A 131,804-nucleotide genomic window follows, 5' to 3' on the forward strand; every position below is an offset into this window, starting at 1 on the left:
GTTGAACTATAACATATTAGGTTTTGTTGCTCAGAATCAGAAATGTTGTTTTTGTTTTGTAATGCAATGGGGCTATGGGACTGTTCTACTTATGATTTGGTTACTGAATTTTCCTATCATTTTTATATCAAGATAAGCCTATGGCTTAATCTATTTTATTGTTTAAAGAAATAAAATAAATTGGGCTCTTGATTAATTCCTGAAACTATCATTTGCCTAACTCATCTTCCTTCTGAGACATTAATTTAAAAAAAAAAACTCTCCAAAGAAGAATTTTTCAAAGAAAATTAAGAGCCATACTAAAACTTGAAATAAGCAGAAATAAAGCGTTAATTTTCTTCCATCTGTAAATCTTTTAAAAGCTATTACATCATTTACATTTTATTGAAAATTATATTTATTTAAAAAAAACTTTCTAAAGAAGAATTTTTCAAAGAAAAGTAAGAGCCATGCTAAAACTTGAGATAAGCAGAAATAAAGCTCCATAATCATTAATTCTCTTCCATCTGTGAATCTTTTAAAAGCTATTGCATCATTTAAATTTTATTGAAAATTGTATTTATTTAAAAAACTTTCCAAAGCAGAATTTTTCAAAGAAAAGTGAGAGCCATACTAAAACTTGAGATAAGCATAAATAAAGCTCCATAATAATTAATTCTCTTCCATCTGTAAATCTTTTACAAGCTGTTGTATCATTTAAATTTTATTGAAAATTGTATTTATTTAAAAAACTTTCCAAAGAAGAATTTTACAAATAAAAGTAAGAGCCATACTAAAACTTGAGATAAGCAGAAATAAAACTCTGTAATCATTAATGCTCTTCCATCTGTAAATCTTTAAAAGCTATTCTATCATTTACATTTTATTGAAAATTATATTTATTTAAAAAACTTTCTAAAGAAGAATTTTTCAAAGAAAAGTGAGAGCCATACTAAAACTTGAGATAAGCAGAAATAAAACTCTGTAATCATTAATGCTCTTCCATCTGTAAATCTTTAAAAGCTATTCTATCATTTACATTTTATTGAAAATTATATTTATTTAAAAAACTTTCTAAAGAAGAATTTTTCAAAGAAAAGTGAGAGCCATACTAAAACTTGAGATAAGCAGAAATAAAGCTCCATAATAATTAATTCTCTTCCATCTGTAAATCTTTTAAAACCTATTGTAACATTTACATTTTATTGAAAATTATATTTTTTTGGAACTGTATGGTTTCTTTTTCCAAAACATCCATGAAACAAAACAATAGAATCTCTACATTAATCAAGATGAACTAGCCTACTGAAGATAAACTAAACATTCAACAGGTCAATACAATGATATTAATTCTTAAAAATTTTACTAATTTGAGATGTAAGGTTTGATTCAAAGAATATTTTTTTCATTTTCCAGTATATAAAGTATATTAAAGTATATAAAGTATATTTTCCAGTGTTATAAGTATATAAAAGTGTTTAAACACAAACAATTTAGTATGAACTTAATATAAGTGAAGGTAATACCCATAGTAGTTCCTAAAATATTGCAGATATGACATAGCTATTGACAACCTGGATGTACATAGTGTCTTTTGATTTAGTGTAACATCCCTCTTATTATTCTCTGAAAGTTTCAACTTAATGTCCTTAGCATTTCCTGAGATATTAGAGATATACCCTTTTGCCAACCTGGTTGAATATGTTATTTCATTTAATTGAACATCCCTTTTATATCCCCTAAGAGTGTCAACTTAACATTCATAATTGTTCTTGACATATTGGATGCATAGAATGTCTTCTTTTGTAGTTCAACATCACAAACAACATTCTCTTATACTACTGCTAACAACTCACTGCAGCGCAAAGCTGCCTGAGGCCAACACTGCTACAGATGCTCCTCCTCTATCCCAATCTCTTCAAAGCCTACATCTTTATGCCCTGCCAAGAAGTTTCCATTTTCCTTTAATTTTTTTTATGACTTCCTCCCACCCTATTTGGGGATGACCTGCATTTTGTTCAGGCCTAGACAGTTGGCAGAGAAGAAAAAACAGAAGATGGGTTGCTAGAGGCTTTCCAGAGAAATTGCCTATTGACTGATTTGGGTTCTCAGCTGACTGACTCTCAAATTGTAAGCTTATAAAAAACTTTCATTAAATCCTGCTTTCTAGGGCTTTAACAAGAGAAAAGATGAGATGGCTAGGATAAATTCTGTAGATAAAGGATGGCAGAAAAGAACAACCAGGGCTAGTGTACTTTTAACATTTTTACTGTACCCAGTGGCATCACTTGGGAGGGGCAAGGGGGGCATTTGCCCCTCCAAGAATTTGGAGAAAAAAATATTACATAGCCCATGCCCCTTGATTCCCAAGATATGTACCCCTTTTCCCCCAAATAAAAATGCTGGAGCTATGCCCCTGACTGTACCCACAGTCTTTACTTATAATAGTACCTATGTAAGTGAAGCTGCCCACTTGATTGATCTTCTCATTTTCCACCATAACCTCTAATCTATACTTTTTCCTAGTCTTACTGTTTGTGATATTTCGAACATAATACCCTAAGCAGCTCCTGAGATATTGCAGATGTACCCTTTTAACATCCTGGATACAAATAGTGTCTTTTGATTTAGACTGATTCAACATCCCCCTGAACACACTTGGCTGAGATACTAGAGATATACTCTTTTGCCAATCTACTTGAAGACAGTAGTCTATCTTTTGATTTAATTGAACAACCTCTTCATATTCCTTAAGAGTTTCAACTTAACTGTTCTTGACATATTGGATGACAACCAGGATGCATACAATGTTTTCTTATGTAGTTCAACATCTTAATATACATTCTCTCATACTACTACTAACAAATCACTACAGCACCAAGCTGCCTGAGGCCAACACAGCAACAGATACTCCTCCATCTCAATCTCTTCAAAGCCTCCTTCTTTACCCCTTGCAAAGAAGTTCTCAATTCCCTTAATTGTTTCCATATGACATCCTCTCACCCTATTTGGGGTTGATCTGCTTTTTGTTTGGGTAAACAGAAGAGGAGTTGCTATAGGCTTTCTAGAGAAATTTCCTATTGACTGTTTTGGGTACTCAACCAAATGACTATCTCAAATAGTAAACTTGTCAAAACTTTGGTTCAATCCTGCTTTCTATGGCTATAATAAGAGAAAAGATGAGATTGCTAGGATGCATTATGTGGACAAAGGATGACAGAAAAAACACCCAGGGCTAGGCTACTTTTAAAATTTACACTGTGTTTTCAACTAACAACAAACTGAAGATATCCAAATGATTGCTCTTCTCATTATTCAGCATCACCTCTTAACCTTTACTTTGTCCTAGTCTTGGTGTTTGTGAAATTTTCAACTTAATACCCTAAGCAGCTCTATTCCAGATGTACCCATTTAGCATCCTAGATGCATAGGCTATAGTGTCTTTTGATTTAGGCTTGGTTTAGTTCATTATCCCTCTCAGCATTTCCTGAAAGTATTGACTTAATACCCTTAGCCATTTCTCAGATATTGCAGATGTGCCTTTTTGACAACCTGGATGCACAAGTTGTTTTTTTATTTAGTACAAAATTCCCAGAAAGTGTCATCTTAATACCTGTAGAAATTCCTTAAATATTGCAGGTACACCCTTTTGACTACCTGGATGCACATTATGGCCCTACTAGGCCTATAAGAGGGATGCTGATAGACAATCTTGCCTACACTGATGATATTGTAATGCTAGCCAACTTTTTAGAAAAACTGTAGGCATAAACTAATAAACTAAATGATGTCACTAAGCTGTTTGGCATAGAGACCAATGTAAGCAAGACCCAAGTCATGGTAACTATTTGACATGAAATATACAACCCATCTATTACCACCATAGGTAGGAGACTAGTTGAAACAGTTAACCATTTCTTGTACCTAATTGGCCTACTCCTACTCTCTTCTGATAACTGCCATAGCTTATATGAACTGTAGAATTGCAATTTCTAGCAATAGCTTTTGAACACTAGCCTAGCAAACCTTTTTAAAATTAACCAACTATTCAGCCATGGGTGCCCATAACAGGGGGGGGGGCACCAGCCCCCTTTGCTGAATTATGCTGCCTTTCATTTTATATTTTGTTTTGAGATTTCTGTTATACAATATTGGAAGTGATGATTAGACCAGGTAAGCCCCTCTAAAATTCAGCTTATGGGGGCAAATGCATTTAATCAACTCAAAATGTACCTAGCCTATAATAAAAGTTTAGTAGGCCTAAACCCATAGTCATATATGGAAGCAAAACATGGACACTGAAAACAGAAGACAAAACAAAACTTCTAGCTTTAGTGATGAAATGTATCGGTAAAATTTGAGAACTTTAATTTTGACAACATCAATTTAGCCCAGTTATTGCGTACTACATCTGTTAGAATTATATAGAGCCCTTATGCATGCGCTAGCTAGAGGAGTGGGCCCAAACTGTCCAATAAGGATGGTTGGCACCTAAGTAAGTATGCCTAGATACAAATTATACTTTTTGATTTAGGGTAAAATTCTACTTTAGCTACTTTTGGCTATCTTGGGAAGGGGTTAGGTTAAGAAAATGAGACTTTCAGGGATGGGTCTACAGGCTAAAGTATGTCCCGGGAAGGTATTTTGAAGTACCTACCTCCACTCCTTCTCCCTCTAGAGGGTCATGAAATTTGCCTACATGACAGGTCTACCCATTGAAATTATGACAAAACAACATTTTACCTTAATTTTCAGTTATCAGTTTCTTTTTCTCTGGCTTTAGCTCTGAAAATGCAATTTCAAATATTTGATCAGAATTTTAAGAGATATAAATAGTTTATTTCCAAAATTTAGGAAATTTATTTGCATATCTTTAAAGCCTTATAAATTGGGATTGATCAAAGTTGTGAAGCTGAAAACAATTTTGTTGTACTTCATTTAAGCAGAAGATCTATTTTGCTAGGTTTCACTTCTATAACTCACATATTTTTAAAGGTCTTCAAAGGTCAGGACCGTCTAGAGGGAGAAGGAGTGGAGGTGGGTACTTCAAAATATCTTCCCAGGACATACTTTAGCCTGTAGACCTATCCCTGAAAGTTTCATTTTCTTAACCTAACCCCTTTCCAAGATAGTCAAAAGTAGCTAAAGTAGAATTTTACCTGATTTAGTTTGAAAACTCAAATTTTCACCCTTTGCTGTTTTCGATATAAACATTAAGAAAGTCTTTGTACCTTCACTCTCAAGAATAGGCCTACACCATAATCCTTTTGGCTTTTTATTCTCTTTCTTCTATTTAGCTTTCTCTTAAAATCTTTTCTCCATAGAGAGCTGTTCAATAGACAACAGTGCCAAACAAAAGTGTGTTCTCAGAGTAGCATAAACTGGTTTTCCGCCCTACGAAAATTTATAGAGAATCGTAATTGCTAATATTTCTTAAAGCTAGAAAATTCATTTTTTGGTTTCTTAAAATATTCTAAGAGATAGGTGGGCTATATGTAATTTTCTTAACTCTAAATTCTGTAATTTCTGGCTATTTTTGTATATATGTTTGAGTGTTTCATTCCCTCTGCATACTAAACCAGTCATTTTTGTATTGTCAGTCAAATTTCATTCATAGTTTGCAACAAGTTTATGCATCGTAAGGCTTCAACGACTGTAATAAACATTTTTTCCACTAAGCCATTGAAAATCGAACCTTTTAAATAGTTAATGAGTTGAGGGTGAGTAAAGTACATCCGGAATTGCTTAAGTTGTTAAAATTGCATTGTTCTGAAGAAAAAGAATTTGTGATGTTGCTCTCATCAAAATTGTTTTACTATTTTTATAGTTAAATTGTTTTGTTTATTGAGACAGCTTGCAGTGTTTATAGGAATATTTCCTTTTTTCTGGGTAATTTGGGTTTCTGAGGTAAGCTTCTTTCGTCTTTGTTTTCTTTCTCTCTCTTATTTGTGTCTTTCTTTAATTAAATTAGTGCTGATGGTGTTATTAAGATATACAGTCTGTACTGGGCATTTTAATTGATATATAGGTATTTGTATGTATAGTAGGTAGGTGATAAATGCAAATATATCAGCAGATGAAAACTAGCCTTTGTTATGAGGTGTTTTTGACGAGACTAACTAAAGCTGTAAAGCTAATAAACCATCAAAGAATGAGCGGATAAAGATGCAAATTAATACACGGTTAGTCATCAAGTCTTGATGGATAAAAAACGGTGTAATTTAAGACCTTAGTACAACTGACTTCAACACTACCCCCAACTTGGATGTTCCCCCATTCACCGCCATTTACAAAATAATATCAAAGTACACGAATGAGTGGGGTATGAGATAAAAGTAGCTGCATCGGTTTGGGTGGCAATCATTGAGATAATATGGCTGAATAAGTATGATACAGCTAATTTCTCTGATTTAGAAAGGAATTAGTAATAGCAGCCTGACACTTTTTTTATACATAGATATGCTGCTGATTTTTTACGTTGCTTTTCTGTCATTGGGAGTTCTGTCAAACGTAAAAATGGAAAACTTCTTGCGCTATAAATCCTGCATTTGGAGAATAGTGGAATACAACTTAAATACCATCTTACTCTTTTAGTACAGATCATTTTGACTCAGGAAGTTTGTTCCATCATTTTTCTGTATTGGTGGCTTGACACCTATTCCAAAGAAAGGATATTTGACAGCTCAATGTTTTTTTTTTCACATTATAGCAGCGTCTACTACCCTTGAAACTTTTCGAGCTATCGTTTATCGAGGAGCTGAGGCATAAGTGTTATGCCCAGCCATACCAAATTGGTTTTCAGCGAAATTTGGGGTGATTGGATGCTCTAACAGCGGTTCTTAGTTATTCGATGCAGATAATAGCGATACAATTCTTGTTTTGGCAGGAAATGCTCTCCGTCAGTCGTTTGAATCTTTGGTGCATCCCAGCATGCTTTTGTTTGTAGCCAAACAAGGAGTGAATATGTCTCCTCGCGAAATTTACTCGAGGCTAAAAAATCACCTTAAGATGTATCCTAATATATACAGTCTTTCCTGATCAACTTATCTTTTCTGTAATGCTGCCAGGCAGAGGGCTATTTCCTCTTGAGTATTCTTCAATAAATGCATTTGAGATCTTCCAGCACAGGGTCCCCCATATTTTATCCTGCTTATTCTTACCATCTCTCATGTTTATAACGCTGAGAACATTTTGAATATCACCCGGTCCTTAGAAAGGATTTCTAATCTGTTTTAAATATTAATCTGAGGGTTTGCTAATATGGGTCTTTTTTCTTATATTCAGCTCCGTATTTACATTGAGAATGCCTCATTCATCGCAAAACTTGCCGCTGAATACAACATTATTAAAATGTCACGCATTCTTTACTGTGCACCCTTTACGAAATTCCTTACTCAAGCAGGCAAAAAAAAAATTAAATTACCCCAAAGCAAGGCCGTATCCAGGGGGGGGGGTACCCAGTTTGAACCCATGCCCCCAAAATGTTTGTTTGACTCGTAAAAACGTAACAAAATTGGACATAAACAAATTTTTTATGCATTTTTTGAGGTTTTTTGTTTACCCCCCCCCCCCCCCCAAAAAATTAGTAACCCCCTCCCCCCTGAAAAAAAATCCTGGATGTGCTTCTTCCCCAAAGCACCATTTTCTTACGTCACCGTCCCCCACGGACTCGAATAAAAAAACAACATTGCAGAACCACATATAGAAGTTTAAGGACCGATTCGAAACCAGAACTCAAAAGCTCATAACCACCACTGAAACAATTAACTTCCATAAAAATTTGAGGATTTACGTTGTATTGTCTGCGCTGTTTATTTTTATGTATTGTTGTTTGTGATATTTATGTAAGGTAATGTATGTTGTGGAATGTATGTAGTATTTATTTAATTAACGTGTGAAATTTTATTTGTATGCACATTATCGTTCATTTGTTAATCACTTTTCGTCTCTTGTTCTTCATTAAATAAAAAAAACAAGTTTTTTAAACTGAAAGTAAGGAGCGACATTAAAACTTAAAACGAACAGAAATTATTCCGTATATGAAAGGGGCTGTCCCCTCCTCAACGCCTCGCTCTTTACGCTAAAGTTTTTTATTGTTTTAAAAAATAAAGTTGTGAGACAGAGTCAAACTTTAGCGTAAAGAGCGAGGCGTTGAGGAGGGACAGCCCCTTTCATATACGGAATAATTTCTGTTCGTTTTAAGTTTTAATGTCGCTCCTTACTTTCAGTTTAAAAAACTTGTTTTTTTATTTAATTTCTGATCGTTTTTTAGTTAATGCAGCTTTTATTTGCATAAAAATTTTACTTTTCTTTTGCTAAATGGATGTCTTTACAAATTAACTTACGTAACTAACTTCTATATTCGTATATTTTTCTTCTGGCAAAAAATACAAAGTTGCAGATTTTTGCAGATATGAGCTTGAAACCTATGTAATATGGTTTTCTGATACGCTGAATCTGACGGTGTGATTTTCATTAAAATTCTTTCACTTTTAGGGGATGTTTCCCCCCTCTTTAAAAAATCGAGCAAATTTTCTCAGGCTCGTAGCCTTTGATGAGTAATACTAAACTTAATAAAATTTATATATTTAGGATCAGCATTATAAACACATTCTTTTGATACATTTATTGACATCAAAATTTTGTTTTTAAAATTTTCGATTACTATTGAATCGTATCGCTTGTTTTTTTATTGTTTTTTTTATTACGTATATGTTATTACTTATATGAAGGGGTTCTCCCCTTAGTCAATACCACGCTCTTTACGTTAAAAGTTAAAACAAATTTTGATTCACAAACCCCTGAATCACAAAGGCCGTTTAATTAGAATAGATAGCTCTTTTGAAAGCACTAAAAAAAAATGTAGCGTAAAGAGCGAGGTATTGACTTGGGGGAGAACCCCCTCACATACGTTATAATTTCTGTTCGTTTTAAGTTCTAATATTCCTTCTTACATTTCAGTTGAAAAAACTTGTTTTTTTTTATTTAATTTCTGAATGTTTCTTAAATAATGGTTGGAAATCCGGCGCCCCCTTCATAGAAATGTCCCTTACCCCAAAGAAACATCCTCCACGGAAATATTATCCAGAGTAACCCCCTCCTCTAGCCCCCCCCCCCTCCAGAAAACATCCTTCCTGAAAATGGTTGTATACTTCCCAATAACCAATAAATAATGCTGGCAAGTCCGGCGCCCCCTTCATGGCAATTTCCCTTCCCCCATGAAAACTTCCTTCATGAACAGATCCTCCAACATAACCACCGACCCACCCTTCCCTCCCACTACCAGAAAAAAAACCTCCTGAAAACTTCTGTATACTTCCCAATAACCAATACTATATGTTAACATTGGGTAAAGTTCATAACTTTTAGCCCTCCTTCTGTGAACTTCGGGGGATTAAGTCATCCTAAAAGACATATTTATCATATTTTCGACCATGTTGAACAAAATGGCTACCTCAAAATTTTGATCGGGTGCCTTTGGGAAAAAAATACGCGTGGGAGGGGGCCTAGTTGCCCTCCATTTTTTTTGGTCACTTAGAGGGGAACTAGAAATTGTAATTTTAGTTCCAATGAGCCCTCCCACGATATTCTAGGACGACTGGGTCGATACGATCACCCCTGGGAAAAAAAAAAACAAACAAAAAAACTAACAAACAAATAAACACGCATCCGTGATCTTTCTTCTGTTAAAAAAAATAAAAGTCCACATTTTTGTGGATAGCATCTTAAAACCCAGCCAATATGGTCCACATATACACTGAATTTGATGAATTGATTCTTAACAGAGTTATATAGTAGTTAGAGTGTATTTCCTCCTTTTTTTTGAAAATCAACTATATGGTATCAGGAGTGTTAATTTTGCTGGAAAGCACTAACTTGATGAAAACTATATATTTGAATTCAACATTGAAATCTTATTCTTTTGATATAACTATTGGTATCAAAAACCCGTTTTCTAGAGTTTCGGTTACCATTGAGCCGGGTCGCTCCTTACTTACAGTTCGTTACCACGAACTGTTTGATTGTTATTTTTATTTGCTAGGTTACTGTTTTTTTCTTTTTAATTCAACTCGCGGGCTCCTAATATTTCATTTATTCATTCATAATAAAAGAACATAGAACGAAGAGTGAAAAAACCATAAAAATTCCCTTTCTGACTGTGAATTTAACAGAGGATAATCTTCTAGAAGTATGGAAGGTGATATGGAGGCTTTAGGACGGCTTAAAAGCTGTGGGAAATTGTTTATCAGCAATTCCTTATTGCTGAACACCGAAAAATCATGGCATAATACTTAATAAAGAACAGTTCAAAATCTCAGTGCGTGAAAATTACAGCAAGAGTTCTCAGGGAAGAGGTCAAATATAAATTAATACTGCCTAAGTCCATGTGTTTGTGAGCCATTTGTACTATTTATAGCATTGCTTATTAAAAAAGATCTTAAATTCGAAAGACATTATGGAATATCATCCTTTTAGGGTCTAGTGCTTCAAGTATAAAAAAAAACCCGCGTTTGGGGATTTTGGCTCTTTAAATAACCAAACAAAACGGCTAGTCTCTTTGTGATCAGAGACATTACGTATGACATACTTCTTGTCTGTTTGTGATTTTCCTCATCGCAATTTGCCTGAATCCTTTTCCCGTTCATGATTTGTTCTGTTTTGGCTGTTATTTATGCAACATTGTAAAAAACGGTACTCCATTTTGATTTCCCTGTTACATTTGGATAATCTTTTGTTCTGGATTTTATAAATGTAAGTAGTAAAGAAGTTAGCCTGCAATATTTTGGTTAATTTACACTCTAAGCACCATCAGAAAAATGGTAAAAATAGCCTAGGCTTGCAAAATTCTGAATTTACTTAAGGGCTGTCTGCCATGCTAGCCTAGGCTACTTGGCAGTTCTTGGGGAACAGTTAGCCTAGCGTAATAAATTCTGGTAAATATATATACAAGATTGCATATGAGGTAGGGACAAGGTATGAACACCAACCAGTGCCTTCTTTATGCCCCTCAAATAAAATAATTGTTTTGCTTGCAAATCCAATTTAAACTCCTCTTTTGGATCTAAAGTGACCCACCTAGGGCAAATGACTGTAGTTTTACCTTAAATTGCACTTGTTAGCAATAGGATAAATCACATGTCTGCCAGACTATTCCTTTAGTCTATGAATTATAGAAAGTGAGGAATGATTCATTTTTAATAAAACAGGGTAAATCCAGAGATACAATTATTAAGCTGCAAATTAGGTGAATATATCACTGGATGGCTTTTTTATGCTCTTTCTGAACATAGGCTAGTAGTTCTACTACTTAGAAAATCAATTTTAAGCCCTTTATAGATCCTTAAAGATGATACCCTTTTCTCTTATTTTTGGCTATAGAAGAAGGTTAGAAGCAACAATTCTTGCATTAAAACTACTTTAAATCACACTTACAAGTGATATAGATGAATCCAGTATATACCAGTTGCTGATGATTAGGCTGCAGGACATCTGTTGTATCCCATTAAGTGATCCATGGTTGTTTTTGCCTGGTTCTTGTCAAATTTTGGTTTGAAGCTATTGATTGTTGTTAATTGTTTTTGACCCCATTGTCATCATGCTTAGGCTATTTTGCAGACTTAAGATTTGATTATAGAAGAAACTGTTTGTTTTTCTTGTCATGGCATGATTATGGAACAGCTTTGCTGAATGACTTCTGATACTTGACAACCAGGCAGGTTAAAATTTATCTTTGTCATCAGACTAGAGCAACTTATAGATCATTACCATACTGTCTCTGTGTCAACAGTATGTCAGTTGATAGCTTCAGGCTCTGAAGTCAACATCCATACTCTTTACCTTTGAGACCCTTTATGCATTTAGTTGCCCATCTTTGAACATATTTGAGAGCCATCTGATGTGTTTTATGAATTGGCATGGCAAATCACATTCTATATTCCAATCTAGGTCTCACAAAGCTTTTATACAGTTTAGTCACTATTGCTGGGGATCTGCTATTGATTGTGTATTTGATGATACCAAGAGTCTGGTTAGCCCCTGCTAATGCAGCACAGGTGTGGCAGTTAAATTTGAGGTTGTCATCCACAACAACCCCCAAATTTCTATCTGAGGTACTCTTAGAAATTGGTTGTCTCTTGCTGGAATTGATACCATTGAATATTGCCATTGTGGGTTATATCTTCCAAAATGGATAACTGTGCACTTTTCAACATTAAACTTGAGTCTCCATATATTGGCCCATTTGCAGAAGCAACCTAGGTCTGACATTATTGAGGCTACACCCTGCTGTGTGTCAACAGGACCAATAAGTTTCAAGTCATCAGCATATAGGCTAAGTTTATCAGTCATGTTTTTTGGAGCATCATTAATGTAGATATTGAATAGTGTAGGTCCCTAAACAGTTCCTTGAGGCATCCCACTTTAGACCTCTGCTATTTCAGAATAGAAAGCTGTACAACCTTCACCAAAACTCTGACTTACTGCTTTCCTCCCTTCAAGAAAGACATAATCCAGTCCACCACACCCTCTTCAATACCAATTGTCTTCAGTTTCAACTGGAGCATTTGATGACAGACTTTATTGAAGGCATAATGCCTTCTAGAATTTTACCAACAGCAGAACTAATGCTGATTGGCTGATAATTGGGAATTTTGGTCCTGTCAACTCCTCCATGTATTGACAAGATATGGGCAGCTTTCCAGTCCAATGGTATGACTTGGTGTCAGTAGACTTTTGGAAGAGCCTTGAGAGTGGCAGTACTAAATGAATATGAGCTTCCTTTAAGAGTTGTGCATGATTGCCATCTGACCCAACACACTTATTTGCTAGCAATAGGATGATCCTGTAGTCGCTGGTCAGTGAAGATAGTCTGCTGACTGATCAGGTAGGTCCCAAACTAATTGCCAAGGCTTGTTGCACCATTCCTTCTCAACTGATGATTTGAATGAAAGAATACTGGCAGAAGAGACTGTATCCTGGTCTAGCAAGTTCTGTTGACTCACCACACAATTAGAAAAGAATTTGCTATACAACCTTGAATTGGCATGCTTCTTGAAAAATTTCTGATCATGCCCTCTTGTTCTTGAATAGAAATCCTGTTGAAAGATATTAGGGTTAATTTTTTTATGGTTAACCAGCTTGAATGCCATAATCACACCCCCTCTCTTCTGGCAATAAGCCAGTTTGGGTAAATCCAATTTTTCAAGCCAAGAGGGGTAAGGAATGCCATAGGAGCCTATGGTGCATTTGAACTGATTCTATAGTTTCTTGGTCAGATTTATTAATTGGGTTTCCAATGCACATACCCAATTCTAGCTTAGGGTAAATTAAACCTTTAAAAAGTTTTGAAAAAAAATGAGGGGGAATGGCTACTGAAAGTTCTCTTAAATATACCAAGAATCTGACTAGCCTTTGCAGCAATGGTCTGGTCATGTAAACTTAACTTTAACATCAACCAATAGATCCAGGTCAGATTTGGGATGACTACTGACAATACATTGCCTTGTTTTGTCCACTGTTTTTTCTTTGTTTTTTTTTTTCACCGAAGTAGATAACTTTGCATTTCTGGATATTGAACTCTAGCTTCCAAATTTCTGCCCAGAAAGTAAATGAGTCCAAGTCTACTTGAATGGTTTCTATTTTTTTAACTGTCAAATGAACCAATTACTTTTGAATTGTCTGCTTAAAGGCCTATTTATTTTGATGTTTGAAGGTGCATCATTTATAAAAATATTGAATAAAATTCTGTGCCTTGAGGCACACCACTTCTCACTTCCACAACATCAGAGAGATATGTTGGCTAATTTTCTCCAAACACTTTAACTGCTTGTTTTCTATTACTCAGGAAAAACACCACCAAGTCAATAAATTTGTGTCAATACAAATAGCTTCTAACTTACCTCATAATATGCAGAATCATTGTAGTTAATACATTTCAACTGAAGAAGTGCTATTCAAAGGGGAGAGGGGCTGACCAGGAAAAGCTGCCCTGGGTGCCATAACTACGGCTACTGGGACTTTATTTTATTTATGCCTGAGTTGGCTATAAATAATAGGCTAGTTGATTGATCTGATCTGTGAACACCTTGGGATTTTTATTTTGGGCTGTTAACCTCTTGGTGTAAAAAAATTTAGAAGAAATGATTTTGGTTAGACAGAGGTTGGTCTGTCCTGAGTCCAGACTAAGAGCATTTTCTAACTCAGTGACATATATTGAGGGTGCAATTGTTCATCTCATGCAGGAACTGAAGTGTGCAAAAATTGTTGCAATTAATTGAACTGATAACTGGTTGTTTCCTGATTGTTCTTCTTCTTCTATTTAACAGCGGGTGGGCTTTTCAGTGATACTATTTAGGCCCTTTTCCGTTTGCTTCACTCTGTGGGCTACAGAGCTACTGGCTTGATTGCCTCATGATTATTAGATATTTTCAGATGTTCTTCAAATAACAGTTCAATATTACAGGTCTTCTTCTTCTATTGCACAGCAGGCGGGCTTTTCAGCTACACTATTTAGCACTTTCCATTTTGATTCACTCTCTGGGCTACAGAGCTACTGGCTTGATTGCCTCATAATTATTAGAGAATTTCAGATATCTCTCAGTAGATTTTTAGACTCTAAGAGTTCAATTAGAAGATGATAGATGTCGATTTCTATGCTGTGTGTGCAGGTATAATTGGCTAGCCTCTTGGCTGATAGTAAGATTTTGTGGTGTTTGAAGCATTTTAACACTTTACAAAACAAGACATGTTATGTATATATCAGCATATTGCTTTTAATTTAAGAATGTTCATAATTATTTCACTATTGATATTACAATGCCTACAAAGTGAGGGCAGGAGACTTGAACCAAGTGAATTAGGAAACTTATACAAGACTGTAAGTAAATTTTGTCCATTTGGTCCAGAACGAATTCCGTGATAAATTTTAGAAAAATACTTATTGTGAAAGGGGGAAAAGATAGGATTAATATTATTAAAATTAATATCTGATAGCCTACATCGGTAAATATCTCTAATTGGGATTGGTCTCCCACTTGGCTGGTCAATATTTATAGCATTTGTTGCTATTTCATCAACCTGATGATTACCACTTATGCCAGAGTTGCTAGGAATATACTGAAAATAAGTTCTTATGCCACTTGAAGCAAGATTATCTATGATACTGAGACAATGATAAGTGTCAATGTCCAACTTATACTGAGGAGCTGAAGCCAGCAACTCAAGGCTTGATAAAGAGTCAGAATATACAATAATATTATTTGAATTTTCAATCAGGTTGGTTTTCCTTAAGGTGTTCTAATGCCATGATTACGGCATTTAACTCAGCAGACATTATAGATAAATTATTATATAATCTCTCGCCCATTGCAAATTTCAGGTGAGGAAGGAAAGCACCAGTTGCTACCTTCTCATTCATTTTTGACCCATCAACAAATATTTGGAAGTGGTTTTATATGTAATTGTATTAAGTTCAGGAAATTTTTTCTGGACAAAAGCAATGGGGGTTAAATCTTTATTTCACTTTGAGAAATCAGTATTTATTATGGGACTTGCCCAATTCCATGGAGGGGATTGGTGGAAAGTGGGTGCAATAGACTTTGCTGGTATGGGAAACTTCTTCTGAATATTGGCATACTCATCTGCAATGCCTCTATACATGGCTGGATTTCTTAACCAATTATGTAGGGTGTATGAGCTATTTGATTTAATTTTTGTAAGATGTTTTGTCAAGAATAACCTATGTCTCTCCCTTATTGTTGTTAATCAACTCTTCATAAGCAGAAACTTGGTGCTTGTGTGTTTCCTAAGACCAAATATGAGACATATTAGATCATTTTGTATTTTTTCAATTTTTTGCATCTGGGTCTTTGCACATGCACCATAGACGATGAGCCCATAGTTAATATGGGGTCTTATATGTGATTTATAAAACTGGAGTAAGGTTTTCTCCTTACAGCCCCAGTGTGTGGAAAGAAGTCTTTTTAGTATATTTGTTTTTCTATAGCATTTTTTTATTGTGTTTGAAATGTGGAGGTGGAAATTAAGTTTTTGGTCAAGCATGAGACCTATGTAATTAATATGATTATCTTCTGGAATAGTTGTTTTATTTAGAGTTAGTTTTGCATTAACATGGTTTTGCTTTGGGTGAAATTGAATTATTTTTGACTTGGTAGGTGCAATGGGTAAATCTGAATGTTGAGAGAAGTTTTCAAATTGGAAAAGTGACTTTTGCAGATTTGACTGTGCTATCTCAAAGGTGTTGCCAGATGACCATAGCACCAGATTGTTGGCATATTGTAGATTCGTGTGGGGTAGGTTCATGTCCCAGAGATATAGGGCAAATAGGAGGCAACTGAGGACTGCTCCCTGAGGTAGGCCTTTGGTTGTTGTCTTTAGGGATGAAGAGGCTGAACCAACACAAACAATGGAACTTCGCACTTCTATGAAGAATTTTATAAAAGATACTAGCTTGGGGGGTAGTCCAAGGTTTGCAAATTTGTTTAAAAGGATTTGGTGGTTCACATTGTCATATGCCCCTTCAAAATCTAGGAAAGCTGCAACTAGGACATTATTTTTTGAGAATGATTCATTTATTGCATTTGTTAAGCAAAATGAAAGCATCTGTTGAGGAGTGGTGTTTCCTGAATCCAGTTTGAGTGTGAGGGATCATATTACTTTTTTCAACAAACCAGAGGAGTCTGTAATAGATCATTTTCTCCATTATTTTCCCCATCACAGGAGTAATCATTATGGGCCTATAGGACTCAGGGTTATCTTTGGGTTTATTTTTCTTTAGTATGGGTTGGAGGGACGAACATTTCCATATATTGGGGAACATAGAAGATGCCCAAGCGTGATTATAACAATTTAGCAGTTCTTGTTTGTATGAAGGGGTGAGATTCTTTATCCATTTAGGGTGTATATTGTCATAGCTGCCGCTAGTTTTGGTCCTAATATGATGTATTGCATTATTCATTTCCTGGATTGAAAATGGACTAGTTATATACTTGGATCCTGGGCATGGTTGGTAACTTTGGTTCATAGGAATTGGGGACATTTTGCTTTGATAATTTGATGTTAGCTTATTAACAAAAAGAGTTGCAAATAGCTTAGCTTTTTCATTATCATTGTCATAATGGGTATTATGTATAAGCTCATACAGGAGTGGGTTGGGGGAAGTCTTTTTCCCACAGATGTGGCTTATGACTATGTATAATCGGCTCATGTGTTTCTCTGGAGAGATTATTTGCAAAATTATTCCAGTATTTATATTTAGCATCTATTATAGTCCTTTTTAGATTCGATTCTGCTTGTAATTTTTTTAAATATATAGTAGGTGATGGTTTTTTTATGAATTCTGTCCTAGCTGCCTTTTTTATTCTCCATTTATTTTGGCACTCATTTGTCCACCATGCTTTAGGAATGTGTTTAGGGAAGGTTTTCTTGGGTGTTGTCCTAGGGATAGCATGATTAGCTGTATTTATTAGTAAAGATGCCAAGACTTCAGCATGTGTGTCAACTGTTGCGTTTGAAATGCATGAATTTTGGGTGAAACTTGTAATTTCATCATTTAGCTTATTTTGGAACATAGACCAATTTGCTTTAGTGTTGATATATTTGGAGGTATGTGATAGAGTTTCAGCAGGTTCATTTAGGGAGCAAACTATAGCAAAGGGGTCAGTACATAGACTATCAATTTTCTTTATATAAATTTTATTCAAAATATTTAATGACACAATTTGTAGGTCAATTGTGGAGAATCTGCCACTTTTGGGGTTGAAATAAGCCCCTTTGTCTCAAATATATAAATGTGCAAATATGATTTTGGCTGGTTCATGCAAAATAGGAGATGATTGTACTTTTAGAGATGATTGTGCTTCAAGCAAGTTTTTACAAAAAAAAATTGTGATAGAAGTGCTAATGAAAATTGTAAGTTTTTCAAGCAAATTGCAAACTTGGCAAAATTGTTCGCATAATCATACAGCTATAACAGCTGCTCAAAGTCTCGAGAAACAAAATTGCTGTACAATCCCTGGCCTGGCCAAAAGTGATATTTTCTCAAACATTTGTAAAAAATTCTCAAGTGGTAATTGTAGAGCTAGTCGCTGCAATTTGTTACATTTATGTAAATTCTACCTATTAGATAAATGTAGTATGCTTTAGCGCAATTTTAAGCATGTTAATAACTGTACCGTTTTTTCCAGTGGTCGTTGTTTTGGTTGCTCTAAATCCCATGTTAAGCTTCCTCCTTCTCTTTATCTACCCCCAGGAAGAAAATTGCACCAATCTTTAAAAGATATAAATTGTAGGAGTCACTCCTCCCCCTTTGGCTGTCCTTTTTAGTACACTGCACCCAATCAAAATCTCCCACAAAAGTTCATCAAACACAGCTCAACAATTAACAAACCCTTACTCATTATCTATTCCCCCTCCTCTTTTAATCAGCTCCTGTCCCAAATGCTTGAACAAGAAAAATTCTTGTTCCAATATTATACCCAGCCTCTTACAAATGTCACTACCCATCCCTCCTTCTCCTGCCTCCCATCTCCCTGTTTCCTCCATACCATGCAGAGCCTACCATCTCTGCAATTCAGAAGGGACAGAATGGACCTTGTCAACACTTTCTGTATTATAAAGGTTATTGACCATGTGTCTTGTGACAATTTCTTTGAGTTTAGTCATTGTCCATCCAAGTGGCAGAACTCTTTAAAGTTTTACCAGCCAAGGGTATCAAGAAAAGTTGGATAGAGTTCCTTTGTAAATCGTTCAGTAAAATCGAGGAACACATTACCTGACCACGTAGTTCTGGTGAATGATGTTGTGGCTTTCAAAACAGCATTAGTTGGGTCCTCTTTTTACAGAAGGCAGTACTTAGGACCATGAAGTGTATATTTGTTGTAGGGTATCTTCATTTATTTATTTTTTAGGAAGTTTATATTTTTTCATTGTTTATAAGTGTTGCTCACAGTATGTAATTTGTGTTATATGAGACAAGCCTATGGCTTATTCCATTTCTGATTAAAATAAAAATGAAATAATTGTAGCTAACATATTTTTGACTGCAGCTCCACTATGCTTTACCCCCCCCCTCTCCTTTAATTTGCTAACATATAACCCAAATTCTATATTTCCTATGCATTTTGCCAATGCTTCTCTCATGTTTCAACTCATTACCTTAATTTGCATTTCAGAGCAAAATTAAAGTCCATACTGCATCTGTTGTGCTTTGTGTTGAGGATGGTGAAATTTGCCATGCACCTGTAAATTCAATCAACCATGATGAAAAAAACAAACAGAAAAAACAAGAGTGACAGGTGGCAGAATGCATGGGAAATGTCCAATTTGGGCTATATTGTACATTAAAGGGGTTGGGGGTATAGTAGAGCTGCAGTCAAAATATGTTACAGTAGCTACAATTATTCTGCATATTATGAAGTAAGAATTGTTTTCTTAACATGTTTCCTTCTCAATAGCCTCTTCTCTTGACCTTTACCCAATATAGTCTAAGGTTGGGTCAATCTCTGATTAGGGATAATTAATTATTACTTTAAGATCCTGTGTCTGTGATTGGGGACAGTTTTATAAGATTAGGCTTAAGCTTAAGATGTGTTTTTGATAAGAGCCTTTGATTATCAGTGCATTTAAAATAGTTGGCATTGTATATGGCTATACATATTCAAGGTAATCATATAGTTTTTAAGGAAATTGGACAGATTTCATGATTTCCAGGGTATATAATAGGGATTTAACTACTTAAGCAGTGATCAGCTGTCCAACCACTGTATGTTACCCTAGCTGAGTTAAGTGAATGAAACTTTCAGGAATGGATTGAAAGCTTAAATTATGGCCTGGAAAGGCAGTTTGAAGTATATTGTTTCTCAACCCCCTTCTCCTCTAAAAGACATTGACCTTCAATGAACTTGGATAAATTTCAGTGTAAATCAAGCCCAGAAAAATTTAGCCTAATAGCTTTGCTAAATCCTGTTTTAAAAGAATGTAAAAAATAAATCCTAATCAAAGCATTAAAATTACGTTTTCAAAACTGTAAGAAAAGTAGAACTTAGGAGAAATCTCAACTTTTCTTGCACAAATTCTAAGTCATCTGAAAAATTGTTTTATCACCAATGCTTGCAACCGCGTGGGTGTTGTGTTCCAGTTTAAGCCAAGAGGACTCAGAGGCCTTTTAAATTGATAGGGTTTCAGATAGCAATCAGATTAGCAGATGGGAACAACCCATAAAAAACAGCATTATCAGTTACCCATAAAAAAAAACAGTATTTATATATATATATATATATATATATATATATATATATATATATATATATATATATATATATATATATATATATAATACTTTTAAAACTATTATATAGAAAAAATTCATTTTTTGCAATGTTAACTTTAATTAGTTAGTAATTGAATATTAATGATAAATTTACCAAATAAACAACAGTAAATTCTCCTTTTTTCACAGTGCTTGCATATACAAAGGTTTAGGTAAATGCGTTTACCCCTATGGAATAAATTCTGCTCATTTTGGAGTTTAATATTATTCTTCACTTTTGTAATAACAGTGTAGACCAGAAATATTCCAATAAATCAAAAGGGATTAAAGATAAATTTAAAATTTTGATTCATGTTTTAATGTCTCTTTTTTTTACCCTCCCCTAAAAAACAAAAGTCCTGTTTATGGCCCCAGGGATAATACATCATTTTTTATCTTCACCCTCCCCTCATCTCTCCCTTAAAACTCATTCTGTATCATGGTTGCAGTGGTAGCTGCAACCTAGTAAAGAGCAAACCACTAGACCCTGGCGCAGCGCCGGCAGATCAATCGAACGTCGCCGACGAGAGGTCCGGTCGAACGCCGCCGGCGCACCGAAGGCGCGCCGCCGCCGACAGAGTCGGTGGCGTTTGGTCGACTTTAAATTAATTTTGCAGCAATTACTTATTGCATCAACCACAAAGTCAGAGCTTTTCCTTCTCATGTGGTTTAGTATTTCGATTTTCCTGATTAGAAATCAAAAAGGGCTTGCACTATCCCCAAATTTTTGGGAATTTCCCCAAAATGTATTTGTCACCCCCCAAAAAAATTTGGTTCCCTGAATCCTCAAAAATCATGCAATCATGGTGCCACCCCTAGCAATTTATCACCAGTGAATTTCCCTGCCAAATATTACTTTGCATACCATAATTCTTCACTACTCTCTTGTTCATTAATTTTCGTTTCTTTTTGTTACTTTGCATAAAAACCAGGCAGATGCAATATGCAATTGCAAATATTGCAATATACACAGTTCTTCATATGTTGACAAAAACAGTATTGTCTTTATGGAATGAGTTTAAATTATTTTGAATGTAGTTTCCCAATTGCTATTTCTAACATTGTTTGTAGTCAAGAATTTTATTTTCAAGTTGAATAGAATTATAGAACGAATTCACTACTATATAGCTTCAGCCTTCAGTTGGATTTTGAAATTGACAGCCGACAGATTGTTTCTACAGCTGAATTGTAGGTTTGTAGACTTTTTTTTTGCTGTTTTTAGATAATATTTTCTTAATTTTTAATACTCAATTGTTGTATGCCTGAATGTTTAATAGTCAATTGTTCGGAAACTACCCCAAAAATTTAACTTATAAATAAATTGTAAATTATTGCCTATAAGGAGGGGGGATAAGGGGGTATCATTTTTAAGTGATAATACCTTATTTTTTTTATTGAAAGCAGGGATGCCAAAAGGATAATTATTTTTTTATTTAAAGTGGAGACAGAACAAAATGATATCAAATTCCCTGGGAAACCATTGAAATATTTTGATAGACCCAGGGCCCCCCATTAAGACTTGTTCATAGTCTTGGATATTTTGCAATTTCTCATAGGCTACTGGCCTAATTTGTCTTTTGTGTGTACTCCCTTTTATTAGATTCTTTGGATCTTATTGAATGCCATGGCAAATCTATGATTCAGTTTTCCAATAATTTGAGGTATATCTGAATAATTTCAACATTTTTGTTGTTGTCTTTGTACCCATTTACTCATACCCTCAGTTTTTTTTTTCAAGGAAAACTAAGGTGTTTAACGTTATTTTGCGTGTTTGTTTGAACCATATAATGACCAAGTTAATTATTAAGTAACTTATTTTTCTAATGAAAGCTGAGACGGTATCCTATCAAGGTGGTATCCATTTGGAGGGGGGGTAGGGGGTATTACATTTAAATGATAATATCCCAAATTTTTTTATTGAAAGCAGGGATCCCAAAAAGTTATTTTTTTAAAATTTAAAGCAGAGACGGCATTTTATCAAGGTGGTATCCAAAGGGGGGGGGGGCAGTGAGCTATTATATTTAAATGATACTACCTCGATTATTTTTGAAAGCAGGAGTGCCAATAAGTAAATTTTTTTTTATTTAAAGCAGAGACGGTATTCTATCAAGATAGTATCCATAGGGAGGGGGGGCACAGGGAGTTATTATATCTAAGTAATAGTACCTTGATTTTTTTTTTATTGAAAGCAGGTATGCCAAAAAGTTGAAAAGTTGGCAAAAATTAACAAGATTTTCATGAGTTATACTTGATACAGCACTTGCATGGTTTTATTGTCCAAAGGGAAAGGGACATATGCGCCCAACCTTTTTTTTTCTTATTGATGAAACAGGTTTAATTTGAAAAGATTCATTCATAAGTACCAGGCAGATTCACACTAAAACGAATTGGTGTGACAAAAGCGATATTGACATCCCCACCTACTGTTGCGTTTGAGTGACAATGGCGCCCTTGGTCCAGTGCCCAAGTTAAATTAAAAGGCCAGGTCGTAATATTATTCTTCACTTTTGTAATAACAGTGTAGACCAGAAATATTCCAATAAATATTTCAATTTGGGAGGTTCAAGGAGGAGTCTTTGTAAGTCTTATGACCTCAGGGTACTAGATGTTGCAACATTCTTACATATCTACAGTGGTTTAAAAAATTTGATCACCCCACAAATGATTACCAAAAATATGCACAAATATAACAAATGTAACATTTGGAATATTATAACCTTTTTTCAAAGCTTTGAAGAAAGGCAAAAAAGGTTAAATACCCGTAACTACGCTTGAAAGCTGTTTTAAAAAGAAACACTTAGGAGATATCCATGGATATGACCATAACAGATGCTTTGAGCCTGGGTGGGAATCTAAGAGGAGTCTTTGAGAATTTTGACCACAGGTGATTTATTGTTGCGACTTTCTTAAATTTGGTAATTTTTGTGAGGATTTGGAAATCAAAGCTTAAGCTCAATAACTGATGCTAAGTGTCCTAACATTTTGCTTGGATTAAAAGTGACGAACTAGGATGAAAATCTCAACATCTTCCTGGAGGTACTTCAGTCTGTTTATTATTCCATTTATTTACATTTAAAACAGATGAGTTTCTTTTTTTACCAGAAAATAGCTGGCATCTAATTTTTCTTCATGCCGAATAAACCATTAAGTGTTTTTTGTTTCATTGTAATTGAAGCGTTCTCATGTGAGGTGTTCATCATATATTTTTAAACTTGATGAATTTACTCCTTTAAGATGCAGTTTATAATTTGACTGATATTTGGTATTTATCAATTTATAATTTGGAATGATTCCGCAAAAGAAAAAAAACGAATAATATCCAAAAGAGTAGCCAAAAGCAATAAAAAAGCAGCAGTTCAGCCTTAGCCTACATGACATATATTCTATAAAGAAGCCAAAAAACTTTAAAATGCATTTTTTTAAAATTGTAATTAAAAACTAGTTTTTAATACTAGAAGTCTTTATAAGAATCCAAAAGGGCAAAAAAAAAACAATCAATAACAAAGTCGCACATTTCAACTGTTTTAAAGGTAATAAAACAGATATAAGCAAAGCGCATTATGAAAAAATTAAGCTTCTAAGTTCAAAGTTTTATTCGAAGTTTTTATCCAAATAACTGACGAATTTTGTGATACGGTATTTGAAGTTTTATATGCAGTAATGCTCGATGGAAAAAAACTACTAATTTTGATAATTATTTATGTTAAGAATACATAACTAATAGATACTTCAACTACTCGTATTATGCAAGGGTTCTGAAACGCCACAGCCATTTCGTTTCTAGCACATTTCTACTTCTCTTGATGAATAACAAAGAAGAACAGTTTCCAGCCAGCGACTTGTGAATTTTTGGACTCATGAATAGACTCGAATCTGTTGTAAATTTAAACTGTGATTTGAGAAACACTGATGAAAACATTAATGTTTGCGGTCAACATTGATCACGCCGGCGGCGCGCCGCCGACATCTTACCGGCGCCGCAGCGCGGCGTGCTGTTTTTGGCCCCGCCGCCGCCGGTCTTCCTTCAACGGAGCGGTGCCGAGGTCTACAAACCACAGACCATAGTAACTAAAAGTTAAAAAATGTGTTTTGAAAAAAAAAAAACTGCCTAGTGAGAAAAATTGTCATCTGAAACTGATTCAGGAATGGGAACTATTATTTTGGTTCGTCTTAAAAGTAAAAGTTTATTGCAAAAAAGAATTTATGGTGATTTTGAAAAAAGCCTGAAACCCCTCGAAAAGGGTGCAGATCAAAATGAAAAGTGTACAATTGGAATCAGCATGGTCGAAAACCTCACACAGGGAAATTATGATGCTAATTGTACAATACTAGATCAATGACTAAATTGATAAAATTTAAATGACTTATCAAGTTAAACATAAAACAACCAAAAATTGCTATGAATGAATAAACGAAACCTAAAATGAATTGAAATTAAAGTAAATGATTACATCAGGTTCAAATGGACATTTTTTTTATTACAACTTTACCTTTTCGTTTTATTTCAAACAAATGCAAAATTGGTGACTAAGTATCTCAAAACAAGTATTATTGTTCAAATTTAAGTTAATTTTCTGGTCATTTTTTTTTTAGAAAATCTGTTGTTTGTTGAAGCAGTTTTAGATTTACAAATTGGTAAATCATATAGTCATTGATTTTCTGTACATTTGAAAGGAGTTTGTTTAAAACAAAGAAAGTAAAGACAGAATGTACTTTATATCAGGCTTGTAAAACTAAATTGATTGTTTAAAATATATGATATTAATTCCTGGAAGTCTCAGCTATTTTTTATTTTATAGTTTATGATACTTAAAGAGAATCTGTTTGAAATATATTAAGTTTTCTGGTCTTTTAAGAACATAATCTAAATATAGCCAAAATTAATATAGTAAATATAGCCAAAATTGAGTTCAGTTTTTTCTACATAGGTGCCTACCTAGCCCAGTAACTTACGAAATTAGTTTTCGAGTTTAGTTTTTGAGTCAATAAGGGGGCAACAAAACTTATGGCTCATTTTTGGATGTCCCAAATCTTTTAGTTTTTTAGTCTGGGATTATCAAAAATATTGTTAGCCCTGGCCAATATGAGATTTTTTTAGAGGCTTTTTTATCTGATGCTTCTGATGGGAAGCGATGGATGATTTGCCCCTAACCACGCATTGCACTCCTGGCCAAAGATAGAAAATCTGGAGATCGGTATCTGTACTATGCAGACCATTGGTCAGCATGAAAAAGTTTTTTTTTTATTACAAATATATGCATAAAAGAGACAACCTATTTATTTCCACAGCTATGAAAGAGTGTGTGTTTAAATGGAATGATTGGTTGTGATTATTTTTGTACTCTTGATTTTTTTTTTCCTTTTACTTTTTTGAGCTTTTGTATTAATTGTATTTTTTTTTTTTTTTTTTTTTTTGTAGATGCATAGAAGGAGGAATTCACGAAGTCGAAGTCGTCCACGGCGTTCTTCGTCTCGCTCACGAAGCTATAGTTGTAGTAGCTCATCTTCGAGTTCTCGGTCAAGGAGTAGAACTCGATCCCGCTCTCCTCGGTATGATCCTTCACGCTCACATTCTTATCGAGATGAGCGAAATAGGGGCTGGAGCTGGAGGGAAAAAAGGATAGAAAGATATGGTCATGACAGTTATGAGCGTAAAAGGTTAGTCTGTTTATCCTATACTGAAATTTAGGGGGCTTAGGTATGTTTGAAGAATGCAATAACTATTGAACACTAATCTGGAAATTCAGGTGGCAAGCTGGTGCTCTATTGACGAAAAAACTTAAAAAATTATTTTTGTATGCTCACCAATTGTCTGCATAGTGCAGGTACTGATATTCTGATTCCCCGCCTTTAGTCTGGAGTGCATGGCGTAGTTGGGGGAAATCATCCAACGCATCCTGTGTTGTCCCCCCTGATTTCTCCAGATACCCATTTAGAACTGGGTCAACTGTGGCTGAGCTTACAGAGTCATATTACTAAACCCTGTTCAATTCCAAATAACCATGATCACCAGAACTCAAACCCCTGTCCCCGCAGACAAGGGAGTCCCAGTCTAGCATGCTAACCACTCGACGAAGAAACTAATTAAATGGTTTAGTGGTTCAGCATTGATTTGAAGGTTTTTTTTGTAATTTTCATCTGCAACATCTATGATCTGTCAATGCTGTCTTTTTTTTCAATCTTCTTGAAGAAGTAGAAAGTTTATGCACCAATCTATGTTCATATAAGTAAACTATTGACCATTTCCTATTTGAATGTAATGGGCTAACCCCACCTCAGCAAAGTCTTCAAAATCATTTTGACAGTGCCTCAGGTCCCACAAACTACCACCTTGAGGTAAAACCTTGGCTGACCACACCTTCACAAAGAGAAGTATTCAACTTGATAGTCTAGTGTCTAGAATCCAAAGAACTTCTACAAGACATATAGCTGTAATAGAACCAAAGCTGTGGAGTTGGTTGTAAGTTATAACCAACTCCAAACATTTTCAATATACTGACTAAGACTCCTGAAACTTCAAATATGAGTGCTCCAACTCCAAGCTGTAATACTTAGCTAGCTATCACATTTAGTTATATGTAATGTATATGCAAATATAATATGTATATTTTTGAATAGTGATACAAATAATTGTATAAATTGTTTCTCTAGTAGTGCTATGGTGCAGAAAAAACCCTAAAAATTTAACCTAAAACCTAAAAAACCTGAAACCAAAAAATTAGCCTAAAACAGTAATTTTGTTTGTTATTGCCAATTTTTAGTAGTCTTTAAGAGTATTTGGCTTGACTCCAGCCTTTTTGTGTTTCCAATTTTTCATAACTACGACTCCAGACATTTTCAATATACCTACTCCAGCTCTGACTCTTATACATTTTCAATATAGCGATTCCGACTCCATTCAGCAGAAATCTACTAAAACTGCGACTCCAAAGCCCTGAATAGAATCGAAAATTGTCATAGCTTTCCAGAAGAGGGAATTCCAACTTTAGGAATTGCAAGCACCTGGTGGCAAGTGCCAAGCGTGGCCAGAATGTGTCAAGCGTCGTGGAACTATTGCAAGCATTGAGGGACTTGTCAAGCGTGACGGAACCATGCAACACACTTGGCACTCCAAGATTTACACCAGGTGGTGAAAAGCGCGAGACCCCTCATGAAACACTTCACTTTAGTGCGGAGAAACAGGATGGGGGCTAAAAATTTTTGACTGGGAAGCCCATAAGCTCAAACAAAAGAAGAATTATTAAGATTTCTGGCAACCTTTCATCATTCAGAAATTCAAGAGAAGAAGTATAGTGGCTTTTAATATCTTGGTTCTTCATTTGCAGTGAAAAATTGCCGATAGACTACTTTCAAATAGACTACTCTAGATTCTACTATAGACTTATGTTTTCAATTTGATATTCCTATAAATACCTCGTAGAACATGTCTGTATAACCGTTGCCAGATTAAGATATCAAAGGGCAGGTCTGGCAAAGAGACAGAGAGAGGGGGAGTGGTCTCAGGGTAAAATTTGTCCTGTGCAATATTCTTTAAACCTTGATTTTTTGAAAGTATATCAAAGCATCTTTTTTTTAACTGAACAGAAAATTTGGGGTCCACAATTTTTTTAGATTTTGTCATAAAACCCTTGCATAAATACTCTGTCTGATGTTCAGATAAATTTCCATTCCCGCAAAAATATGGGCCACTCTTGCGAGACCCCCAAATCTGATGAGTCAAGTTTAAATTAACAATTAAATATGACTAATTGTGTAATGCTGTAGTTGCTCCTCTAGTACTTTTAATTGGTCATGCAATACTGTAATTGCTCCTGGTATATGACATAAGGGAAACACCAAAAAGGGTCATCCACATCAAAACCAAGGCAATACAATTAAAATTATATTGAACAATTTGAATTCGAACTAAAGGAGGTTTGGGATATATTGAGGGTTGAGATATATTTAAAGGAGGTATGATATATTTTGAGATATATTTAAAATGAGGTTGAGATATAATTAAAAGAGGTATTTATTACATGAGACAGACAGTGGATGATCTTTCATTGCGTGACTTGTCATTCATTGCTTCCAAAAGTCACTGTTACGACCTACCGTCTTCACTTGCCCTGACACTACCCATATAGAGGTAATGCGTAGGGAAAGGAGCGAAGAAACGTGTCTCTGATGTTTGCTGTGTGTGGCCAAGCCTTTAGGTTAACGAAATTTTGGTATCCCCTTAGAATGACCAAAGTCCAAAACGAATCTTAAATTGAGGGGTCTCAAAGAAAATATTAACACGACGCGTATTATCATCAATAATGGGATGAGTTTTTTTGTATCATTTTTGTAAATAATTTCTGAGGCCACACTGGCTAATCATGATAAACAAAAAATCGCGAAGAAAGGAAACGAGGACAATTAACAGCCAGTGAAAAAATTGAAAAATTATGCAAATATTTCGGTCAAGACCTCCGCTTGACCGTCCTCAGTGCAGAATAAAACTGATAAAAATATAAAAACCAAACCTTAAAAGAAAAACACCAAACTACAATTGGACGACCCTTTCCTAGTAACGGTGAAAGGGTTACCCTTTTCACCTACGTTTTTAATAATCTTTAAATAATATATTTATACCACTCTTCATCCTTTCCCAATTACATGATTCACAAGCAATAAAGGAACGGATTTATATATTATTTAGGGTTATATCTAACTCCACCAGGGTAGGGGGGGCCTAGTTGTCATGGTAGTGAGCATTATATTTAGAAAGGGTACTGATTGCAGAATTGAGTTGTGCTACTTTATTTATTATTGTGTTCCCTTCAGAAGATTCGTTTTAATCTGAATGAAATAATTAGTAATTTAAGAATTTGAAGTTTTTGACTTTTGAGGAAAAAAACATTATATATTATATTAATATAATTACTATATTATTATAAGAAATATATTTATTATAAGAAAAAAACTAAGTAGGTGTCTTAGTTTTGAGAAAACACTGATAAAAGAATAAGTAAACCATTTTTAACTTTTACAGCATGGACTTTTAACATGTTTGTTTCCTATAGCTAAACGTTTTATTTCTCAAGTAATAAAAAGCTATTTTAAAAAGCCTGGCGCCATTTAAAGCCACCATTTTGAACTTTATGTGCCTCGGGCTTGAGACTGCATATCTGGTAATACTGCCTCGCAACGCTCCGTTGTCAACTTACAACAAAGTAAATATAAAAGAAAAATAATACTAAAAAAGAAAAAACCGCGTAACCCTTGAAACTTAAGGGCTGGGCACACGTAGCTGATTTCTTGAACTGATTTCCAAATCGGCGTCGATTTGAGCTTGAAAAATTTTCTAGTTTTCGGCGACGATTTTCATCATGATCATCACAAAAAAAGGATACAAATAAATAGTCAGCCAGAGATGTCTGTGGTGAAAGCCCCCTCTACTGAGCTGAGAACTAAGCTGATATCAATCATGCAACTATAAATAAACTCCAGTTGACAATTTGCGTCTATGATTCTTTGTTTTGAAAATCTCGCGCAATAAATTTTTCTTTCAACAAATTTTTCTTACCGCAATCGTTTGTCCACTGATGCTGAAATCGGTTCCCGAAATCAGCTACGTTTGCCGAGCCCTTTAGGGATGCGTACGAAACAGCACAATACAAACAATTGATATACGTCGCCTTGTAGATAGACCTGGGAATTATCATAGATGTCGTTACCTTCTCTCTTGTCCCATCCTGTTGTTTTCAGCGATAGCAGAGAATACTTTCTTGATTTAAGTAGCCATCATGCAGCAGAAGGTTGTTGTCACCGACAGTGTATGGGTTTTTTTGCTTCAAGTAGCCTACCTCATAGCCGTGATTAAGAAGAGGGCAGACTAGGAAGGATTTTTTCTTATGATGTTGTCTTAGTTAACCTTAACACCCACCAAATTCATTAATTTTCGTGTGGCTCTTTTCTCTAACAAAAATATTTCAGTCCCATTAGTATTTGTTCTGGTTCTTCCCTTATCAATATTTTGCGACACTAGATTACTAGTGTTGATATGAAAGGGGGTAATTGCTCATCCCCTATTGCCGAAATATATTTAGCGTGAAATAAAAGCTTACAATCGTTTACACAAAGGTGGAAACGTTACTTTTTGCTGGGTTCCTTCTCCAATAATTATATCAGATAGGACATCAGATCACTATATATAGGACACTATCCAATATAGTGTCCTTACTTAAAAAAATTAAAAAAAAAAGAATCCTTTGGTACTCAAAAGTCTTATCAAACCTCAATCTCAAAGTGCGACAAATAGGCAAACAACTATGCTACTCTTTAAATATCCCCTATTTATTTTTCATTTTTTCATTTTATTTTTCATTTCAACATCTTATGATGTTGTCTTAGTTAACCTTAACACCCACCAAATTCATTCATTTTCGTGTGGCTCTTTTCTCTAACAAAAATATTTCAGTTCCTTTAGTATTTTTTGTGGTTCTTCCCTTATCAATATTTTGGCGACACTAGATTACTAGTGTTGATATGAAAGGGGGTAATTGCTCATCCCCTATTGCCGAAATATATTTAGCGTGAAATAAAAGCTTACAATCGTTTGCACAAAGGTGGAAACGTTACTTTTTGCTGGGTTCCTTCTCCAATAATTATATCTCAGTCCCCTACGTATTACCTTCTGGTTCGCCCTTCTCAATATTTTATAGGACATCAGATCACTGAAGCGATGTCCACGGATTAGCCGGCCTTAACTGATTTATGCAACATCAGTTGTAATTTGTATTTTTATAGGGAAAAAATACTTCCCTATATTCAAGAGAAGAAGAAGCCGTGTCACAAGACCTGAAGTCGAGAGAGCATATTGCTGGAGCCTATTAAAACTAATTGATGGGCAAATTAAAGGCTGTAAAGACTTTCTATTTTGTCTTTGCTTTCTGATAAAGATAAAATGGACTTAATACTCGGATTCTACCTTCTCAGTCTTTGCAGCAAAATAACAAAAGTATTAATATGCTTCAGGCATGCACGTGAGAGGAGTAGTTGAGGGTGGGGCTCTGTTTCTGACCACCCGACATTTCAATGTTCTTGTAGGCTCTACAGCTCAAAAGCAACTAACGAACTGGAACGTTTCTTTTAAGGCCCATTCACAATCACATTGTACTAATGCCGATTCTTAGCTAGTACTAATTCGGAAATCAGTTGAAATAAAATCTCTTCACAGTATAGATTAGCCATTCGGCTAATATCCGAACCTTCTTCAGATAGAGAAAAAACTACAAACAAAAAATAAATATGGGGCTCGGGATTTGAACCCAACTGCAGCAACCCGTTGCAGGGCTCGGAATTTGATTCAGCTGATGAGATAATGCGAAAGTGCGTCTCTAACACTCGATACAAGAATAAGAAGATAAATAGAAAATTGGAATAAGAAATAAGGGGAGGTGAAATTCTGGGAGCAGCTACTGAGGCTCGTCAGAGCTCAGGAACATTTATACGACAGGAGAAACAAGGACGGTATGAGACCTGAGACGAAGACAAATACATGAAATAGTTATGGCATTAGTTGATTTTAGTGTTAAATTATCCATTGCCAATGATAAAACCTGATCAATAGCCTTAGCTAATCTTTGGCTTTGGAACGGGCTGAATTTTGGTGTCAGTAAAATCTTATTGTGAAAGGCCCTTTACAGCGACTTAAAAATGATAAAAATAATTAAGTGCAGTCGTTCCGGTTCATTGGCGAGAGGACTACCCTCCGCCGATATTGGTTCTAAAGAATCCCCCAAATCGATAATTGGCATATAGAATGAAAAACGAGCAAAAATGGGGTTTTTTACTGAAAAAAAAACACAACAAAGCGAATATTTCGAGAGGACAAACGCCTCTCTTCTTCAGCGCCAAACGAAATAATGTATCCAAGGAAAGTGCCGAAGAAAAAACAACAACAAAAACAAACGCGGAAAGTCAATGCGAAAAGAACCAAAAAACCAAATAAAAACCAAAAACTTAAAAGATGAATAAAACTAAATAAAAACCAAAAATTATAAGAATTAAAATCAAATACCAAACAACCATAAAAGCGAGTTATTCGCCAAAGAATTAAAGCGAGTTTAAAGCGGCCCTCCAATCATTTTCACTTCTTAAAAATGGTACTTGTATTTTCATTGTTTGATGTAAGTTTCTTCCAAGTTTATATGATCACCCCATCTTTTGGAAGGGGGCGGTGGGAACATATAATTCATGGGAGATGAATCGCTTTTTACAAAGTGTATAGATAACACTTTCGCATTGTTTTGATAAATAGAGAGTGCCTGGGGATATAGCCAAAAACTAGTCTTAATTGATCTTAAGTATATTTTGCAATAATGTTCGTACAACTAGTCTTTATATCGTGTTGTTTATAGCTAAGACAAGATTTTGCATAAATCTTGAATGAGTGTATTTATTCAATTTCCCCTATGGGATGAAATGTCTAAGTACAAGTACTTTAAATCCGATTTGTTTTGCGTTGCACTCGAAATTGAAAGGGATTTGTATGGGGACCTATCTGATTGATTTTATTTCTTAATTCGCTGCGAATCTGCGAAAATGGTATGCTTTATAATGTCTATCATTAGTTTCTGCTAAAGAAAAGTTCATTTTGATTGGAAGTGCCTTTTCATTACTTATGTACACAGGGGGAGGGGTTGCCCCCCCCTGTGTACATAAGTCTATGAATTTTGATCATTTTTTAGTTAACAAATTTTTTTTGGGGGGGGGGATGGGGCTATGACTCCCCTCCCCAAATTCTGCGTATGTGCGTGCTTGTCATGTTTTGTTTTTTAGGGGAATGGGGCTGTGACCAGGGACGGATCCAGGATTTTTTTTTAGGGGGAAGGGGAATAGGTTGATCCGATAACTTGCGATAGGAGCAAGTTTAATTTAGAACACTACTTTAAACTACGTTAGGGGGCGCCCCCTCGCCCCCTGGATCCGCCACTGGCTTTGACTCCCCTCCCCAAGTTCTGCGTATGTGCTTGCTTGTCATGTTTTTTTTTGTGGGGGAGATGGGTCTGTGACTCCCCTCCCCAAATTCTCCGTATGGGCGTGATTGTCATATACGCAGTTTCCGTCCGCGACTTTGATTTTTTTTTATAAGTGGCGTAAAAGATCCAGATTACAGATAACGTCTGACAAAAAATAAAAATTCTACAACGAACCAGATGAGTACAAACTCGGAAGGTGGCTAGGTACAAGTCCCGTCTCATAAACTCTGTTAGGAAGTTATTTCGAGCCCCCCCCCCTTCCAGATGAAATCGTGAAAACTTTTACGAAATGTATCGGTTTTACTTACATGATTACTTAAGATAATGAGTCCTAGTTACTTCTTCCTTGCCACTTATGGATGAATCTCCTGAAAAACAAAGAAAAACTAGAAAAATTGAAAAACTTTTATTTCCAGAAATAAGATGTTAAAGAGTGGATCGCTTCTTCTTCTTCCTCTTCGGGGAAATTTTTGACTCTAAAAACTCGTAATTTATTGAAAGTGACAAATGCAATTTAGCTGAAAAAACAACAATTAGCTCAGGGGAGTTTTTTTCTTGTAATAATAATGAAATGATAATGGATTGCTGTACAGTTGTTTTATTCAGGTTTAACGAACTCGGTTTAATGTTTTCCTTTATTCTACTCTGATGTCACCAAAGAAATTTGATATACCCGAAGTGGCTAGGATTTTGAACGGCGAGGTGGTAGTCACAGTGCATGTTCTCGGCAGCAGCTTCCTCATATGTGAAGGTTATATTAACAAGAGGAATCAGTGTGCATTTAGCTTTTGTCGGGCTTAATGTGATATATCCAATTAGCTTAGATTTGTTTTAATAAGTTTGAATTGTTTTGGTTATTTTTTAGTTTCAGGATGTAGTTATGGTGCTTTTGGACTACGAATGTTGTATTAGTATTACCTTTCAGAGGCTTGTTTTTAGTGATTAGGATAGATCAGACACCCCAAGGTAATAGTAGCCTACATAAATGCACTTTGAAATTCTAAGGACTCAATCTTTATGATGAGTGAAGATCAGGTCTTACCCAGGGGTATGATAACATTCTGATTTATAAGTTTTTGAAGAATTTGGGAAAATATATCTTGAATTTTGAATTAGTTGTCGAAGAAAAATAGACTCAAACTAGCATTATGGAAAAACGCATTTTTCTAAATGTCAAAATACGTGTATACCTTTCATTCTCTTTCTTAGAGATAGGAAAGGAGTAGACATAAAGAGTTAGAAACATTTTTCCAGGGCACAATCTAGGCTCTGATTCATTTTTGGAAAGTTTCATTCTTATAACTCAACTACTCGAAGATAGCAAAAAGCCCGCCCCCATCTAGAGTTTTACTGGGAATTTGTACGTTTGGGGTTCAAAATACGAAAGTGATAATTTTGATTAAGGATGTACTCATGAGAAGAATTGTATTTTGGTTTGGCACTCCTGGTGGAAAGTAAAGGCATCTAGTGCATCAAGCACGGGGTTGAAACTTCGAACCCATTGAAACTAGACGAAAAACTAGAAACTTGAAACTAGACGAGAGCAACCCGTGCTCGAACATGCTGAGCCTGAAAACGCGGCTATAAGAGAAAATAAGGTGCTGTTGCATTATATGGGTTTTATAAAAAGTCAATTTTGGTTAATGCTAGTGAAATAAAATAAAATAGGATGAATATATAATAGTTCAGAAACAAATTTCGGCTATATATTTGCACATTAGGGGGAGGGGGGGGGGGTAAAGCATAGCGTATATTAAGTACGTAACCTAACCTAGGTACCTTTTTCCTTCCTAAACGCAATGAAATCCACGCCTTGAATTGCATTACTCTGTAGCGGTCTCTTGAATGGGCGGGTTTTTCGTGACTGGTTTCCTTGTAAAGGCCCATATAAAGCAACAGTACTGGAAATAGGAAATACATTTTTATTTGTGTAAGGGAGCATTTTCAGAACCTTGAACAAAATTTTAGGCTCAGAGGCGTCAGTTCATGACAGTGTAGTGTAGGGGGGTCAATTTGTATTTTTAAGAATGTGAGGGGGGGGGTAATTTTGTTGATTTGTCTATGTTATCCAATGAAAATACCAAATAAAGATTTTTTCAAGTAAATTTTAAATTTTTGGCCCATTCGGACAGAAAAATGCTAAACGGGTAAAAATTCTGTCATTGTATTCCTTATTTTATGCTATCTCCAAATATCAGGGTCGCTTTTCTGACATCAACCCCACTTTGACGATCCTAGGTATAGAATAGGAATAGCGTATATTTAAAACTGAAAATCGCCTAAATCAATGAAATTATTGCTTTATAATATGCGGCATGTTTCCATTAATCAGATTATCATATTTTCTCCCATTGTTATCCACTGTTTAAAGTCGCTTTAAATAATCCAATATTTCAGCCATTCAAGGCGAAAGTAAATTTTGTCGAGTCAAAACCGTTTTAACAGGCAATCTATGACATACCACATGATTCAATTAACGGAGAAATATATTACTAGGGCTGTTTGTCTCTGTGGGACCATTGGGAGGGGGGCATAGTGGTCATGATATTTGGAAAGAGTCGGTACTTATTAAGAATCCGGTAAACACGTGAGAAGTGAAGTTTGGTTAATGCTAATGAAATAGAACAAAATAGGATGAAAATATAATAGTTTAGAAACAAATTTCGGCTATATATTTGCACATTAGGGGGGAGGGATGGGGGTAAAGCATAACATATATTGAATAGATAACCTAGGTACCTTTGGTAATCCTGTATTAAACGTACTCTTTTATATACTGCAATGGAAACCAGTCACGAAAAACCCGTTTTGACGGGTTAATTCAAGAGACGGCTATAGAGTAATGCAATGCTAAGCGTGGTTTTCATTCCTTCTATGATATTTAAAATGTCATTTGGGGTTTGGGGGGGGGAAGGTACCTAGGTTAGGTTAGGTTACGTATTTAATATATGCTATGCTTTACCCCCCACCCCACCCCCTAATGCACAGATATATAGCCCAAATTTGTTTCTAAACTATTATATATTCATCCTATTTTATTTATCTCATTAGCATTAACCCAACTAGCAGTATATAAAAGAGTACGTTTAATACAGGAGTACCGTACCTTTTTTTGCCCCTTTAATCCCAAAAAACTAAAGTTTAAATCTTTGTCACGGAGTGAGCAATATCTCACTAGGCAGTGGAAACCTGTTTTTCAATAGCATCTTTGAGATTTCGATGCGGTCTTTCTCGCGTGTTTACCGGATTCTTAATAAGTACCAGAGTGTATTATAAGGAATCTAGTGGTACTATTTTAGTTGTTTAGCATGTTTCCTTTAGAAGGGGCCAGCCACTAAATATTTATCTTTTTAAAATACAAAGATAAATAAAAGTTCAAATAGGGATAAAATCCTTTTAATAGACATTGTTTTTTATAACATTGATAGAAATTCACAAAAATACCAGATATTTCGGTCACATATACAGTGACCGTCATCAGTAGTAAAACTTTTACCACTGATGACGGTCACTGTATATGTGACCGAAATATCTGGTATTTTTGTGAATTTCTATCAATGTTATAAAAAACACTGTCTATTAAAAGGATTTTATCCCTATTTGAACTTTTATTTATCGTCATGGAAAGGCAGTGTGGTCTCCGAAATTATCTACGTAAAATACAAAGGGACGGGGGCAATGCCCCCCTTCTCCAAATTTGTGTGCGTTTTTACGCTAGGAACTATTAAAGCTAGAGTTTTGGAACGATTAAAGTTAGATAGAAAACCTTCTTAATAATACAATTTAACAGTTTTGCAACCATTAAAATAGCATTTGCGAGTTAAAATTCCCAAATATTGAATGGTTATGAAAGGCTTACCCAAACTATTTACTAATACTCTCGTGTATGGCCACTTCTAAACTAAACACTTAATAATAAAAGAATAGTACACACAACACTAGTGTTGATTGCCATTTAACATTACCCAACGTAATGGTCGCAAAATGGTCGTACATATGCAGGTAGAAAAAAAACTTTAAACTATTCATGAAAATAAATATTTTGGCACTCCCTCTCCCAAAAATCATGGCTATGACCCTGTCCCTAATATTTGCTCAATTTATGCTCGTGTAAAACGGGGGGTGGGGGGGGTGAATGACTAAATTCTCTTTATCAGGTCCTCACGTTCTTTTTGGTATCAGAGTGAATTCTTATGCAAGCATGAATGTTAGGAGATTGTCGTCACAAAGACTACATGAACAAAAATTATTTTAGTACCCCCTCCCCCAGAACAAATATCTTGGATACGGCTCTGTGTCTAACATCTACTTACTTTATGCTCTCATAAAAATAAGGGGGAGGGACGGCTCAAATCTCTGTGAAATATTCAGTATTTCCGTTCTTATTGCTATCAGTGAATTTTTACATAAGCATGAATCCTGGCATTTTGAGAGACCGTCGTTGCCAAAATTGTTTACTATGTCTTTTGATTGTGTAGTGGGTATTGTAACCTCGTCCAGGAACGTGGGTATGCCGTTTATTCAGTTTCAATCTTTTGATTTTTAGTTATATCTTTTTTGGGCTTGGACCCCCATTTACTGTCTCTGATTTTGCTGTATACGATTCTCAAAAACTTTTACCTGCTTTGGCTCTCACAAAGACCATCCGTCTTGGCTTTACTCTATTTAGCCATGGCTCTCAAGTTTTTTTTTCACTTTCATCAAGTTGATTTTAATTCAAAAATCGTGATTTTTTGAGGGAGAAATAATTTTTTGAAAGGCTTACTGGTGGACTTTTAAGTACAGTTCTTGGTAATTTAGATTCGGGATTTTCTTTTGTCATACTTAGTTGAAAATATTCTCTTAGTGAAAATTTGTGGTTAACTCTGACAATGTTATGATTATTTAAATTAAAGTAATCATACACTTTCGTGAATTCATTATCTATTTGTTGTGGTTTTAAGGAGCTGTGGCGAAAGTCGATTGATAATTTGGTCGGTTGCAACTTTAATATTTGTCTTCTTTAGGTCAAGTTGATAGTCTAATTTATTGAGTTGAAACTAGGTCGGGTTATCCACTTTGTTTTCACTGAAATACAATTTTTATGGATGCAGTAACAGAGGGGTAATGATGATAGTGTTAGCGGTGGTGATAGAGATGTTATAACAGAGCTAAATTCAAATTATGATTCATTTGGTTTTTTCTATTGTTCAGAGTCAGATAGTTTTTATTTTTCACTGAAGCTAGGCCATACTATACAGTTGCTTCAGTGCAAGATCACCCACTAGAGGGGATGGGGCTGCTGTTCCCTTGGAAGACTCAAAATAGGAAATTTTGCAACAGTTGCTAAATTATGGCTATATATATATATATATATATATATATATATATATATATATATATATATATATATATATATATATATATATATATATATATATATATATATATTATATATATATATATATATATATATATATATATATATATATATATATATATATATATATATATATATATATATATATATATTAAAGTACAGACGAATATGTAATATTTCCATTACTTATGATGAAAAGAAGTTGACTCTTGGGATTGGGTTACCGATATCCGCATATAGTTTCTCCTTAATTTGGGCGAATGCACACCAAATTCGGATATACGGTTAGATGGACCGATAAAAAACTCTACAGTCCTTTTTTGTTAGGTGCGTGACTGAGTGCCGTCCGTTGACCCGAACTTAAATTAGTCAGCTTGAATTTTAAAGTCCAAATTATCGACAATGTATTTCTGTATAAAGCGGCTAGAAGCCATTTTGGCTGCTCCCTATTTATCAAAATGACCGTCTAGTTTGTGGACTTACATAGGACTAAATAGAGACAGATATGATTTATTATTATTATTATTATTATTATTTTTTGTATTGGAAAAATTGACTGAAAATAAAGGTGAGGTTGGATGAGGAAGGAAACCCGCATACCGCATGCCCGAAATTTCCTTGAAGATAATTCTTGGATAGTTAGTAAGCAAGGGGAGGGGGGATTTGATTTTTAGCTTCAAAACTTCTCTGGCAAGTCGTAAGGAGAAAAACCGCGATGAATATCTGTTGATGTTTGCTGATATTTCATCTAAGTCGATAAGTGCCGACGAAAAATCGTCTACAATCCGCAGAATCGCTTCGATTCTCCTCAAAACGCAGTAGATTGGAACTAGGAGTAAATGCAAGCAAAGAAAATCTAAGCAGAAATAAGAATTTAATTCTGTATTTGAAAATACTACTACTAATTACAACTCACTGCGGCACCAAGCCGCCTAAGGCAAACACAGCTACACACGCTCCTCCTTTATCTCTATCTATTCAAAGCCTCCCTCTTTACACACTCGCAAGAAGTTCGCATTTCCCTTAAACCTTTCCTTACGACATCCTCCCACCCCATTCGGGGACGATCAGCTTTTTGTTTGACCCTTGATAGTTGACAGACAAGTACGATCTTTTGCAATCTGTTATCTTTCATCCGCAGGACGTCTCCTAGCCATCTCAGACTTATACTCATTATAGCCCTAGAAAGCGGGACTGAACAACAATTTACATACAGCTTACTGTTTGATTAACGGGTACCCAAAACTATCAGTAGACAATTTCTCTAGAAAAAAACTAGTAAATCCTCCTCCGTCTTCACGCGATGAAATGTCTCATTATACGTTTCATGAGTTTTTTCCGCGTTTTGTCCCAAAAAATTACCCACATTCTGAAAAACGCAATATGTGGGAATGTACGGCGAGGCGGTTATTACTGCTATAAATAATTTTGCAAGCAATTTCTACTAGAGGAATTTTGAGTTTAAACTTTGCGTTGACAATCTGGCCGTGAGTTTTTAGGTTGGTCCTAAGGTCAGATTGGAGTTGGGCCAATACGATGGATAGGGCTGATTTGATGGGGCTAATCTAGGAGCTGTGGAATTGTTTGACGATTCGACTTTTTTTTTTACTATCTTAGCTGTTTCTACCTCATTATTCTTGAGAAGAAGTAGATTTCTTCTTCATTATTCTTGACTTTTATTTTCATGCATAGTTGGTGCTCGCGTAAAGGAGCCTTCTCACCGGGAGTACCAAAAATGCACGCCAAGCACAGCTCTCGTAATATTTTTAAGAGACGCGCCCTTTTTTGTGACATAAAAACCTTCTCAGTCACTCCTCCCTCCTATAGGAAATTTTTGGGGTTTTGAGTGTCATTTTTTTTTGCTAAGTTCGATAACGGGAGAGGAAGTGCCTTTAGTTTTGTTCTACGGATTGCTCTAAGCAAGGGGTCATCGACTTCTTAGAAACCACGTACTCCAAGCGGGACGTGTCAACCATGGCGAAAATGTGCCAAGCGTTGCTGAGCTGTGAAAAATGTTGCGGAGTTTGCTCCACGTGTGGCAGAACTGAGGGGAGGTGTACACGAGGTGCTGGGAAGTGGCTACCCCTTAGCTTTTGGAGTTATTTCAAATCTCTTAAATTGATTGCTTTAGGTTCTTTGACAGAACAGTGTTAAAGAAATCTTTATCATTTTGTGTGTTTCCTTTTGGTGTGTCATGAACCAACTGCATATATTGGCTAGTCATGGTTGTGAAGACTGCTTTTTTTATTTTCTTACTGGACAGGATTCACCTTCGTCCTTGACCTTTACAAATTTGTTAAAAATTAGTAGAACATGTTACTTTTGATCCTTTTGTGACGTTGTAGATTTTTTCTAAAGGGCTCATTGCTTTGTGTTCTTATCGAGGAGCTCCTCTGTTCCACGTGCGGCGCGAGGTAGAAGTGTGCAAACGACAGCTGCAGCGTGTGTTACGCGTGGTAAGGCAAAAGACGTTTCTAGATATACACCAGATAAAAGAGAGGAATCAATACTTTGGTATTTGTTTGAAAACACGTCAAACAAAACAAAAGAAATACAGAAATCACTTGCGAGTTTTAACTCTTCAAGTGTTTGATACCCCAGGTCCGGATCTAGGGGGGCAAGCGCCCCGGTCGGCACGCCCGGGGGTGGCAAAACAAGTTTAAATTGGAATATTTTTGGGCAAAAAATTGTAATATTTACAGTAGGCTATTGCTGGTGCGGCAAGGGGTTTCAAAGTCTAAATTTGCCCCCCCCCCCGGGAACTAACCTAACTCCGGCTCTATAATGCTCTTCATTTTGGAGAGATCTCAAACGTGAATTAGTTGACTTTCTTTTTACTTCTTTTTTTTTACTTTATTTAATATAATAAACAAAAATATAAACAATTACAAATATAAATCACTACGCTAGGGAAAAATTAATTTTTGCTGGCGCGTAGCGATTACCTACGTAAACATTTCTAGAAACATCCTAAACTCATTAGTCATTAGAAAAAAAACAATCCCCTTTCTAATAAATTAAAGTACTAACAGGTCAAAAAAATCGAGATGAGGTCTTGAAGCCTCACTCTGCAGTTAAAAGGACTTCACGCGAAAATAAATACTTGAGAATATCTCTTGAGAGGGGAGGGGGGGTATTCTTTCATGACCAACCTTTATAAAAGCGTAAGCAATTTCTTGTTTTTATAAATAATTTCTTTTTGCCACACTACCTTCTGATTTATAACCAAATGAAATGAAAGTATATACTAACGGGTAAAACATTTAATCAAAATTAAATATTAGTATTAGGGCCTTTATTAATTCATGTATCGTTCTGCGAGTTTTTATTAATGCCAATTAGTGTATAGATATTTTACAGGCTTTTATTAGTGCATATGTTTTTTAAATATATTTTCTGACATCTCTGTTACAATTTGTACCCGTTATTACCTTATGTATTTTTATTTTATTTTAATTATAAAGAGGAGAATAAATACTTTTCATAACGAACACAAGCGTTTCAAAGGATGTAGCTTGAGTTCACGGCCATGTTTTAAAAAATGATACTAAACTATTTGTTGACTAATGAAGATGTTAAATCATAATGTATTCACAGCTGACCATGGTATTATTCTGCCAACGATATACCAGAAACCAGTTTTAATACCATTTTTTAAAGAGAGAGAGAAATTTATTAGACAAAAAACGACGTAAAATACGTAACAAATACAATGATGGTAGCCTACTTGTCTATTATCCCGATCACACTCAAGAAGTGAATTTAGGTTAACTATAATGAATATACCAAAATCTGACGAAAATATAATAGTTAGTAACAAAACTGTGGAAACTGCAACAGAGAATTACGGAAAGCAGGCCGCCCAGAACGCGTTATATGAAATTTTAACCCAATCAACTATATTAAATATTTAATTAAAATATACCTACATAGTAGTTTATCTCACCCAGGCTAAGCTAATTATAACCAAATGCAGACAGAAAAACCGGTTTTACTCAGATCAAGAACTTGATTGTGGTCGGTATAATAAACAAGTACAACTACAAGTTTCAAACCATCACTTTGTCCTTAAAGACCCCGATGAGGTCTGTTCTCATTAATATTGTTGTTTTTTCAACTCTTTTTTAAATTAAGCTTGCCTAGTTTGTTGTTTGATTGAATAAATTGATTACCAATTCTGACGAAAAAAAGATCCCCCCTTTCCATATACACTATACAATTCAGAAGCCAAATGGACTAACTCCAACTTCAAAATATTTTGAGAACAGGTTCGAAGTAATTACTTTGCTCTTTGGATATTCACAGGGAAACTTCCTAGACACGAATAAGACTGAAGCTCCAATTTGCAAAAACTGAAAACAGACAAATTTATGTAAAAAAAGGAAATAATTAATCATAAAAATCGCGAGATTTTGGAAGTTTTTGGGTTACCATGTTCCATGTTTCTCATGAACATCAGGTTGAATAAGCCTGCACTGCTACTAAGGTGAAAAACTTCGAATTTGAAAAAAAAAATGAAAACAGCAAATTGAAATAGAAAAATAGGAAACAATGAATCCTAAAAATCATAACATTTCCGAAGTTTTTGAGTCTGGACCCCTCTTTACATTTAGCTTCGTTTTACCCTTCTTCTCCCTCATTCATGGGCACTATATATCCCGCACACTTCGGGTTGTCTAGCCTTATACTAGGCTTTTTCGTTTTTCCTAGATGGACGGGAATTAGGGTCATAATAGAAAGTTCGTAGCTTGTTGGAATGGGGGAGGAACGTGCGTTGCTGTGTTGGCCTGCAGTGAGTTGTTAGTAGTAGTAGTAGTAGTAGCATATTGACTAGACATACGTGTGCTAGTTTATATTCACAATAAGCTTTCTAAATAGACTGTAAACACTGTATAGACTGTATAGACTGTCACAATAAGCTTTCTAAATAGACTGTATCCAGTAATTATCAAAATTATATTATAATATTAATATTAATTTGTAATACAAGGTTGGGAGGGTGGGTAACAAGTACTAGAAATTTGCATTTAGGGGGTAGTTACGTTGTGTTTAATGTGTTTTGATTTTGGAAAGCCAGTCTATGATGTGAGAGCCTTTTAAGTGTTTTGTCTTTCGATTTTAGTCTAAACGATTAGCCTTTCTTTTCCAGATAGTGTGATAAAAGTTCTTATGTGACTCATGGCAAATAATATCAGTGATATGATAAAAAACTGAATTGTGATCTTTGTGCCATGGTTTGAACTTGTAAAATAGTTATTATAATTGAAATTTTTCTGCGTGATTTCTAGTCATATTTCATAGCATTATTTGAATCACCTATTGAGATGGTGTCAGCTCATGTAATTACTTCCATGGGAGTTTTAACAATGTGAGTCTTTTCTTTATAGCAATTATTTTTAGTGTCACTAAAAACGAATTAAGTTTAAGTAAAGTGAAATTCACCCCCTGTACTTAATTGTTAAAAAGTGTGCTTGAATTTCATTGGCTTATTTTTATGTCGTATTTTTGCAGTTTTTATTTTATCATTGTTATCCTTCATTATTATTCTTCATTATATTCTTTTTTCAACATTATGGTACTTATCTGTTATAGCCACCTCACTCAAGTTCTTGGTCAGGCAAAGCCGGCTCCTTTCTATAGTTTCTTTCAGTGTTGCACGAGAATGCCTATATACACTCCAATATAGATACATTTGAATTTAGTATTTTAATTGGTATTTCGGTAAGGCTAGAAACCATTTGATATAATGCATTCGGTGGGGCCTTATTTCCATAATTATCTGTTGTAGTTTCCATAATTTTTTTTACTTAAGTCTTTTATTTTCATTATTGTATATTTCATTAGGATTAACCTAACTTCACTTCTTGAGTGTGATGGCTATAAAAAATAAGTACCAACGTTATTTTTAATTCAGAAGAGGAAATAGCCCGCTCTTTTAGAACTAACCTTATGTTTCATTGTAACTAACGTTAAGCATAGATGACAAGGAAATCCGGAGAGACAAAATAAGTCACCCTATTAGAACCTATGTCAGAGATAATAAACATTTAATTGAACGATAGCTTTTGGAGTCGCAGAATTTTTTACTTGTTAACACTCATTCTCTTAAATTTCATAAAAGGGCGAGTCTAGCGAGGTTACATAGCTGCACATACCTCATCTCGGCATGTGTGAATAATTTTTATTTATTTATTTTCTTTTTCGGAGAGGGTTGAATCCTTCAAAAGAGCAAATAGTTAAACAGTAGTTAAATAGTTAAACAATAGAAAACAGTTAAATCATGGTCAATTCGGTAGAGTGGGAGGGCTGAACTCCCTGTAGGTATCACTAAGCGTATAAGACACAATTATTATTGATTGCGATAAACTCTCGTCGAAAGGTATTGCCTTTAATTTTGAAAATTACTTTTTTATGCCTTTTCCGTAAAAAAGGGCCCTCTCCGGTTTTTAAAATAACCTCTTTTATGTCCGTTAAAAAAAATTGAAAAAATCTGTCCACCACCCACCCCACATTTTTCGAGAATTTGTGTCGCTGAAAAAAAGCTGAATGAATCAGTCGTTCAATTTAGAATTCATTTTTAACATTTTCTCTCACTTAGGTATCACAATTTTTCTTTTTTAAATTTTAAGCCGACAAGTCGGATGCGATAATTCAAATCATATCATGCTATTTTTTTTCTCTTTTTGTAAAACCTTAGATTACCAACTTCTTCCTTAAGTAAAGGGAAACTTTATTTTTTCCTATATAATTATTTCCCTATATTAGTTCAACTTTCTTATTTGGCTTTCAAAATATTTAGAAGTTTCGTTAACACATTTTGAATTACCGTGGCCACCAAATAAGTACTTCATTAAAAAAAGGTTTTCTTGGCAACATGCGGAAAAGTTTGCAAATTTACCCAGACAAGATTGAAAATTATAAATCACTAATATTAATGTTTATACTGAATAATTATGCCGTAGTTGCATGAATGAGGAGTTGCACGCGTTCGAAAATCGTGTACACTATGTGGCACATGCAGTGCTTTATGGAAGTGTTCCGCGTAAGGAGACTAGCATGTTGCAAGCGTTCCTACTTGTGAAGTGAAGCGTGCCATATATGGCAGAACAAGTTGCCCTCTGAAATTTCAAGCAGGTTGTGGAGTGGGCAACACCTCGAGCATGAGATTTTGAACCCTAATATAAAATAAAGGATTGTATGACTATTAAATTGTAATGTTCATGCCATTTGACATAATACCTTGTCCAAATTCAAATTTATGTCTTGAAGTTAAAGATCAAGGAATCTGAAAGACTGTTCTTTTGCAAGGGCATGGCCAGATGAACGAATTAACCCGGAAATTTGATGAATAAACATTCTGCATTTCCAATAAATGTTTATGCAGTCTAAGGTACTTCTAGGTGGGCTGAGCTTAGCCTTTAACTTAAAATTTGTAAATGTCAGAAGCAGTGGCGTATCCAGGATTTTATTTCGGGGGGGGGGGCGTCAGTCTACCTTTTTATAGCAGTCGTGTGAGCAAGAAAATTATCTATTATAGTGCAAGATTTCAGGCTGTGGTTATAGGGGGGGGGGGTAGCTAGGTAAAGAAATTAAAAGTAAAAACTTGTCATGAGTATTTCTAGTTGTAGACTTTTTTTGTTTGAGAATGTACGACAAAATTTTGCCAACAAAGTCAGAATTAAAAAAAAGGTTAGAAGCAGTGAGAGTTTCTTTTGGGCGAGTAGATGTTTTGGAACTGCCACGAAGCGGCAGAATTTAGAAAATATAAAAAAAAAGAAGTGCATTATTCATTATATTTGCCTATGGGACCCTTGTTTTAGAGAACCAAATAAATAAAAAATAAATTATATCAAAGACAATTGCCCAGAATTTGGTTTCGGAGGGGTGGGGGCCTCAGTCTACCTAATATAGCAGCCATGAAAGCAAGAAATGTATTGATATTAACATTGTCTACAGAGGATGAAGCTCAATTAAAGTTTAAAAAAAAGAATCAACTGCAATTAGAAAAACGAGCAACAAAAGACGACCTAACCTCTCACAGTAACAGCCGCCGGTCTTTTTCGGCTGCAAATCAATCGAAAACTTGGTCAGCATTGACCTGATTTCGTGGTTCAGGGTCATGTGAGCTAGTCCGTTCAGACGCTCCTCGCCCGTTGAGCTCCGCAGATAGGTTTTTAATCGCTTAAGACAGCTAAAGCTCTCCTCAGCAGAAGCGGTAGTCACTGGTAATGTCTGAAAAATCGTCAAAAGCTTTGAATGCATGGGAAAAATTTTGCATCGCATGAAGCAAGAGTCGAAGGAACAGTTGATGGTTTCTCAGACATTCCAAGCCACTTCTGTTTCCAAAAAACTAACTCGAATTCCAGTGCCTGTCTACCCCCGTGAAATCCTTGTTAAACAGCAACGGCGTCCACAAATTCATTAATTTTTAATGACTCGCTGTTAGCTGGTAAAAGCCTTCCGATTTTTAAAGATAGCTGCTGGTGGCGCAAAAATCTTTGATCAAATTCTACAATAAGTGAAGCAAAGTAAGGTTTGAACAATGACTCACGATAAAAAACCTCGATGGACTCATTATCGTCGATGGACTTTCGGCGGATAGACCTTGGAACAGCCGGAGCCACATTTCACTCTTGTGCAAGCTCATAGGCTTTCTGAAAAAATTTTCAAAATTATTTTTTTTTGACTGCAGTAAAGTATCAGAACATAGCTTAAAATGCCGACAGCACTCAACTAAGTCTAAATCTTCGGCTTACAGCGCCTTAGAGACAGAGAGCATTATGACACTTACAAACTCTAGCATAGCCATCGTGAACATAAAACTAAATTCGGTTGCTGCTGAAACCAACGCATTCGCTTTTGAAATAACTTCCGTATCGCACCGTATGCTACCAACTATTTCCTCAAGTACGGAAATAATCGCACAATGCAAAGAGATAAAAACTAAAATACAATCGTGACGCTCCATCCATTTCATTTTGCGCAACTTCACAAGCATTCTAACTGGACTATCGTGAAAAACGACAGCAACCACTTCTATAAGTATATTGGTTCTTTTTGGTGAGGATTATAAAAATTACATAATCTGCTGTATAGTAGCAAAGGTTGACCTAACAAGTCCTACCCTACTAGTTTTACATAAAGCCAAATTTAAGCTGTGCGATGCACAGTGGGTGTAGATCACACACGGATATTTTTTCCTAATTTCTGCCTGTGCATCAGAATAGCAGCCTGACATGTTACTGGCCCCATCAAAACCAACCCCCACAAATTTCTCCATTTTTAAGCTGAACGCAAGGCATTGGCCGATGATTTGTTTCGCTACGGCAGAGCCGGTGAGATTTCTGCAAACAGAAAACCCAAGAAACTGCTCTTCAAGTAAAGCACGAGTTTCATATTAGTATCTGACTACAAGAACTAACTAGAACTAATTAAGCTTGTCAGCATGTTTATCAATAACCCTACAACAAACCTGAAGAATCCTTTGACGCTATATGCTGATGACTACAAGCTCATAGGACTGGCCCAGAACGACCTAAATCTATCAACTATGCTAGAACATCTGGACAGACTATGTAGATGGTCATCGGATTGGTGTCTACAGTTCAATGCCTTAAAATGTAAAGTTCTACATCTTGGACGCAATAATCCAAAACTTGCGTATCACATAGGAGATGCCCAGCTTGAGGCAGTCAGTGAGGAGAAGGATCTGGGGGTTATTGTTGACAATGAGCTGAAGTTTCACTGCCACGCACGAGCTCAAGTTGCAAAAGCAAACCAAGCCCTTGGCCTCATAAAGCAAACTTTTACCACCAGGAAGTCGGGAGTTATTACGAAACTATACAAAGCTATGGTCTGTCCTCACCTGGAATGTGGCATCACCTTAGCCTCTCTGTACTATAAGATGGATGTGAAAGTATTTGAGAGTATCCAAATAAGAGCAAATAAGCCTATCTCTGTATTCCAAGACAGATCTTACGAGGAATGTTTCACCTTACTCAAACTTCCTACCATAGTATACCGTAGGAAAAGAGGAGACGTAATAGCAACTCGTAAGTTGCTAGAAAATGACCTATTAAGTCATGTCTTTTCGCCGTCCTTCTCAACTACCACAAGAGGACACACCAAGAAGCTGCAGGCACCCCGTAACATCAAGCGAGAGCGCCAACAGTTCCTCTCAGTCCGTTCCGTCCCAATCTGGAACAACCTATCTGAAGCCACCATCCAATCTAAAACTCTAAATGCCTTCAAGAAAGGAGCTGATAAGGACTGGGCCAACGCTGAATAGAGGCTGAACTGGGATGTCAAATCATAACCTTGAAACGCCACCAGTGAGATTCCTACAGGAGGATCAACACCACCTTATCTCGCTGAACATGCGATTTGAGGTAATTTTCTTTCTTTCCTCTCACGTGACCTTTCCGTTTCAATGCTTAGCTTACACTGGAATTATAGCAGCGTTTGAAACTTTGAATGAACTATCGCCTCTTAGTCCGATTCCTTATCGCAATTCATTCATTGAAGAGAAGCTAGTGCTCATACCTGCGGGGGTTAAATAGTGAGAAAAATTTCCTGACATCTTGTTTGATTACAGGAGGCGATTGCACGTTTGATGATAAAATAATGATATAAGCTTGCTGGAGAAATGAATAGTCATTTAACAAGAAATGAAAAAAAGAACGGGTGTTGCAAATCAAGCAGTTCGTGGTAACGAACTGTAAGTAAGGAGCGACCCGGCTCAATGGTAACCGAAACTCTAAAAAACGGAATTTTGATACCAATAAGATACATCAAAAGGATCGGATTTTTATGCTGATTTTAAATATATAAGTTTCATCAAGTTTAAGCTGACCCATCAAAGGTTACGAGCCTGAGAAAATTTGCCTTATTTTCGAAAAGAAGGGGGTAACATACTCTAAAAGTTCTAAAATTTTGACGAAAATCACACCGTCATACTTAGCGTATCAGAGAACCCTATTGTAGATGTTTCTACCTCTTATCTGCAGAAACGCGGGATTTTCCATTTTTTGCCAGAAGAAAGATCGTGGATGCGTGTTTATTTGTTTATTTATTTTATTTTATTTTTTCCAGGGGTAATCGTATTGACCCAGTGGTCCTAAAAATATCGTAGGAGGGCTCATTGGAACGGAAAATAAAAGTTCTAGTGCCCTTTTTAAGTGACAAAAAATGGAGGGCAACTAGGCCCCCTCCCACGCTAATTTTTTTCTCAAAGTCACCCGATCAAAATTTTGAGACAGCCATTTTGTTCAGCATAGTCGAAAATCTAATAAATATGTCTTTTAGGATGATTCAATCCCCCACAGTTCCCAAGAGACAGGCTGCAAGTTATGAACTTTGCCCATTGCTTACATATTTCATTGGTTATTGGGAAGTATACAGACATTTTCAGGAAGGATTTTTTTTGGTGGGAGGGGAGGGCTGGAGGAGAGGGTTACTCGGGAGAATATTTCCGTGGAAGATGGTTCTTTGGGGTAAGGGACATTTCTATGAAGGGGGCGCCGGATTTCCAAGCATTATTTAAAAAAAGATCAGAAATTAAATTAAAAAAAAAAGTTTTTTCAACTGAAAGTAAGAAGCAACATTAGAACTTAAAACGAACAGAAACTATTACGTAATATGAGGGGGTTCTCCCCCAAGTCAATACCTCGCTCTTTATGCTACAGTTTTTTTTAGTGCTTTAAAAAGAGCTATCTATTCTAATTAAACGGCCTTTGTTATTCAGGGTTTTTTGAATAATTTTTTTTTTTTTACTTTTAACGTAAAGAGCGTGTTATTGACTACGGGGAGAACCCCCTCATATACGTAATAAAAAAAACAATACAAAAAACAAGCGATACGGCTCAATAGTAATTGAAACTTTTAAAAGCGGAATTTTGATGTAAATAAATGTATTAAAAGAATGGGCTTATAATGCTGATTCTAAATATATAAATTTTATTAAGTTTAGTATTAATCATCAAAGGCTACGAGTCTGGGAAAATTTACCTCATTTTTTAAAGAGGGGGGAAACATCCCCTACAAGTGAAAGAATTTTAATGAAAATCACATAGTCAGATTCAGCGTATCAGAAAACCCTATTTCATAGGTTTCAAGCTCATATCTGCAAAAATCTGCAACTTTGTATTTTTTGCTAGAAGAAAAATATACAAATATAGAAGTTCGTTACGTAAGTTAATTTGTAAATTACGTCAGAACCAATTTAGAGACAGCCATTTAGCAAAAGAAAAGTAAAATTTTTATGAAAATTTTGTTTACTTATTCAATGACGGCGAGCCAAAATAAAAGCTGCATTAACTAAAAAACGATCAGAAATTAAATGAAAAAACAAGTTTTTTAAACTGAAAGTAAGGAGCGACATTAAAACTTAAAACGAACAGAAATTATTCCGTATTTGAAAGGGGCTGTCCCCTCCTCAACGCCTCGCTCGTTATGCTAAAGTTTGACTCTGTCTCACAACTTTATTTTTTAAAACAATAAAAAACTTTAGCGTAAAGAGCGAAGCGTTAAGGAGGGGACAGTCCCTTTCATATACGGAATAATTTCTGTTTGTTTTAAGTTTTAATGTCGCTCCTTACTTTCAGTTTAAAAAACTGGTTTTTTTCATTTAATAACTTAAAAGCGTGAATATTTCGGAACTTTCTATATTGGCTCTTAAAAAAAAAAGAACAAAAGAAATCTTGGGGGGGGCGCTCCCCCCCCTTCCTGGATACGCTACTGGTCAGAAGTTATTGTCACAAACTCATGTCAAACGTTCCAAACACAAAGCCTCCGTTGCAACATATTTATGAGATCATTTGTTCGTGTTTCTCTTTTTTCGTTCATTTTTTTACTCGTATTGGGTTTAACGCCCTTCCATTTACACTGTTATCTGTTATTGAGAGCTGTTAGCCTAGAATCCATTTCAGTTCCCTCGACCAAAAACTCTAGACGGTTATTTGGGGTACAGTGCTCCAGTAGGTCGACGGCGCAAAAAAAAGTCACTGTCAGTAAGAATGAAAAACAATGTAAAATAGTGCAACCGGGTGGGTACCTTTTTGCGTTTCCTGAAACTTTGTTTATAGTTTCACATTGTTGAAAATAATTTTGATAATGTGTTAATCGGCGCTCAAGACAAAGTACAAAAGGAAAACCTCGAATATTTGTATATCAGGCCACATGGTTTCTGTTAGAGGGGTAGGGTCCTTGGCACCAAATTTTGAGAACCCATCCTCTTATGTGCTCTATGGTAGTGGATAGTTTGAGGAAAAACAACATTTTTTTTCATGTTAAATTTGTTGGCTCAAGGGGGAATTTTCTGAAATAAACTGCCATTCGTTGCACCTGAGTCCATAGTCCCTTCATACAAGGCAGGAAAAAAAGAAGCAAATTCTGGCAAAAATACGAATCAAATTTCAAGTTACTTTCAGTGAATTTCTGCCTATTTTCTCTGTTGCCATTCCTTTTGAACACAGACACAGTTAACCATTCCGTATAAGCAATCATTCACAACGAGAAAAAAGCAAACGGCAGGGAACAGAGAAACAGAGGGACTTTTTTTAAACAATCTTGTGACTCAGAAACTTGTCATTCTTGTAAGGGGCTTAGATTTTCGCACAACTGAACCAAATAGGTGGAATTTAACTGTACTGGCAAAAAATTGACAGAGTAGATTTTAAAACGTGGCATTATTTATCTCTCCAGAAATTACAAATAACGGGATTGGTTTACCAAATTGCGTAACAGATGCTGACTAATGAAATTAAAGCTTACTATTTACCATTTAATGATAGAAAAGTAATCTCTCCTTTTTTCTTTGGTCAGACCTATTCATAATAATATTTATTTGATTGGCCAGCTGAGGCAACATAATTTTCCTCACATGGTTCATTTATTTATTCATTCATTGATCAAAAACGATTCTCGAATATAAAGGTATTCTTCTGCCCTGCGGCTGTTCCGATGGAGCTCTGAGTCATGAATTTCCAGGCAAAGTTCAATCATTTGGTCCACCACAAGACATTGCACGGTTTTTCTTCTTTTTCCTCTTATTTCGTTATTTAGAGACGCTACACCATAATCTCCTTATTATTCCGGGCCCTGCATCACCTGATATCGAACTCCAGTTGTCATTGTTACCAAGTAGAAATCAATCCGACAGTGCTACTGTTACCGTAAATGTCCGAAATTGGTGAATGTTAACATTCAACCGTGAATATCCGAAATACTTTTTTTTTTCTCCTTCGATATAGCCAGCGCTGCCAGCAAACTTTTTCAGTTTAATGCAAGGTTTGATGGTGACAGGTTAGGTTTTTAACCCATTTCTGAGATTTATAGCGTAATTGAACCTAACCTGGGCTAACCTTAATCTCAATTTTTAAAATCAAAGTTTGCATAAGACTGAAAAAGCTGATTCGCAAAGCTAATTCATTCCAAGCAGAGAAAAAGAAATTTCGGATATTCACCGGTGAATGCCGACATTAACCAGATTTCGGACATTTACTTTAACAGTACTATAGGGTTTCACCACAGGATTAAATTCTTAGTTGTTTTTTTCTTTTATTTATTTATTTATGCAACTAAGGGTCGATTTTGAAGCTGTCTGATTGGCTAGCCTTGTCTAAGTTTGAAAAAGTTTTAATAAATTTAGATCAGATGCCGGTTCTAACTAGCTCCAGAATTTAACTAAATCTTATTATGAATGGATATTGTCTAAATCTAGTTGTAGATATTGTCCTTTCCATGTCGCTTTGAAAATTTTAAAATTCGATTCTGTTTAGAATAATCTTGTATTCGTTGATGCTAGTTTTATCTGCTTTAAATAACGGTCTGAGTTATTATGCAAATTGTCACAAGTTGCTCGTTTATGGATGAAATAGTGATGGTAATTATATTTGTTTTTTTATACAAAGAACTAAGCAAATCATTGCAATTTTCTTCTACTTTTGGCACATCTTCAATGTCCTCTGTTTTACTTTTACTTCAGTGTTAAAATATGTATTGGCAACAAGTGCACATTTGCTTAAACGTTTCAAGTTACTGACTGTCAACCAAGATTTGATTCATGTTTTTGGAAACATGAAGCGATGACCCAGATGCACTTCTTCCTACTTATTCTTCTTCTTCGTAAAATGATAATCTTAAGGTTCTTCTTCTGAATTTATTAACCTACCAGAAGCTGGTACATTAACTTGTTTATACATATTACATTCAGTTTTCGGAAACAATACAACACTGACCATCTCAGATCATCATCTAACGAAATCCGACCATTCCAATACGTATCCGAACTTTTAGTCCGGTTATCCAACCAAGTCCAACCGAAAGTATTTGTGTCCAACAAATGTTCTTATATTTTATTTTATTTTTTTTTAAAACGATGATCCCACCGTTATAGATCATTATTTAACGAATCCCGGTCGCTCCAGCGCATATCCGGTCTTGCAACCGAATCTGGCCGTTTAAGCATAAGTATCTTGCTAAAAAAAAATTCTTATATTTTGATTATTAAATCTCAGAAATGATGATCGCCCCTGCCGTTATAGATTATGATCTAACAAATCCCGGTTCGGGTTGTTCCGATGTATATCCGGTTGTCCAGCTCATTCCGGCCGTCCAACTGAAAGTATTTTATTCAATAAATTATTTTATCTTATAATTTTTAGAAAAGATGATCGCCCCCGTCGGTATAGATCAACAACAGATGAATCCCGGTCGTCCACTTCTTCTCGTCGAAGACACCGTCGCCATGAAAAGCGCGATAGAGACAGAAAACGGAAGCATGATAGTGACAGATCACGCGAGTCCAGTAAGGTATCAGAATTTTTTCAATTTGTATTTTATGCTTGGTTTTTGTGCTGTTTGTTTTAATTTAGATTCTAAGTAGAAATTGTTGTCAGAAAAGTAAGGAGAAATGTAAACCTGAAGGTTTTTTAGCCCTCTTCTTATTGTAAGTTATATAAAAAGAATCAGATTGATGTACTGATTATCATATTTCCCTTGGGAAATCAAAACTGCTACCATCAGACAATTTTTTGGAATTTGTTTTTAGGATTTTATGCTAGGTTTCTAGTGGTTTTGATTAACATTTTCTAAAAGAAATAGCCTCTATAGCCTCACGCTACATCTATGACGTAATTTAGACATGTCAGGGTTTACAACTGCATAGGCTCATCGCTGCTGAACGATGAAACACCGGGTTAGAAATATTGCTGTTATAGAATTGCTTTACTTTTTTTTACGCTTTCAACTTGACATCCAATTAGTATATAAAAACATGTTAACCTTTTATAATCTTTTCCACGGCAGCGACGTACGTAGAGGGAGGGCCTCGGGGCCCGAGTCTCTCCCTAGATTTTTTTTTGTTCTTGAAATGTTTAGGCACTTCTAATTCAAATTACCGATAATTTTTTTTTTAAATATTGCCTCGTCCCCGCCCCCCCCCCAAAAAAAAAATTTTTTTACATGCCTGTTAAACCCCTACTTGTGGGACAACATTTTTTGTATGATCCAAAGTGTTGGACGCCTGTAAAAAAGAGTTTTGCGGTGAATCTAGGACTCCGGTGTGTAGGGGCGGGGAGCGTCTGAAATTTCAATATGGTAACAATATATCAATAAATTATAATTGTTATTTTTTTATCTTTCTCTCTTTTTTGTTCGAATCATATGTAGTTTCTACAGTGGATTTTTATACTTAATTTTTAACTTAAAAAAAAAAAAAATTACGTTTACGTTAATGTAGTGGAAAACTGTACAGAGGTAAACTACATCTAAACCAGAGGATCCGCTCCGTTCTCCCTGGATTCACCACGGTATGCAAACACACTCTTACTATCTTTTTCTTATTTAATTATAGTGTTAGTAAATTGTAAATAAAAATGTTTTAAAAAACTAAATATTTTATAAAGTATTTATTAATCTTTAAATTTTAAAAATATCAATATTAATACAATAATTAAATTTAAGGATTTAATTTACATGATAATTAAATATAATATGTTTGAATGTATATAAATGAATATTATCTGTATGGATATCATCCAATGTCTGAAAAGACATGTTTACATTGCCTTGTAGCAATGCAAGTTATGTTTTTTCTTCTAACCAAAACGTTAGCTTTAATATATCATAGCCTACTAGTATTTATGATATCACCTAGCAGTCTGCAAGCCGAAGGGCTGCTCTTTTGAGAGTTTATTCGATTTGGATTAATTAAATTAACACGGTCACTTTCAACCAACCCGATGCCTTTTCCAATGGCAATCTACGAAAATGAATTAATGAAATAAAATGAAATAAGCTCTTTTGAAAGCAAGGACAATTATGACGATATTGAAATTTCTTATTCAGTAGCTTTGACTATTATATTAATAATTACATGATTATGAAATTATTGCTTAGTGGCTAAATCTCCCCTACATTCCGAAAAAAATTTCAATTTTGAAATCATGTTATATTATCTCCACCATCCAAAGCGCTCTACGCTATGCAGCGAAGCATCATACCTCTTATTTTTAGAAAAACTTGCATTTCGGTGCAGGGCTGCTTTCTTTATACGATTTATAATGCATATGCTCTTTTGCCCTTCAAATATTTTGTTTTCCCTATAAGTTTTCTGCTACCGTTTAAACTGAGAGATTGCTAATAATGTTTATTGGGACAATGAGTAATCCAGCTTTTAACCGTTAACAGTTAACCAGTAAACCGTTAACCGTTTTTACAGTTAAAAAACAATTGCTTTTATTATTAACAATTTTTATTATAAAGGATTATTACATAATGCTGTAGTGTTGTTATCGGCGGAAATTCTAAAAAAATATCAAAACAATTTATATACCTATAGTACTATTTGTCAAATTTCAGGTATGTGTACAGAGGGAGAAATTTGTGTTCGAAATTCCTTTATAATTCGTCTATTTTGCGTGTTTTGACCAATCTGCCCCTTTCCTAGAGATGTGAGATCTCCTCGAAGTAAATTCCAGCTTAATGTACCTCAAATAGTAATTTGTTATAAGCTGAAAACTATTTGCAGCGCCTGAAATAATTAATCAGTGTGGTCAACTATAGTCAGCTAATTAGAATTAGTTCTAGTATCGACGAAGAAAAGTTGTAAATTTTACTGATTATTTTTTATATTAGGCTAAGTTTAGGCTAATAAATCTTGAGTTTGATTTTAAATCTCGCTTTCTAAGATTTCGATTTTGGTTGAGGTAATGTCGATTCAAGGTCATTTCGACCTTTTAAGGTCGTTTCAAGGTATAAATGGAAAGCAAGTTTTATTGTGCCAATAGTTGACTTTATTAAAGAAGAAGCTGGCAAAAGCTAAATCATACTTAAGCGACTGTGTCTGCTTCTAAATGAATAGTTTTTAACGGCTATTAGTTGCCTACTATACCAAGTCTTTCCATTTTCATACATCCCCCTCTGTCCACCGTCAAGACAAATACAAAAGTTTCCGAGTTCCCAAAGTTACACGAAGCTATTTTGAGTATATTTTATTTTATTTTTTATTGAAAAAAGATCATCTTCTTTTGATAGATTATGTTTCAACAAGTGTAAGATCTTCGTGTGTTTTTTTTTTTTTTTTTTTTTTTTTTTTTTTTTTTTTTTTTTAATGCTGCTTTCGCTTTTAATTGCGCAGTGATGAAGTTAAAATTTTGAAATAATTATTTTCAGTCTCTTCTCCGGGGCCTAAAGGTCTTGGGCCCTAACACTTCAGAAATTTTTCGTAGTTTCTTATACAGGACTAGTTAACTTTTATGTTGTGATAGTATTAATGCTATTACCATATTAGTTTCTATTTGCGAAATTTTAAGTCTACGTTATTCTGCGTTAACGCACGTTATTCTAAAGTTATTCTGTGCGCATTTCTGCTTTTTATCTTGATTAATTTAAGAGGATTTTTTTTCATGGCAAAGATAAAGCGTTACACACACACGCGCGCGCATATATATTTGCCTACGACAAATTGGTCGCACTGCATGAATTTTTATTATCAATGATGAATACGAGTAACGAAAGATCTCTCCGAAAGAAAAGAAAAGAAAACTTTCGTAAATTATAAGATGAAAGTTTTACTTAAAGCATAACTTTATAGATGTTTCTTCATGTTTTAAATTAAATAATATTGTCTATAATATATCAGATGCATACTGGTCAGATCTCTATGAGTTGCCATCATTTTTGGGCTACGGGTATTTGTAATGTCTTTTTTTATTTGTAAATTTGAAATGCATGGAAAAGGGTTGTTTAGTATTTTAAGCACGAGACATGTGCACTTAAGAGAGAGAGAGAGAGAGAGAGAGAGAGAGAGAGAGAGAGAGAGAGAGAGAGAGAGAGAGAGAGAGAGAGAGAGAGAGACATATAGATAGATACAGAGATAGAGAGAGAGAGAGAGAGAGAGAGAGAATAAAATCATCTTATTTCCAAAACTTTGAGTATTTGCACTTGTGTTTTTAAGAGAAAAAAAAACTAATTTTTAAAGATTCTGTCATTCGCATAATATAGTCAATATTGTTTTTTGAACCTGTTAAACCCAATTCACAACAACATTTAACTGACGCCCGGACTCATTCGTTATCAGATTTATCGGATTGGCTAGCTCTGGCTGGTTAAGATGCCCCTGTACAACGGTATTAATACTCTCTTCTGGCGACAGAGGATTGAAACGTCTATTCTATACATTGGCTCAGACATTTATACAGGATCATTATAACGTAGTACTTTGGTGTCAGATCTTCTGATTGAGAAAGAGTCTCAAGGCCACTGTGTCCTTGTAGCTAAAAAAAACTGTTTTGTCGGTGCTCAGCCACTTCGAACTATCTCATTATGTTCGAGTCTGGCGTTAGTTGAGTCTCCGTGTTAGCTAAATCTCATTGGGTGAAGGCCTAGGAATTTTCAGTTTGTTTTGCATAGTGCACTCGTTTCCTAATATCCTAATACTATTGCTACAACTAACAAATCACTGTGATACCAGACCGCCTAAGGCCAACAAAGCTGCGAAGGCTTCTCCTCCGCCCCAACATATTCAAAGGTTGACTCTCTCTCCCCTCCTACGAAGTTCTACAATCCTCTAGTTCCTTCCTTATGACCTCTACCCACCCCGTTCTGAAACGGTCTCCTTTTTTCGGCCCTGGATGGAAGGCTAAAAAGCGTAGTCTTTGGCAATTTGTCATCCTTAATCCGTAGAACGTACCCTAGCCATTTTAACCTTTCTTTCCGTTTAGCACTAGATAATGGGATCGAATCACATTGTTCGTACGACTTATTTTAATATAAATCATTTCTTAGACCACACTGCTTTTCTATATAGGCTACGAAAAATTAAGGAGAAAAACGGATTTGATTTAATTAAAGCAGGGAAACAAAAGACAAATTAAAACTCACAACAAAACATTAATCAGTGGAAAAAAATCCGAATATTTCGGGTCCACATCCAAGATCCTTTCTCAACGGATCTCGTTGAGAATATTTGTTAAAAAAAATGAACTTAAAAAAATATTTGTTTTCATGTGATTAATTTTCTTTACTTTTGCCTGCTGCCAATAGTTTTTTTCATTTAATTTTTTTTTTTATATATATATATATATATATAGATGTTGTGATTCACTGTAGTTTGATAAAGCTTAGTTAGTGAACTCTCCTTTTTTTTTTTTTTTCTTTTTTTTTTTTTTTTTATTAAGCAAATGCTTTAAATGTTAAAAGTTAAAATGCTTATTTTTATATTTTTAAATATTAATGTTATGTTTATATTGTTTAAATCTTAAGCGTTTAAATGTTTTAATGTTTATTTGATCTTTTCATAATCCCCCTCCTACAGGCCATGGAGCCTTTGTGGGGATTTGTAGATTGTTATGTAATTATTTTACTGGTATATGGAAAATAAATCTATCTATCTATCTATCTATCTAACGGAAAAAAAATCTTTAAAGAAGAAAAAACAGTTTCTTAGAATAAAACCATCCAAAAAACGACAAACTAAACACACGGGAAAAAGAAAGAGAAATGAAATAACTAAAAAACAAAACAAATAAATACAACTCGCATTCTTTTTTTATTTCGTTTTTTGTTCCGCTGCTTTATTTCAATTAAACCCATTTTCTCTCTTTTTTATCGTAAACCAGTTTTTCTCTCGTTTATTTTGTTTTTTTGTTCCGCTGCTTTATTTCAATTAAACCCATTTTTCTCTCTTTTCTCGTAAACCAGTTTTTCTCTCTTTTATTTCGTATTTTGTTCCGCTGCTTTATTTCAATTAAACCCGTTTTTCTTTCTTTTTTCTCTTAAACCCGTTTTCTCTCTTTTTTCTCTTAAACCCGTTTTTCTCTCTTTTATTTCGTATTTTGTTCCGCGGCTTTATTTCAATTAAACCCGTTTTCTCCCTTTTATTTCGTTTTTTGTTCCTCCACTTTAAAACAAGTTTCTTAGTGGGTTAACTTTGTTTTGCCAGAAAAATGCAAAATTTTCTATGATTGAGCTCAATTCAACTCGGAGATACTGTGACATTTCTTCCCTCGGTCAACACATCAAATTCTAATTTGGTCGAGTCGGTTAGTGCACAATCTCGGTGTTCTATCAAAGCTTGGATCGCGGCCCGGGAAATATTTTTTCCCGCACACTTTTCGATTTGGAGCGGGATTCCCGAGGCCCAGTTTTGAGTGGACAAGAAGTGTTTATTGGTGGATTATCTGTAATTTATATTTAATTTAATAATTCATTTTGATTGTGTCCATTGTGACAGTGTAGTAATTGAAGGATAGCTACTTATTTCACAAGTTTGTAGGTTTTTATCAGGAATTCTTTCAACAATCAGCTCTTTTAGTTTTGAAAAATACGTTTTGACGATATATCAGAATTCCTGAATTCAGCCTGAATTAGCCCTAACTGCCTAATTTTCTACTAAACTTGGGTGTGGTAATTCAAAAGACTCAGAGGCGGTTTTAGGGCGGTTTAAATTTCTAATAAATAATCTAACGTTTATAATTATTTTGTAATTTTTGAAGTTTGATTTTTGTTAAAATAAAGTAGAGGGCGAGTTAGCAGTAAGTATAAACAAATTGACTAGATTTTCCTTTTTCATATATCTTCATCGCCATTCCTTGAAATAAAAGTAAATAGACTGAATATAATTAATTTTAATGTTCTTTGTTATATTTTCTATTCAAATTTTGTTAGTAAATGCAAATTTTATTAAAATTTGACCTGAAAATATTTGGGAGACAGGGAGGGGGGGGGGTTAAAATGTTAGAAATAATTGCAACAACAAAAAAATCTTGAATTTTTTTTTCTTTAGAAAATTCACGTTCCCGAACATATACAGATTTAAAATATTGGAAATATATTAAAAAAACGAAAAAATATAACTAGCAATATACAAATATAACTAAGAAATACTTAACTAGCTCAATTTTTACTCGTTTCGGCTTTCCCTATTTTTCTTCATACATAATATTAATGGTTCATAATATGATCCCCTAAAAAAGTAAAGTTTTCAAATAATAACGAAACAATATAAACTATATATAATATGCTATACTATAGTATTTATTATTGTACACTATTACTTATAGTCTCACTTACAGTATACGACGGTATACTTTATTCTGATTCTGTATTATATATATAAACCAAACAGTACAAACGAATTGTTCAATGCTTATCCAAGGAGTTATCAGTTTTTTGTTTATGAACAGAATGGGAGAAGGTTTTGGGGTTGTGCGTAACTTCAAAGGATACCAAACTTTGGTAAATTGTTCTAAAAGTAAAAGTAATAATTGTAACTGTCGACAAATTTTGAAATTTTGTCTTTGGGGGAGTCTACATGCCCGAAGACTTCTCTTGTGTGCCTACTTCAAGCTGGATAAAGACTCCTGAAAAAAAGTAGAGTTTATAGACCCCATATTGGGCTATTTTAAGCTATCTCTATGTGTCTTTTTCTTCGGGGGTGGATTGTACCTTAAATAACCCTAGAAGCTGAGGAACAATCGAATACCCGTTAGTCACACGGGAAAATATAATAATGGACCTTTAGATGCTCTATTTTGTGGTTCTAATCCCCTCCCCCACATACGTCGAATTTGTCTGTACCTATGGGTAAAGATGGGCCGCTTATGGGATTTAATGTGCCTACCAAGGTTGTTTATCGTTTAGATTTACAGCCTACCATCATGAATGCCATGGCTCGAGTCCACCTTTCTAACGAAAAAAACTTATTTAAACAGTATATTAAAGCTCCAGTCTCTTTTCTTCTAAGTTTGTCCTTGGCTTTTCATGGCAATGTTTTTTCTTAAAAGAAACTGACTTCATAAAGAATATTGCCTTTTTGAATACTGTTTTAATTGTATTCCAGTTACACTTTTGCCAAGATTGCGTAGGTTTTTGCTATAGTCGAATGAGTTACTATACATGCTATAATGTAGAATATAGAATACAAAATATTATAAAGAAAATATAATATAAAATTTATAACCAATAAATTGAAATGAATTTGCGTTAATTTTATTCAAATCATAAGTCATTAGTATGGCGGGCTGTCTAAGCCAGGGAGAGAGTTGGCCAGAATTTAAGAATCAAAATAACTAAATCAACGTAACTAAAAGGATAAAAAAATATTAAGACCCCCCAGAGCCATTGCTGCTGCATAGGGCGTCGAATCGACGTTTCAGTTTCTAGGTCTTTGTTAGAGGGACAAGTTCCAAGCCTGTCACCCAGCCTTGTGGCAGCGGAGATCGATCCATGGGCCTCGAATTGCCAAACTGAGCATTAATCTACTACTATCAAAGGATTTTCAGTTAGCTATATCCATGATAAAAAAATTGTCGTATTTTTCTATATATATATATATATATATATATATATATATATATATATATATATATATATATATATATATATATATATATATATATATATATATATATATATATATATATATATATATATATATATATATATATATATATATATATATATATATATATATATATATATATATATATATATATATATATATATATATATATATATATATATATATATATATATATATATATATATATATATATATATATATATATATATATATATATATATATATATATATATATATATATATATATATATATATATATATATATATATATATATATATATATATATATATATATATATATATATATATATATATATATATATATATATATATATATATATATATATATATATATATATATATATATATATATATATATATATATATATATATATATAAATATATATATATATATATATATATATATATATATATATATATATATATATATATATATATATATATATATATATATATATATATATATATATATATATATATATATATATATATATATATATATATATATATATATATATATATATATATATATATATATATATATATATATATATATATATATATATATATATAATTAAAACGTCCCCTCCTCCCAGAAAATCCTTAGGGATACTTACCATACCTGTAAACAGAGGGGCAAGAGGAATTTTCTAATGCCCCCTCCCAGCGCTGAGGGCACACTCGAGAAGGTAGATAAAAACACCTCATTAAAAAGGTCCGAAGTACAAAGCATAAAGTTCAGTAAAATTCGAGAAAATGTTATAAATTTTTTTTTACTCCAAACCTGTTTCTTCGAAAATTCTTTCTGAAGCCTTTGGGCCTTTTTTTTAAGAAAGCTGATGTTGGTGATCCCTTGGTACTCGCAATTGATTTTATTGGTAGATTTTATTGAGATTGGATTCCAAATTTAGCGGCCTATCACTTAGTTTAATTGATTCAATCTACCACCCCCATCTGATAAAATTCGGGCTGGTAATGTTGAACTGGTACAAGTAATAGAAAAAAAAATAATAGGGCTAATCAGACAAAAAGAACAACAGTACAAGGCCAAGGATGTGGGGAAATATAATGAATGGCAGAAAAATAATAACAGTAGGTGATAATCTGGAAATTAACCAAATTTTGAGGAGAATCAGAAAAAATATAGATTGTGGGGGGAGGGGTCCCAAATGCTCTTTTATCGATAGACGTTTTTTAACATTTAAAATTAACGTAATAGAGTCTAATGGTCGATTAAAATACGAAAAAACCTACTTAATCTGTTAAAAAAAATGAGGAGTATAAGGTTCATTCCTGATCCGTGATCTTTTTTGAGTTGAATCCTTTGGTCGGGCTTGAAAAAAAATTGCAGTTATAAAATGTTTTTCAACACGATGAGTTAGACGAACATTAACTGATAAGGCTTTTTATTTAAATCAAACAAATAAATCAACTACTAGAAGCAAACTTGTTTAGGCTATACATCCTTCAAAAAAAAACCTGATATATACATCGCTATCAACAACGTAAAACAATAAATAAAAAAAAAGAAAATAGAAAAAAAAGCCAGGTACAACATCCTTCAACTTAGTGCAACTCCTAAATAAAAAAACAAACCATAACTAATTATCACCGTTCTCTAACTACCACCCTCACACAACCACAATAAAAAATAACCAAAATACAACTGAGAGACCACTCAAGAGAAAATCGCTAAGAAATAATATACTCACCAAAACACAGAGATTGTAACCTACTCCTAAAACTAGCAATATTTTCTTCAACTAATAATTCATTTGGTAAACTATTATAAAACCCTGGTCCAAAAGGAGGGATGTGGAAGAATAATATTCGAGTTGAAGTCTGAGGTCGTCTTATCTGGGATGCTGTTCTGGTTGAGTATTCATGGACATCACATCCAGCCACGAACATTTGACCGAAACATTGTGGCAATAATCCACGCTCATATTTAAACAAAAACAAAGCTGAATAAAATTTAGAAACTCCGTGTAAATGTCGTTCAATATATCTCCATTAATACCCATTTAAAGCTTGATCCATGCTATACCCCCCCCCCACACACACAAAAAAAAATCAAGAGATTTTAATTTTGGCTACAACTTCTTATATTCTCGTTTTACTCTTTTTGTAATTTTTGGCACTTTCACGTTCCTGAATAATTCCAGTTCAAATCCACACCCATTCCCATTATCCCCTTCCCTCCAATAAGGAGATTTTTACGACTTTTGTAATAACTTCTCATATTCTCGATATAATTTAACTGTGTTTTGATATTATTCCATGTTTTGGATTAATCCCGAACCAAAGCTCGAGTCATGTCACTATTTCGCTTCCCCCCTGAAATCAGAAGAGATGTTTACAATACTTGCGATAACTTCTTATTTTCTCGACGTAATTTGTCGGCTATTCTTGGCACTTCTTTACTATTCCCTATTAATCACGATTCAAAGCCTGATCCGCCGTCGTTTAACACATTACGACGTTACACAAAACGACGTTAAACGTCGTTTAACGTCCTGATCAGCTTTCGTTTAACACAGTAAATTCAAATTTACTTCTGTCCCAAACTCGATTTCGTATATTATTTTATTTTGACTTCGGATGTCCACTTTGCTTCCACTTTAAATGTTTGGTTTATTTGCGTTCAAAAAACGGAGAGAACACTCGGTCTGTTTATACTGGCTATTATCGTGAGGCAACAGAAAAGTAGTTTGATTAGCAAGTAGAATCTTTGGCCAAAAGGTGAAGGGGAGTTAATGAAATTTAACAGTGCTCCGATGATGCGATTCGCATAATACCGCTCCCCCCTTCAAATAGAAAATTTTTTTTCCAAAGAATTTTGTTTTTTATGAAATCAGGGAAATTAATTCCTTGACCTTCACTAAATTTTGAAAATTTAAAAGGTGTCTTGGGACAACTGAAATTATTATAAGCCTTAAAAGGCATTTTAAGTTTTTGATGCTAATTATTCGTTCCAAGCCAAAAGTTTTCAAATTTTGGATTAAAGCAAATGAGCTTTTAGAAAGTGATTTGGTCCGTAAATCCGTAAAAGGGATAATGGATGAAGCTCCAAAAGTAAGGTTGATAGCTAGATTCATTTGATCTCCCGACCATCTTTTAAAAAATTCATCCAGAACTATTACATGATAAAATATCTTATAAAATTAGCCTTGATCTGATTGTCTTCTGGAACGCTCAATTAGAAAAAAAATGGAACCACTTAAATTCATTTAAGCGACTTTCACTCTATGTACGTCCTTTCACACAATATAACCTTAAAATTCTATAAAATCATCATAATCATCGTCTAAAATTATCATAGCCTGACTAATTAGAAATGTAAATTCAGGTTCTTTTCAATTGTCAAAGGCTTTTTAGTAAACGCTTATGTAGTACTTTTCAAAACTTTTAATTGCTAGTCAATTTTGTTGCTGCTATATTTACTTTTCCATAAGATAATACAAGCTTACGTGAATTAAAATTCTAGGTAGGGCTCGATTGTACTTAGTACTGCCTACGTTACAGACAAAATTTGCTTATCACATATTACATACAGGGTTGCCACTCATAGTGATTTATCACTATTTCTAGTGATTTTTATATTGCTAAGCAAAAAATCACTAAATTTGCACATCACTGGATTATTGCAGAAAATCACTAAAATCTAGTGATTTCTTTAGTCATCGAGGGACAGCCCTGATTGCATAGACTGCGGGTTATGCTAGTGTGAAAGGTCTTACGGTGAAGTTGAATTCTTCTTTATGTGTTTAAATAATCTTTTCTTCCGCTCTAAATGTTTGGTATAAAGATGTACATAAATTGGAATGCAATCAGGGTGTTTATATTGGCTTTCATCCTGACAAAACGGAGGAAACAGAAAGCAGTTAAATTAGAGCAGGGGCTCCTAAGTTCTTGTTGTGTTTGCACATCTTTTGGAAAAAAGTGATTAGCTGATACCTTTGTGGATTCCAGTAGGGCTGTGTACTTGGATTTGGGTATAATCTTGCTTGATTGCCCTGCACCAAGGAAAATAGTCCAATACCAACGCAATGTCCGTAAAATGATTGAGGAGGGGGGGGGGAAGGTTTTGATTATTAACCATAAATAAAAAAAGAAATATGTAGCACCATTACAAGAAAAATTCCATCACAAAAAGTTAATATGGGTTTACATCCGAAACGAAATGAAAATATAGAAAAGTGAGTAATTTTTTTAATAAGACAGTGAGAAAAAGAGAGATGTAAATGCATAAATAATAGTAGAAGTGCGAATATTTTGAATCCACACTCAGAAGTCCTTATCAACGGTGAAAAGACCCCCTCCCCCCGAAAAAATAACCTATACTTAGCCTAAAGTAAGCGCAAAGAAATATGAGAAGAAAATGTTTTAATTTTTTTTTTGGTATAGTGTTTGTCTTTTTTTTTTTTATGTGTTTTGTTTAAGCTAAGCATTTTTGTGTGTTTGTTTTCCCCGTTGATAAAAGCTTCCCAATATAAGGCCAAATTATTCGAAATTCTACTATCATTATTGCAAAAAGTCTTCTTTTTTTCAATATTTTATTAATTTTTTTTACCTTTTTCGATATATTTTCATTTTTCATCATTGCCAAAATGGAAAGCCAGTGTGGTCGAGGAAACTAAGGGTTTCAGTGCTTTGAATCTCTTATCCAAGCTTGATAGTGTCTGTCATAATGATACTGCAGCGCGAAGTATAATTAAATACGCTGTCAGTACAAACACATACATGGTTATATTAAAAACCGAAATTAATAAGAATATCAGGAAAGAGTTATCGAAATATCTATGCAAAATAAAATGCCAGTTATATGACGTGATCATGAACCCGTTTTGATAAAAATAATCACCTCAGACAGGTAATTGATCCGATCACACTAAATTTTGATATTTTTGAATCTGATTCTTCCGATACTGGCTGGGATTTTTCTTTAAAATGTAAGAACAGATTGGAAGTAGCGACACCAGATCAGGGAAAAAAGAAGCAAAATATCCCTATGCCATTTTTGGGGGGAGAGGTCTGAGGTCTTAACCCCCTCCGCTGATTATGGCGCAATTTAAGATTATGTTAATCTTATGATATATTGCCTATATTGGCGCTGTCAGGCCGTATCCAGTATTTTGTTGTTGGGAAGAGGGGTCTGTGGTTTTCACCGGGATTTTTAACACCAATTTATTAGTTTTTTTTTTTTTTTTTTTTTTTAATATATATATAGGAGAGATATTCTTTTTACCTGTATTTTTGTGTTCAATTTACGACTCGGAGAAATATTTAGGAGTAAAGGTTCAAACCTTGTAACCTCCTACCTGGATACGATCCTAATTGCTATTAATATATTTGTTAATATTAGAAAAAAAAACAGTTCTTGTCCACTCAACAAGCTAGTGAAAAGACTGTGAATAGTTGTAATTTTATAGTTGTTGTGAAATGGATGAAGTAAGTGACTATAAGTCTCGAACTCAATATGCCTATCGAACTAGAACAAGATCTAAAAATTTTATTGATAACTTGGCTGCAGAAATTTCAACAAAAATTGAAAACTTACTACGGCCCAGTGAAAAGCGATCAGTGGCTCGAGACTTAAATCGTGAACAATCTCCTACCTCAAAAAGCTGTGCCACCTCAAGTCAAAGTGCATCGTATAGCAGCTCAGTGCCATCTCGTGGATATGCATTAGCCAAAAGTTATACCTCAACAGGTATTGGTAGCTATTCTAAAGGTCTTTCCTCAGATTCTAGCTATAGTAGCTTGAATTCAACTGGCTATGCCCCATCTTATTTGAGTAGTAATCATGGATTGGGAGGCTCCAGTTTATTGAGTAGCTCTTATAGCTCCAATTACGGTGGTGGCACAAGTTACTCGTCTGGTTTGAATCGTTCTGTGTCATTTCGTGATAAGCCTTCATCTACTTTGGGGATTAGCTCTGGATATAGCTTGACTAAATCTTATAGTTCAAGCACTGTTGGGGAAGGTTCTGTTCGATATAGACCCCGGGACAATGACTCTTCGTTGAATTCTAACTATCGTTATAAGAGGTATTCATTTTTAAATGACAAATTAAATCCTATTGAAGAAAGTGAACCAAAAGTGTCTACACGAAAATATGATTTTAGTCGAGATTTTGGTGATCCAGAAAAAACTCCGGTCGTGGACCGAGAAACAGACGGATCACTTTCTATGTTTCGTCGTCCATTTAGTCGAAAGAACTTCCTCCCACTTGAAGACAAATATTTGAAAGATGAACCAAAAACATCACGAAATACATCCACCATCAAAGAAGGTTCAGGTTTCCTTGCATCAGCTCGAGAATCTACCACTCGTCTGATTAGAAAATATAGTCGCAGAGAATCGACATTAGCTGATGTTCATCAGACAGGGGCGAATGAAGCTGCAGGCGATGGGAAGTCTTCGCGATTTGGAACTGGAGAAGACGGGAAGACCTCTAGATTTGGAGCTCCTGAAGATGGGAAGACATCTCGGTTTTGGGTCTCCCCTGCCAGTGATGAGAGATTCACCAGTTATGCCTTAAGACGTCAGAGACGGCTTAAAGAAGTTTTGAAGGTTGATGCTCGAGTGATTGTCCCTAGCATGTTCGTTCAAAGGTTTGGCCTTGTCCCTGAAATGTATGTTTTGCTTATCAATAATCAATCCCACTAACTTTTCCTTGGTCATCTTCTTCTACCTGTCTACTGTATATCACCAAACCTTATGCATGTTTTGAAAGGCTGTTCCATGTTGGTTGACAATATAAAACTTAATAGAAGCATAGTGGAAGTTTCATGTTGTTTATTTTTAACTTATTTTGTTTTAAGAAAATGTTTGAGTGCTTGTTTTCGATTTTTTTTTTTTTTGTGGTTTATTCAACTTATTGCTGTGTAAATCTCAAGGTTTTTCATTTAAGGGGTGATTTTATCCATAGACATGTAGAACAAATGTTTTAGCGGAGAGAAATTTTTTCTGCTGTGTGGATTGTCTTGTGCTTCAGTAGACTATCCTTAGGGCCACACATTTTTTCTTTCTTTTTTATTTTAGACGTTAAGGGGGGTCCCTATGTTTGGGTTTGACATTGATCATTGTTTATGTCACTATCAAGGGCTTTCGTGGAACTTGGGACAGAGGAAAGAAAACGAATTTTGATGATTATTTGAGGAGTCAATCCCACCCAGCACCCCCTTCCTCCAAGAAAAATGGCAAAGACCCACTGCTTGTGTGGTCTTCATATTACTAAACTCTTTAATTTTTACATTAATCATTTTATGCATGACATGTTTCATTTTTTATTAGTTTTTAAAGTTTGTCATTCCTGTGCTTTTTTTCACGTAATATAAGAACCAGATTTGGCTCTACTAGAAATTGTGATAGACCTCTACAAATATTGTCTAAACCAGGGATGTATGCCGAAGTTGGGGGCTTGGCCTATTCCTCCCAGAAATCCTAAAATATCCCGAAGTTGTTGGCACTTCTTATTCTTGCACATATGCTTATTCTAAAACTTCCCGAATTTTTCGGTACTTCTTATTCAGATCATCTTATTTTTTTGTTATCCCCCCCTCCACTCGGGAAATTCTTGCCCATATGCATATTATTAAAGGAATTATGCTTCAATATGCAGTAACTTGTAAGTTTCTGCCCAAAATATGTATGTTCAAGTATAGGACCCCCTCATTCAAAACACCATACGACACCCGAATCATTGCAACATTCACATGTGATTGATGTCACATTTAAAAGTGCATTATTTGAATAAACTTCAATTTATTTTCATTTCATCAACCTGACTGACTTGACTACTGAGAGACGCTGAGATGGATACCGAGGCTATAAATACTTAGTCCGTGGCTTCTGGCGGAGGCTCGCGCAATTCTGTCTATCTTTAGGACGGCTCGTGCCTTTCTCCGTCCAAGAGTTTTATACTTCCTGCAGAAACTATGGAGTGAAAAAGATATCTATTATGATTTGTGAAGTGTGAAATTTTTGTTATTGGGTCGACATCTTTGTGTGATAACGAGGCACTATTTGGTATTATTATTGCATTATTGGATAACTGTAAGAACTTGATTAGACAAAGCTTTTCTTGTCAGTGGTTAGGAGTTTCGTTAGTGCTTAGAAGATTCGGGATGAGTCATCATAATTGTAGGTTGTCTGTAGTGGAAAAGTGACATGAATTAAATACATAAGTTACAAACCCCTTCTCGGCCTTTTTTTTACCATAAATGTAAGGATAATAACTAGACAATGTGCTCTAAAATTCTGAATAAGAATTTTCGATGTATCAGTTAGATTTTTTTTTTTTATCATCGTTGAATTTTTTTATTTTTTTTAAATGGTTTAAGATTATCGGTGTTAGTAACACAAACATTCTTGGTCAGTGCTTAGGGGGGTCAGTACTTTAAGACGAACACTTCCGTAATGCTGTGATTATTTAAGTGGTAAATCCTCAAGTTCGTATTGCTACTGCTGCTATTAACAACTAATTGCAGCACCAAACCGCCTCTGGTCAACGCAACTACGCACACTCCTCCGCCCCTATGTATTCAAAGCTTCCTTCTTTACACCCTCCCAAGAAGTTTCAATTTCCATCAAGTCTTTCCTTCAACCTCCTACCTATTCTCCTCCTACCTCCTACCAACCATCCTACTATTCGGGGACGACCTGTTTTTGGTTTAGTCACAGATGGTTTGTCGAAAAAAAGATTTTTGGCAATCTGTCATCCTTCATCTGCAGAACGTGTCCTACCCGCCCAGCCTTTCTTACAATATATCTCTAAAAAGCAGGATAGAACCCCCTTTTCGTAGAGCTTACTGTTTGAAATACGGTAATGCTGACGGTACCTAATAGCATCCGTACAAAACATTTTACAAATCCGTCTTTTCGAGTGGCGACGTTTAAGAACCATACTTGACCAATGTCACATCTGTTGCTTCTAAAAAAATCCGAAGTCTGTTAAGACAACATTGTTGTTGTCTTAACATTGCCCATATACGCATAAAGCATTGCCCATATAAGCATATAAGCATAAACTATTGCGTATTTGTTTGTTTTGTTTGGTCATTTCTTGACTTGCCTTATTTGTTGCTTTTAAATTTGTTAATCTGAACTTAGGAATAGAAAACAAATGTACATATCTTATTCATCATAATAAAGACTATAAATACATAAATATATATATAATAAAATATTATATATATATAATAAAAGACTAAGGGGGGGGGGGCTTACAAAAAATCAAATAATCAAACTGTATAATCAAAAAATTTATTTGTGTGCATTTTTCTACGTTTTTCGAGTTGGACAATTTTTTTCTTTTTTTTTTGGGGGGGGGGGGGGTTAAAACCCTTTAACCCTCCCTCTGGATACGGTCTTGAGCATAATACATTTTTATAGTTAAATGAATACTTGCACAATTACGGGAAAATTTAGCACTGATAACGATTCATAAATCAAAAAAATTTAAAATGAGGATCTAGAAATCAACTTCTTTTTACTAATCGCCTAGGAAAAATCCTCTGATCCCCTTCCCCCGCCTCAAAGTCTGACAATTATGCATCTGTGGTCACGTCCACATTTTAACCCCCTACAGAGCTACAGTTTCAATGGTATGAGAGGCTCCAAATAATGAAGTAACTTTTTTGCGTTCGATCCCTAAATATTTTTGTGGAAAAATAGGAGAAGCAAGGAGAGAGGCGATCAATGAAACGTCCTTTCCTTAGTATGGGTGCAGTTTTCACATACATTTACACGAATCTGTGAAAAAAAACTTAAAAGACATAAAAATTTTAGGCACTCACTACCCCCTTGGAAACTGTTCGAAATAATTATCTTAAAAAGTAACTGCTCATAAATGTCAAGAGAACTGGATGAGCTGCCTCTGACTTTTTTGTTAGACGTTAATTTGACCGTTTCCTTGCACAAAGGGGTATATATTTTCAGCCAAATCGTAGTGCCTCGTAATCATCATAATTAATGTAAACTCTTAGATTGTAATTGAAGAGAAGCAATGAGAGTTGGAACATGCCATGGATTAAAAAAGGCAATGCTGTTAGCGTCCAAAAGTCTAAAAGCTCAGCACACCTTTTCGTCGAAAACGTGAGTGGTCAATGTGCAAATTTATTGCGAAAATTCACTGACCGAGTTCGGTGTATTTCCCTGTCATTGACATCCCCGCCAGTAGACGGTGACCCACCCTTGCCCATTCGTGGTGCTGATACGTCTGTCAATTTAGACCGAAAAAATACTGTATTAAATATGAACTCGCTTGACGGTGATACTAGTAGTGATGATTCTGATAGCTCTTCGGATCGTACCCCCACACCTACGGGGTCACCGTTAGCCTTTGACCCCTTAGTTGATCAATATTCTGTGGATTGTAGTGCAAATATTAATTTATCTGAAACGCAGTTGGTTGGTATCCAGAAAAAATCTGAAAGCGTGTCGCCAACTGAAAGTCCAGCCAAAAAACTAAACGAAAATAATGAAGTCCAAGAAGATATAACTGTGAAGTCAGGCTATGATACAATGGACATGCCGTTTGAATTATGGACTCTAGGTGGCAATTGGTCTGTTGTGCCACAGGACTATGTATTTCCTGCTGATCAGCCACGGATTATTGAAAAGCAGGATGTACTAAGTCAAATTCCTACGTGTGGTTATGAATATTTTACGGGTTATATTCCACCTCCAGAACATGGCGGTGAAGCCTCTATGTCCAGTGATAATCTCGGTGAAAGTGATACTAGTCAATTTGATTGGGTTGATAATCCCTTATTAAAAAGCCGTCCTCAAGTAGAAACAGTGGTTAGTAATGTGGTTGATATTCCCAAAAACTTATCTCACGAGCAGCATGACTTATTACAAGCAGCGTCGCCTAATGAGAATAAGTTTTTGCAAAGAGTTCGTAAAAAGACTAGCTGTGATGTAAAAAGCGAAGTAAATTCACTTCTCCAGATTCCAAAGAGTGACATCGGAACAACAGAAACGTCAGTGCTTCAAACGTCTTGGCTTGACGAATATCCATATCATGCACTGCCTCCGCCTAAAATAAATTCTACCAAATCAATTAGCCTTAAAGAAAAGGCTTATCCTTTCGTGAATACTACAGCCTATTCAATAGATGTAAATGCATACATTGATGTTGAGCCCCAAGACTTTACTTATGCTGAGTATCCACTAGCCGCGGACTTGTTAGGATCTTACCCGGTGAAAGATGTATATAGCTTAACTGCCAATCCTGCAGCTCCGTCCTTACCAGTGTTGAAGTCGGTAATAAAAAAGAAGCCAAAGTCTTCACAGAAGACGAGTCACTCTGCGACGGTAGTTTAAAATTGTCCAGAAAATACTAACCTTAAAAAGCATGCTCAATCTAGCACGTTTTTGCATTGTATCGTTTTTACTAACAATCCACAGCTCCTTTAGTACTTAAGTACCAAGAACAGTAAAAATAAAATCTGATTCTTAGAACTAGTTAAGTGGAAGCTTTCAGTCATTCATATCTTAAAAAAAAGAAAAAAAGAATTGGGGTTCAATTCTAATGAAAAAGACCTCTATATGCAGCTTTGTAGTTTTGGTAGTAATGGATGCTAAAATAAAAAAAAGAGGAATGTGTACAAAAATCAGGGAACAATAAGCTAACAACTTATGGCACAACAAACAGCTTAAGAAGGAGCTGTTCTTCTTTCAAACTGTAGTTTTTAATGGGAATCAACAGATCATGTTGAATTCCAGGTTGTCAACCTGGACGCATAGTTATTTTGACTTTGAACTATTTTGAACAAAATGACTATATCAAAATTTTGATCGGATTCATATGGGGGAGAAGAGGGCAAGGAGGGGGCTGGTTGCTCTCCAATTGCTTTTGACTATAAAAAAGGGAACTAGAACTTTTAATTTCCAATCAAATGAGCCTTCAAAGTTTATAAACCCCCTTCCATAAAAATTTGTACGTTTTTGAAAAACCTTGAACGAACTTGACGACTGGCTAAAAAAAAAATTCTAGAGGTATGCACGTACTTTTTTGCGATATATATATATATATATATATATATATATATATATATATATAATATATATATATATATATATATATATATATATGTATATATATATCCCAAGGTTTTGAAAACATTTTTGATGTTTTTTTTTTTTTTTTTTTTTTTTTTTACAAAATACTGTTCTTCCTAAGAAGCGGTAGTAGAACAACAAAGCCAGATTCAGTTTCATAGTGTATAAAATATAATGAACATGAAGGAAAATTTGATTATGCACAGTCACCCCCCCCCTTTCGAAAACCCATTAGTTATTTTGCTGACAATCCTATTTAGATTTCGTTCTTCTGAATTTGACTTAGAGGACGTTAGGAAGATCATTGTTTGCTTGACTGCAGAAAATAACTTTGTATGAAACTGAGCGCACTGAACTTTGCAAATTGACAGGTGTGGTTATGCTCTGGCATGCTCTTGATGTTATTTGTTGTTGTTGTGGAGTTGCTTTTAGTGCTTGAAAGCATACCATTTTCTGTTGTCGTTTATTTTTCAGTCATACCATGGTTTTTACCATTGCCGAAAAGCTTTATTTTAATAGCCTCTTTTGACTTTTATCAAAGAGGAGTTTACTGTCTTATAATTCCGCGGCCGAAAAAAGGGCTCTGATTTCGTTGGTTTATGTCTTGCATATTTTATGACGCAGCCACATTATTCCTTGTCTCTGAGGAGACACATAAAACCATTTTCTGAAACTCAGATTGGTATTAACACCTTCTGTAGAAAATATAGGCCAGCAATAAAAAAAGTTTTGAATTGTAATATTCTTTACAAGTAAGTCCCTCTGTTTCTCTGTGGTTAAACAATGATTCTTACAATTGAGGTTATTTTTATGGTATTCACAAACCCCATTGGTGTGGGGTGTTTGGATTTTTTTTTTTATATTTATTATTAGAAAATTTTACCTCTTTGCGTTGTTGTAGTTGTCACCTAATCCTAATAAATCATACATTCAGGAAGCAAAGCTCACAACTTGTAAGAACTAAATCACCTCTTAAAAAAAGAAGGAATTTACATTAAAACAGTGCTACTGTTCTGCTACGAGGATCAAGACAAACTTTGCCGATGTCCAAGTTAATCTCAAATGCGAACTTTATATCTTATATGATGTCCCCATCTCAAGTATTGTCGAAGGATCAAATGCACTACTACAACCCAGATTGGGAATATACACAGGTGCACTTTCAACACCCCCCTTTAATTTTTTCCTTTCATTCTTTTAAAGTCGTCCCCCTTCTCATGGAAAAATGCGGTATATGCATCTGGTCCAGGTACTTTGTAGATGAACTGATCATTTGAAATGTACAATATCCTACGAAACTAAGCACTAAACATTTTTCTTCGTCTCTGCAATTCTTTTGTGGAATATTTTGTAGAGGCCCTGTGGCCTATTTGTTTTGCATTATATTATTATTATTATTATTTGATATCCATATTAAAGGCGGAAAATTTTTATATTTAAAGTGTTTATCGTTGCTTCTGTGGTAATAATGAAAATGATTAATGTCTGTCATGTTAAACCGAAAACTCATATTATTAGACTTTTTTCACTAAGCGGATAAATTCTTGAAGCAAATTTATGCATGATTCATTCTTTGTTTTTGTTTCCCTTTTTTTAGCAGGACCTTAGTTTTTATGCGGGTCACTTTTGGAGTAATAATTTTGCTTTAGATTCTTTTCTTTTTTTTCATAATAAAAAAGTTTTAAGAATTTTTGCAACGGTAATTTCTGAATTAAACTGCGATGCGATAAAGGAACCTAGCATGAACATAATGTCTTCCCTTGAAATTCAGGTCCGAAATAGATGGCAGAAATTTGCTTTTTTTGCTCATTTCTTGTATTTTTCAACAATTGGTGTTTGCGTATTGACAAATTGCGTTAAAAAAAGAAACAGGACTTACACCTACTGAAGTTCAAAGAAGAAAATTAGGTCGCAAATATGTTTCCAGGATAAGCAACAAATCTTAAGTACAAAAAAAAAAAATAATAATAAGATAAAAAAAGATACTAAAACAACGCGGACTTGGGAAGTAAATATCGAGCAAAGTTGAAAACAAAACGAAAAACCAGGAAATAAAAGTTAAATGAAGTTAGAAATAAGAGAAAACATTCCAATTACGAGGCGCTTCCACACATTGGGTTCTGTGTTAACAAAACAAATCGTGTGCAGATAGAGAAAAAATGTTATTGTAAAAAGAAGAAAATTTAAACTCGTCGTTGCAGTACCTAAGTTCTTGTGTGCTTGCTTCACACGCTGCGACGTTTATTATTTGAGCTCGTTATAATTACTGTTGAATGTTGGATTCTATTCAACTGCGGGGTTAACAGTCGTGGATCTTCCGCACTGTTGCATAAGAGCTTCTCTTATCGAGCTTTAGTAAGTAAAATGAGCAATAATTGGTCTTCTAATAATTACCCAATAATCAGAAACAATTTTACATTTTTATGGAACTTCTGTGAAACAGTGTGATTGGTTCACTGTGGCTTATGAAGGTTTAATGTGAAAATGTAACATCCTTAGAATATTGTGCCTAATACAGAATAAGTACCAATGAATGTTCACAAGCGGCATTGCGTTAATTCAAAATGTCTGACCTCACACTGAACATAACACGGTACGACAAAAAGAACTTGGAATGGTGCCAATTTGTCCACCTTCGTTCAGCCCTTGCATCTTTCCCAGGGAAGACCATCTCTTTTAGCGGTATTAAAACATTCCTAACAGAGGGGGGGGGTCAAAAGTGGCGACGTCTTACGATGAAGTCATACATATACCTATGCCCAGTTGTATTGGAAACTGCTTAGATTTTTTTTTTTTTTTTCGTTAATATATTTTGGTAAAATCTATGTTAAGTATTTTTAGGCAAATATTTCAAACTAAAATCAATCTTCATTTTAACAAAGCGAAGGAAACCACGTTATTACATTTGATTAAACAGATGTAAATCAAATGATTACGAGCCTCATCTACGAAGCAATGTAATTAAAACGAAAGGAGTACAGTTGTTTACTGCAACCAAAAAGAACTTTTAAAAATCAGAGATCTTAGAACAGTTTTTCTAAACAGCTTCCGACATTTTATATGAACCTGACATATCATGGCACAAGTTTCTGTGTTTTTTCATCATTCACCAACATGTAGCTTGAACATAATAAGCTTGACCTATACTAATGGAATATGTAGCGAACTTTAGTTTTGCGACACGAAAAGTATTATAGTATCCTCGTCCATGGAGAAGGGGACAGGATAATCTGTCCCCTAATCCCTGAGTTTGCCTTTTAACCCAATAGAAAGTATGTGAGAAAGTTCGTTAAAATTATGAGAATTTTCAGTTTCTTGAACAAATCCACAATTTTATTTACTCACCGGACCGCCTCCCCTCCTATGAAGCAAACTTGAGTTCCGTTTGATTTTTTTGACGTTCTGGATTGTATGTTTAATTTTTTTTCTTCGTTCTCCTTTTATTTTGTTCTTTTTTTCAGTTAGTCACTTTTTTGCGCCCCTGACGCCATGTTCAAAATATAAATTCTTTTACTACCCCCAAGCCTATCAAGGTAAATAATAGATGAAACATATTTGTCTCCACAGAATACCCCCAAATAATGTGAAATAAACCCAGTTTAGCAGTATTCCTGCAAAGAGAAATAAATTGCAAGGTTACAGGAATGCTAAAATTGGGCAGCATTGTCATGATTTACTATAATTGTTAAGTTTTATCTTTCTGTTAGGCCACCCGACCTGGCCCTAGACGGTTGTCCCTCATCCGTATCCTCTCTTTCTCTGTCTCTCATTCTCTTTTTCTTCCTCTGTCTTTCTGCGTATTTCTCTTTCTCTCATCTGAACAATATGCCAAGGCTGACAGACTAAAATCCCAATGTTGTTCTACTGGTGCATAACAATCTCAATTATATTTTGAGGCAAAATGGGCCGCATGGTTCTTGAAATTATTAATTCTAGTGTTAAACAACCAGGGATAAGTTTATGAAGTGCTGACCAAACCGGGATTAACGGTAGATTGTTTATTTTAGCAAATCAGTTTTATTCTCATAGCGATAAGTATGATCGTAACTAAGGAAATGAAAAGGATAAATATTCCTCACTGTGTAGAATAAAATAATTTCAATTTGTTTTTTTTTTTCTTCAACCTTTGAAGAATACATATATTTTGAATAGATTTCTTTTTAAATTTTCTCTAATGACTATTTGTATGAATATACCACGTGCAAAATTTTATTTTTTATCCCATGGAAAGACTTGGTATAATTTGCTATCACCAACAATGTTGGACCAACAATACAGCTGTTTGAGACCAAAATGTACGAGGTTAAGGTAATTTTCTATTACCAAATGTGTAGCTAAAAGGTTGCTTCTTGTTGGTATATATCAAAGAGATCTTGGGATCCCACGGTTAGGTCTCTTATTTTGATTTCGGTCCAGGTAAAGCGAGCCGAGTCTAAAAACAGAGCTGTAAAAAAGGAGAATATAAAAAGGAGATAATTGTTCCCTGAATTAAAAAACTACCTTTTTGAATACACTTTTGGTACATTTTCGAATTCACCGATTATTGAGATAGCTAAGAAATAAAGATAGGCCTACCTTTAGAATCAGAATTTCATCCTGGACAAAATATAACATTCATTTCCATTGCAAATTTACTTCCCCCCCCCCTTCCTCCTAATGGTCACATGTATATACTGAATTGTATATATGCGATGAATTTTCCGTCGTTTTGATAAATCATTAAATCAAATTGAAGAAGTGACGTATAGAAAATTCCGTGCATATATACAATTCAGGGTATATATTTGCCCGTTAAGGACGGAGGGGGTAAAGTAAATTTGCGACGGAAAGGAATGTTATATGGTACTTGTATGATATAAGCCCTAACTCTGAAGTTATTCATTCATTGACGCATTATAGAACAGGTTTTTTTCGTTAGTTTCTTTCAGCTTAGCGTGAGACAAGACAGAGAGAAGTGACAGGATAGATGAAAAATATATAATTTGGGCTATATATTTGCACATTACGGGGGGAGGGGATAAAGTATTTGGACAGTGTGAAGTTAGAAAACAATTCTCACTACATAATATGCAGAACAATTGTACCTAAGACATTAAGCATACAGACCCGCTATACGTGTAATTTTTGACGTGTAACAAAGCTGTGAAGTTATCAGCACAACGAAGTTTTCAAAAAATTCGAAGGTTTCAGAATCGTGCATATCATGAGCAGATTTTTGTACAGAGAATCTGATGTCATACCCTTTGATTGACTCATCAGAGGTTTTTGTTCAGCTTAAAAAAAGTGTATTGCTTCGTTCTAAATTTGGTTTTCTTGCTGTCTGCCAACTATAACTTCAATTTGAAACTGGTTCCATCTAGACAGTGGCTGTTCTGGCCTCTCGTGCACCTGTGTGTTGCTAAGGTTTTTTTTTTTTTTTTTTTTTTTTTTTTTTTTTTTCTGTGGTAACCATAATTCCAATTTCACAACGAGTTTCCGTCTCGACAACTTCAAATTTAGGGTATATTTCGTCTGGATGACGTCATAATGAACTGAAAACCAAAATGGACATGGATAGGGGGATTTGATCACGCCCTTGTCCTTGGTTGGTATGTATGCTGGCATTCAAACGAGTCACAACTAACCAGTCTAACATACTTATCATAGCGATAAGTGCACTGTGCTAGAAACACGGTGTATAAATCTATGGTTCTGGTTTCTTGGGACATTTATCCGATTTAATCGTTTATTTACCCACGATTTTAAATTCTAGTCCTGACGGCAAATGATAAATTAAGTGAAGACAATACAGTGATGCTATTATGAGAATTCCAGCTGGTATGTGGGATTGAAATTGAGATTCTATGGAGTCTTCTTACAGTATTTCTTGTAAAAGAAATGGCTCATAGGTAGAATTTGAGATCCTAGGCACAGTGCTCTAACCCTAACTTCTTACCCTAACTATTACATAAAACTTATTTTATTATCCCTCCCCCGCCCCCCGAAAGAAACTCCTGTGAACGTGTCTGACAGAGAACCATGGAATTTTACATGTGAGCGGGAACTGATTGGATATTTATGAATGGACAGACAGGTGTCTGGACATGTAAGTCATAACTAGGCATGCGTGTGAACGCTGTTTGATTGGATTGTATTATGCAAAATTATGTTCAAAGCTTTACTCAAGACTCCCTCCCACCAAGTTCTTGTTTCCTTTAAATCCAACCTTAACTTCTATTATCTCCCCATTTGAGGACGTCCTGCTTTTTGTTTGACCCGATATGGATAAGAAATTAATATAGGGCTGTTACTTACTACCTTTCCCCTTACCCAAAAATCACGGGCCATGCTTATTAGTTTTCCTAGGAAGCGTATTAATGTTGTTATTATTAATTATATTCTTATTATTTATTAATTAGTATTATTTGATACATTGAACTTAGATATTTGTAAAACCGGGGTTTTGACTTTTTATACTCAATTCATCTTATTTTTTGTTTTTTACTTAAACGTAAATTATTTTAATTTGTACTTATTGTTACTTTGATAAATTTCTGGTTGAGGGGCTTCTTGTTATCTTGGAAAGAAGCAAAGCTAGGCGAATGCAACTTACGGGAATGAATCCTGGGCCTAAAATGTACTCCGGGGAGGGGGGGGGGTGTATTTTGAAGCTACTATCTCCACCCCTTCCTTATCCCAAGGGACTAGAAGGTCGCATATATGACAGGTCAGTCTAAATTTTGACACAAAACATTTTACCATAATTTGGGTTTCCAATCTCTCTTTTTTTAGATGCAATTCCTATTTTTACAGCAAGAATTTAAGTCATATTCATATTTTTCTAAATACAAGAAATGCTCGTAGATATTCAAATATTTAAAACCATGCAAGTCAGGATTGAGCAAAGGCGTGAGACTTAAAACACGTCGCTTGCGCTTTCGTTTGAGCAGTATATCTGTTTATTAAAGATTTACCCTTATTGCATAAGGTAGGCAAAGTCCCTCATCTAGAATTTTTCCATTATTTTAAATATTTCATGTAGACCTTTTTTTTTGTAGAACAAGAATTTTAACCTTTCTTTCTCAGTTCAATTTTATAATTCATAATTATTTCGCAACTTGAATAAGTGTTACGATTTCCATTTCAGTTCAACAGCTATCGCGTCAAAGTTAGTTGAATTTTAACTTCGTAAACTTTTCAATACTTGCACTACCATTTGTTGGCTGAAATGCTAGTAACTTTTAACTGGGGGATGGGAAGAATAAATCGTGGAATAAATTACAGAATAGTATAAATTGACGGGCCAACAGTTTAAACAAAAATAACATATTGTTGTGATCAGAAATGTGATTAGAATAACATGTACATTATTTGCATATCCAATTTTCTTGTAAATATCACGTATGTTTATAGAACCTACTTTGCTAATTCCTTTCCCTTTGACTATCATTCGAAACGTCTCAATGCATTTTGGTTGTTTAAAAAGTTATTGCTACCAAATTACATCTAAATTGCGACCGACTTGGCCATAAGCATGGGGACTATGGTTAAACAAATTCTTATCGTCTAGTCCTATTGTAAGCAAGCATAGACCGACTCTTCAAAATATTCGGACTTTTTAACTTTTATTCTCTCGGAGTCAATTTAAGGCCTCTGCTGAAGTCAACAGTAATTCTGGAGCCAATGTCAAGAGTAACTCTGCAATTCTTTCTGTTTTAATACTGAGATTATGTATTTGCTTCTTTTTTTTGTTTTGCTAAAAATTGCCTAGGCCAAGATACCAAATACAATTCTGTATCAGTGCTACTACTTACGTCTTTTGTGTTTATTTCGAAACTCCCTTTGGTGTTGCGCCTGGGTTGTGCACCGCTTTCCCCTATCATATGTAAAAAACAACTTTGTAAGGTTGTGGGTTTGGACAGGGTAGCGCGAATCCATCTTACCTTGACATATTGTGGTAGGCAGTTCATTATGATGCTATACAGCCCGCGCCCTTAAAAAATTGACTTGTCAGCCATTAGTAAAATGTGTCATAAGGGTTATAAGTAGAAATATACGTAATTTATTCCGTTTTAATGCTGATGTTAAGTGAATTTTGCTTTCTTTTCTATTGCTGCTATTAATTACATAGGTTAAGATACCAATTCAATTCCAAATCAGTGCTACCATTTGCGTCTTTTTTCTATTTATTTCGGTAATCCCTTCGTGTGGCATGTTGGTCTTACGACGCCTTTCTCTGAAATGAATTTGACCATGCGCCTTCTTTCTGATTGATCTGTATCTTCGATGTGTCTGATTGGTGGCTCTACCTTCGTTGGTTCGATGTGATTGACTCCTACAGAGCTCAAGGGCACCGTCGATTGAAGATGATGAAGACGGACATTTGATTTACCACACTGGATACATCATCCGTGATAGATGTTCGTGTCTATTCTATTCACAGTGACAACTTTTTTACATTTTAAAGTTTCTCTGTTAATACTTTTTTTTATTCTTTGCTAATTTAAAACCATTCGTCTATATCTGTAGGGGGGTTTAGGGTTCTAACTCTACTCCCTTAACAAAAGCTAGTAAACATCTGTCAAAGCTCAAAGATTGATTATTATTTTTGTTCCTTACCCATCTTGACAACCCCTCTTTCTCATCCTATTACTGTTTTCAAAAAAAGCGATTGGGTGGTTTTAGTTTTGGCTATCAGAAGATCACAATTTAAACAAATGTGAAGTATTTTAGGTATATTAATCGGTTATTTGGTGTTATTTCCAATAGTAGAAAATTGTTCTGGGTTAAAGGGTCTTTTTACATACCTATAAGTTTTCAATTGGATTAAACTTTAAAGATTAATACAAATATCTGTGGTAATCGGGGTTTTTATTTTTTCCGGGTTTTAACTTTCCCCTATTTCTGTGAAAATTATAAAGTAATTTGTGAGTGATCAGATGCAGCTATCCATGAAATTGGAAAGCTGTAAGCTAAGAAGATTTAAAATGTGTATGTCTTACATATTAAAGTTTCTTATTAATGTCGTTTTTAACTTCCTATCTTCTTTTTCTTGCTAGCACTACTTTGTATTATTATTGCTTTCGCTACTATGAGTTAATACTCATGATAAAAACATTAGGATAGAGAAAGTAATCTATTTTAGTAACTGCTTGTATTACTGTATCCTGTTCAATTATTTTGACGAAGTTCCTCATTTCTTTTTAATAAAATAATGATAATAATTTGGGTAGAAAAATAATGTAGTAACTAATATATTTTCTTTATTATTATTTTTTTTTTACTTTGGGAAAAAAGTATTCCTGACTAAATTTAAATGGAGCATGCGTGTTCCGGAAAGATTCAATATATTTCAATTTAGTTCTGGAGAAAATTGATAACTTGGAAACTACTTCTTCTAAATATTTTAAACTGATGAAAAAAAAAAAAAAAAAAAAATCCATCATGGTTAGAGATATTTGTTCGATTGAATCGGGTTTCTAATATTTTCTATTTGATCTTTTTGCAGACAAGGTTCAATCAACCCTCGGTGAAGGTACATTTGGAAAAGTTGTAAAAGTTAAAGATTTAAAAAGGTATGTAAATTATGTGCTAGAAGCAAACATTTCATTTCCCTTTTTTCTCTTATAATTAATATTTATACTAATTGCCTATAAGGATTCTACAGCTGTAACTTAGTCTATTTGGTCGATGGAATTTCCAGCATATCCTTTTTTTGTATCACCATAGCCTGTCAGAAAAGTTTAATTTTTAAGGAACCTCATAATAAGGTTTTTAAGGAACTCTCAGTGGAAAAAAAGAAGAAAAAAAAGGTTAGGAATGGTAGGAAGAACAACAGGCCCGTTTTTTAGCACTAAGATTTTACATCTAAGATCTTACATCTTTCTGCAAAGATTATGGTTTTTTTAACTAATCTTTGTTCTAAGATCTCACAGCTCACTGACGTTACCAAAATGTGTTAAGGATGCCACTTTTTTTCCATATAGAACAATGATGACAGAAGTTTGATGATATACTCATCATTGTTCTCAGACCGCTGATCAGAGCAGAATGAGGAAACAAGTTTGCACAAAAACGACAAAAAGTGTTAGATCTTTGTTCAAAGATTTCACTTTTAAGCGTTTTCTGACAAAAGATGTAATATCTTAGCACATTGATGTGTGAAAAAACGGCCCTAATGAAGAAAGATGTTGGCTAACCTCACAAGAGAGGATTTTCAATGACGTAATGCTGCTAAATTTGTTTTTATACTTGAGTCGATATTGGATGGGGCTCACGAGAGATATATTGTATACCTCTGTAAGAGGAGGGGGAAGGCAATAAAAATAAAGATCCTCCAAAGTCATTGATGGTCCATAGGGCATCAAACATCAGGTCCCGTATTGCCGAGCATGCACAAGTGAGGGGGAGGGGCTAACGGTTTTAAATTCAGTATATTTTGGTTAGAAGTTAAGAAAGGATAGGACTTCATTAGTACACGACTTTCAGAAGCTGAAAAAAAACAACCGAATTCGTGTTGAAACTATATTAACTATATTAGAATAACTACAAATATAATTATAACTAAACAAAACGAATAACTATATTAAAATAAATGAAAATATGAATCTTAAAGCATAAAATAATTAGAAAATAAGTAAATATTAAGTAAAGAACAACTGATGCCAATAAGTCATTTAAAAAAAACAAAAAAAAAAAAAAAAAATTAAAAAGCTAGATCTCAAACTTTGTCAGAAAGAAACAAAAAATAAGTGACAGTACAAGAGACATAATTAGACGTGTTAAGGTGCTCCCTGATATCGGGGATGAAAATTTCTTCGAAATATTCAAAGTCAATTTTCGGTCCACTTTGTTCGAAACTAACAAAGTGGACCCGCGAGGAACTTCGGACAGCTGAGGAGGCGAAGTGGCGGGTGGGGAATTCTAGTAGGGTTTTAAACTCTGTGAAAAATGTCCTTAGAGCCAGTGTTGAAAAGAAAAATAAATTGAGAATTAAATACCCATCAAATTAATGACTCAATTAGCTATTTTTTCGACTACAGAAAGTTCTTTTTTACTTCGAAATTTTCGGTTTTGAGGTTTGCCAAAGTGAATTTTAAGATCTTTAAATGTTCCTGAGTATCGTCCCTGACCAATATTTTATGCTTTATTCTTTTATTTTATTTTGAGTTTTTTGCAAGTTCTCTTTTTTTCCTTCGAGAAAATCCACATTTTGAGAAAGTTTCAAATTTTTACTTTTTACCGTTATTAAGATGAAGACTGATGGATCAACACAAAAAAAAGTATAAAAAATGAAAGCTGCAGTATTCCTCCGCTATATATTATAGACGTAAGATAAGGATTGCTCTTGGAAATTTTCGAAAATAAGCATGTTGGAGAGGCATTTAATTATTTTCTTTAATAGTTGCAATTAAGAGTTTATTCCCCATCTTTATTATGAGTTCTCTAGCATTATGTCCAATTGAAATCAATAATTTACTTAGCCACTGTCACACTTGTGAATAACAACAATATTGCGCACAACAACAGCGCCGGCAGTATATCCTGTGCATAATTTGATGATTTAGTCTCTGTCCAACTCATATTCAATCCTATCGGGCCACATAAGTCACAGATGTTGATATAATCAAAATCACACACGATTACAGCACCAATTTACGTACCCCGTTCGGAATTGCTGGAGTTGAACATTGTTTGATCTTCAAGCATAAAATTTATGTTTGACCAATCAGAGTTAAGATCGAAGGCATTATTTTTTGAAATTGGAAAAGATGGAAGCTAGAAATATCATAAGACTTGGTATTATCAGGCAATATTCTGGAACAAGTTAGTGTTGATGCAGGGTTGTCAAACTTAGATCTAGCCATTTCAGTTTTCACTTCTACTGCACAAATGTAACGTCAACGAAGAACGTGAAATATCCATAAACTTTTGCTCTTTTATGAACAGGTATAACTATAGTGTGGATTTTGTATAACTCTGGAATTTCTTCTTCTTATATTTGGGGTTATAGGCTCTACCATTGCAAGCATTTAGCCCTCTTAATGTTTTCCCGTTTTCCTGCTAGGAATTAGAGTGAAACTGAATACTGCAGTTGTGGATATCTTGTTGAATCTCTTTTGTTTCTTAGCACCTGATAATCAGGTTTACAGTTTTCTACAGTTTTTGGCAGGGGTGATCAACCAGTTTTGGTTTTGCTGAAGGTGCTAGCTTGTAGGATTTAGCGCTAATTAATGGGCCCCCTCAAAATCCTAAATTATCCTGAATCTTTGGCCAGTTCTTATTTAAATTACGAAAAAAAAATATCATTGCCACCCCCCTCCCCATCAGATAACTTATCATTGACCCTTCCTCCTCGGGGAACTTCAGACCTCCGTTTTGCATACAATCCCAGTGGACTTTGTCTGTCATGAATCAATCCAAAAATATTGGTAATCCCTATTGTGATTCCAGTGGGCTTTCCCAGTAGGCAAAGCTCATTTGAATTACCCTTACTCCATGCCTATCTACCTTAGTTCTGCCCTAGGATGGATGATAGACTATCTATGAACAAGTGAAATGACATCCTTTTTATACAATTCTGAAAAAGGGTTATACCTGCTTTGCCTCTCAATGAGACTATCTGTCTTGGCTTTACCACAGCTAGCCCTGGCTTGAGGATGACTTAATCCCCCACGGTCTTCTGGGCAAGGGCTGCAAGCTATGAACTTTTCCCATTGTTTCCTCTCAAGTCTTTCGTTACTTCCACCAAATTGATTTTAATTAAAAAATCAACGAAAAATGTACGTGCCTGAAATGGTCTAACAACTGATCTCAAGATTGATTTCTAACAACTGATTTAACAAGTGATTGACAACAACTGATAACAACGGAAGACCTGAAATACCAACTGGTAACTGATTTCTAACAACTGAAGACCTGAAATAACAACTGACAAGTGATTTCTAACAACTGGTTGACAACAACTGATAGCAACGGAAGACCTGAACTAACAACTGGTAACTGATTTCTAACAACTGAAGACCTGAAATAACAAGTGACTTCTAACAACTGATTGATAACAACTGAAGAGCCGAAATGGTCTTTAAATAAAAGCGAGAACAACCTTAGCGGGCCTTCTTCTTGGGAAACCAGCCCTGATTACAAATTTTCTGAAGTAGGGGGCCAAACCCAAAAATCAGAATTGATTTACTCCGAAAACTCTAATGGCCCCTTTCTGTCTGAGAATATGGCCTTGGTTAATGTTTTAGTCGTGATTGGTACGACTAATGGTTAATATTTTTCTTAGTTGTTCTACAAAATCTTGAGTACCAATTTGTATAATTAACTCTCCTTCTGTGCCTAATTAAGGTTTAGTAATTGATTTGTAAATTGTTGAGAAGCATTCATTAGACATTCATAAAGAGATTGGTTTTACTAGAAGAGCTGATTAATTGAAAACGGAAGTTTTTCAGTCAAGCCTTCCAAATTTCCACCGTATTTGGGCTCCAGTTATCGGTAATGAATGGTGCGTTATTCAGTATTTTAACCTTTAGAATAGTGTCAGAGAACATGCTTCTTATTTTGGTATAAGTTAGTAATTGGAAGTAAGCAATAGGGTTTTGTCCCCCCTCCCCTATAGGTATAATTTTAGGAGGGACAAGGGTGCTATGGCCCTGTACTTCTTGAAAACTTATGGCAGGGTCTTCTTAACGAAATAAGAGCTATCTGAAACCATTGCAGATGCCAGATTGATTGATGCCAGATTCCAGATTGATTGGAGACGAAAGATTTTTAGTCATGCTTTCTAAGTTTCAATAATTTTTTAAAGCGATTTTCGCTGATGAAGTTGTTTAAATTAGTTTACTTCTTTTCTCATTGAACAAACCATACAGCCAAGGGCGTATCCCGGATTGGGGGGGGGGGGCTCGACGAAAATAAACTTAGAAAAACGGATCAACATTTGTTTATATGCATTTTTGTTACGTTTTTACGAGTCGTGGAATAATTGGGGGGGGGGGGTTCAAACCCGATACCCCTTCATCCACTGGATCCGGCCTTGCATACAGACAGAGCTTTATATGTAATTTTGGCGAAACTAAAATATCATTTCGAGAGTATTTTTACTTGATCTAATTGTTGACATATTTATTTGAGTCTGCGAAATATTTCCGATCATAGAAATGTCAAACTTGAACAGAGAACTAGTGTTTGAACATAAAAGGCTATAAAACATGCCTGAAGTGATAATAAAATGTCACTTCTCACTCTTGATAGCTGCCAAAAGGTCGCTACCGATATTTTTTAAGAGGGAACGAGCCTCAAATATTTTTTGAGGTTAGGTGAGGCTAAGGTTTGGAATAAATCTTGTATTTGTCAGAAAATATCATATTTTGGGATATTAAATTTTTTTTTGTATATTTTTTTCTTCTGAATAGGTACCAGCAAAGTCCCTCTCTACCGTTCCGTGTTGGTGTCTTGATATTTACGATATATTTATTTACCATATATTTATCAAGATGTTATAAAATAGAGTTTTAACTTCTTTCGTATATTTGATCTTCCAGTTAGGGAACTGCTAAAACCCCCTAATGTAACCCTTTTGTGTATATCTTTGCGCATTTACTGGCAGCGCGAAATGGACTTCGCGGAAAAATAATTTTGAATTCTTGGATACAAAACGGCTATAGGCTACTGTATGAGCAAATTCATTCATTAAGTGATAATGCACTACTGTTTAAGAGACAGAAGCACTACTGCATATTAGCGAGTCCTCGCTAAGTCTTCATAACTAATATATTGTAGATTAGAGAAGTATGTAGAGTGGGGGGCTCGGGACCCAGTCCCTCCTTCAATCCTCCCTCCTCCAAAATTTTCTTGGATTTCTGGGATTTTCTTGTTCAAATCATACTAAAGTTTGTTTCTTATTACCTCCCCCCCCCCTAAAAAGAAGTGTACGTGCCTGTTGCATACATCCATAAATAATGTTTGGTAATGTCACTTGACAGAGAGAGAGGGAGAGTTTAAGTTTTGTTTTTAATTTTATTAAAACTGAAATTTTTTAAAGTTTTAGAGATTGAGTTTGGCTTTGGTAGTGATTAAGACTGTTGAGAAGCAGAGAAAAGCTGCCAGACTGGAAAGAAATGTTTTTGGAAAAGGGGGGATGGGAGCTTATCCCTCCCCCTCCTAAAAAAGCATTTGAAGACCTAATAAACAAAGACCGATTGCTAGATCTAAATAATAGGTGATGTAAAGTAACTAAGAAAAATAAACCAGCTGTCAAAACGATTAGGCTATGTAGTTATTTGTTTAATTAGACTAATCTTTAATTTAATTTTAGAAGTGGCGTTTTGGCTTTAAAAGTCATTAAAAACGTTGAGAAGTATCGGGAAGCTGCCAGACTAGAAATTAACGTTCTGGAAAAGCTGGAAGAAAAAGACCCTGAAGGAAAAAAGTGAGTTTAATCTTTTCTTCTCGTTTGGGATAGCGTTCAAACAAGGACGTACGTAGTGAAGGGCCTTCAACCACCTTCCCCTCAAAATCCTAATTTTTCTTAAAATTCTGGATGTTTCTTACTCAAATTCTGGATTTGTTTTATTTCCCCCCCCCCCCAAAAAAAAAGTGTATGTACCTGTGTTCAAGAATTTAGGCTATGGGATGTAAAATTTTTATATGTTCTGAGAGGACTTTAAGAAGACACAATAATTGACGAAGCAAAAAATAACTAAATAACGAAAATAACGAAAAAATTTCTTTTTTTCTTTGTTTTGTATTGATTCAAATAAATATATGAATGTATATTTAAAAATTTATAGTAAATGCACAATTGCTTGTAAGTATAAAAAAATATAAATATATATTTTACCATTATAATTGGTAAATTTCTGTTAATCCCAGCCAACCCCAAATCTTCAACTCTGAAATATTCTTGTAAAAATTGTACAACGCTTAAAAATTTGGCAAGTGTCCGTAAGTCCCAGTCAATCACTAATTTTCAATTTCTTCTATATACAATTATATAATATCTATATAATACAATTCTTCTTGGGTTATATAGCGATTAGCTGAAGTACTTATTTCCCCATAAATAAATATAGTCGATAGTTTTCCTGATCCTCACAATAGAGTATACGTTGTGATTTTGTTGCTATTTTTATCCGATGGCTAGTGTATATTAAATGTATAATATAATAACTGTATAAGAATTTATTTATAATTTTTTCTCCAAGTAAGTAGGATTTATGTGTAAATATGTAATATACAATGAATGTAATTTATGTGCAAATATTTGTTGAATGTGAATAAAAAATACCAGTATATTTAATTAATACCAGTATATTTAATTAATACCAGTATAATTAATTAATACCAGTATAATTAATTAACATACGAATATACATTCTATGGTAATTGTAAATAGTGTAGAAGTTGAATAATGAATATAAGAGACAATTGCACAAAGGTAAAATGCATTTAAGCCAGGAGACCGAGCCACCTCGCCACTGGTGTCTTTAAGTGCCACAGAGTTTCTTTTTCCAGTCTTCTCGGATGTAACCTCCAACGGATAACAACCACAGCCAAATGTCAGCTGAACCAGTTTGGATAAATAAGAATAACAACATTATCAAGTGCGTTTTAAATTTATGTTGGAGTTGAAGGATAAACAATAAAAAACAACACGACGACGTTTGTCATCGCTTCTCCTGCTCTTTGTATCAGGGTATAAGTAATCCTACCACATACTCGTGGCTTTTAAGGGTATAAATCCTCTTTGATCTTTGACATCAATTTTGTCTAAAATCCTGAAAGCAAGTAATCTCTCTGAGTAGGTAAATAATCATGGTATAATATTTTTCATGTGCAGATAACAAAATCTTACCCCTCGATAGAATCTTCTACTTCGAACACCCAGTAGCGGCTTTGGCCTCTCTTCCGTCCGGGCAAAATCTTGATTAGTGCACCCACACCCCCCCCTTTCTCCCATAATGTTTTCAGGCCACGTTTTGATAAAAATTTTAATTAGCACAATTATTTTCAGTTTATTAATTAATTAATAGTTTATTTTATTATTGATTTTTGATTTATTATTATTTAATTAGTTATTTTTAATTTATTTTATTAATTAATTAACAATTTTTTAATTATTTTCATTCACTAATTGCGACCTTTACTTTATTTCTATAAAAATACAATATTATAACCGTTAAATAATCTATTTGAAATTTTGTGTCTCTAAAATTTCTGCGCCCGGAGCAAGTGCCCCATCTGCCCCCTCCCCCTTCTAAACCACCTCTGGGAAGTCCCCAAATATTTTTTCGTCTCTTTTATAAAGTCCACTCCAATGATCCACAGGCTTCCCGCTCTTCTTTTTCCTCTTTGTCGACTACTTCAATGCAGGAAGTTCATATTTGTGAATCCCCACTAAAACCAATACCAATTGAATTCTAGGTTTTCTTCAATCCCCCCCCCCCCCTAAAGGAAGCACTAACTGTAGTTTTTCACATTCTGACTTGATGGAATACCAATATAGGTTTGTATGTTACCCCCCCCCCCACTACCTCTGTCAAGAAAGTACAAACTCCGAATAACTCCCTATAGACTAATGTATTGCTTGGAATTCGATATTTTTGTCTTCTCACTAGAGGGAATATCCAGGTTTGTTCTACTCCCCTCTTTTCTCCCTAAGAAAATACAAACTTCGATTAGTTAATTACCAAATGTTTATTTGCTGGGGATTCGATCTTTATGCATCCTCATTAGAAGGAATACCAATTCTATATTTGTGCTACCTATCCTATCTTGGCACACTAAAACCTAATAAAGCCCTTGATTTTTTACTTGCTATTCAAAGTAGATTGGTGTCAATTTCTCGTTTTTTGAAGGACAGTTCGTTGTCCTGACGCTTAGAATTCCTATTTTTATTATTCATTTGCAAAAAGCGTGCTCTTCGGATCATTCCAAATTTGGTTCGGGATGAAAATATTCATTGCTAATGATATTCACAAAACCCAAAAAATTGTTGCCAAGTAAGAGGATTTCCTTCAAATAGGGCAGTAGTGTTTTTGTGTCACTGCATAAATGGTTTCAACATTTAGACTTTTTTTTACCCTTTCAAAAGGGATTTTAATTGCACGATGATCAATGACCCCTCCGAAAGTATGGGTGTGGCAATAAGGTTTTTTCATATGTCATTGTACCGAAATATTTGCAATTTCAGTCTAGGCAATTGTTGCATGAAGTCGCAAAACCTAAGCTTTTGGCTAATAGTATCAATGACGTTGTAGAAAGGTGTCCAATGTGTACTTTACTCACTCCCCTTCTTAAAGTTAAAGTTTCTTAAAAATAAATTCCCTCCTTTTAAAATCATTGGTGCACATGTATAGAACCCCCCCCCCTCTACAACCTCTGTTAAGGTATGGTTGTAATAGATGTTATTTTGTATATGAATGGTTTTTGGGAAATTTGTAGGTAGTAATATAATAGGGTGCTACAGCTAGGAAAAACCCCAAATAATAGTTCCTTTTAATTTAAAACAACAGTAAAAACCAATTTTAGTTTTTGTATGACATTGCTTTAGTTTTTGACTAATTTTTTGTTGTTGTTGTTTATGTGGTTTCCAATTTTGATTTTGCTTGATATGAAAATTTCAAGTTCATCGGTATCGAAAGAGATGTATATATTTTATGTTTCAGGCTTTGTGTTAAAATGCTCGATTGGTTCGACTTCCATGGACACATGTGCATTGCATTCGAGATTTTGGGTTTGTCTGTGTTTGACTTTTTGGTAAGTCTTTCGCTTATCAAGTTTTTTTCCTCTATCTCTCTCCCCATCTCTTCTTCTCTCGTCTATTCTCTTTGCCCCTTCTTCTCTCTTTCTGTCTTTCCTTCTTCCTCGTTCTCTTTTAAACTGAAATGGTGCAAAGCAGAATCTCAAAAAGGTGTCTAGGCCTTGTTTTCTTCAATATTTTAGATGCCAGAGAACTGAAATTCTGAAGAAGATGGACCTTATCATTACAGTATTACCATTAATATCGTTGCTAAGAGAATCGCTGTATAGTTGCTAACCCGATTTTGTATTTGTAATTGTATTAATAATTATATTAACATTAATAATTATATTATATAATATAATAAAAAAATTATAAAATATTTTTTTTTACAAATTTTATACTATAATATATAATATTATATAATAATTATATTATATTAATAATCACATTGATAATTTTACTTTGACAAATAGTTAAATCGTAGAAAACCAATAACACGGTGCCTTTTCGCTGTTGCTTAGAAAGGGCATTTTCTATTTTTTTTTTTTCGTTTTTAATGTTCGTCTTTTTATATTATCTTGTGGACTTTTACCCATGTTTTTTATTCTTATTCCTGAACTGAAAACTGAGTGGAGGTCCCTTTTTCTGGTTTTCTCATATTCTAAGGCACTTTAAAGTAGTTAATTCTTTACGCGTATCTGTCTAGTATGCGAATTCGTAGCGCGCTTCTGATACTGTAATGTAACCATTTCTAAAGGTTTGCGCTCTTGGAATAAATCCTAATTCTTGGAATAACACTAAATCTAGAAATAACATATTTGACCTACTCATCTTGTCCGTGGGCCCTAAATCATCATTCCAGGCTTTATTCAGTAATGGCCATTGGAAGTTTCCCAAAACATTAGAGATAGAGCCAGAATCAGTGGAGCTGTTTCACGAGCCTGTGGGATATCCCAGATAATATTGGGATGTTGTTACTGATCCGTAAGGGAGACTGCCGTATTTTAATTTGTGTGGTTTTCTATACATTTATAGGAAACTGCTGAGCACTGAGGGGACACCCCTCCCTGGCTTGAGTACAATTTATTTTGTACTGTCATTGCTTACATTTACAGGTATATAAAAAATAAGTTATATATAAAATAAGTATATAAAATGCTTTTTTTTTTTATAAAATAAGAAGTCGTATTTTAGTCAAAGTTAAAAGCCGTCGCAGAATTCAGCGGTATTTCTTGAGACTTTTCATCTTCCCAATCTAAGGAAGGGCCTTTCCCCCATAATATAAATACCCTAATTGTAATGCTATTACAGTTAAAATACACTGACTGCCCTAATACCCTGCTGCAATCAGATATATTTTTTTAACATTTCGATTTAAACCAGGGAAATCAGCTGTGTTGCGCATAGTCATAGGCTATCCTCGGACATAGGGGGGATTTGGGTAATATTATAGTAATGTTATTATAGTTTGTAGTTCAGAGAAGAAAGTAAGCTAAACTGGGCTAATTTATGGTACGGGAGAGAAATAAGATGGTTAAAAAAGAAACGAAACATTTGATTCCCCATTTAATGTTTTTTCCAAACATAATAATTACTATCATTGTATAAATATAATTATATCTAAATTTGTTATGTTAATATAAAGACCCTTGCTCTTGGCAAAATTACCAGTTGCAGACATTTACTTGTCGTGGCTTAATCTATCCATGCAACTTAATGATGCAAAGAGTTTGAAGCATTGTGTGATTTTAATGACATTACAAGCAATTCACAGTGACATGGTCCGTGATAATTTTGGCAAAGCTTAGTTAATGGGATTAAAGTCAAGTTTCTAAAGTTGTGTCGAATGATGTAGACTCAGAACATCTTGAAGATGTTATTGAAAAGATACGACCAAAAAAAAAAATCCTTTTTGCCAGAAAGATCTTCCGAATAGGTAAATTTGTTGTTTTTCCCGTTTTCTCAGTGAACATAAAAAAAATGCATCTTTCAATGAAAACATCCTCAAAAAAGGTATTCTTTAAGTCTAGGGCGGGGGTCCTCGATTTACGTCTTTGACCCATTATCGTAGGTTAATCACATAACTTTTTAAGAAAATAATTTCTGGAGAGACAAATAACCTCTGCCTTTTTAGAACCTGACTGGTTCTCATGTATGAAATCTTCAGCAACAAGCCAGTAAAAAGGACGAACCTTTTATAAGTCACAAGATTTTTTACAAGTACTTTCTCTGTTTCTCTTCTTTTTTTAAGCATGTCGCGATGACCTCGTCCATGACAGCTTCGAGAATTTTTTTTTCACAGGACTGTATAAGTAGGCTATTATAATGTATCGAATAATAGGAAGCCTGAGCACCCCTGAAATATGTGTTAAGAAGGTATTATCACCGATAAACAGAGAGTTTATTTATACAAATCTTGTGATTCAAAATTGTTTGTTTTCTTTGTTGGTTTAAAATTCCACGCTGAAACTAATTAGGTTTTAAAAAGGTTGGGTTATTGGCATACGGGTAAGGGATACCGGGATGACGAAAATATGTCACCGACGTAAACCAACATAATTGAAGCACAATTTTGACCTCAGCATTATGGGAAAGTCATCTCTTTTTTCTCTGACATTGCCTAAAGGAATATCCTATTTTGATGTATTTTGACTTTATACTATTATGTATCTAAACACAAGTTTTATTCTGAGTTAAGGATAGACCTCCCCGACGAGGTTTATTTCTTGTAAGGATTCTATCATAAGTTACACTTACTGAGGTATGACCTCATACTTAGTACTGCTACCCTTTCCGAGCTATAACCTCAATCTTCAGTTGCAGAATCAGATTTTATGTTTGTTACATAATATGAACAATTGTGAAGAAGAAAGAAAGAAGGAGGATAATTTCAGCCAGTAAAAAAAGGAAGCACAAAAGTAAACAAAGAGCAAAAAAATATATGGATGAAAGTCCCAAGGACAAAATAAAACTCTTTTTGAGGCTTGTTTTCTTTTTGTTTCGTTCTTGGGACTTCATCCGCTCATGCTTTACTCTTTTATTTGCTTTTGTTCATTGAAGACGGTCAAGTGGAGGTCCCGATCAGATATATGCATTTTTATCCTTTCGTTTTTCACCGACTGAAATTATTCTCGTTTTTTTCTTCTTTATAATTTTGTTTTTCATTTTTCATGCATAGCCAGTGTTGTCATAAATTGTTTCCTCCGTTTTCGACAGCCAAAATCGAACTAGCCAAATAACCAACTGCGCACTAGAAACAAACAGCCAAATACGCACTAGAAATACGCCAAAAAGCCAAATACGCACTAGAAATACGCCCAAATGGCCTAAAAAAAGCCAAATATGCCCCATAATTAAAGGATCTCTACTTCCAGCCGAAACAGGGGTGGTAATGACGAGAAAGAACGAACGTTGGAGAACTTATTGACAAAACTCTATAATTAAACTTCTAAAAACGAAAACGACGATTGTCTAACGGTTGCTTCGAAAACTTCAAAAATATATACACTGTTTTTCTTTAGCAGTGATAAGTCTTTGGTTAAGTCTATAAAACTACTTTTACAGTTTATTCGTAATCAAAAACCCCAGAAACCGTTTAGTGGCAACTTTAATGGTAGTGAACAAGGCCGTATCCAGGGGGGGGGGGTGTTACCCGGTTTGAACCCCCGCCCCGAAATTTTTGACCGAGTCAAAAATTAGTAAAAACTTAGTAAAAATTATTAAAATAAGTCGAAAACCGAGTCGAAAATTAGTACCCCCCCACCTTCGAACAAAAATCCTGGATCCGCTCTTGGTAGTGAAACCCTATTTAGTGGCCAAGTGGTTATTTTACATTGAGTTTGACCTTTCACAGGTAAACAATTCCCTAGTCCCAACTAGGGAAACGTAAAAATTAGGTGACGCTGTCATAATCATCATCTAAAATTATTTATTCAAAAACTAAATTAACTCTTCAAAAACTAAAATGTTGAGTTGGGATGGCGATTCAAGCTCTGAGCAAGCATGAAAGGCTTTCTTGGAAAGGTTTATTTACCGATATTCAAATTTTTTTGATTACTCACCAGGAAATTCAATTTTTTTTCCAAATTTTCGATATTTCTGTTACATGGTATGTAATAGCAACCTTACGTATCTAAAACTGTATTTGGATCTTGAGACTACTTGAGAACATGCGATATTAATTGTGTTGAAGGTTTAATTTGTATTTTAGTGATGAGAGTAATAATAATTGTTTTGGCACTTTCCTTGAATAATTCCTAAATGATCGTGAGTATATAAGTATTCAAATTTATTAGTAAAAACTGTAAAATTGAAAATATTAAAATTTTAATTTCACAATGTTCTTGACAAAACTTATGATTGCTATGAATTCCTGAAACTAAGATTCCTTAATGATTAGAGTATTGTGAAGCATAAACTGTCAAATTAGATTTCAAGGTACGCTTCAATAAAGGTTGTAATTGGCATTTAATTCGTTTTTGCGTCAGTTCTGTCACACACACACACGCGAAAAAAAAACGGTAAAAAAGGGTCTGGTTGTCCTTTTTTTTGGTTCTAAAATTGGATTTTGATGAACATTTCTATTACATAAAATGACCAAGATTGGTCTGGTCAAAGTGATATAAGTTTGGCTCAAAGTATAAATTCCATTTAGTTAGGTCGTCTTTGCTTGTTTTGGGGAATTATTTAATAATATGATTATTAATGATATTTAATATTTTTAATATTATTTAATAATATGACTATTAAATGATAATTGCTTAATAAATAATTTCAGAATTATCGTGAGTCAGAATCGATACTGTTTGTCGAAAAAAATCGATACTTTTGACCTAATGACCCCAAGTAAACAGTTTAAAAACTTTTGATTTCAATAGGATGTAACATGACGCCTATTCACGAAATGTGTACTTACTGTCCGACGATATTCGACATCTGTAAGCTATATTGCAAATAGAGTTTAAGCTCGAGTTTTTGTGTAATATTTTAAGATATTCAAACTCGAATAAGAAAATTTTCAAAGTGGAGTTTCAGGATTTATAACCAGGGTACAAAAAAGAAGAAAAAGAAAAAAAAATCCAATTTTGGCGAACTTTAAAGAAAATTATGAAATATGTATTTAATGTGTTTTAATTTTTGATTGTCATAATCTGATCTTGCTGGTTTTTCAAAGATCAAAATTTTCCCATTGAAAAAAAAAAATCCTATTTTGGCGAACTTTAAAGAAAATTATGAAATATGTATTCAATGTGTTTTAATTTTAGATTTTCATAATCTGATCTTGCTGGTTTTTTAAAGATCAAAATTTTGCTATTAAAAAAAAAAAAAATCCAATTTTGGCGAACTTTAAAGAAAATTATGAAATATGTATTTAATGTGTTTTAATTTTTGATTGTAATAATCTGATCTTGCTGGTTTTTCAAAGATCAAAATTTTCCCATTGAAAAAAAAAAAATAATCCGATTTTGGCGAACTTTAAAGAAAATTATGAAATATGTATTCAATGTGTTTTAATTTTAGATTTTCATAATCTGATCTTGCTGGTTTTTTAAAGATCAAAATTTTGCTATTAAAAAAAAAAAAATCCAATTTTGGCGAACTTTAAAGAAAATTATGAAATATGCATTTAATGTGTTTTAATTTTAGATTGTCATAATCTGATCTTGCTGGTTTTTCAAAGATCAAAATTTTGCTATTAAAAAAAAAAAAATCCAATTTTGGCGAACTTTAAAGAAAATTATGAAATATGCATTTAATGTGTTTTAATTTTAGATTGTCATAATCTGAACTTGCTGGTTTTTCAAAGATCAAAATTTTGCTATTAAAAAAAAAAAAAAAAAAAAAAAAAAAAAAAAAAAAAAATACAATTTTGGCGAACTTTAAAGCAAATTATGAAATATCCATTTAATGTGTTTTAACTTTAGATTGTCATAATCTGATCTTGCTGGTTTTTCAAAGATTAAAATTTTGCTATTTAGAACCATGTCCTAAATAATCCCCTAATGGAAGTGGGTCGAAAGAAGTGCAGTGTTATATACTTACAAACTTAGTGGTGGTGGGAGAGAAAGATGTCAAAGAGGGCATGGGCAAAAGAACCCCACTTTGACAACACTGATATGGTTTTATATGTTGAAACCAGCATTACCCTGTTTGCAATTGTGTTTGTAAAATCTTTTAAGCCTTTCAAGTAGGGAAGGGGTAGGGGTAAAATTTTAAGTGATTAGCTTTTCCATCTTAAAAGTTGTAAGTTCCTGGAGAATAGAAACTTCACGAATGGATCTATGGGCCAGTTAGTACCAGGGATGGTGTTTGTAATTTCTAATTTCCATTTCTTCTCTTCTTGCAAGGCTCTGAAGACAAAGTGAAGATAAGTTATAGCAGAAGGGATTTGGATATTCTTTGAAGAGGGGGGGGGTATTGAAAAGCTGCTAAATGGAGGAAAATTATTCTAAAAATACAAGATAATGTATTAAAAATGAATGTCCAAAGGCTTCAGGGAAGGCATAGACTTAATTTGTAAATACTGCATAATTTCCCTTGGAAATCGTATGTGTTTTTCTATTTGCCTTTTAATTGGCGTATCAACGAATATAATCTGACAAGTTTTTTCAGTGGAGCGTTTGTATTCCTAATCTATTGAAAAACCCGGATCTCAGTCCCAGAGCTGCTTTAGGCATTCCAATTATAATGAGCAGACACTATATAGGCCAAAGAATCCTCGATTCACCATATGCTAATCGTAAATATATGATCGATAATATCGATAATATATGCTAATCGTAGCATATAATATATGCTTCCATAATAACTCTTGAACAAGGAAAAGAGGTGCAATTTGTCTATAGTCTATAGGATAGTCCTGATATAGTCCTATAGGATTAGGTTGTTTCTTTCTCGTGGAAAAACCGATGATTTTCTATTAACCAATAAGATTTGAACCTCCCCCCCCCCTCGTTATCTTGAACAACATTTCAAGCTTGTTGTCGTTTTGCTTTTTACGAGAAAGAGTTCTTGAGTTCTTGTAACATGAAGCTTGAAAAGTTTTTTTTTTGTAATATATATATATATATATATATATATATAATTATATCTAACATCTGGAAACTATTCAATTAAGGAAAGGCTTAAAACGTACTGGTTTAGATGTGCTAATGTTGTTAATTTTATAGTTCCATAGTTTGAGTTTTTTTTTGGTGTGTGTGTTTGCACTTTGGTCCTTATAAAACCAAGCTTGGAAAAGTACCCCCTCTGATTGAGAAACTATTCAATTTCAGAGATGTTATTTCAATTGTCCTTTTATTTCAGAAAGATAACAATTACTATCCATACCCCTTGGAGCAGGTGAGACATATTGGGTATCAATTATGCTATGCCGTAAAGTTCTTACACCAGAATCAGTTGACTCACACAGATCTTAAGCCCGAAAATATCCTCTTTGTTGATTCAGACTATGATATTTTCTACAGTAATAAAAAGGTCAGTTTTGTTTCTTTTTAATCATAATAACAAGCGAGAAGTATTAAAAAAAGAATTGCCATCAGAAGGATTCGAACCACGACCTTCTGTATTCTAGGCAGGCTACTGTATTGTTGTTCAGGTATTTTTTTTTTTATTTTATAATATATAATAATTTTTACTTTTGAACACATTCTATAATTTACTGTACTATGATTTTAATATAGTATAGCTACAATTTTAACTATAAATTTTTGTATCAAGTTTTAATATTTATTAGGTTTAATTTAAAATTTTAATATTAAGGATACCATAATTTTTATTTTAGAACGTATTCATCATTGGATGAAAAATATGTTTGTGGAGGAAAAATTGATATTTGACTTACTTCTGCAAACCTATAAGGTTTTCGACTAAAGGAGGGGCGGTGCTTTCTCTTTTTAACTCGGTTTCTTATGGTTGTAATGAGTCTACTCTGTTTTAGGCTAAACAATTTTTTCGATCCTCACAAGAAAGTAGGCCTACGGTTTCTTTGTTTTTTTATTCCTGTCGTCTGACTGGGCTCAGTGCTTGTCTTTAGAATAGCCAACAATTGACTAGGTTGCGATCATACGGGTAAATATCAAAAAGAAATCCACTGAAATAGTTCAAGTTCCATTTATTTCCATAAAATAACAATAACAGAAATAAAATCCCAAAGGGTTCAATGGCCCGTTATTTGGGAACTGACATCACAAAAAATAAATAATGTTCAAACTTGTCATATACATAGCCAACACCTCCTAAATATAAGTCTATAAGGAAAAGAAATAAACTTACCGATAGTCGCAACAAAACAGCGACCCTCCTATCAACCCTAACAATAAAAATCAGTTTAAAGTTCTCTACGTCATCGAGGATCCAACGCCAGTATAACAACAACCCCAAAAATGAAATCCATAAAACAACTAAAATAGGTTTAACATTTTCCCTTAATAAAAAACTCTTCATCTATCTCTTATAGGAACCCAATGTTCATAACTGCTGGATCTCAGCAGGAACCAAGTTCCAAGCACGCCCCGAAGTCACGACCAGACCAAAGTCTGAATGAACCAAGGGAGTAGCCGGAATCATCACATCCGCTCAATTTCGAACTGTGTACAAATTTACTTCCCCTACTAGTTTAAGTAGGACAGAAAAACAACATGGGAGATCTCCGCGGAAATATTGATATGCCAACGTAGATAGAGATATAACATAAATATCTTTAATCTTAAGGAGATCAATAGGAGTGTGTGTAGTCGACTGGAGAACTCTTACCTCATGACTTACCTCAACTCTTTCTCATGAAGAACATGAACAGGAGCAAGTACAGGAGAAAATGTAGACATCCACACAGACGAACAGTAACAAATATAAGGGAAAATGAGAGAGAATATAAAAGACGGAGTATAGAAAAAAGAAATAAACGCTTTAATTTTCGGATGATTCCAAATCCACGGGATATTTTCACTCATTGCTTAAACATGCTACTTAAACGATAAATTTTCATCCAAAGGAACTCCCAGGAATCGCAAATATTGATCCGGGGGGGGGTGACTTATGGAGCCTCTTGGTGTAGGAAGCTCAGTAATTGTGGGGCAGCTCACACCTGTACGAGAAAAAATAAGAAGGTACGACTTTTTACATTTAAAGCTAGTTGCATATCTCAGTCATTGCTTGAAGCTTTAGAATAAGGGATGATTCATCCGGAGCCGCAGCACCTAGAGTAGTGTCATCTGCAAATGCTACCAATTCTTCTCGACTATCAGATGTGAAAACCGACGTAGTCTGAGAGTAAAATTTGTGACACGGTCCACAGCAAACATTGGTAATTGGGATATTAACAATAGAGGTCATTCAAATAGATCAGAAAGAGGGTGGGCCCAAGAATCGAACTTTGGGGTAGTCCGTATTCAAATGGAGCTTGTTTGTCTGTATCTTCCGTGGCGATAGATCCGTTAGTGAGGTATGAAGAGAATCAAGACAATGCTTCCCCACTGACACCACGATGAGAAAGTTTACCAATGATGATCTTGTGTGTAAGGCTGTCGAAAGCTTTCTTTACATCAAGAAAAATGGCTGCAGGAATGAGATAAGAATCTGAAGATCGTTGTATAAACTGAAGAAGTTTATTGCAAGCATGTTCTGTAGAATATCTTGCGCGAAACCCAAACTGATGTTGATGGAAAAAAAATTGCTTTGAGAAGTTTTCATAAATGTTGCTCACAGACGTTTGAGCATTGGCCTTTCAAATATCTCAGAGAACAGTGACAAAAGACAGATCGGCCTATAGTTTCCAGGATCCTCGCGGTCACCTCCTTTAAAGAGAGCTATCACGCGCGCCAATTTAAGACACTGGTGGAATACTCCTAGTTGAAATGACCTATTAATCAAATGGCAAAGTGGGGTGATAATCGATGGAAGGATAAGTTTTATTACTTTAGCAGAAAGCTTCATCGGAATGACGTTATAGTCATCATCGGAATGACGTCAAACTTATAAGAACTTCGTTCTTTAGAATTTTTTCGGGTACCCAAGATCGAACAATTTGGGTGGGGCTTTTCCAGATTTTCAAGGTAATTCCTTCCTCTTTTCCTCGGTTCTTTTAAACTTTTTCCTCAGGGCAAATTGTTTGTCTTTTATTTCTGATACGTCTTCAGGGTATTTATGAAAGAACAGTTTTCAAACGAGGGTGTGTCATGTTGACGCGTATTGCTCCCTAGCTCCCTTACAGATGTCGTATTGCTCCCTTACAGATGTCCCACTGGCATCGTTTTATTTTTTATTTTTATATTTTTTTTAACACCCTCTATTAGCGCTAGTTTAGTTAGTACTTCAGGTTCAAATAAAAAGAACCAACATATACACATGCTGTAATTCTCTGGCTACTTCATTTCATTCCTCATGCTTGCTGTTGTTCAATTAAGACTACTTAATTTTGTACTGTTGTATTGTATGATATGAAATCTATTGCACAAAAGGCCACAGGGCAATGACAGCCGACAAAATAACAACATTTCATTGAATATATCAACAACGTTAACAAATTGCTAAAAAAAATAAAAAATTAAAAATTATACCCTACTATAGGGTATGCGTATACCTCTGTAATACCCACTACCTCTATTGACCCTACAACTACATCTATACCTTTTTAATACCCTACTAACTCTATATGCCTTACTACTGCTTCTTTATACCTCTATATACCATCTACTACCTCTGTATAGCTGTATAATACCCTAGTATAGAGTATACCTCCACAAATGGGATATTATAGTAAGCCTTTAATGCCCTACAATTTTCAGCTCTTCATATTTCCGACAGCCAACGATATTATCTCTTAAATCTTTCAATGTTTCGAACTCGCTATTCAAATCGGACAGACTCCCTTCTACATCCAAACATCGGATGTGAACTTGGATTTTTTTTTCTAACCTTACCAATATAGATTCCTCTTTTGTCAAGAGGCGAACAATATGCCCTTAATGGAATAGTCCATCTTATATACAACCTCTTATAACACCTCTTTGTAACCTTAAGGTACAAAGGGCCCCGTTTTGCCCTCTAGATCCATCCTGAAACCCACGATTTTCTAAGAATTATTAAAAACACAATAAAATTTCAAAAATTACAAAAGGATTATAACCGTTGGATTATTTATTTGAAATTTTGGGCCCCTAAACTTTCTGTGCCTCTGCCCGCTAAAACCGCCTCCGGGTACACCTGCTTTGGTGCGATTTTTTAGTTTATTTTTCGATGAATTTCCACCTATATTTCTTTTTTTTTCAATTTTTCACCTGGTAGCCTACTACCAAAACCTGCATAACTGCACATGTAAAATTTCTGTTTTTGAAAATTGAATTTCGCCCACCTTAATAATCCTCAGAATGAGAAGCTAGGCAGGGGAGAATACATGAATTTACCAATTCAAAAAAATATCCAACTCAATCCAGAGACATCAACTCCAAGAAAAACCGGAAAAAAACTTAATTACTAACTAGAAAATCTCTAACATAATTTTTTAACATACCAAACGAGTGGCAGCTTCGTGCACACAGGGACCGTGTTCCAAATCCTGTTGCAAGTTGTCTGAGGGTTGAAGTCAGACATCACTGAGGGAGTATGAAGAATCTATAAATTGCTGGAAGTGCGGAGATGATAAGTCGATTGATAAGAAACAAAAGATATATTATTACATAGAGCAGCATGACGATGGCCGTACAACTGTAAAAAGATGAAAGAAGAACAAGAAAGAAAATAGAGAGATTTCAAATCAAGCAAGGGTTTAAGTGAAGATCGGTCAGTTTCCTTAATAAGAGTCCTTGCTTTATCATAAAGTTTTGAAAGTGGCATCAGAGACGAGGGAAAAGTTGACATCCAAATAAGAGAGCAATATGAAACATAAGACTAAACTAGGCTCTAGAACAAGATTCTAAGAATCGACCCTGGAAATATATGTTTGAGCTTTCTAAGGATTCCAAGACTCCTGGAGACTTTTCATTTTAATCAGGTCAATATGATGCTTGAAAGAAAGATTTTCGTCAAGCAAGATGCCTAGGAATCAAACGTAACGATCCTTAAGTCTACTTAGAGAACATCTTGATGCGTGTATTTCATTGAAACTCTGGAGAAAGTGAGAAAAAATTACTTCCCGGCATTTAAGGGAAGATAATTTACATGAAACCATTGGATAACCCTTTCAAAAAGGGCATTTATCTTTGAACGTAGATCAGACTCAGTTCTACCAGCTGTGCCAAGAGTACTGTCATCAGCAAAAGCAATAAGTGCATCTGGTAAGGACGAACTCCTGTCACGATTAGTGATGGATGCTGGTTGACAAAGCCGACAGCAAATGGTAAGTTTTAAATTTTGAAATTTGAAAAGAAGATCAGACTCAGTTCTACCAGCTGTGCCAAGAGTACTGTCATCAGCAAAAGCAATAAGTGCATCAGGTAAGGACGAACTCCTGTCACAATTAGTGCTGGATGCTGGTTGACAAAGACGACAGCAAATGGTAGGTTTTAAATTTTGAAATTTGAAAAGAAGATCAGACTCAGTTCTACCAGCTGTGCCAAGAGTACTGTCATCAGCAAAAGCAATAAGTGCATCCGGTAAGGACGAACTCCTGTCACAATTAGTGCTGGATGCTGGTTGACAAAGACGACAGCAAATGGTAGGTTTTAAATTTTGAAATTTGAAAAGAAGATCAGACTCAGTTCTACCAGCTGTGCCAAGAGTACTGTCATCAGCAAAAGCAATAAGTGCATCTGGTAAGGACGAACTCCTGTCACAATTAGTGACGGATGCTGGTTGTGTGTGTGTGTATGTATATGTGTGCAATATGTAAAATAAATACATATAACGAATATATTTAATCTATTCTTTAAAACTCCATTCATTTCAAGTTTTACTGAAAATCAATTTGCTTAACAAATGTTGTAATTAATTTATTTGGATTTCAGTAACGTCCAATTTATATTTAAATTATTTGGTTATTTGTATTTAATTTAGTGTAATAGAGAAATGGATATGTTATACCTTGTTAAAATCCCAGTCATGTTTATATTTTCTTTGTAGGTGCGTGTTTGATACGTTTTCTTTGTAATTTCTGTTTGTGTTGTTGTTTTTTTCCTATACAAATGGGGCTCAACTTACCACCCCCTGTTTTGCAGATTAGATTATAAAATATATTAGCTTTTGAACCACCGCTTGGGGACCAAAATTTAATAAACCGTATTTTTTCTTCTTAAGTTTGATTACTTAAAGCTTTAAAAAAGGGCTTTGTATAACCCTCTTCAGAGGGTTCTGAACAGAAGGATATCCATAGCAAACGTGCCTTTTGACAAGGTCATGTCTAAATTACGTCCCTGAAATAACCAGAAAAGTGCATGACCTTTGTTCATGACAAGTTTTTTTTTCTGCACTTGACAAAATGTATTGTACTGCCATCAGTAGCGTCGCTGTGACCATTAATTGATAGATCTGTGTCGCCGTTCGACCTAAATGGGCACTGATTTCTATCGGATCGTAAAGAAGTCCGAAAATGGTCAGAGAAAAAATATATATAAATGTTTCTTTGGCGTTTAGATTCTGCTACTGATGCTGATGATGTCTTTGATAGTCATTGTTTATTTTGTTTAAATTAAAGGCGTACATTGATTTGTCTTTTACGAAGATTTGCCCACTTCAACCTTCTAGGACTTCTTAGAAACATAAAAACAAATATAAGAAATTAGCCTTATTTTCTCAAATTTCTTTGCTAGATTCAGTGTTATTTATAACTTTTCTCTAATGTATATCACGCGGAATATTCCCTCTCTCCGTTTGTGTTTTTGTTTTCCGCGCATCTAAGACCAATGACTGGGTTGGATAAATAGAGAATTTGGGCCTGTCGATCTTGCAAATCTCAGGCAAAGGTGCAAATCCAACGAATGAACTGTTGACCAAGAGGTAAAGGTTAATCTGTTTTCCAAAAACTTTCTGGTGAACCCAATTTTCAAAAAACAGCCTTGTTTTATGCATTTTCCTGGTTGGTATTTGATGTTGTTTTCTCAAATTTCTGTGCTAGATTCAGTATTATTTATACCTTTTCTCTAATGTATATTTCGCGGAATATTCCCTCTCTCCGTTTGTTTTTATTTCCGCGCACCTAAGACCTAGACCAATTTGGGCCTGTCGATCTTGCAAATCTCAGGCAAAGGTGCAAATCCAACGAATGAACTGTTGACCAAAAGGTAAAGGTTAATCTGTTTTTCAAAAACTTCTGGTGAACCCAATTTTCGAAAAAAAAAAAATCTTCTTTACCCGACTCGGATTAAAAAATGTCCTCGATTCTTCAGAGTCATAGTTATGAATATAACTATGAATATAGTCATAGCTATAAGTAGACGGTGAGTCTTTTGTTTTCGTTATAATGTATACTATAATATGTAGCGGTACACAATCTAATAATTATTTTATACAATTATTTTATTATGTCAAAATACAATTATTATAATACAATAATTGTATGTAGCAGTTTGTGGAACCCTTTATCATAATATTATTTTCTTTTTATCTTGAAATTCAATGATTCAAAGGACCTTCTTATGTTATGGCGACCGATTTTGAGACGCTATTTGTTTCTTTGTTCTTTCAATTTACATACTTTGGCATTTTGTATCGTCAGCCAAGATCATTTTATGTTGGTTGCATAATTTGTAGAGAAGTTGGCAAGGTACCTTCAAAGAGCCGTTAAAAGTATAATTTTAGAGGAACATTCTGTTTAAGTAGGAACTAACATGAACTAATTTACTGCACAGTAAGGTATGATTGCAATCAAGTGATTCACTAACCCCCCCCCACTTTCCCCTCCTCTTGCAATTAAAGAAAATGCTTTGGTAAAGTGCTATCTTTAAGGGAGATTTCACTCATTGTAAAACCTTTTTCTTTTCGTTTTGTTCTTCTTTTGGTTTATGTCCGTTCTGGAACAACCAATTTTGCGATGTGCCTTCAGGTGGATATTAGGATATTACAATATTATTACAATATTACAGTATTCCATTGGCTTTTTCTAAGAGAAGTACCTAAACTTATTTTTTTTTTTTTAAACTGGAAAAATGTAATTTTTCCGACGATGATCAATGTATTTTTAATCGAAAAACCATGTACACACACACACACACAAAAAAAAAATATTTGCTAGATAAAAATAATTGAATCTCATTATTGGGTTATAGTAGAATTTTCGTTTTTTATTTTTAATTAAAATTTGTTGAAGAGCATAAAAATTACCAGGACTATCTAAAATGGTTAAAAAATAATATAGCTTACTATTGAATGTTTATTTGATAAAAATTGAAAGGGTCAAATCCGCGATTAAAATTTAATTAATTTTGAATCAGTTATTTAAGGATTTTATGTATTTAGAAGAGAACATTATGTAAACTAAAAAATAAAATAAAGAAACTAAATAAATTAAATAATTGAGTGAAGAGAGAAAATAGATTGGTTAAAGGATAAAGCTCCTCCAGAGCATATACTAGTGCATAGGGCGTCGAATCGACGTTTCAATTGCTAGATCTCCTTTGTAGGGACAAGTAGCAAGCCTGCCGCCTGACCCTGCTGCAGCGGGCATATATTCCTGAGCCTCGTATTGTTAAGCAGAGCTTGTGCAGCGAAATGAATTAATAGGCTTATTTCTCTTGTATAAAGTTAATCCTGGAGGGGTCTATCCCCATTCTAAAAAAAATTCTTGTGGCTGCACAGTAATTGCAAATGGCATAAAAATCTGTATCCCTGTTTTTGGTGCTGCAAATATAAGTAGTGTTAAAAAAAACTAAGAGGTAAAATACAAAAAACAAGTAATAAATGCCGAAAAATGAATTAATTTTAGATAAATTTTTTTTTTAGTTAGACTGTATATAGCAAATGCCAAATTTTTCACTAACTTTTGGAAAACGCAGTCAAAATCGTATCTAATGGGCACTTTAAATAATCACTCTGAAGTTATGTAGGGGTGACAAGTGAGGTTCGAATACTTTTTTTTTGTTATAAAAGAGTGAACTTAAGATTAAAATAAAATCCTTATTATTATTATTATATATTTCAGAAACGGGACATTCGACGTGTTAAAAGAACGGATGTCAAATTGATTGATTTTGGAAGTGCAACATTCGACCATGAACATCACTCGACTATTGTTTCCACAAGACACTATAGAGCTCCTGAAGTTATATTGGGTTTGTTCAATTTTATATATTTTTTTTTCTATGTCCTTTGCTTTAGGGGGGGGAGGGTTCTCTCTAAAGTATTTTGAAGACTAAGCTTGTTGTCATCTGCTTGGAGTTAGCCTTTTTTTCTTTTTCCCTCGTTTTCAAAAATGTTGCTGTGGGCTGTCATGGCTTCAAGTTTGTGTCTTCATTTTTCAGAAATTAGGGCTGACTAATGGTTCCTAATTTTTTGTGTTTATTTGTTTCACCTGAAATGTTGCTAAAAGTGTTTGCTTCATTTTTCGCAAATTAGGGCTGACGACTAAAGGTTCCTAATTTTGTGTGTTTATTTGTTTCCCCTATAATGTTGCTTTAGAGGGTATCTGGCCTGTTGTAATCTGGTTTAAATTTTTGTTATTAATGACCTACGTATGTACGTTTATTTTACCTTTTGGCCATTACTGAACCTCTTATAAGAAACCTCTCAGGTAACGAACCTCTTAGAGGTAAACGGTGTTAAAATTCAGATCATTTACTCGCGGTTATTAATTTAATAAGTATATAATAACCGTCTTAAACCTCTTGAGTTAATTAGTAATCTTCTGCATCTTGGTGGTTAAAACTTATTTGTTTTAAGAATAATAATAATTAATTTCTTTCTTCTTTACACACAAGATAAAATGCACATAGAGGAGTATATTAGGGACTAGAGAAAGAACACATTCTTCACAAAAAAAAAAAAAAAAAAAAAAAAAAAACGACGTACAAAACATCAAAGAGTATTTATTCTCATATGTAACGGCATATCTCCTAGAGTAAAAAAACAACAACACGATATTCACCAGAAAAAAAATAATGGTAATATCTTAACATGCAAGATATATTTGCTCGGCAGCGATAGTAATAAAAAAGGAAAAAAAAAGTTAAATCATAACTTAACACATACAAGTTACATCAGCTTGACCTTTTACTGCTTAAAGGGAAATTCCCTTTAAATCTTTAAAGGAAAATCCCCTTTTTAAATCTTTTAAGGGAAATCCCCTTTTTTGCTGCTTAAAGGGAAACTTTATCTGATCGGTTACTAAGAACAATAGCATCTTCACAATAGCACCAATAGCACCATAGCACCATAGCACAATAGCACCAATAGAACAATAGCACCATCTTCACAAATTCCAAAAGGAGAATAGCGCTTAGGTTGTTCTCGTCTATATCGGTATCTGGAGGGAATAGTTGCAAAAAAGAAAGGATTCAGGAGTCTGGGAAAATATATGGAGTGTAAAGGACGAAATATAAAGCCAACCTGATGTTTTTTTTAGCCAATTGACCCTTGACCTTAGCAAGTAATTCACAAGTTTTTCTCAGCTTATCCTTCAAAGCGCTAATACTAGGTGTTCTTGTAGCTTCAATAGATACACCAAATGGGAAACCAAGATATTTTAGTGAAAGGGTTACAGCGGTACCAACGTGAATAGGACAAATTGCAGATTGCTGGGGACCAGAAAAAACGAAAAAAACTTTTCAAAGGGGCCAGAGAGCCCAACATCGCGTAACCCAGTGTAAACAATATCCGCAGCAAGTTGTATCTGCCTTAAGGTCGTTAGACATAAGGAGAATGTTATCGGCGTAAGAAAGTTAACTTCAGTCTATGTGTGAGACCTATAATAAAGATTGAATCAAAAGTATTATGAACCTGAAAAAAATATAATCCTCTCCCCAAATGTTACATTTTCTGTCTTCTAGTGAAAGAGGGGAGGGAGGGGGAGGGGTATTGCCATGCTCTATAGGTGCTATTTCTTTCATTTGCTACTAAATATATAAATGGTGCTTCCATACATTCTGGTTTTGGCTTAAATCAACTTTAGCTTTCAATAGGAACCAGGTAGTAATCAAGTTTTTTTTATTATTATTAGTATAAAAGCTAAAATTTATCATCGAATGAATTTTTATTTTGATGGAATTCTTATAAGCAAATAAAATTACTGAAACTTATTAATTTTTTAGGATGAACGGTGACAGCCTTGTGATGAATGGTCTTTGGTTATGTTAGTCCATAGTCTTAGTTTCTCTAGAGCCAGGGTTCACAACTTGGGGCGTAAGCCCCACCGGTATGGCATGGCAATATTCGGGGGGGGGGGGTATAGGTAGGATGTTCACCATTCGGCTGACTATACTTTAGAAAAAAAATTATGTGTGACGTCACGTTCAGATGCATTTAAAGATAAAAAAAGGTACATGATGGTGTTGCAATAACATAAAGTATAAAATATGCCTAGAGGACGACCCGAAAAGAGATTCCATGTTAATGACCTTTTAAGTTTTCTTCAGATAAATAATATGTAAAGTTTTTAATAATAGGTTTTAAATATCACGAAAGGGCATCAGGATTTTAAAAATGCCTAGGTGGGGTATTGCCCAAAATTGATTGGAATTGGGAACCACTGATCTAGAGCCACTGAGGTACATAGGATGCTGACGAAGCCCCCTACTTATCCGGAAGGGATGCTGCAGCAGTGACATTTTCGAGACGTTGTTGCCAGTTCTTTCTTAAAGGGGTGTTAATAATTCTTCATTCTGGCATGGAACAACGTGTCATTTTAATGATGCCGGTGACAGGCGGAGTAATTTTTAAATCCTTATTCGAAAGATTACCCTTATGAGTGAATAAAATTAAAAATCCATCATGAGGAATGCCCTCATGATGCCCTTTTGATGAGGAATACCCCAAAAAAAGATGAAGAGTGGACTTAGTTTCTGACAGGCTTAACTATAAATGTTTCCCCACTGTTGCTTCGGAATAACATAGAACCATCAGTTCTGATTTTTCAGGTTCTGCATAATTGTCTTGAAAGTCAAAGTAAATTCACAACACCATCCAGGGGTGCCTCCTTCCTTCAAGGTTTTGAAACAAAAACCCTTTTAGTATTTTCATTAAGACCCCCCCCTCCTAGATCTTGAAAAATACCATTTTATCTTAATTAATAAAAAAAAATGAACGAAAACACTTTTCCCCCTCCCTGCTATATTTCGTGTATTGGGGTCTTTGATGTTATTTCATAGTTAAACGCATAATTGGTAGAATCTGTGTATCGTATTAAAAGTTGAAGGCTTTTTTATTTATATAGTTATTAAATTGTGGTCAGGTTTGCGACGTATCAGCCTTGCGACGTATCAGCGATATGTTGACGTAGTAGCACTGTTCAAAACTTATGAAATGACTCTTTCCTTGTAAAGGCTTTATGGTGTAAAAAAAGGGAGGGTGGTGTGTATAAACATTTTATTAAAAAACTAACTCAAAAAGAAAAAGAAAAGACGAAACAAAAGTTCACTGGTTTATTCTGTATGTTAAATTTATGTCTTTTTTTATACTTAATAATTTCAGATATTGGATGGTTATAGCCTTGGGGCGTCTGGTCCGTTCGATGTATCGTTTCTAGCTATATTCTGATGTAGAATTATTCCAAACTTGTTACAACACTTTTCCCTTAAAATGTTCAATTGCCTGTAAAAAAAAGGGGGGGGGGGAGGGAGCAGACATATAAACTATTTAAACACATGCCAACATGAATATGTTAGCCGTTTTGTTCTATATTAAAGTTGTTTCCCTGTCATTCCACGCAAATTAACGGTCCTGTGTCAATTCTAAACTCTTGGTCAACCTGCCTAAGACCATATGCGGGTATGCTTTGTTTGCCTCTCATTCCAGGCAATCTAACGCTCCTAAGTCAATTTTAAATTCTTGGTGAACCTGCCTGAGACTCTAGGCAGTCGTGCCTTTCCAAAAGCTAACACAAGTATTTGTCCAATAAGAGTCATACTTACTCCCGCCGTTTACCCGTGCCATTTAAACAAACACTTGGAAAACTATAGGCTTCACCGTCCGTTCGCCTGCGAGTCTGGGGGACTTGTTGGTCTTGTGTCAATCCTATGACACGGTATTCCACCTTTAGACTACAAGCGGCCAAGCCTTATTAGGCTTAGATTTCACTTGTTCGCCGCCTGTGAGTCCAAGCAAATTCAGTCCCAGATTTTGTATACAAGTCCAATGGACATTGTCCGTCACGCATCAACCCAAAATTAATCCAATCTTTCGTTTTTGTTTTGATGGAATTCTTATAAGCAAATAAAATTACTGAAACTTATTAATTTTTTAGGATGAACGGTGACAGCCTTGTGATGACTGGTCTTTGGTTATGTTAGTCCATAGTCTTAGTTTCTCTAGAGCCAGGGTTCTCAACTTGGGGCGTAAGCCCCACCGGTAGGGTTATCGTAAATTCGGTGTATCGTAAATTCCTAGATACTTACTGGGAGGCTTTCTGATCATATTTACAAGCCTACTAATGCCCTACAACAAAAAAAGTCACCTGTTCTTTCGTGGTTTGACAAATTTTTCAGTACCCCTAAACGGAACGTAAAGTACTTACTTTACACAACCAGTTCACAAACAGACACTATTTACTCGATGGACGCCATTTCCACACTGACTGACGAAGATAATAATCTAAAGAACCATCTAGATCTAGAATTTTTTCAGATGTTTTCGTCACACCGCTTGTCGTCAAAAGTCAAAATAAAATTTTTTCCATGATTGTGTCAATGTCACCCCTGATTATCTGTCTCACTCCGGTTGACGGTTCTGTTCAAAACTTATCACATGACACTTCTCCTTGCAAAGGCTCTATTATAGGTAAAGAGAAGAGGGTGGTGGAGATAAACACACTATTAAGACACTTACTCAAAAAGAAACTAAAAAAAAATGAAAATATAAGCTAGCTGGTTTACTTTATAAGTTAAGTTTATGTCATTTTTTATGATTAATAATTTCAGAGGTTGGGTGGTGACAGTCTTGTGCTGTCTGGTCCATTCGGTGTATCGTTTTTAGCTATATTCTGATGTAAAATTGTTCCAAACTTGTTACAACACTTATCCCTAATAAGGCTCAATTGCCTGTAAAATAGGGGGGGGGGTGGAGCAGACATATAAACTATTTAAACACATGCCAAAATGAATATGTTATCTGTTTTTTTTTTTTTCTATATTAAATTTTGAAGTATTTTCTTATGATTGTTAATATTATAGGTTGGGTGGTCACAGCCTTTTGACGTTGTGTTAGTGGGGTTGATATACCCCCTTAATACTACTACTGCTAACAACTCACTGCAGCTTCAAGCCGCCTGAGACTGACAGTGTTGCGCACACTTCTTCTCCGTCCTAATCTGTTTAATGCCTATCTCTTTACACCCTCCCAGGAAGCTTCCATTTCCCTTAAATCTTTCTTTATGACATCCTTTATGGCAATTTATTTGCCAAAGTATTTGGCAAAAAATTGCCAAAAAAAGAATATGTTATCTGTCTTTTCTATATTAAAGTTTGATGGTTTTCTCATAATTATCAATTTCAGAGGTTGGATGGTCACAGCCTTGTGACGTCTGGTCAATTGGATGTATCATGTTTGAGTTGTATTTGGGTGTAACATTGTTCCAAACTCACGACAACCGTGAGCATTTGGCAATGATGGAAAGGATCCTTGGTCCCATATCCTATAGAATGGCAAGGAAAACTAAGACCAAATACTTCTATCATGGTCGACTCGAGTGGGACGAAAAGAGTTCTGCAGGACGATATGTTAGAGAGAACTGTAAACCTTTAAAAGTAAGTTATTTGTGTTTTTCAGGGATAAGTGGGTCGTCCTCTCAAGCAAAAAAAACGAAAAAGAGTTCTGCACGAAAAAAGTGCAGACGAAAAGGACTCTGCAGGGCGATTAGTTAGAGAGCACTGTAAACCTTTAAAATTAAGTTATTTATGTTTTACAGGGATAAAAAAAGTGATATAAAAGGTAAAACAATTCAGAAAATTGTTCATTAACAAGGGTATTTACTTATTTATAATGTATGAGGGGGGAGTTCTCCTCTTGAAGGGAATCTCCTCTGTGTATGCTTTAAAGGTTCTATGGGAGGTGGAGTTAGGAAGCTACAATCACTAAATAAATAGAGTGGTATTACAGCCACAAGTTCTTAAGCTATTCTAAAACGGCGCTAGTCTTTTTTATAAATTAATTAAAAAACTTTCCTTAAAAAAAAAGTCTTTTTTTTATAAATTAATTAAAAAAACTTTAGAAATTAAATAAACAATCAATGCGAACAAACATACAATATATATTAATGTAAATAAATAATTTAATCTTAAAATGAGTAAGACATAAATTGAATATGCAAATCAAGTTTGAATTGAATAAAAATAACTACAAACAACAGTTTGGTTATCGCCTCACTGCAGAAGCCTAAAACCTACTGCGTCATTGGCGCTTTACTGAAAACGAATTATATTACAAATGTTTTCTTTTGTACTTAATATTGAAGATAAGTATTACAATTACAGTAAAATTTTTAACTGATGAGCTTTCAGCAATTAATATCATCATACATAAAACATTCAGTTTAATCTATTAGTTCTTTCTAAGATTGGTCAAGACAAATATAGTTTCACTACAAACAAAATTTGAATATTGCCCCCTTCTTTAACCGTAAAAACCTAAATACTTCTGCGTCATTGGCGCTTCACTGAAAACGAATTACTCGTATATTACAAATTTATTCTTTTCCAGTTCTCACAACATTGAAAATGAAAATAAAAATTACAGTGAAAAAAAAAATCTTGAACTGATGGGTCTTTCAACAATTAATATCATTATATATATAATATTCAATTTGATTTTGTTTATACTTTTCAAGACTGTTCAAGACTCATATAGTTTTCAGTAAGCCGCCAATGACGCAGTAGGTTTTAGGCTTCTGCAGTGAGGCGATACCCAAACTCTTGTTTGTAGTTATTTTATTCGATTCAAACTACGTTTAATAAAATGGCTGTCTTAAAATTTTGATTGGAAGTGTTTGGGAAAAAGGTGGGCGTGAGAGGGGGGTTAGTTGCCCTCAAATCACTTTCGACTGTTGAAAGGGCACTAGCCCTTTGAATTTCCAATCGAATGAGCCCTTTTTGAAGTTTCTACGACAACGCCTTCTATAAAAACCTTATATAAGGTTTTTATAAACCCTATAAAAACCATGTTCCGCGTAATTTCAACTACGCGGAACAAAATGGCTATCTCAAAAATTTGATTGGATGTGTTTGGGGGAATGATGGGCGTAGTGGGGGGGGGGGGCTAGTTGCCCTCCAATCACTTTCAACTATTAAAAAGGGCACTAGCCCTTTGAATTTCCAATCGAATGAGCCCTTTTTGAAGTTTCTACGACACCGCCTTCTATAAAAACCTTATATGCCCCCAGGGCATAACTTAAAACCCTTGCCCTAAGGGCTGTGGTGGAGTGTCCTCCTCAAAAAAATATTTTCTATCTGGAATGGCTATCTCAAAATTTTGAGTGGATGTGTTTGGGGGAATGATGGGCATGGGGGGGGGCTAGTTGCCCTCCAATCACTTTCGACTATTAAAAAGGGTACTATCCCTTTGAATTTCAATTCTAATGAACCTTTTTTGAAGTTTCTACGACAATGCCTTCTATGAAAGCCAAGTACGCCCTCAGGGCATAGCTTAAACCCGTTGCCCCGAGGGTTGTGGAGGAATGTACTTCTCAAAACATGTTTTATATCTGGAAATCAACTATGCTGAACAAAATGGATATCTTAAAATTTTGATTGAATGTGTTTGGGGAAATGATGGGCGTGGGGGGGGGGGGGCTAGTTGCCCACTAATCACTTTCGACTATGAAAAAGGGCACTAGCCATTTGAATTTCCAATCGAATGAGCCTGTTTTGAAGTTTCTACGACAATGCTTTCTATAAAAAACCGTATATGCCCCCAGGGTATAACTTAAAACTCTTGCCCTGAGGGTTGTGGGGGAGTGTCCTCCTCAAAAATATATTTTCTCTCTGGAAATCAACCACGGTGAACAAAATGGCTATCTCAAAATTTTGGTTGGATGTGTTTGGGGGAATGATGGGTGTGGGGGGGGGCAGTTGTCCTCCAATCATTTTCGACTATTAAAAAAGACACTAGAACTCTCGATTTCCAATCAAATGAGCCCCCTTTGAAGTTTTTAATCGGGATCGTGACGGAATTCACGGTCCCTGTCTGGTTATAATAGAAACAATAGGACGAGATGATGGAAATAGAAATAGAAAATGGATGAACTAGAAAAAGAAAGAAAGATGAAATAGAAAATGGCGAAAAAAACATTAATTCGTTAGTCTAAACAAAAGACCAGTATAATTACTTAAAACATCACTATCTAAAAAGGAGATGCCGTGGATGAAAACTGATTTTTCGGTTGTATTTTGGAGTATGTTTCTACTCGTTTTCTGTAAACCCAGAAATAAGTTTCTGGGATTAACGTTTCCGGGAATAAATTTCTTGATTAATGCTGAGTTACTGAGTTATTCTAAAGACTCTCCTGGCCTACTCTTCCTTGAAATTCGTCTAAATGAGAAAAAAAAAACTTGAATAAATAAATAAAAAATAAAGGAAATAAATAAAATAATAATAATAAATAAAAAAATAAAATAAAAAGTATATATATATATAAATAAAGTCAAGAAATTTTGCTTTGTGCGCTATTAACTCTTTTGCTTTAAAGCCAAGCTGCTTGCGTAAGAATATGTCATATGGCATGGTTAAATTCATTAGAAAGGCCGGATTACTTCTAATTTGGAAATTGGAAATTTTGTAATTAGAATTATCTATCTTACCATATCTGATCTATGGACCACACTTATACAGACTATAAAAGATTAAAAGTTGAATTTTCTGAAGATAGTGGTTGCGGGTGACTTCCAGATTCTACAAAAAGCTGCTAAATCTGACTTCTTCGTACTGCCGTAGTAATAGCTGAATCAACCGAAAATCAGCTTTGTACATACTTTTGTAGTAACTTTTACTGAACATGTTTAATGGAAATAATCACTAAGTTAATTAGAACGGCTGGATTGTTGCAACTGTCATACACCTGTCAGGCTATGAACCTGCTTCACCTGTCATATGCGACAGCTTTCATACAGAGTGTAAAAGGTATATGAGGAATTTTCTGAAGATAGTGACTAAGGATGAATTTCAAGTTCAATAAAAAGCTATTAAAATTTACTAGACTAATTTTTTCGCTCCAACTGAAGTAGTAATAGCTGGAACAACAGAAAAGCAACTTCGAATCTACTTTGAAAAATTTAATGGGCATATATTGAATTAGACCTCCATCACAATCAATGTCGGTATCACTATTAGATTAGACGGTATCAAAAATATTATTTGTGTGAATAAGAAATGGATACAATTGAAACTCCCAAATATAACGCTCTTGTATGTTTAATCAGTCCTTAGGACCCCTTGGATATCGGGGGATTTCAGTTTCAAGTTACTTATGAAGTTAATGTAAATTTAAGACAGTTTATGTCCCGGAATGAGCGCTAAGGTAAAGTCTAAGCTTCTTCTTCAACCTAATATTTTGTACTAAATATACAGGGTGTCGTCTGGGTCTCTAGGATAGTTGGATATTTATAGTTTCAAATAATAGATATTCGAAATTACATCATTTTTTTTAAATATCATCGTCAATTACATTAATAAAATAGCGTCATATTTTTGTTCATGCTGTGGAAAACAGCCCTTACTCGTTGAAGATGATATCAATCCTTCAGTTTTTTTTTTAATAACATATTTATTCAAATCGATAAAAAATATCATCTTTATTCAAATAGTATCTTCAATATGATTGTCATCATTTGTGACACCAATGCGGGTGCGTTTCAAAAAATTTGTGTGGACTCGATGGAATAAATCTACATTGCCTTCAATTTTGGTACATTCACTCTTTATTCGTTGAGTCAAGTGCATTTAATCTGTGATTTTTATAGTCTTAGAATCTATGGATGTCCTGTATTTGTCTTAAAGACAAATTGTGACATAAAAATGTGATATATGTGTGTATTAGACCCCCTTCTCTTCAAGAAGAGGGTCTTGAAGAGAAGGGAAGATAACCTCCCCAAAGATTGGTGTTTAAATCCGTTTTTTTTTGGTGAAGCCGGGTGTCGCAAAAAAGGACGCTATGCCTCAGAAATAAAATTCATGCTTGTTTATCCTCTGAAATAATTTAGCAGCATGCAATTCAGAGAGAATTAATTGTCAAAGGCTAAAATCTTTCTATTTATAATTTGTTTTGTTGTTTCATGCCAAAAATTATACACTTCTTTTATTTTATAATTGCATACGATTCATACTTTTATTTTTTCCTTTCTTTTTTTTAATTGTTTGGGCGATAAGGGAATTGAATAAACTTGTTAAATTTGTTTTTTTATCTCATTTCCTATTCTATGCCTTTGGTGGAGAAAAGATTACAGTGCCATCTATTATCGGGACTAGCAATTTTAAATGTTATCGGAGATTCTAAGTAATTAATGTTGATACAAGTATCCATACAGTTTGAAGTGGGTCCTAGTAACATATTTGATGGAGTCGGAATTATGTTTATATTATTTAAACAAAAGTCCGTTTCCTTTTTATCATGAGGCTGATATGGTGGAAAGATAGATTCTAAAATAAATCTAGGACATCTGGTGCACTTTCAGTGATTATTTAAGCAGCAAGATGATAATGTTCATAAAACAAAATGGATTTTATAGTTTTTTGTTTTTTTTTATAGAAATCACCTAGAGCTAACTTGAAAGATAGTTCTTGCCATAATAAGAGTAGTTCGAGCGTCACCTGATTGACCAACTTTTCCATATGCATCAGATTCTGACTACCCCCCCCCCCCCCCTCGTTTCATATCATTCATGTTATTTAACTCATTAATAACCACCAAGCCACTTCAGACCAACACAATTTTGCCTGCTCCTCAAACCAAACCTATTCATAGCTCCACTCTTTATCACCTAATTGAGTACCAGTTGTCTTTAAATCATTCCTTATGACATTCTCATCCCGTTCGGGAACGACCTGTTTTTCTTTTGGTCCCAGAGGGATTGCCAAAAAGCACAATCTTCAGCAATCTATATATTGTTTATATTATTTAATTTTAAACAGTAAAAACAACGACTAATAATGGTAATATTTCCAGAGGGGAAATTGTGTTTCCAGTAACCCATGAAGGGGACGAAGTGTGTTTCTAGAAGGGGAATTGTGTTTCCAGAAAGGACCCAAATTAAAGCATTGAACGACTCTCTCTTAGAATGTTTTTCGATGTTGAGAATTTCTGGCAATTTCCACTCTTATTCGTAAAAATGAAACCAGACGAATGAATTTTAAAATTTACTTTGTTTACAGAGATACCAAATGTCAGAAGATGAAGAACACTCTGAACTCTTCGATTTAATCACAAGAATGCTTGAGTATGAGCCATCACAAAGGATCAGTGTTGCCGATGCTCTTCATCATCCTTTCTTCCAGAGACTACCCGAAAACCTCCGACTAGCTGATCGAGAGCGTAGTCATTCGTTGTCCCGATGAGAGAATTTCATTGATGTTACTAACTGTCCAATTTATTGTGAACTTGACTAAGTGATATAAATTTTAAGGTGCCCAGATTTGTATCTTGGACGGCTGATAAAAGGATGGAATTCAAGTGGTTTTAATGTGTATATTTTCTTTTTATTTGTTTCTTTGGTGATTATTTTACAGATTTTTGTTCAGAGCCATACCGAGTGACAAATAAACTAGAATACCGTTCTTATTACATTCTCGCCGGACTCGCAACTAGATAGGGTCACCCGGTCACGTGAATGGTCAGAGGGCTTTTCGGCTACTTCATAGGGAGGTTACTTCGTGCTTGCCCCTCCTTCCCTGAATTTTAAAATTGTAAGTTCTCAAAAATGTCTTGTAATTTCCCAATTTTGTGCATTAGCCTCCCCCTCCCCTTAAATAGAATTTTGGTAATTTTTCCGTTTTTATCTATTTTCTTGGGAAATACATCATTCTAGATAGAATTTGCCCAGTTGGATGTGCACTCTGCATAAGTACGAGGGCTATTCAGAAAGTAGGGAATGTTTCCGTCTGACGCCGCTAGGCGCGCGGTGATCACATATGTTTTGGTGTGCACGTGTTCGTAGCTTCAGTCGGCACCCAGTCATAAGATCTAGAACATATCCGTGCTTCCCGTTTTCCCAATATTCCATCTTAAAATTTGTGCTGCAATTTCAAATCTCGCCAGTTGCGAAGTGTGGTCTGTAATACGGTTTTTGTTAGCAAAGAACGAAAAACCGATAGAAATTCATCGACAACTGTGCAAAGTATATGGCAACCACGTAATGAATAAAAGTTCAGGGCCAAAATGGGGTATCCGGTTTAAAAATAACCGAACCAACGTGCATGATGAAGAGAAAAGTGGACGCCCAAGCATTGTGACAGACGATCTTCTCGCCAAAGTTGACGGGAAGATTCGTGAAAACCGTCGCTTCACAATAACGGAGCTTTCGCTTTGCTTCCCACAAGTTTCACGGACTTTATTGTTTGAAATTGTAACTCACAAGCTTGGCTACCATAAATTTTGTGCAAGATGGGTGCCAAAAATGCTTACAGACCTCCATACAAGTTAGCGAATTGGAGAAGCCTTAACATTTCTTGACACTTCACACATGGTTATGGTTTACTGGATTGAATCGTAGCGGGTGAAGAAACATGGGTTAAGCACGTCAATTGCGGGACATAATTGCAGTCCATGGAGTGGGGGCACACAAATTCCCCTAAAACAACAAATACAATTTTGCAAACCTTGTCAGCTAGGACGATTATGGCGACTGTTCTTTGGGATAGGCAAGAAATGCTGCTTATTGACTTTCTCGAGTGTGGTGCGACAATCAGCTCTGATCGGTACTGCCAAACATTGCGCAAGCTTAGAAGAGCAGTGCAAAACAAGTGCCCAGGAAAGTTATCGTCAAAAATTTTGTTTTTCATGACAATGCCCGACCTCACACGGCAAACTTACTGTCTCATTCAAATGGGAAATTCTCCCACATCGCCCCTCCCAGAATGACTTACCACCGACTGGTTTTCATTTTGTCCCACATTTTAAGAGATTGCTTGCGGAACGGCGTTTTTTTTTAGACGACGAGCGCCGGGCGGGCGTCACTGAATGGCTGAGATTGAACATGGCGGATTTATGTGACGAAGTACGTTAAAAGCCTGTCCAACGGTAATATAAGTGTCTTTATTTTTTTGGTGATTATGTAGAAAAGTAGCATTTTAGTCACTCTTTTAGATGGATATAATAAAATATTCTTCCTGTACCTTCTGTTTGCTTTATTACCAAATTTTCAATAGTTTCTGAATAACCCTCGTAGTATGTTGCAAAGTATCGACCTTCAGTAAAAGGGAAACACTAATGTTAGCACTTATTCTGTACCTTTTTTATTCGTTCTTCTTTCTCCTCTCTAGCATAGAAGAAGAACCCTTTCCTCCTCTCTAGCATACCTACCATATAATTCATGAAGAAGACTAGAGGAAGAAACATTGCAAAATTGTAGCCAAATAAAATTCTTGCTATTGAAAAGAATTGTCGATTTCATCTTTACCAAAATAAAAATAAAATTTAGTATTAACGTAGGTGAATTGGAAAGATCCCCCCGTCCCCTGGACCCACCCTAGGCTTATTCATACCTGAAAATCACAATTTTTTCAAGATTTTCTTTTTTGTTTCAAAACAACGAAGTTAATGGGACAGTCGAACATTTTCGTCAGTGTTGTCACGGTGAACTGTTAAAATAAATAAGCAAACTAATTAGTTTGACTAGGTTTTTCATCCATGAACATTCAAACATAAACAATTTGTCAAAAGCAATTAAATTTTCAAATGAAAGCTAGTCCTTCTTAATCTGTTCGGTGCCATAATAATTTTAGCCTATTGCTCGCTAATTTATTACCCACATTTCGTTTGAACCAGCTATTGTCAAAAATTACATAGCTGCATGTGAGACCTTTTCTAATTATAATTATATTCCCGGCTTTCCTTTTATATATATATATATATATATATATATAATAATTTCCTTAGAGATTATTTCCTTAGAGAAAAACAAGTTTTCAATAAATTAAACCAAGAGCTCTAACTAAATCTATATTTGAAGCTCTAAATCTATAGCTGAAATTATATTGGCAGTTCACAAAACCTTACATTGCCAGCAAGTTCTACCATGCCTATGAAATTTTTATTGAGAAGTACTCACCAAAAATAATAAATCATCAATAAGCTCATTGCACGGGCCAGGAACATTGGACGTGCATCTGGGTTTCAACTAGAATTGTCATTTTAAAGCATACATCGAAAGATCACAACCAAAAACAAGCCCCTGAACTGCACGACCAGTTCCACCAGCTGAAGAGGGGACGGGAAGCTTCAGTTCTATGTCGGTATTGTATATGTCAGCAATATCGGGAAGCTCAGGAAACATGAATTTAACCCCCTGTTTGCGAAGACAGTTAACCCTCACGAACTGCTTTTCTACAACACCAACAACTTTGCCAACATAATACACATGGCCTTTCTTCTTTCCTTACTTGCACTTGACAAGAACAAAGTCTCCGGTTTGAATGTCCTTGTCTACCTCATCCTTATCAACCTCGTGGAGGTGTAGAGAACCGTCAGATGAACTATTGTCAAAGCCACCACCACTACTTCTCCCTGGAGATTCAACTTGCTTGCGTTTCTTGGTAGTGGGCTGCTTGGGTACATGCGTTTTACTGTGCTTTTCCTTTCTCGCTCGTTCTTCAGCTACTAAAGCATCTTTTTCGGGTGTATCGGTAAGAATACGAGGTCGACCTTTCTTTCTTGTATTCCTTCTGGGTTTTGTCATATATGCTCTCGGATATGGTCTTACCACTTCAGGAGTTTGTTATCCTTGCTTGGTTTTGGGACAAAAAGTTGAAGAAGGAGAGGGAGAGGGTATTGGTTCCATATCAAGTAACAAATCAACCGGGGGTGGACGATTTGTCACCTCAGCAGGTAGAAAGTCTAACTCGGAAAATATACTTCTGTTGAAGGACCAAATTCCAGCGTTCGTGAAACAAACTTTTATATTTTCTAGGTTGAACATGCAAAGAACTGGTTCTTTGCAGAGCTGAGCAGTCTCATGAATCGTAATTCGTTGACCTGGATGGATCTGCAGCCAGGTGTTCAGTGATTCTCTCATCGCAAAATTGAATGGCCCATAGACAGAGACGTCCGATGATTGTAAGCCGTGGGAACAATGGGGAGGAAAGGTCAGGAGGTGGACCGAATTGTCTTTGCACAGCCGCACTAATTCCACCGAAACATGGCTAGCGTGGTTGTTAAATAGCAATAGCAGTGGATCTTCTCTCGATGACTTCACCAGCTTGATGAAGTGCTCAATAAAAGCTACAAAATTGTTGGAGGTCATCCAACCACTAGGGTGAGAAAGCCCGAGACATCCTGGGGGGCCTCAAAAAAGCCGGTCGTTCAACTTCACCCGTGGGAATATAAAAACGGGGGGAAGAGCTTAACCAGTGGCTGAAATAAACCCGAGCATTGTAACATTTTCCCCTCTCTCTGCTGACACTGTCTGGGAAACTTGCTTCGATCCTTTCCTTGCGATTACTTTTGGAGCTGGCAATACAGTAGGAACCCCAGTCTCATCACAGTTCCAGATACGGTTTGGTGGGAGCTTGAATTTTTCATAAAGTTTAAAATACCTCAAATTCAGAGGTTACTACCTTCTGAATACTTTATCATAGATGGCGCTTATTGTCCCTAATATTCTTGTATTTTTAACTATTTATAAAAAATGTGACCACAAGCTGAGTTTTTATGCATAATATAAAGTAGGGGTTGTATTATTACTATAGTTAATTCTGGTTATTTAGGAACCTAACAGTACAATTTTTATTTCGTTTTGTATGTAGCCTTGGACTGTATGTTATATTAATATCTCCATTTTGGTTAACAAAAGGACTTTTTACAATTTTTGCCTGTATAATATCTGTATGGATAGGTTTAAAACATCCCCTAGCTCAAATGGGAAAAAAACTTCAATCAATCAGTTCATAGGCCTAGCTTTGGGAATCACATGGCCTAATAGGTAGGCTGTTGTGATTGTGTTTGTGGTTTTGGGGATTATAGTGTGTTTCCTCAGACATGTCAAAATATTAGGCTATTTAAATATCAGATTCAAAGAAACTTTAAAAAAAATTAAAATGAGCAAAACCACAAGCCAAATGAGAATCAGATATTAATCTAATGTCAGTGCTTAGAGCTTTTGAAATATTTACCTTTGATGGCATAATGGAGACAAGCATGGGTAGCCTATAGCCATCATATTGTCTAGGGGGGGGCAGTCAATAGTGTGATGGAGGGCCAGTGGATGTGATGGATGGATCTAAATGCTACGGTATGTCCCGGGAAGGTACTTTGAAGTACCTACCTCCACTCCTCCCCCCCCCTATATAATGGTAAATTACTGCACATTACTAGTTGTTTTAGCTCACATTTCATCCTTAGCTCACACATTACTATCATAATTATAAATCACTGCTTACCTTACACAACTTCAGCTTTCACCTTGTTCATTAAAATATATGGTAAAATTCTACTTTAGCTACTTCTGGCTATCTTGGAAAGGGATTAGGAAATTTTCAGGGATGGGTCTACAGGCTAAAGTATGTCCCGGGAAGGTATTTTGAAGTACCTACCTCCACTACTTCTCCCTCTAGAGGGTCCTGACCTTTGATGACCTTTAAAATTCTGTGTGTTATAAAAGTGAAACCTTATAAAATAGAGCTTCTGCTTAAAATGAAGTCCAACAAAATTGTTTTCAGCTTCACAACTTTGCTCAATCCTGATTTATAGAGTTTTAAAGATATGCAAATACATTTCCTAAATTTGGAAAATTAACATTGATATGGCTTAAAATACTGCTCAAATAACAGGAATTGCATTTTCAGAACTAAAGCCAGAGAAAAAGAATCTTATAACAGAAAATTAAGGTAAAATTTTGTTTTGTCAAAATTAATGAGTTTTGTCAAAAGGTATATACCTGTCATGTAGGCAAATTTCAGGATCCTCTAGAGGGAGAAGGAGAGGAGATAAGTACTTCAAAATACCTTACCAGGACATATTTTAGCCTGCAGACCCATCCCAGAAAGTTTCAGTTTCCTAACCTCACCCCTTTCCAATATAGGTAAAAGTAACTAAAGTAGAATTTTACCAAATATATTCCAAAATCCTATTTTGATTTAACAATCCATTTAACTTATTTACTCCATTTAACTTATTTACTATATAGCTGACATTGCTTATTGAACCCGTTTGTGATGTCACAACTTAGTTTATCATAACCCCCTTAACAGTAGCATGCAGGTGCCATTGGGGTAGAAGACAACTCTGTGTTGATAAGCCATTTAAACTTTATTAATTAGGGAAAGGATTTGACAAGAGGTAGACCAGTAAGAAAATCCAAATTGTTATTAGAGGACAAATTATGTTAAGAGAAGATGTTTTTATTTTTATAGGTCCATGTGCTCATGAAGGGAAGAGGTTTTTAAAATTCCCCTTCCCCTGAAACTCAAAAATTTCTAAAATTCTATTTTAGAAGCTTTTTAAATATTTTTAAAGGACTAATTAACAGAGCGCAACAAACACCAGAATTGTCTTTAAATGACAAGCTACGTCATCGAAAGATGTTTTTGAAGTCCCGCCTCCCCAAACTCAAAAATTCCTAAAATTCTACTCAAGAACCTTTTTAAATATTTCTAAAGCACTAATAGATAAAGCACTACAAATATCAGAATTGACTTCAGAGGTCAAATTATGATAGGGGAAGATGTTTTTGAAATCCCCCTTCCCCCCAAACTCAAAATTTTACTTTAGAAGCTTTTTTAAATATTTCTACAGTTCTCATACATAGAGCGCTACAAACATCAAAATCAACATTCAGAGGACAAATTATGTTATGGGAAGATGTTCTTAAAATCCCCCTTCCCCCAAAACTCAAAATTTTCCAAAATTCTACTTTAGAAGCTTTTATAAATGTTTCTAAAGTGCTATGGCACAGAGCGCTACATACATCAGAATCAACTTTAGAGGACAATTTATGTCATGGGAAGATGTTTTTGAAATCCCCCTTTCCCTCATACTCAAAATTTTCCAAAATTCTACTTTAGCGGCTTTTTTAAATATTTCTAAAGCGCTAAGACATAGAGCACTACAAACATCAGAATCAACTTTAGAGGACAATTTATGTCATGGGAAGATGTTTTTGAAATCCCGCTTACCCCCAAACTAAAAATTTTCTAAAATTCTACTCTAGAAGCTTTTTAAATATTTCCAAAGCACTAACAGATAGCGCGCTAAAAACATTAGAATCAACTTTAGAGGCCAAATTAATTCTACAATAATTCCCCCTTCCCCCCAAACTAAAAATTTTTTGAAATCCCCCTTTGCCCCAAACCTAAAAATTTTCCAAAATTCCACTTTAGAAACTTTTTTAAATATTTCTAAAACGCTAAGGCATAGAGCGCTACAAACATCAGGATCAACTTTAGAGGACAAGCTATGTCATGGGAAGATGTTTTTGTACTACCCATTATCCATTGAAATTTTGACAAAACAACATTTTACCTTAATTGTCAGTTATCAGTTTCTTTTTCTCTGGTTTTAACTCTGAAAATGCAATTTCAGTTATTTGAGCAGAATTTTAAGCCATATCAATATTACAAGTTATGTCATGGGAAGGTGTTTTTGAAATACCCATTGAAATTTTGACAAAACAACATTTTACCTTAATTTTCAGTTATCAGTTTCTTTTCCTCAGGCTTTAGTTCTGAAAATCATTTGAGCAGAATTTTTAGCCATATCAATGTTTTATTTCCAAAATTTAGGAAATGTATTTGCATATATTTAAAACCTTATAATTTGGGATTGAGCAAAGTTTTGAAGCTGAAATAATTTTGTTGTACTTCATTTAAACAGAAGATCTATTTTGCAAGGTTCCATTGCTATAACTCACAGACTTTTAAAGGTCATTCAATGTTTTTGAAATCCTCCTTACCATTCATCCCATTCCCCCTTCATACTCTAAAATCTGGTTGATAATTTGAAATTTGAAAAGCCTTATTTTCCACAGGGGTATTTGGGGGGGGGTATTTTCTGTGAGGGTATTTCCCATGGAGGGGGGGGGGGATTTTCTGGCAGGTATTCACCAAGAACCACAAATTTGATGGTATGAGTTTTATTAAAATCTTTGACTTTTAGGGGTTGTTTCCTCCTTTTACAAAACTCAAGACAGATTTTTTAGACAGGCAAATTATCAACCAAATTTTAGAGCACCTATGATTCCGGTGCAGCACATTGCAACAAAATGGTCAGCTTAGATTAGTATAAGCAGGGGCACTGTAAGCAGGTTGCTGACCACCGCCCTCCCCCTGCTATCAAATCCCCTTGCAGCTAACCTTTTCACCCTCAAAGAAAATTTTTATATAAGTTCCAGCATTTTTTACATATTTTAAATCATGGATGTAAAAAAGAAAAGCAAAATTTCTCAACATTATAGGATTTAGCTATTTGAATATGTTTTATGTCTTTGTCTAACAAATACCCATTTGTCTGGTTTATTTGTCTAACAAATACCCGTTTGTCTGGTTTCCTTGTACAGTCTATAGCGGTGGGTTATTTATAACGCACACATACCGAATAATCTATGTTTGTTTTGATTATATTTTTTTGGAAACCCCTTAACATTTTGAGTTGGGTAACTGCATAAAACATATTCAAATAGCTTAATTGGGGGGGGGGGGCAAGTGTTGTAAATTATGCAACACTTGCCCCCAGAACCGGGGGGGCAAGTGTTGTAAATTATGCCCTGGGGGCACATCATTTTTTTTTTATGGAAGGGACGATTGTATAAACTTCAAAGGGGGCTTATTCGACTGTAAATCGGAATTTCTAGTGCCCTTTTTTAGAGTCTAAAGTGATCGTAGGCCAATTACCCCCTGTCCCTGCAAGGTTGTTTTCCCCAAATGCATCTGATCAAAATTTTGAGATGTCATTTTGTTAAAAATAGTTTAAAGATCAAATAACAAAAACTCAGGGGTCAATACCCCCCCCCCCCCCGAGTCCAAGGGGAAGGGTTATAAGTTATGCTCTGGGGGCAGATAAGGTTTTATGTAAGGGGTGGTTTTATAAACATCAGAGGTTGCTAATTTGATCAGAAATTGAAAGTTTTAGTTTCCCTTTTGAGAGTCATCAAAAGTAATTGGCAGAAATTATAAATTGAAAGTTCTAGTCCCCTTTTTAAGAGGTCAGAAGTGATCCAGTGGCAGCTAGCCTTGCCTCTACCAACCCCAAGGCCATAAAGCTCCAATGTTTTATTGTATTTTTTTCCAAAGGCACTTCATGTGGAAGGTATGGTCGTGTCAACTTTGGAGGGGGCTCCTTTGATTGGAAATCAGAAGTTATATTGCCCTTTTTAAGAGTCAAAAGTGATTGAAGGGTAAATGTCCCCCCCACCTTTTCCTTGTTGGTAGAGATTTTTGTTTGTTTCAAGTTTGATTTGCAGACTCACTTGAAGTTTCACTTGTTTTAATATTTATTTATTCATTTATATTGGTATCTATTGTAGGTTTGTTTTCTATGACTGTTCTTTTTGGGTTTCATTTATGCTTCAATAGTAAGTATTGAAGTTGGTTCAATACTTACTATCATATACTTACTTCATTTTTTTTTGTTTTAAGCTGGAGTTGCATGTTCAATTTAAGCTTTACTTGTTTTAAGATTTATTTATTCATTTATATTATTACCTGTTGTATGTTTTTGCTATGATTGTTTATATAGTTTATTCTCGTTTTGGGTTTCATTTATTCTTTAATAGTAATTTCTGGTTGTTTTGACTTTGAGTTATTGTAGGTTTCTATTTCTCTGTTCTCAAGTTAATATGGCCTTTACTTTTCTTAAAAAAATACTTTTTTTTTATTGGAAAGCCTTTTTAAATTAATTTAACACGAAACCAGCTAATGACCTAATTTCCTACCTTAACCACAGTAATTCTATTTTCGTACATAGCACTAATCACTTTAATGTATTTATCTTGTATACCATACAAGAATAAGCCCTTTGCTAAAGCTCTTCTTTCAACAGAATCAAACGCTTGCTCATAGTCTATAAAACTGAGGACCAAAGGTGTTTGGTAACTCACGCACTTCTCAATTATTAACCTAAAAGGGAAAATTTGGTTGACACATCCTCTACTGCTCCTAAAACTAAACTGTTCTTTTCTTAAAACTTTATATACAGCATCGCTAAGCCTAAAAAGTATTATCAGAGGCAACGCTGTAGGGTTGCCTATAATAAAGGCCATACGGCTCCAATGTTTTATTATTTATTTGTTATTTATTTTTTCCCCCAGAGGCACTTCATACGGAAGGGGTCGTCGTAGAAACTTCAAAGGGGGCACATTCGATTGGAAATCGAGAATTCTAGTGGCCTTTCTAATAGTCAAAAATTATTGGAGGGCAACTTGTCGTAGAAACTTCAAAAAAGGCTTATTCGATTGGAAATTCAAACGAATAGTGCCCTTTTTAATAGTCAAAAGTGATTGGAGGGCAACTACCCCCCCCCCACGCCCATCATTCCCCCAAACACATCCAATCAAAAATTTTGAGATAGCCATTTTGTTCAGTATAGTTGATTTCCGGATAGAAAATATGTTTTTGAGGAGGACAATCCCCCACAACCCTCAGGGCAAGGGTTTTAAGTTATGCCCTGGGGGCAAATAAGGTTTTTATAGAAGCTGTTGTTGTAGAAACTTCAAAAAAGGCTCATTCGATTAGAAATTCAAAGGGCTAGTGCCCTTTTTAATAGTCAAAAGTGATTGGAGGGCCACTAGCCCCCCTCCCCCCACGCCCATCATTCCCCCAAACACAACCAATCAAAATTTTGAGATAGCCATTTTGTTCAGCGTAGTTAATTTCCACATAGAAAGCATGTTTTTGAGGAGGACACTCCCCCACAACCCTCAAGGCAAGGGTTTTAAATTATACCCTGGGGTCATACTAGGTTTTTATAGAAGGCAGTGTTGTAGAAACTTCAAAAAAGGCTCATTCAATTGGAAATTCAAAGGGCTAGAGCCCTTTTTAATAGTTGAAAGTGATTTGAGGGCAACTAACCCCCCTCTCACCTCCACCCTTTGCCCAAACACGTCCAATCAAAATTTTGAGACAGCCATTTTATTAAACGTAGTTTTAAGTTCTGGAAATTAGGTCTTCGAGGATGACAACTCCCCCACAGCTGTCAGGGCAGGGGTTGTAATTTAAGGATTCTCGGAATCCTAGTACGTAGA

At 34.8% G+C, this 131,804-nt stretch overlaps 2 protein-coding genes across 4 annotated transcripts in view; one reads left to right on the forward strand and one right to left on the reverse strand.

Annotated features, from left to right (window-relative positions):
• Positions 1 to 5,294, reverse strand: part of Esyt2 (extended synaptotagmin-like protein 2) — a 234,103-nt gene extending 228,809 nt beyond the window's left edge. The window contains exon 1 of the mRNA XM_089104783.1: positions 5,211 to 5,294. The gene's annotated coding sequence lies outside the window, so the exon portion shown is untranslated. The remainder of the gene's footprint in view (positions 1 to 5,210) is intronic.
• A 54,937-nt stretch (positions 5,295 to 60,231) lies between these two features.
• LOC148941074 (uncharacterized) lies at positions 60,232 to 121,195 on the forward strand. Of its 3 annotated transcripts, none has more exons than XM_089104786.1 (10): positions 60,232 to 60,353; positions 67,921 to 69,131; positions 82,948 to 83,026; positions 84,115 to 84,181; positions 89,926 to 90,039; positions 93,278 to 93,368; positions 100,660 to 100,830; positions 109,424 to 109,553; positions 114,925 to 115,175; positions 120,790 to 121,195. In XM_089104786.1, exons 2-10 carry the CDS (start codon positions 67,998 to 68,000, stop codon positions 120,970 to 120,972), a joined length of 2,220 nt encoding a protein of 739 aa, XP_088960912.1. In that variant the 5' UTR covers positions 60,232 to 60,353; positions 67,921 to 67,997; the 3' UTR covers positions 120,973 to 121,195. The 3 variants fall into 3 exon arrangements, with proteins under 3 accessions (XP_088960912.1, XP_088960910.1, XP_088960911.1); XM_089104784.1 differs by lacking the exons at positions 60,232 to 60,353; positions 67,921 to 69,131 and adding exons at positions 70,526 to 70,589; positions 72,548 to 73,880; XM_089104785.1 differs by lacking the exons at positions 60,232 to 60,353; positions 67,921 to 69,131 and adding exons at positions 70,526 to 70,589; positions 72,548 to 73,829.
• The last annotated feature ends 10,609 nt before the right edge of the window (positions 121,196 to 131,804 follow it).

Source organism: Artemia sp. Qi Xiang Cuo, chromosome 19, assembly GCF_049724085.1.
Source record: "Artemia sp. Qi Xiang Cuo chromosome 19, ASM4972408v1, whole genome shotgun sequence".
NCBI lineage: Eukaryota > Metazoa > Arthropoda > Branchiopoda > Anostraca > Artemiidae > Artemia > Artemia sp. Qi Xiang Cuo.

Excerpts from the sequence above, each read along its gene's own strand:
- LOC148941074 (XM_089104784.1), top strand. The coding sequence starts at position 72,582 with ATGCCATGGATTAAAAAAGGCAATGCTGTTAGCGTCCAAAAGTCTAAA. Across the intron at positions 100,831-109,423 it reads TTTTCTACAGTAATAAAAAG|AAACGGGACATTCGACGTGT; the intron begins GTCAGTTTTGTT and ends TATATATTTCAG. Across the intron at positions 115,176-120,789 it reads AGAACTGTAAACCTTTAAAA|AGATACCAAATGTCAGAAGA; the intron begins GTAAGTTATTTG and ends CTTTGTTTACAG.